Source organism: Oenanthe melanoleuca, chromosome Z (genome assembly GCF_029582105.1).
Source record: "Oenanthe melanoleuca isolate GR-GAL-2019-014 chromosome Z, OMel1.0, whole genome shotgun sequence".
Taxonomy (NCBI): domain Eukaryota; kingdom Metazoa; phylum Chordata; class Aves; order Passeriformes; family Muscicapidae; genus Oenanthe; species Oenanthe melanoleuca.
In genome coordinates this window covers 68,260,532-68,399,632 of record NC_079362.1, presented here as the reverse complement: position 1 = coordinate 68,399,632, position 139,101 = coordinate 68,260,532, and the positions used below count along the sequence as shown (strand labels likewise).

General features: G+C 52.6%; 6 protein-coding genes across 11 annotated transcripts in view; 2 read left to right on the top strand and 4 right to left on the bottom strand.

The window, feature by feature from the left end:
* DNAI1 (dynein axonemal intermediate chain 1) overlaps nt 1-2,309 on the top strand; it is a 136,428-nt gene extending 134,119 nt beyond the window's left edge. Inside the window, exon 20 of the mRNA XM_056513014.1 lies at nt 2,043-2,309. Coding sequence (XP_056368989.1) covers nt 2,043-2,147 — 105 coding nt within the window. The 3' untranslated portion in view covers nt 2,148-2,309. The remainder of the gene's footprint in view (nt 1-2,042) is intronic.
* A 6,447-nt stretch (nt 2,310-8,756) lies between these two features.
* On the bottom strand, nt 8,757-11,092 carry RPP25L (ribonuclease P/MRP subunit p25 like). 2 transcript variants are annotated; one of them, XM_056513016.1, is made up of 2 exons: nt 10,986-11,092; nt 8,757-10,078 (listed from the first exon to the last, which is right to left on the bottom strand). In XM_056513016.1, exon 2 carries the CDS (start codon nt 10,067-10,069, stop codon nt 9,521-9,523), a length of 549 nt encoding a protein of 182 aa, XP_056368991.1. In that variant the 5' UTR covers nt 10,070-10,078; nt 10,986-11,092; the 3' UTR covers nt 8,757-9,520. The 2 variants fall into 2 exon arrangements, with proteins under 2 accessions (XP_056368991.1, XP_056368990.1); XM_056513015.1 differs by having other exon boundaries at nt 10,725-11,033.
* A 1,147-nt stretch (nt 11,093-12,239) lies between these two features.
* On the bottom strand, nt 12,240-16,743 carry DCTN3 (dynactin subunit 3). Its single transcript, XM_056513013.1, has 7 exons — nt 16,581-16,743; nt 16,379-16,463; nt 15,395-15,481; nt 14,428-14,511; nt 13,791-13,849; nt 13,014-13,073; nt 12,240-12,613 (listed from the first exon to the last, which is right to left on the bottom strand). The coding sequence occupies exons 1-7, from the start codon at nt 16,677-16,679 to the stop codon at nt 12,524-12,526; spliced, it is 564 nt and encodes a 187-aa protein (XP_056368988.1). The 5' UTR covers nt 16,680-16,743; the 3' UTR covers nt 12,240-12,523.
* A 3,879-nt stretch (nt 16,744-20,622) lies between these two features.
* ARID3C (AT-rich interaction domain 3C) lies at nt 20,623-39,717 on the bottom strand. The gene is made up of 7 exons (XM_056513657.1): nt 39,411-39,717; nt 27,721-27,793; nt 23,908-24,091; nt 23,475-23,719; nt 22,871-23,140; nt 22,606-22,695; nt 20,623-21,820 (listed from the first exon to the last, which is right to left on the bottom strand). Exons 1-7 carry the CDS (start codon nt 39,666-39,668, stop codon nt 21,678-21,680), a joined length of 1,263 nt encoding a protein of 420 aa, XP_056369632.1. The 5' UTR covers nt 39,669-39,717; the 3' UTR covers nt 20,623-21,677.
* A 5,764-nt stretch (nt 39,718-45,481) lies between these two features.
* Nucleotides 45,482-48,930, bottom strand: SIGMAR1 (sigma non-opioid intracellular receptor 1). 2 transcript variants are annotated; one of them, XM_056514383.1, is made up of 4 exons: nt 48,698-48,930; nt 47,775-47,975; nt 47,194-47,286; nt 45,482-46,902 (listed from the first exon to the last, which is right to left on the bottom strand). In XM_056514383.1, exons 1-4 carry the CDS (start codon nt 48,846-48,848, stop codon nt 46,676-46,678), a joined length of 672 nt encoding a protein of 223 aa, XP_056370358.1. In that variant the 5' UTR covers nt 48,849-48,930; the 3' UTR covers nt 45,482-46,675. The 2 variants fall into 2 exon arrangements, with proteins under 2 accessions (XP_056370358.1, XP_056370359.1); XM_056514384.1 differs by lacking the exon at nt 48,698-48,930 and having other exon boundaries at nt 47,822-47,873.
* Nucleotides 48,931-49,157: 227 nt separating this feature from the next.
* GALT (galactose-1-phosphate uridylyltransferase) lies at nt 49,158-117,098 on the top strand. 4 transcript variants are annotated; one of them, XM_056514065.1, is made up of 12 exons: nt 49,158-49,337; nt 49,557-49,726; nt 49,803-49,878; nt 50,011-50,059; nt 50,290-50,419; nt 50,673-50,729; nt 51,011-51,133; nt 51,962-52,094; nt 52,569-52,652; nt 52,735-52,889; nt 52,987-53,080; nt 54,690-55,308. In XM_056514065.1, exons 1-11 carry the CDS (start codon nt 49,202-49,204, stop codon nt 53,047-53,049), a joined length of 1,176 nt encoding a protein of 391 aa, XP_056370040.1. In that variant the 5' UTR covers nt 49,158-49,201; the 3' UTR covers nt 53,050-53,080; nt 54,690-55,308. The 4 variants fall into 4 exon arrangements, with proteins under 4 accessions (XP_056370040.1, XP_056370039.1, XP_056370042.1 ...); XM_056514064.1 differs by lacking the exon at nt 54,690-55,308 and adding an exon at nt 53,590-53,765; XM_056514067.1 differs by lacking the exon at nt 54,690-55,308 and adding an exon at nt 116,884-117,098 and having other exon boundaries at nt 49,235-49,337.
* Nucleotides 117,099-139,101: the final 22,003 nt, after the last annotated feature.

Here is a 139,101-nt window from a genome sequence, read left to right as displayed (position 1 = left end):
CAGAGAGATGCTCTGCTGTGGTGTGGGCCATTATTACAAACATCACTGGCAGTGCCCAGACCAGGGCCACAAAGGGCACTGCTCACCTGTTGGCATTAATACAAACCAGCACTGTCCCAGCATGCAATCAATGAACTTGGTAAACAAAACAACCTGGGCTCATCCCAGTGCTCAGAACAGCAGTGGGGCTCTCCTCTTGGGAGCAGGGGGTTTCCAAATATCCCTGTCCCCATCCTCTCCGCAGGACTGCTTTCACCTCAGCAGTGTCCTCCAGCAGCTTAGGAAACCTCTGTTCCACTGAGGCTGTGCTGGGCTGGGATGAGGGAGGACATGGGGATTCCCTAGGGACTACTTCGCACGTATTCAACACTCAGCAATGCCCATGTTTGCTAGAGAAACGCAGTGAGATCCATGCGGGCTCACAGCTTCCTCCGTGTTGTGCGCTGGCATTTCTTCAGCGCTGGAGGGAAGGTGTGTGTTTGTAATTGCTGCACCCGCGGCCATTAGCGGGGCTGATTCAGCGGGAGGAGAATTGATCTGTGCTAAGTGGGGAGAGAGGGAAGCTGGCAGTCTCCTTGCTCCGATGCTGAGTGCTGCTCCTCTGGCCTTCTGAGAGTACAGAGAGCAGAGGCTGTGCTTTGGGGATGCCAAGAAGAGCCAGCACAGCAGTTCCCTGCAGGCTGCCTCCAAGTGTGGTCAGGGATGTTCCTTTCCCTTTGCTGTGCTGCAGTGTTGGAGGCCCACTGCCACCTCTCCTGTGCCCACCTGCCAGACAAAAAGTCTGGCACAAAAAGGCACACAATGGTGCCAGCCCTCCTGCTCACCTGTGCTTGGCAGCTGGGGTGCCCAGAGCCATGCTGAGCATAGAGGAGCTCCCCAGCTCCAAAGCAGCAGTATCCCACCAAATCCAGAGATCCAGCAGGCTGGCAAAGGGGAAGGCTGTGACTGAATGGCAGCATTTCATGATGGAAGTGAGGGATACTGTTTTGCAGAAATCTCGTGGTGTAGATGCTCAGCTGCAGGAGAGCTTGGTGGGCTCAGTGTAGCTTGGAAAATTCCTCTGCTGCAGCTGTGTGTTACATGATGTGAACATGGAGAGCCTAAGCCCAGTTAATCACTTTCCCAAAGTGCCAGAACTCTGTTGAGAGCAATACTGCAGTCAGTCCACAGCACAGCAGAAACATGTTCTGCCCAATGCCCTGGGTGGAATTTGTGCCTTCAGCAGGGACATCATCCTGTGGAAAGCTCCTGCTGCTCCCAAACAAGCGAGGGCTCAACTGGGCAGGTTCTTTCCCTTGTGCTATGTGATTTTTTTCAAGATTCTGGTAATTTGCTTTAGCATTCAGGCGGGGAGCCCCTGGGATGCTTGGGACAGGTGCTGGGTGACTGTGGGAAGTGCTTGTCCTCCCTGTCCATGCTGGGATGTGCATCAGGGTTGGCACAGCAGTGTGTCCAGGCACAGGAGAGCCTCAGTGAGGAGTTAACAGCACACCTGGGAGCCCTTTTCCCCACCAAGTTAGGAGCTCTCATCACCCAGCTGCCCTCCTGAAAAAAGACATTTGGGTGCAAAAGGGATGATTCCCTGCTCCTGTGGCTGCCTCTGTCCAGGAGCACCTGCACGGGATGGGCAGGTTTAGGGCAGGTCTGGACATCTCCACTGCTGTCACTGCCCTAGAGCAGTCTTGCATACCTGGCACCTACCTGCAGCTTGGGGGATGGCTTAGAAGGTGGTGCAGTCCCATGGGGCTAAGAAGGTCTAGGAAGAGAGAGGCAGAAGAGGCTTTGAGTCACTGTGGATCAAACAGATCCACTCCCATCCAAGCACTTCATTAGTGTCTTTCCCAGCTCATAGGAGCTTTCACACATCTCGTGACATCTTGGGCTTGAAATATGAGGATGGGCAGGTGCATCCCCCTGTGGATCAGCCTCCGGTGAGGGGCGAGCTCAGACACAGCACTCCAGCAGCCCTCCCTGTGTTGGACCCCTCCTCATCCCTGCTTTCCTCCCTGCTCACAGTTCTATCCCACTTGGTCTCTTTGCAGGAGAAGAAAGGCCAGGAGACAAACAAAGGTCCTGAAGCGGAAATAGAAAAGCTGGAGAAGCTGCTGAGCGTGATGAGAGGGCCAGGGAGCAAAGAAGAGAAGTGAGAGGGGGGGAATGATGACTCTGTGGGCAGCTTCTGGCCAAACAAGCTTGGCTTTGATCGGTGGCTGCTTGGCATGCAAGCCACGGGCCCCTGCTGCCCACTTTCTGCACAGCAGGAACACTTTGCCTCAGTGCCCGGACAAATAAACGGAGGTGCTGGGAGAGCTGTGCAGTCATGCCTGGGTTAGACAAATCTCACCATGCTTGGCTTTCCCAAGCTTTGACTGGGCTTGTACCAGATGTGAGCCCTATGGAGGGCAGGAGGGGGCCTAGGAAAACTTCAGGGCTGCAGCTTCATGGCAGCCAGTCCCACTGTGTGAGTGGTGGCCAGAGAGACTGAGCTCTGAGCTGTAGCCTTCCCCGGGCATTTGTGCAAGTCAAATGGAATGCCACACCTGGATTTTGGGGTGGCAGCCTAAGCCAGAGGGTGCCTGGAAACCTCGCCTGGTGCCCCAGGACCGTGGGAGAAAGATGTTCCGTGCCTCCAGACAGCACGTGGCAGCAGCTGTCAGTCACCAAGTGTGGGAGGCTCACAGCTCCCCTCTCCCCAGGGGCCCCAGCTTGGGCTGGGGTACCTCTGCCCAGCTGGTGCCTGTGGGAGCTGCTGGGCAACGGGGTTGGCAGAGCCTCCCACCACTCTGTGTGCAGCAGAGGATTATCTGCTACGTGGCTGCGGTGGCAGCAGGAGCAGCAGTGGCCTCACAGCATGCTGATGAGCGGCAGCTGTCACCACCAGATCCCTGTGCACAGCTCCAGGCCTGGGGACCAACGCCACCAGACAGGTGTGGTGGCAGGTGTCCTCCATATGCTCAGCTGGCCTGTCTCCCACAAGCATCCTTGTAAAGTAAGGCCACTGCTTGGAAACTCTCCCGTGCCTCTGGCACAGTGGTTGAGGAATGCACCCTGCTGACTCCCACGTGCCCCCAGGCCAGGCAGGCAGGCAGGAAACACGCAGTCAGGTTTCACCCAGCATTTAAAAGCCACAGACGGATGTGGACATGAGCCTTCCTTATCACCATGGCTGAGCAAACCACCCACAGTCCTCCTGTGTCCCCAGCCCCAGGGCAGCTGCCCTGCAGCCCTGCACATGGCTAGGGCGTTCCACCTCCCTCCAAATTTTCCAGACACTGGGTAGAGCTCAGAGACACAACGTGGGTCCTACAATCTGTTTATTAGTATAGTAAAAACAAGGCTGCAAAGGGATGTGTTTGCTACTCCTGACACAGGGAGGAGCCACAGGCTCTGCCAGGCCTGACCAAGCCTGTGCAGGAGCCCTGACAGGCATCCCTCCCACCCCACCCTTCTGTCCCCTTATTGCAGTGGCTATGCCAGCGGTGACTGTGGCTATTGCTCGGCTCTAGGAAAGGCAAGGCAGAGCCCTCCAAAACCCACAGCACCCACTGGCAGGGCAGGGGATGCAGCTGCCAGGCTTGCAGACAAGCCAGATGACAGCATCCCTCCCCACAGAGCCACTGTGATCCCCAGGGAACAGGCAGGGTCAAAGAACCTTCAAAGCTATTTGTCCAGGCACCTTCATCTCCCCAGGTCTTCCATCTCCCCAGGAAAAGCCACACCAGGCTGCTCTCAGCAGGATCAGGGATGCCTGCAAGGGCACATCTGCTGCTCACAGGCAGGGCAAATACCACTGGCTGGCCTTGGCTGGGAGCAGGCAGGGGGAGGGCAGGGACACACACCCAGCGAGGAGGAGGGGTCATTTGCCTAGCAGCATTGGTGCTACTGCTGGAGGGGACTGACAGACAGGCTGGGGATGATCAGGCAGACCATGCAGGCCCTCTTGTGCCTCATTAAACCTGCTGCTTGGGCAGACATCTGCCAAATGCCCACCTGAGGCTGGAGGCACATGGCACCCAGGCCCACCCCCAAATACCTGGGCTGGTAACACCCTGCTCTGCCAGGGTGGGCTGGGGCTGCTCAGGTTCCCCTGGGCACACCCTGCCGTGGAGCAGCCAGCCTGCTCGGGAAGAAGCACTTGTGCCAGCCCTGCTGCCTCCCCTCTCCAAGCCCCCAAACGACTTTGCTTAGGTCTGCAAAGTTGTTGCCACTGTCCCAGGCCATGAGCACTAGAGAAGAGCCCACAAGCTCTTCCCACACAAGGGGAACACTTGAAGGCAGAACTCCTGCTGTGCTCACTGGCCGCTGGGACAGGCATGACTGTCCCTGTAGCATATCCCCATCAGTTGTCTCTCTATCCCCATCATCACTGTGGGCACTCACAGGAACTTCACACACCAAAACCACAACGGCTAAGGACTGTGCCCCCTGTCACAGCCCCTGTAAGCAGATGGGTGTCCCTCCAGCTTTCGTCGTGCCTGGTCCAGCACTCGAGTCGCAGCACAGGCATCCACTCCTGGCACAACTCCTTCAGACACCCCAGTCCCCAGGCAGATCAGGGCTGCAGCAGGTACTTCTCTTCATTCCTTGACTCATCCACATCAGAAGCCGGGGTCTTCTTGGGACATGAGGGGGTCCTGCAGGCTTTGCAGAGGATGAGGAAGAGGATGAGGATGAGCAACGCGATGACACAGTTAAAAGAAATTGCCACGATCGCCCCGGTGGAGAGAGCAGCCGCCATGGCCACTGTCCCGCAGGAGTCGGCGGGGCCCACAGCCCGGTCTCACACTTGGGATGCCGGGGCAGTGACGGAGCGTGCAGCCTCCACCTGCTGGCATTGGCAGGGGACAGAGGGGACGGCGTGGTGCTGGCGGTGGGATGGGGCCAGGCTGGCAGCAGGACAGTGTCACCCCGTCAGTTCGGCCACTCACAGCTGAGTCCCAGGCTGCACCACACCACAGGGAAGCTTTCTCTCGGCTTCCCCTCCCCCGGCAGGGCAGTGAGGACACAGGGATCACTGTTCTCCTGGAAGAGAGAAAGTCACCGTCACCGTGGGCATGAAGAGACAGGCAGTGCGAGCCCTCGGGGTGGGCTGTGGGGGATGCCAGGGGACAGCGACCCCAGGGCCCCGGGGCTCCGCTGGAGTTTGAAGGCTGCAGCAGCTCCCAGGTCAGATGCTGCTTGGGGGACATTTCCAGCACCCCTTTCCAGCCTGGCTTTGCCCCTCATCCTCTGCGTGGGCCGCCAAGCTGGAAGTGTCCCCAGCGGGAGACCCGTCACCTCATGCCGGCCCTCCGCTCCTCCCCGTGCACTCCCGGGGACTCCGGGCAGCCCTGGCCCCGCTCCGATCCCCTCGCCATCCTCCAACTCCTTTTCCTGCCGTCGGGACGCCGCTGCGAGGTCCCGCATCCAGAACGGGGCCGGGGCGGGTGGCAGGAGGGGGGACAGGGCAGCTCCCGTGTGCCTTTCACCGGGGTCTGGCAGAGCCCGGCTGCGGCGTCCCCGGGGCCTCTGACCCGCCCGCCGCGGAACGGGACAACCACGGAGCCCCCGGAACCGGACAGCAACAGGTCCACCAACTCCGCCCTCCCGCCGCGGGGCCCGGCGTTACCCACCTGCCTCCGCTTCTCCCCGGGTACCGCCGGGACCCCGGTGCCGGCGGGAGGGCGGGCGGCGCTGCCGGGGCCGGGGCGGCGCTCGGAGCGGGCTGGCGGCGCGGGGTCCCGGCGCGGAGCGGCCCCGGCGCGGCCCCGCGGAGCGCTCGGAGCCGGCGCGGTCCCGGCGCGGCCGCCCGTGGGTGCCGCAGCCCCGCGCGCCGCCCGCGCCCTCCCGCCGGCACCGGGGGGCGGGCCCTGACGGAGCCCCGCCCCCGCTCCGCCATTGGTCATCCCCTCCTCCCGCCGCCTGCCATTGGCCGAACGCTCCGCTCGGGACACGCCCCCTCGCCCGGCTCCCACGTGAGCGGCGGGGGGGACAACGCCGGGCAGCGCGCGCTCTGCCGGCCCGGGCCGGGACCCGACCCGGTACTGTCACCGGTACTGCCCCGGTACTGTCACTGGTACTGCTCCTGGTACTGTCACTGGTACTGCTCCTGGTACTGTCACCGATACTGCCCCGGTACTGTCACTGGTACTGCCCCGGTACTGTCACCGATACTGCTCCTGGTACTGTCACCGATACTGCTCCTGGTACTGTCACTGGTACTGCCCCGGTACTGTCACCGATACTGCTCCTGGTACTGTCACTGGTACTGCCCCGGTACTGTCACCGATACTGCCCCGGTACTGTCACCGATACTGCTCCTGGTGCTGTCACTGGTACTGCCCCGGTACTGTCACCGATACTGCTCCTGGTACTGTCAACAATACTGCCCCGGTACTGCCCCAGTACTGTTAGCGGTACTGCCCCGATACTGCCCTGGTACTGTCACCAGTACTGCCCCGGTACTGCCCCAGTACTGTCACCAGTACTGCCCCGGTACTGCCCCGGTACTGTCACCAGTACTGTCACCGATACTGCTCCTGGTACTGTCCCATACTGCCAGCGGTACTGTCACTGGTACTGCCCCGGTACTGTCACCAGTACTGTCACCGATACTGCTCCTGGTACTGTCCCATACTGCCAGCGGTACTGTCACTGGTACTGCTCCGGTACTGTCACCAGTACTGCCTGCTACTGCCACCGGTACTGCCCCGGTGCTGCTCCTGATACTGCCCCGGTACTGTCACGGTACGGTCATCAGTAGTTCCCCCGGTACTGCCCCAGTAATGCTCCCACTACCGTCACCGTTACTGCCCCCGGCGCTGTCCTTGGTGGTGGCCTCAGTTCTGCCCGCCGTGCTGCAGGTGCTGGTCCCGGTGCTGCCCTCCCGCCTGCCCCGCCCTGCCCGGGGGCCACCGGCTGGCTCTCGCTGCTGCTGCCCGCCCTGCCCCAGCACACACACAAACACACAAACTAACACACGTGCACCTCATCCCACACACATCGGGGCTTGAGGATGCTGACGATGGACTTGCCAGGGCTGGGCTGGGGTCCTTCCCAGTTCACAGGAGCTACAGGCTGGCAGGGGTGGGCTTAGACCCCATAACAGATAACCCAGGGAGAGGAGGGGAAATCAGGATCTGGGAGTATGTGCAAGATCAGCCTCACTGGCACAGCTGATTGCTCCTGTCCTGTCGGTGGGGAAGCTGAGGTACAGGGCAGCCTGACCCTGGGCATAGCTGCCAGCTTCCAAATGGGCACTGGAGCCAGAGAAGTGCTCGTGTGGGGCATCACCCCAAGGAGTGGGTACTCTGCTGAAGGACACAGATGTGGCACCCGAGAGACGGCTGGAGACAGGAGGAGGGCATGGAGGGGCTCTCGAGGTGCTTCCTGGAGACCCGCAGGGATCAGCACCTGCAATGGCTCCGAAAAGCCACATCCAGACTCCACTTCTGCCTGGTGACACAGATGCACAGCAGTGACACCGAGGTCTGTGGCAGCCAGCCATCCCCACATGGCGTGTCTCCATGGGAGAGGAGGCAGCCGGATGAAGGATGGGTGAAGGGCAGAGCTGTAAGGGAGCTGGGACATCTCTCAGCTGACCTGAACCCACGGGTGTGATGGTCGGGTAAAGCTCTGTCCTGAAGGGAGAGACACCAAGTCAGCTGAGGATAACTTCCAGTGAAACAAAAATAACAATCACTTTGCAGCTTTGATGAGGTGGCTTTAAACGTGCCACAGCCACGAGGGAGGGTTACACAGGCTGCCCGAGGGTCTGGCTCTCGCTCTCTTCTAAGAGGGTGTTTTGAGTAAACACAGACACATTGCCAGTTGAAATGTCAGAAGCCATCTGATCAGACACTCGAGCATCTTCCTTGGCATTTATGGCTAATCTGCTAATTAGTCAAGAAAAGCAGTCTTCTCCTCAGATGTAAGGGAGCAGCAGCAGCTGGGAACAGCACAAAGATAAAACAGATTAACTCTGCCCCATCCCCAGGACTCACATCTGCTGGCACAGTAGACAGGTCCAAGCGTTTCCCTGACTACTTCCAGGCAGTGGGGCAGGAAGCAGTGAGACCTCCAGAAGGGGAGGAGGAGGAGAAGTGCAAGCCTGGCACAGTCCTGCCTCCACCAGGCGCTCGTTTGGATGCGAGGCAGGTGTCTGTGCGCCACGCAGGCCGGTGGAGTCTTGTCTGGTTGCACCTCTCCTGCTCCCCCTCACTTAGGTAAAATCTCTTCTTTCAACGCTTGTATTGTTACCCTTTAACTGACAGTGCAGCCTGCTGGGCCCAGCTGGAGCTCACTACACAAGCAGCAGCACCGGAAGAGCGAGCAAGACAGGGAATGCTCAGGACACCGTGTGAGCAGGGGCTGCTCAGTGAGCCCTCCTCTCCAGCCCAGAATTACTTACCAGACCTACCCCAGGAGGGAAACTACTGCACAAGAAAAGATGATCCGTCCTTTGCCTCTCTCAGCAGTGCTCAGGACAAATCTTTTCGAGGCTGCAGTTCCAGCCAGTTTGAAAGACGGGGAAAAAAATTAGCAAAAAGCTTTGCAGAAAAAGAAAAGAACCTTGATCTATTTTGGATGTGAAAAGAGGTTAATATTTGGATATTCATTTCCCCTTGGATTAGGGCCCATTTACAGTCATGAGAGGAACAAACGCAGAGCAGCAGGAGGGCTGGAAGAGCAGAGCTCCAGCCAGCAGCCGCAGCCCCACCACCAATGCATACAGGGTGACCTCCAGTGGGATGAAGAAGACATGACAAATTTCCAAGTTACATGAAGTTACACCTTTATTTTAAAGCTATTTTTGTGCATTATCAAGGAGCAGAAAGGGGAAAGAACAGGATCCTTTGGAGTTTCCCATTACCAACCCCCAGGACAGCTGCAGAGCCACAGAAATTCAGGCTGGTTACAGCACGAGTCAACTGCTGCCTGTCTGGAGAGAGAATGACTGCCAGCTCCAAAGGGAGCTACGTGCAGATGATGCCAGACAGAGCTGTATCCTGGCAGTCCCACAATCAACCCCACCGACAGGCTCAGCAGGACTCTTCAGGCACAGAAATGGCTGGCCCAGCCCTGTGCCCTGCTGTCTGCATGCTCAAGAGCCCGGGCAGTGCTGGCAGCTGCCTGGGGATTCCACATCAGGTCCTGTCTCCTGCTTGTACCGGTCAGAGCAACCTGCAGCTGGCACACAGGCAGGTGCCCGTCCCACTGCCCGGGCTGCTGCACCCCCGGGCACCTCCCACCTCGCTGGGCTGGCAGCCCATCGCTGGGGCTCACCAACAGCACCAACAGTTCTTGCTCAAGCAGAGACAATTCCCATCTTCCACGAACCCCTAAGGAGCACAGCCTGGCAGCCTCTGGCAAGGGAACTTGTCAAAACACATTTTCAGACAGCTACGATCACACCCAGTTATAACAGTCTGCTCCTCCTGCCCTCCCCTCACACTCTCAAGCCCCCATGTCCAGCAGCTGTGCAGCCACAGCACCGGGCTGGTTTCTGCAGCTCCCCCGAACCACGCGCGGAGCTGCTGCCTCAGGGCCCCCCCGGCACTCCCCTGGTGGAGCGAGGGTGCTTCCCTGTGCTGCCAGCTCCCCGGCCTCCACCCTGCTTCCTCTTCATCTGCCCCTGCGGCTCCGCTTTCAGTGTCTCAGTCCAGAAGGCATCGAAAGATCCTGGGGCCTGGTACCCCGGCTCCTGAGGATCCAGGGCATCTTTGCTCAGTAGGACACAAATGGCAGGAATGTTTCTCTTCACTGTCAAGGCATCGAGGCCAGCCTCAGGCACAATGGGTTCCCAGATTTCTTCTATCTGTTTGAAGAGCACTTTGGTGATCTGGTGCAGCTCCTTGAGCCTTCGTTTCATGATTTCCACACAGGTGATGGTCTTGCTGACGGCCTTGCCTGAGCCAGTGAAAAGAATCTGCCTCACCGAGTCCTGCTCCATCTTGCTCATGGCATAACCCATCAGATTCCTAATTTTGCTCCCATCCTTCACCTTCATTTCAATAATATCAGCAGGTAGGTCAGTGAAAGGAGGAGGACAAGGTTTCTCCACAATTTTGGTCTTCTTATAGTTCTCCATTCTGCAGTGCTGAAAAGGAAAACAGACCCATGAACACCCAGCCCATTGTAATTGCTACACAAAGAAATTCTCAACACAGTTAGCTACATCTTTTCCTCTGAAGGGCACTCCGAACTATCAAGGTTGAATATCCCAGAAAGGCATAACCAAAAGATTAGCCCAGTCCTCATAAGGACACACCTACAGTATGAATGTTACCACAGGGCAGCCTGAGCCTTGGCAGGCAGGCTGCGAAAAAAACAGGATTAGTGTTCTGGGCCCAAGCAGGGTGACGTGACTGCTGTATCCCAAGACAGAACAAACAAACGAGCTGGGGTGACTGAGAACAGAACTCAGGGATGCTGCACCAGAACATGCACAGGATGAATTCAAGCACAGTTCACATGCAGCACCTCGTGTTACCGAAACAGGGTCATGGGGACCTGGCTAGCCCAGCTGAGTGTAAAACACTGCATGTCACAAGGGAGATGGCAAGCCAGGGGTTGCAGGAATAAAAAACCGTTTCCTCTAGGGAAAGAGAGAAAGGCCAGGTCTCACAGCTGCCATCTCTGCCAAGGCAGGTGCCATTCTGACCTAAGTCCGCTTGACCCTGTGCGGGACACTCCACGTCCCCACCGCAGAGCCCAAGGCGCTGAAGGTCGCAGCAGTTTATTACCCGCAGGCTCTTGAGTCCCGCTGCGCCCAGACCTTGCTCCCCGCACCTCATCCCCCTCAGGGACACGGCAGCGTGGCGGCCCCGCTCCGAGCCTGGGAGCACACGAGGCCCACACCCACACAAAGCCGCCGCCGCCATCAGTGCCTGGGGGCCCTGGAGGCCGTGCAGGGGCCCGGGGGAGCCGGGCAAGGCGGTGGGATGCGGGAATGTCGGGGTGGGAGTCAGGGATACCCCGGTGGGGCGTGCGGAACCCGCGCTCACCTGCGGCCGCCTCAGCGCGCCCTCCGACACAAGATGGCGGCCGCCGCCGGGAGCGCGCAAGCGCGAGGCGGGTGGGCGTGACTCGATTCCGGGGCCACGCCCATCAATCGCCTGACTGGGCGGGCGATGGGCGGAGCGATGGGCGGAGCGATTGGGGCCCCGCCCCCCGCCAGGCCCGGTGATGGAGCGGCCCGGGGCAGTGCCCGCTCCAGCACACACCCAGCTCTCCCGGCACCGGCCCCGGTGATGGAGCGGCCCCGGGCAGTGCCCGTTCCCAGCACACACCCAGCTCTCCCGGCACCGGCCCCGGTGATGGAGCGGCCCGGGGCAGCGCCCGCTCCAGCACACACCCAGCTCTCCCGGCACCGGCCCCGGTGATGGAGCGGCCCGGGGCAGCCCCCGCTCCAGCACACACCCAGCTCTCCCGGCACCGGCCCCGGTGATGGGGCGGCCCGGGGCAGTGCCCGCTCCAGCACACACCCAGCTCTCCCGGCACCGGCCCCGGTGATTGAGCGGCCCGGGGCAGCGCCCGCTCCAGCACATTCCGCTCTCCCGGCACCGGGCACACACACAGTGTCCCTGTGCGCGCCAGGAAACGGCACGCTCCAACTCCCACCTCTACCTGAGCTCCCCAGGCTGCTGGAGGGAGTGAAGCTTTTCCGCAGGCCTGCAACCCCACTGTGGTTTGTCAACCAGCGAGGTTGCTGATCAGGAAGAGTACCAGGACCGGCAAGCTCTTCTGGGCTTCCTGTGGGGATCCTGCCCTGTTCCTGCAGCCTCCCAGGTCACGTTCAGCTGGGCAGTGTCTCACCAACCTGAAGGGTTTGAGACCCTTGCAAAAGCACAGCCTTGGAAACCCCATGCTGCGGCCAGACCAGACAAGGAATGACTTATGCCCCTCTCTGGAAAGGGAAAAGGCCAGCATAGGCTTTGGCTTGCAGCAGCCTCAGAAAACCAGAGGCAGGATAAAGGCAAAAGCTGCTGCCTTCTCTCAGCACAGAGACGGATGAGTGGTAATGCAGGGAAGTTTCATGAGACCAGATTCCCCTGGGCACAGACAACTCACACAAACAGGAAGAGTAAGGGGCACAGCCCAAGGAAGACTGGGACTGGAAGGAATTTACTTGCCCTTTCCCAAGGCTGAAAGCAATCACTGGCCACCCCCTGGAGGCTGCCAAGAGATCACTGCCTGGGGAAAAATTCCCAGTCTGTGCCAGGAGCAGTCCTCACACCCAGGGAGAGACAGAGAACCCATTTAGCGTTCCATGACTTTACTATGATCCACCACAGGCAGCACAGAAAGGGGTTTTAAAGTATGTTAAAACCAAGATGCATTTCAGAGAAGTGGAAGATTTGCAAACAGTGGCAGATTAAGGAGCAAGCGTGGCTTTGCCTGGGGTCTGGCACAGCTCTGAGCAGAGCTGGGTGCCCCAGGATCCTGCCATGTCACTCCAGCATGCTCACGCCAAGCGGGAAGGAGCTGGGACCAGCGGGATGCAAGCTGTGCCACAGGGCACGCCACGCTCCCAGCTCTGCCATCACTCTGCCACAGGTTTCGCTTGCTTGGCCGCTTCCAGACGTGTCAGGATTTCATTCCACTGCACAAACTGCTTAGAGAGAAGCAGGGTCTGGACATGACACTTAAGGAAGCCACGAGGTCAGAGCATCCTGACACCACCGTTACAATCCTGATTCCTCAGGAGAGGCCCAGGGCACCAGGCTGTTGAAAGCCTACATGGATTCAATCCACCCAATGGCTGAGCCACTGCAAAGCACCAAACTCCCATGGTAGTCCAGGGGGCACTTGTGAACACCACATACCACTGCCATGCAAGGGCTTTCTACACAGCTTCCCCACCCACTGTGGTTTTGGGATGTGCCTCGGCACTGGGATCCAATGCAGCCAGGACAGGGACACATTGTCACCACATCAGAAAGGCTGTTAAACCCAGGGTTGGAGATCCAACAGGACCAGCCCAGGGCTAAGAGATCAGTTCAGGTGCTCCAGGCCTGAAGTTCAAAGGATACCATTTTGTTGTAATCCTCAAGGAGTGTCTTGACACTGTCAGTGAGATCATGACGCTTCTCCTGCGAAGAGGGGAGACATGGTGCATGAGCAATAAGTAAGGTGAAGGACATCTCTCCCTTCCCAGTCCCTGACAGATGGCACAACAGGAAACTCATCCAAGGCTAGCACTGAGATCACTGCTCAGGCCCTGGCTGTGGGTGCTCAATGCAGCTGGACAGGTTTCCACAATCAAGAGAAAGGTCATAAACACTGGTCCCATGAAGCACCAATGCCCCCAGGCTTGCACTGCTGCCTGCCTCTCCTCAGTGTTCAGGCTCTGCTTGTCCCAAAACAGAAACTGGCAGCAAAATGCTGAAAGAGACCATCAGGAACTGCCCAGGCTATGCACTGCCAGCTGGAGGAGGGAAAGGGTGAGGGTAGAGAGTGACAGTGTCAACAACATTCCAGAGAATAGGACACTGGAGGAGCACAATGTTTCACCTCATTGTCTCAGTAAAAGGGGGAATTCAAAATGGTTAAACCCACTGCCACTTACTATGTGTCACTAAAAGCTTTTTTTAGTAGGATTAAGGTAGGCAAATTTCCAACTCGGACTCGATTGACATAAATCTTTCCCCCCTTGGAGTATTTAAATTTCTTTAAGACAGTAGTATGCATATTCTGATTGCAAAAAATTGCCATAAATTAGCAATTCAGGCGATTACAAATACAGTACAGTCACTGGCAAAAGGTTCCTACGCCCTTCTAGTCAATACTGATGGGAATATTCATGGTACCTGCTGTTGTATGTGGATCTGTGAGAGCCGCTGCAGTTTGGCTGCATGGTCAGGAACAGCTGGAAGCACAAAGGAGAAATTAGTTTGGGCTGTTTTACAGCACATGGGAATAGTTCCCAAAGTAAAGACAGTCCTCCTCCAGGACTACAGCATGGCAGAAGCCCACTCACCGAGTGCAAGTGTCCCACACTACAGACAAAACTCATACATGATTAAAAAAAATCAACTTAACTACCCTGGAACTGCACGAGCTCAGGGATGCCCACAGCGAGGGCTACTCAAGAATTACACTGGAGTAAACCACCTGGATAGCAGAAAAGGTATCTCTATCCGTGCCAGGAACAGAGATGTTCTGGATGTGAAAGAGCTCACAGGAAGGAATGACCTCCAGGTCCACTCTCTGTCACAGTGCTGTCCCTAGCCTGCTCCACAAGTTACTCTATCACCTCCTTGACCTTGTAACAGAGGTGAGAGCATCAGGAGGCAGGAGCAGACCAAGTTTGTACTCAGTTTACTCTCACATCACTAAGCTGTCCTCTTCTCTAGTCTCAGACTCAAGAGAAAAGAAAGCAAGGAGGACAGGCCACAGCTTAGCAGGTGGCATTTGCAGCTCCAGCTTGCAAAAGCATGTGCATACCTTGGATACTGGTGCTGTCCAAGATTGGCTGGAGGTTCTTCACCTGCTCTAGAAGGGCTGCACGGGCAGGAATAGCCTGTTCCTCTGGTTGAGGGGAGACAAGAATCAACATCAGTAAACAAAAAAACACTGCTTTGACTTTTCACAAATAGTGGTAGTTTTTCCAGCTTTTTTACAGAAAGAGGCTTGTTCATGATTTTATTTACACTTCTGTGCTGCTTGTCCCTGGGTCTTGATTCACAACAATTTCATGCAGCAGAATTGCCACTAAGTTCTAATGATAGGATAAGGAATAATGGTACAAATTGAAAAAGGAGAAATTTAGGCTGGATATCAGGAAGAAGTTCTTCACTGTGAAGGTAGTGAGACACTGGCACAGGTTATCCAGGAGGTTGTGGATGCTCCATCCCAAGGCCAGGTGGACGGGGGTCTGAGTGACCTGGGATATTTGGGGAGGTGTCCCTGTCTATGGCAGAGTGGTTCGGATTGGATGGTCCTTAAGGGCCCTTCCACCCCCTTAACATTCAATGATTCTATGGAATTCCATCACAGGTTATACCACCAGAGGCTGATCAAACTCCTTGGGTCAAAGGAGGATGAGGCCAGAGGGTGTCCAAATACACCCAAATGTCTTCTGTTCTTGTCACAGCCTGGAGAATACTGGAAGTGGGGTGAGGAAACCATTCTAGCTCCAGCTTTTCTTACCAGCCTTTGATTAATTCAGGTCTAAAGTGAATGATCAATACGAGAGAGATCAGAGCTGATAAAACTGCAGCGTGGCTGTGCATGAGGGAGCACTGAGGGTGACAGACATCCTTGTACAACCCACCTCTCTGATACCTCCGTGGGCCATGCCGTACCACATCTTTACAAAAGAAAAGAAATCCATCCTGATCCATCTTAGGTAAAGGACACTTTTTCTGCAGTGCTACAGAAGCCTCCTGTTTCCCCTCGTTTCATGCCATACCTGCCAAGATGAACTGCAGCTTCATAGCGTCTGGAACAGCCATCCTGTCAATGTACTGGGGGTCAAGGTACTTTATTACATCTTCAACTGGAGGGACAAACAGGGTTGGAGACAAAAAGCAGGGGAGATGTCATTCACAATAGCAGCTGCCCCTCCCACTATGTATCAGATTACTCTGCAAACACTGCTCACTTAAACACCTTTTTTTCTTTTTCTTTTTTTTTTTTCCCCGATTAATTAGTTTCTATATGACTTTAAAGCTCTGTGACCAAGAACTGAGAAATGGCTTAAACCAGGAAACCACTACATTAGGGACAACTGAAAGTCTCACTTTTTGTCTGGATAACAATTACCAGAGATGAGTGAAATCTGCTTCTTCCCACCCTCAGCACAAAAACAGCCAACAGCCCCCCATCCTGGTCCTTTAAATAATCCACAAATAAATGGTTTAGGCTTTTATACTGAGCAGCCACTGCAAACTAGGATTACAATGACCCTCCCTGCCCGTTCTATGACAACAGACAGGAAAACCTGTCAACAGGCAGATTTGCAGGACTAAGTACCCCCCAGTTTGGAGGCAGCACCCCAGATCTGCCCACTGAGTGTGAATTTTATTGCTCCCACCACACACAGAAGGCAGAGCTAATTCAGCATGCCCAAGAAGTCCAAATGTGCAGGAATTATTTCAGGAGCTTATGCTCCAAGAGCTTTCAGAGGCTGCATTTCAGGCAGAGCAAATCCTGGCACTGACACGGACACATGGAAATTGAGCAAGTAACAGGCTGCAGCTGCCCCATTCCCACCCCCGACTGCTGAGCTAGAGGATAGCCAGCAAAAATACACCTTTCTCAATTACTTATTTCTGTGCCAAATGAACTGAAACAAACAGGTGTCGGATGGTACTTTTGCTCACAGCAGCGAAATGGTTCAGAGTTGCCCCCTCCCGCCCTCCGCGATCCTTCCCCTACCGCAAGACCCGCTCACTTTTCTTAAACAGGATTTTGATCCTCTCCCTCTTGCCGGCGATATTATTCAGGGCCACCTGCACCTTCACCAGCTCGTCCGCCACCTGCAGACACAGAGGGAGGGGACGGGGCTGTCAGGCCCCGCCTGGCCGCGGCACCTCAGGCCTCGCCGGGCTGCACCAGACGGCCCCGGCCGCTCTCCGCAGCTTCCCCCCCAGCACCTTCCGCGGCCCGCATCCCTCGCCGCCGAGGCCGACGCGCTGCTCCAGCTCCTCCAGCCGCCACTGCAACCGCCGCAGCTCCGCAGCGCCCGCCGCCATCTTCGTGCCGGGCGGAAGCGGCCGCGCCTCACTTCCGGCGCGCCCCGGCGGTTGCCATGGCGGCACGTTGCTAAGGACCGCGGCTGCCATGGCGACGGGCGGGGAGGCCGCGTCCGGCGGAGCGCAGCCCCTCTCAGAGGATGCGGGGCGGTCGATGGCGATTTGCACTGCAGAGGGAAGCATGCAGCCCTCCCGCCGCCTGGGAGGGCAGTCGATTGCCGCTTCATTCCGGCGCGGTCCTCAAGGAAAGAGGCGCTCGGATGTATTAAAAGGAATTGACATAGCGATCCGTGTGGATGCAGGCCCTTTGAAATCCGGGAGGCTGCCGCCGGCTTTCCCCCGGGCCTCTGTCTGCCCGCATTCACCTTTCTATTATCGACTGCCACAGGTGACACTCGCGAAGAAGTGAAGCACTAATGAATGGTGCAGCCAACCCCAGCCGTGCCGCTGCCTTCAGCTGGCACTCACAATTACACGGGTTTCTGACAGGGATGAAATTAATTCATAGCAGCAGCATCTGCCCCAGAAAAAGACCAGAGGGTTTCCCAACTGCAGAGCAATAAGTATCCTAGGGTGTATGGGGAAGACTGTGGCCAGCAGTCAGGGAGGTGATCCTGCCCCTCAACTCAACTCTGGGGAGGGCACTTCTGAAGTGCCGTGTCTCCTTCTGGGCTCCTCAGCACAAGAAAAACAAGGAGCTACTGGAGAGGGTCCAGTGAAAGCCACAAAGATGATTTGGGGTCTGAAGCATCTCCCTTCTGAGGAGAGACTGTGGGAGCTGGGACTGTTCAGTCTGGAGAGAAGACTGAGAGGGAATCTCATTAATGCACGCAAATATCTCAAAGGCAGGTATCAGAGAGGATGGTGAGAGACTTTTCAGTGCTGCCCTGTTACAGGATGAGAAGCAATGGCCCTAAACTAAAACAGAAGGAAGAACTTCTTTATGTTGAGAATAGCAAAACACTGGAACAGCTGCCTAGGGAGATGGTAGAGTCTCCCTCTCTAGAGACATTCCAAGCCCACCTGGACATGTTCCTGTGTCACCTGCTCCAGGTGACCCTGCCTTGGCAGGGGTGTTGGACTAGGTGATCTCCAGGGGTCACTTCCAGCCGTGATGATTCTGTGATTCTGTGAATTTCCAAAGTACCTTCTGATGTCCTTCTCTGTATCCCAGGGCTCAGCCTGCCACTGCCCCATCATGAGCAAACAACTTCAGCAGTGCCGGGATGAACATGGGCCTGGGTATTGCACTGCCATAGCCCAGGCACCAGGTAACACCAAGTCAAGGTCCCAGGCCACTGTTTTAAATAAAAACCACCTGCTAATAGCAGGTACTTTGCTAACATTGCTGGTAATGTGGGCTGGATGGTTTTGGGGAACCCTCCCATTGCCCTTTGCTGAAAGCTGAAGCCACTGTGCCCTGACAAATCATTGTCCTTACAGGTGATGCCTTAAGATCCGAGTTTTCTGTTCTGCTTGGGTATGTTTTTCCGTTGTGCTTTAGGGTGATAAAGACAAAATAGACCGATACCAGCTATGGACTCAAGGACAGTTTCTTCAGACTCCAGGCCCAAAGTATAAACAACATGAGAAGAGGGCAGGCCAGCCAGGAGAAGATGAGGAGGACACCTTACAATTTGAGACTATTAATTGGATGGTTGACTGAAGTCTATAAAAATGTAAAATCATGTGACCAAGCCCTCTTTTGCATCCACCTTGGAGCCATTCGGGCAGGGCAGGGGCCACACTGTGGCACTGTTGCTGCCAGGGTGTGGCCTTTGAAGGCCTTTCAATAAATACCTATTTATTTCCCCTAACTCTGTGTGATCTCTGTTCCAGCTCCTAAAGGCAACACAGGTACGTTCCTACTGAGCATTGTACAGGCTACCAGGATGCAGGAAGAAGTGGGGTGGCCCAGTGCCCCAGCAGCCCTTATACCTCCCCAAATCACCTGCAGGAACTCTGCAGAGCACTCAGGCAGCAGGAGAAGGCTGAGGCTCCGTGTGTGCTGCCTTTTCTTCCCAGGGATCAATAACTGGGATCTTCAGAGGGGAAGAACTAAGCTTTGTTCCACAAAGGAAACAAATAGAAACGGCTTCATTAGCAGAAGCACCTGGGGGCTGCAAGGGGGGCTGGGGGCTGCAGGGGGGGCCAGGGTCTGTGCACACAGCGATGGACTGTGCTTAGAGGGTATCAGCTCTGCTGTGCCCTGGGCCCAGCATATGGACAATGCCCCAAACACACTAGAGGGTCCCAGTAGCCTAAGGTGAGAAACTCAAGCAGTCCTGGGCTTCAAGCATTTGGGAGCTTTGGGACTGTCCCCATCTATCTTTTAGAGTCTCATCCAGTTTGCAAGCTCTGGAATGGAGCTGCAGCTGTAGCACTGACTGACCACAGCCAGCATAAGGAGTCTGTTCCCTGCTCCTTGGGAATGAGAGCAGGCTTTGACTATTCCCCATCTCCGAGTCTGCAGGGGCACGCTGATTCAACCACTTGCCCCCAGCCCAGTGCTGAAGGTGGATCCAGTGCTCTGTCGGCTGGGCTGGATTGTCCCTTCATCCTCCACCTTCCCTCTGCTGCTCAATTACAGTCCCTGCAGGACATGGGGAAGCAGGCATCAATCACGGCTGGTTACTCAGGTGACAGCAGCTGTGTCCCCAGGCTCCCCAGGGAGCATAGAATCACCCTCTGAGCCTGGTAATGAGTGGGGACGCGGGCCCGCATGTGCCCTGCCGGCTCCCTGGGGCTGCGGTGCTCGATGAGCTGCGGCCAGCCCTCCACAGCAGTGCAAAGGGACACAAGACCTCAATTAAGGCTGCATCAATCCCGCTCCAGCTCTGCTTGCTACACTCACAAACAACCCCCCACACACCCCTTGTTCATGAGCTTTCCCCCATCCCCGGTGCCCAGATCATCGGTCCTTCGCAGGGGTTCCGTGTCACCTCCGTGCTCTCAACACGTTTCCAGCGTGACACCCTCACCCTCCGTGTCACCCCAGCGTCCCGAGGCTGGGTGCGGGCGAGCAGCGTTGCTGCAGCACCCTGGACAGCGACATCGCTCTCCGGGTGGGCTTGGGGGTCCGGGCTGGGGGATGTCCCTTGCCCTGGGAATCCCGGCGGAGTCTGGGTTGTGGCTGTCCCCGAGGGACTGGGCGCTGTCCTCGAGGGGATGCGTTGGAGCCGTACCTGGGGAACTGTGGCTGTCCCCAGGACTCAGGGTGTCCCCAGAGGTCCGACTCTGACCTCAGGGACGATGCTCAAACAGGAATTTCTGTCCCGTTGGGTGTCAGGGACCAGTCTTAGTGGTTGCCTCCAGCCAAAGTGCCTGTCCCCACAGGAGTCCCCTGTGCCTCTTCAAATGTACAGGTGGCTGCACACATCTGGAAGTCCATGTGTGAGCATGAATGTGCCAGTCTGAGCAGGCATGTCAGAGTTTGTACAAGAGAGCACAAGCGACCACCCACGTATGTGTGTGCCTCCCAGCTCCACCATGGTCCACCTGTGTCCACTGTGGGCATTGCTCGGGTACCAAGCTGGTGCAGTGCTACCGGCACCCCACCAGGTGCAACCTCACAGCCCCATGGGCATGGTCTCAGCAGCTCCAGGGTCATGTTTCCTTCCCTAGCACAGGGCTCACCTATGGGTGAGCTGCCACTGGGGGCTCGTGGGGGCAAGCCGCACAGCCTAGCTGGCACGGCTGGAGTTGCTCTGATCCAGCCCATGTCTGAAAGCTCTGGTGAGTGTAGGGCACTTGTTTGCAACTCAGAGCTCTCAGAAACTGAGCTGGAGGCGAGCATGAGGTGGGTTGAGAAACCTCAGGCACTGCAGGTGTTACCCAGGAGCATCACAAGCTGTCGGGGTGTCCTGCACCCCAAGACTGGGCCTGCAGCTCGGTGGGTGGCACCACACCCTGCACACCACCCTCAGCACGGGTTTGGCTCAGGAGTTAGTTTCCTTTAATAGATACACAGAGTCGCGCGGCTGCGGAGGGAGTGCGGGAACAGGCCGGCGCCGCCGAGCCCCCCACGCTGAGGTAGAGGCGAGCATTGCTCCACGCTCACCTGCTTTGGCACCCTGGGGCACACGCGGGGGAGGAGGCGCCCGCCCAGCCCCAACGAGGTAGTTCAGAGTGCCCTCTGTCTCCCTGTCACCCATGTGGGGACCCTGGCACCCAGGCAGTCTTTGGTAGTGGGGGGGCTCTGCTGGGCAACCCCGCTCTACCCCCACCAAGCCCCACCCCGAAATTAACCCCCAACCCCAGCCCCACCCCAATAAGCTCCACCCCCACCATTCCCACCAATATCCCCATTATTTGCCCCCCCCCGGATGATCCCCCTGAGCTGAGGACCTGGGGGGCTGAGATGCCACCACCCTGGGGGTGTCTCAGGGCAGGAGCAGCAAGCCCAGGCAGCGCAGGAGGGCTGGGTAGGGGCATCTGCAGTGGGTAGGGGGTGCAGTATATATATAGGGGCTGCAGTATACAGGGGCTACGATTAATAGGGGCTGCAGAGTATGGTGCCTGCGGTGTTTGCATGCAGGGTGTGTATGGAGAGGCAATGTGGGCACCAAGGGTGTGTGCAGGGGGATGCAGTGTATGCATTGAGGTGCGTACAGGGGCAGTAGTGCGTGCATTGAGGTGGGTTAGGGGCTGCAGGATGTAGGGGATGCAGCATGCAGGTCCTAGGGGCCCCCAGGCATCAGGGCAGCAGGAGATGTATGGGGGGGGGTCACCTGGGGGTGGTGCTTTGGGAAGGAACGTGTGTGTGTATGTGTGTGTGTGTGTGTGTGCGTGTGTGCGTGTGTGTGTGTGTGTGTGTGCAGATGAAGGAACAGAAGGGCCAGCATGGGTGATCACATCCTTGCATGGACACAGCTCAGTATTGCAGCAAGAGGCACCTTTGGGTCCCCATCCCACCCTGGTGGCCCAGCTGGGTCCCACAGCTCAGCCCCCCAGACTCTGGTCACCCCCAGCTGCTTTCAGGGAGGGGGTACAGCTGCCTTACGGCGAGGTGCTAGTGGAAGTGTGGCTTTGAGAGGAGGCTGGGAGCAGGGGGTTTGGGGCAGACATAGGGTTTGGACGCATCTGGGCACTCCCTCCACCGGGTGCCAGGGTGGCTGAGGGCCGGCGGGCGAACAGGACACCTGGAGGACAAGAACAAGCAGGTTAGGGCAAGCCCACGGTTGGAGGATGGGCTCACCTGGTCCCCAGCACCCAGGCTGGGGAGTGTGAGACCAAAACTCTCACCACCTCATGAACACCCTCTCATCACCTGTGGTGTCTCCCCTCCCCCAGGCATCCTTGGGGATGGCCCAGGGTCCATTTGGCTGGCAGCCCCACATGATGCTTAGGCCTGACCTTTCCAGCTTGTTAAATATTTAAGTTCTGAAGGCAAAGGCATCGATTTTTATTGTGGGGTGTCTCAGCAGGACAGGTATGAATATGGGGGGTCTGGGATGGGCTGCTTAGCCAAGCTGCTGCACACTGGCACCCCAAAGGATTCTCTGCTGCAGCAAAGCACCCCAACATCTTTCCCTGCACTCTGCAATCAGCCAAGCCCCACACCCAGCCAGAGATCCTCTGGGCACACAAGCATTGGGGTGACCCCAAATCCAAGCCCATCCCTCGAGACCTCAGGGAGTGGAATGACCCTAGGTGCAGGGTCCCTTCTCAGCCAGAGTCTGTCCATCTGTCCATCTATTTACCCCCCACTTTAGCCCTTCATCACTAGCACCTGCTTTGGGCCAACTTCCATCCTTGTCAACCCCCTCCTTCTCCTGCCCCCTCTCCCCAAGCCCTGCCACTTCATTACGATGGATTTTATAGTAAAGACATCAGATTGAAGGAAGGACTTGCTGGCCAGGCAGTGGCTATAAGTTATTGGATTTCCCGGCCGCAATTACACGGGCCAAGCGGCCCTTCTATTTACCTGTGTAGACAACTCCATTTATTTCTATTGACATGTTGATACTGCTAATGCTGTTGGTGGACAGGTTCAATGCGGTCTCCTGTCTGTCATCTGGGGAAAGGAAATACCAATATGAGTGTTAAGCGAAACAGAAACAAGAACCTGTCCGAGACAGATAAGCCGGGACCCAGTCCCTCTGGGCATCGTCCTCTCCAGTCGCTGCTGCTTTCCCACCTCAGGTGCCAGGGAAAGGGATAACCAAGGTTGAGGTGTTGCATCTCTTTACCTCGATTGGAGATCTTGACATTCATGGGGAACTGGGAGGCCATGGCCAGGAGGTTGTGCTGAAGCGCGTGTTGCACCAGCCGCTGCTGCTCCTCCACTGTCAGGGCCACCTTCTTCTCCGGGGGCTCCCCTGTCTCCAGCTTCTCCCGCAGCTGCTCCAGCACCACTGCCTGTGAGGCAGCTGCTGCTTGGGCTGCTGAGAGATGGTGGCCGGCCAGTCCCACTGGGATAGCGATGCGCCCCGGCACTGATGCTGCCAGCATTCCATCCTCTGCAATGACCAAGAGAGCTCAGCAGGTCCCTCATCATCACCCCACATCATTCTGCGGTGCCAACATCAGCCCACCAGCAATGGAGCAGGGCAGGCCACCACTCCCAACTCCTGGGCTTGGTCCTTCTCCAAAACCAGGGAAAATACACTTTTTTTCACTGCCTGAAAGGGACTAAAAGAATGACATTGTTCCTATTTTCCCCAAGCAAAATGGGCACAAGCAGACAGGGAATATCCCTGGCAACGCCCCAGGGATGTTCCATCCCTGCTGCTGGAGCCGTGTCCATCCCTGGGAAGAGATGGTCGTTGCTGGGCAGATGGGATCCTTACCCACCTTTCTTAACACTGTGCACTTGGCTGAGCTGGCCACAGCTGTGTGTGGAGATGCTAAGAGCTGGCAGAGGCATTTTGGGAGTGCCCAGCAGGGTTGGGGTGCTGGCTGGCGAGTAGTTGAAGAGTGCTGTGCCGAAAGTCTGCCTCCGTCCCTCCCGACGGTTGCTGTTGATGGCAGCTTGCAGCTCTCCAGGAGAGCTGAGCGCTCGCTTCTCACATTCGTAGGGATACAGGTACTTCATGTATCTGCACGGGAGAGAGCCAGGGGGAGACCCACAGTCGTGCATCTCCCAGCCAGCACCGTGCTGAGCAAAGAGCCCTTGGGAAGGTGCAGAGCCCTCCACCCACTTTTGTGGTACCCCATGTCAGACCCCATGCAGGGCTCTGGGACATCTGATCCAGTGTCCCCCGCCTGCCACCTGCCAGGCACTCACTGTGTGCGGAGGGTGAAGGCAGCGCTGGTGATGGAGGTAGGTAGGTTGAGGCCCTTGGTGATCTCCCGCCAGATCTTCTTGTTGATGACTTCGACCAGGCCACCCTTGTCTGTCACCAGCTGGTACAGTGTGTACAGGTCCAGCACTTGCTTGGCCATGATGGGGATGCGGTTCACTGGCGTCCCTTCCGGAGGCACACAGGAGACAGAAGAGGGTGTGGGGGGCTGCCCACAGGGGGCCTTTGTACCTGGGATCATAGCCCCCGCCCTCCCCCCACTGCCACAGCAGGTACCCACAATGGGAGGCACATCTCTCCATGCCCAGGTGAATACCCATGGGCTCCTGGGGTGCAGGCAGGACCCCAGGGTGCCTGGGAGAGTAGCACTGTGCCAAAAAGCAGGAGAGACCCCAGCATGGTGGCAGAGGGTCACCTTTGATGGAGCTGTCAGTGGGCCTGGGTATGCTCTCATCTGGGATGGACACAGTACCTCCTCCAACCCTAGAAGAGGTTCTCAGAACTATCTGTACAGCACCAATCTACGAAATCTCTCAGAGCATCCTAGTATGACTCGCTCTGTAATGCTCTTTCAGAGTCTTATAAAGAGAGACTTCATCTACAGTTTAAAATGGAACCCATCCTATAACCTTTCTGAAGAAGGAGGACCCCTACAACTCTTCTGGGAGGACTCATCCTACCATCTCTCTACTCTTCCAGCTACAGACTCTTACAAAGATTTTCTAAAAGAACCTCTTGACCCTACAGATGACCCCAGAAGTTTCCTCTGCTTAAAGGACTTTAGTGCCCTGCTTTAAGAAACCTGACCCCAAATCCTCTTCAACTGCTCTCAGCAGAGACCCTGACCCCTGGTGCCCCAGCATCACCCTCCTCCATGAGGCTATGGGGCAAGGGGACATGGGTTCTGTAAGCCCAGCATAGATCAGCATGGTCTCCACAGCCACCAAGCCTGGCTAAAAACCCCTCCCCACTTTCTCAGCATCCTCAAATAACCCCACAGCCTTGCTGTGCTTCATGCCTCCTTGGAACGATGGTCTGGGCATTCACTAGAAGCTGGGCAGTGGAGGGACAAGCATCACATCCCATCCCACCCCGTCCCATCCTGTGCCATTCCAGCCCGTATATATTCCTCCTGTGAGGTGGCGGGGCACAGGCAGTATTGGAAAGCCATCCATTTGGCCGAGGGAGGCTGTCACGACTGCGCTTCGCCCCTCAAACGAAGCCGTCATTCACCGCCATCCTCCAGCATCCCTAATTTATGGCCCTGATATTGGCTTGGCTTCTTCACATAAGCCTGAAAAATGAGCTCTTTTTATTCTCTTACTGAGTTCATTTAACTTTTTTTTTTTTTTTTTTTTTTTTTGTGTCTGTGCTGTTCACCAGGTCGGGAAGGGGGAGAGGAGTTTATCCTCCTGGGAGAAAGGCAGAGATATTGACTTGACATCTGCTGTTGGTTGCTCACCAGCCCTACTCAGGGCTGCTGGCACAAGACCCATCACCTCAGGGGGCCCCATTCTGAGGGCTCTCCCTCACCCCCAATGCCAACGAATTTGCACGGTCTCAGCCCTCAGTCAATGGCCCATGGATTTCTTTTCTTTCTCCCCTTTCCAGCCTTGCTGGCTTATGAAAGTGCCTTGCCATTAATCTCAGGGCTGTGTGGGGCGTGCGGCCGATGCCTGTCCCACTGACAAAGGCACCTGTCTGCATCCCCACAGAGTGATGGCCCCAACCCCAGCCTGGGCCAAGGGCACAAAAGCCCAGGGAGGTGATGCAGCCATTGTGGTGCTGCAATTAGCACCCTGATTGATTAATAGCCCCATGTTATCAGCAGGGCACTGAGCTTGGTGCTGAAATGGGGGGGTGGAATGCAGACCCCAGTAAGCAAATACAGAAACAGCTCCCTTCTGTCCCTGATTACTATCTTTGAGGTGCCACAGAAACTGGGGCATAGCCATGATCTGCCCCACTGCTTGTACCCTGTATCTGATGGTGATGGTGGTGGTACTGCCTTCACGAGCCACCAGGGCCAGCTGTGCCCTTGTGCCATGGGCTGGCCTCAGAGGGTCTGCCCCACAAACCATTTTTCAGCCCTACAAATTCTCCACTCTGCTGAAAAATGTCAGTGCTGATACTGTCCTGAGAGACAGCAGGGGGATGCAACCCCTTTCAGCAGGGCTCACCTTGTGGACATGAATCCCTCCTGGAGACCTTGGGGACACAGCCTGGGTGTCACAGTCCCCAGCTCATGCATCTCTGGGTGCCCCTGCTTCATCTGCAGTGATTCTTGGGTACTGCTTCTTACCCAGCTCTTGATGATCCCTCGGATGCTCTCCTTGTACTTCAGCCCTTCTGTCCCCTTTCTCTTTGGTACCCCAGCCCAAAATCCCAGTCTCCTCCAACAAGTTCATGCACACCCATCTCTGCAAATGTGCACCTGTGCACCCAACACCTGCCTGCCCTCCCCAGAGGGATGGCAGCCACTCGGAGGAGAGGCAGAACAGAAAGGATGGAGGGCACAGGAGTGGGATATCCAGACACAGAGGGATGTGCAGTAGCACTGTCAGGGAAGCATTAGGCTCCCTCCCTCCTCCCCACACCAGCAGGCACTTACTTAATTAGCCCCAGCCCCAATAGCGAGGGAGTTAATTAGCTCTGGAGAGAGAGATAATGAAGCTGCAGAGCAGCCCATGAATCTTGTAGCTGATGGATGCTGGGGGGCTGAGGCAGTGTTGATGCCCCCACTCACTCCCCACAGCTCTGCACCAGGGCCAGGGGGCACCCATGGGGCAGTACCCAGCCCATCCACAGCCTACAGCTGGCCCCAGGGTGAGCCCTACGGCTCAGTGCCAGCCACTCACCACACACCTCTGAGTGCAACAAGTTTGTGGTGTCCCAGCCCAACCCAAAAGTCAATCTCTGCAGCCCCAAAACCAGGTGGGGACCCTCACCACCCTTCCAATGGGCAGGGTGTGCAGGCGACTGCCCTTCTCTGCCCTCCCTCACCCCCTGCGCAGCCAGCCCCAAAGCTCCTGCACCCCCCTCAGCCGTTCCCCGTTAATTAGCTCGGCATTAACCTCTGCCTGGGGTTTACTGGCTATCGAGCGGCTTGTTCATTAATCCACACACCAGCAAAAGGCTCTAATTAATACGGCCCGCCACACGCCCGCGCTCGGCAACTTTTAATTGTCGCAGGCCCGGCCGGGGAGGGCGAAGGTTAAAGCATTTATCGAGTCCCCACGAGCCGCTCGGCTCCCCATGCCGATAGCAAAGATTTCCGATGAGGATGGGTTGGCTGGCGAGCCCTTAACCCCTGGGTGCCCGGCGCTGCCGGGACTGCTGGCCCCACTCCCGTAAATTGGAGGCATCCCTGAGAGGTGTGAACGGTGGGCATCCTCAGTAGGCGCTGCTAACAGGGAGCCCTAATGGGCACTGCCAAGGGCATTCCCACCAGGAAACCCTAAAGCGGCCTGAAAACTGCTAACAGGCATCATTAATGGGTGTTGCTATTAACGGCTGCTGCTAATGGTTGTCACTAGGGAGTATGTTAATGGTCATCCCCATCCAGGTGCTTCTAGTGGGCATCCCTGCTGGGCATCGCTAATGGGCACGGGATATCAGCAGGCACCGACAGCTGCCCCAGCCTGGGGTGAGGGGGAGGCCAGGGGAGCACCGCAGGACACGCCTCAGGGTTTTGCAGAGACGTGGAGCAGCTCAGAGCCTGAGAACAACACACCCTGAGCCCCCCAGCAGCCGAGGCAGGGGTGGCAGTGGCACCCACCCCAGCCACCCACCTTTACCTCTCTTCTGCATGAAGCCAAAGAGATCATCCAGGAACTCCTTGCGTTTTGGGTCCTCATCCAGTTCATAGAGCTGGAGGCAGGAGAGAAAGGGTGGTCAGTACTTCCTGCACATGTAGGTGAAAATAGAGAGGAGCAGTGCCTAGGGCAAAACACTGCCTGGGCCAAAATCGGGCATCACCCCTGGCCCCACCTGCCTGCTCTGCCAGCAACAAGAAGCTCCTTGTGCTCAACTAACAGAATCCCCTGACACACCCTCTGCCTGGGCGTGGGCTCTCCCCGTGCCTGGGGTCTGGCATGGGCTCCCCACAGACCACTGACTACTTTGAATCTTTGCTGCAGAGACGCTGGGTCTGTGCCTCAGTTTGTCCTGCCCCTCACCCTCTTAGATGCAAGAATCACAGCCCAGAGGCATCAGCAAACCCAAACCCCAGACAGGACCCCGAGATTGCAATGCTCAGCTCTGCTCTGGCACTGCTGAGTGCTGGTGGTCCCCAGGACCCAGCATGGGATCAGCGTCCTCCTCAGCCCTCATCCCTCACAGGGACACCCTAACAGTGGGGGCTGATCCCACCCTGGGGAAGGAAAAGTTGGCTCGACCACGGCACTGGGTACCACCGAGGGAGCTGCAAGTGCCCGGGCTGCCACGTGTACAGGATTGCACAGACTCAAACATATGGCTGTGAGGATACTTCAGTGTGCTGGGTGCTCTGGACACACGGACACAGCCCGAGCTGACGGGCAGCACTGGGGAGGTGAGCGCAGCCCCTACACCAGGGACACGAAGTGCCGGCTCCGTGCGAAAGTCCGGGCTCGCCTGATTCCAGCACAGCGCCTGAGTGACCATGACAAATTGGAGCCTGCCAGATCGATGGCCCAGCAGTAAAAGTCAGAGCACATGAAGGAAAAATTAGCACCAATCGAAGACACTATAGACACCAATTCCTCCCAGCAAGCCCGGCAAGAATTTAAAACCATTGAAAAGAAACAAAACTCAGCAGTCCAGAATGGATTTCCAAAACATATACAAAGAAATGCAAGCTGGAAAACAAAGTCAGGCACAAAATAGAGTCGTTTAAAACACAATTGTGCTGGGAAAGGCCGTTAAAAACCAATAGAAAGGGAGCACACCCCCACTCCACAGAGAACATCATTCACCAGACAGATAAAGGGAGCTGTGCTTAAGGCTGCAGGGACAGAGGGATGTGGGGATGGGGGTGGATGCCATGGGGACATATGAATGCAGAGATATGGGAATGTAGGGATGTGGGGTTGCAGGGACTCAGGGAACGCAGAGATGGAGTGATGCAGGGATGCAGTGGGGACACATGAATACAGGGACATGGGAATGTAAGGATGTGGGGTGAAGGGACTTCAGGAACATGGAGATGTGGGGATGTAGGGATACAGAATGTGGGGACCTAGAGGGATGTGAGGATGCTTCTACAGACCCCACAGTTCCCACCACTGAACAGACACACCTAACACAGTCCCTTGTCTAACTCAGATGCCAGCTGTCCATCTCCTGGCAGGGACAGAACAGTGCTAACTGCCTGTTCCTAACTTTGTCTAGGGGTACAACTGCCAGACTCACATACACACAGGTGCTGACTGCCTGGCTCCATGGAGCTCCTTCTTTCCTGCTTCCCTGCTCTCTGGATCACTCACCTATCCCCTCCTTACCGCTGGGTGCTCTTGGGAGTGACCTGCCCCTGGGCGCCAGTATTGTGTCCCTCTCCACCGCAGTGTTCCCTGCCTCACTCTGTGCCCCCTCCCCAATGACTGCTCTTTTCCAGGAGGTCCCCGAGCCATTGATTACAGTAACTGGGTCAGGCTCTGAGCAGAGCTCCAGGAAGCTGCTTTGATTTCTGCCCCAGGAAGCCTGTGTCAGCCAGGCTTTGCCTGCATTTCCCTGCCAGTCCCTGCCTCTGGAAGCGACACCAGAGCACTTCGACATCCCCCGACATCTGGCTTGTCAAGGCAGGGAAACCCCCAAAACTGGCAACTACCACTCATCCTGCTGCAAGGTGAAGCCATGGCCTTCCTGAGGTGTTACCCATGGATGGGCTTCAGCACCCACACACCTGTGCCCTGGGTGCCACTCGTGTTTCTCCTCCCATCCATGCAGGCAGGATCCCACTCAGAGAGGGCTGCTACTGACTGCAGCCCCCAAAACAGGTGTGACCTCCAAGGGCCAGGTTCTATTTTTCCACTGTTTATTAACCTCTAACCTTTTATCTGTGGGGCACTGAGATGCAAAAACACATTACATCAAACGAGGAGCAAAGGTCAGCTTTTAAGTGGAGATGAGAGCGGAGCTGAGTAACTGGGGACAAGCCGGCAAGGCCCTTGGGTATGCCTGGGGTGCACGGGGTGTTCCATGAGATTTGGGGATGCTCAGGCTGGACAAGAGGTCTCCTGGGTGACACACAGTCGCTGTGCAGGGACACATGCCTCACCTGGGTGTACATAGCCCTGCATGGGCTGCCACTAGCTCATGTGGGGGTGCACAAGCCCACGTGAGCATATCCAACCCTACGCAGGCATGCACAACTATGGCTGGGCTTGCACAACCCCACAGGCGTGCACAGCCCTGTGTGTGTCCACTCAACCCCACAGGAGCGTGCACAGCCCTCGTGGGTGTTGCACAGCTCCAAACAAGCACAGGCACACCCTGCACAGGGACACAGATTCCCCCCCAGTGCCACACAAAATGTGGAATGGACATCCTGCACAGCCTTGCGTTGGTGTGCACAGCCCCCCACAGGGGCACACAGAACATCACAGTAGCATGCACAAGCTGTGATGCACATGCATACACAATCCACATGGGCACAAATCTCTACACAGCCATGCCTGGAAGTGCACAGCCTCCGACAGGCATGTGCAGCAGTCTGGTGTGTGCCCAGACTTTCATGGGCACACACCAGACTCCAGGAGCATTCACAACCCCATTCATACATCATGGGCACGCACTCCAAACGTGCATGCACAACCCCAGATGGAACATGCACATTGCTGTCTGTGCACCCACAACCCAAGACTGGAACACACACCACCAGACAGGCATTCACAACCCCATATATACATGCATAATTCTGGACAAGCACTCAACAGCCACAGAGGGGCATGTACAAACCCAGAACAGAACATACAACTCTAGACAGGCATGCACAACCCTAGACAGGCACACACAAATCCCAGTTGGGCACGCACAGCCCCGAACAAGCAAACAGACCCACATATATGTGTGCACAACCCCAAACAGATATGCACAACCCCATATATGCACATACAAACCCTGTACGTGCATCCACAACCCCAGATAGGCACACAGGGCCCCGAACAGGAACACAGAACTCCGAAGGGGATGTACAGTCCCACACATGCACTCACAACCCCAGCCAGGCACTCCACATGGATGGGCACCCCTGACCCCGCAGGGCATGTGTGTCCCCAGAGCATCCCCCTGCCATGTGCCTCGGAGCAGTGGTCTGAGCCTTGCCCAGGGGCAGTTGTGCAACACAACCCGCAGCTCCTGCTTGCGGTGACCTATGAGCAAGGACCCTTTTAATCGTGTTTGTATTGATATAATTAGTAACTCATTTAACGCCATCGATGTAACTATATTCCTCTATAAACGGAAGTATTAAACTGTCAAGCCCCGGGATCGATATCCCACCGGTGCACAGCGCAGCCCTGCTCTGCTGACCTCAGGGACCCATGCTTGGCCACCCCACTGGCCTCGGAACCCCAGCAGCACCCCACCTCCACCTGGCACTGCTGGCCTGGGTGCTTGTACAGGACTAGTTCAGAGTGTCCTCATCCCACACCTCATGCTGGGTGCAGCTCCGGGACCTGCACCCTCCTGTCATCCCATTGCCATGGTGACATCTATATTCCTTAAGGGATTGGGATAACGGTGCTTGTCAGGCAGGTTAAAGGTCAGCGGGTCGAACATGGTTTATTAACAGGATGTGAATAGACCATGTGCTTCCTCCTCCCCCTCCTCCTCCTCCTCCTCCCCCCCACGATTAAGTAACATTGTTAGCACCACTCATTTACCCAGGATGATCACTTTCCTAGAACCAGGGGGGCTTCCAGAGATGTCCCTGAGACCCCTTAGCCTAGCCGACACCCTAGACAGATAGGAGGTCAGAGAAAGGATGTGAAGAGGTGCAAAGACACCCCCCAGGCACTTCAGCTTGCCCTTTCCTGGTGAGTCCTCACTCAGTCCCCCCTGGGCCCTGCTGCCAAGGGAAGCAATCTCAGTAGGACCCCCACAGTCCCCGCTCAGCTGCCACCTCCTGCTGGCAGCAAGGGCTCACATCGGCAGCCAGGATTTAATCCACTTAATATGAGCTGTATCGATCCTGGATCCTGCTCAGCTCCCCCCCACCATGCAAACCCCCCAACCCTGAGCTGCTTAATATCCACCACATTGATTAGCCACACTGCTAATTTTTCCATCTGGCCACTGTTCACGCAGCGCGCTCAGGTAATGCTCACCTCCCTGCACCCCCCAGCCACACACCACGGGTGGCTGACTGCTGATGCACTGTTTTGGAGTCACTGCACCTCTCTGGAGCTTGACTATTGCCTCTGAGATCCTTCCCAAGGAAGATGGTTAGCGCACAACCAAGCACCCAGACACTGGCGTGTCATCCCCTTTGCTCGGTTGGCATGCCTCAGTTATACTGCAGGTAACCACAGGATCTGGCCATTCCCAGTTGAGGCACAGCCCTGAGCATGCTGGGGTTCAGGGATCCCAACAGCATCCACAGCTGGAGTGTTCCCTGCCATGGGGTGCACACAACGATCTAAGGTTTGCAGGTCCCTCCCTGCCCATCCCCATTGCCAGAGCTGGGGGGCAGTTCACTTCCCGCCAGGCACAAACCACCCCCTGACCTTGCAAGCCACCACTCGCCTCTTCCACCAGTTGTTAATAAGTTAATGGTTACAGGACGGCTTTGCCGGGACGGCCGGCTGCATTGGAAGGCAGTGCTGGCTCTTGGGGGGACGCTGCTCCCCCAACCCCACAGCCCCGAGGGGTGCGGGGTGCTCACTCATCCCAACACCACCAGCCTCAGCAGCCACCCCACTGCTGTGGCCGGACATCTCTGTTTGGGGACCTCCCCCAGTGCTGTGGTTCTCCCTCAAAGCCTTTCATCATGCTTAATATTTAACGGCGCTTTATAGAGCAGGCAGGTTTAATCAGCGCTGATAATGCGGCGGATCCGGCAGGTCATTAAAACCCCCCTTCCCACCGCAGCCGCTCCCGGGAGGGCTGCCTGCTGCAAACATTAACCCGGCCCCGCACAAGGTCTGCTGGAAGCGCTGGCCTTGGGACAGCCCCCCACCCACAGCCTGGCCCCGGTGTGATGTGTGGGGCTCACAGGGTCCCCAGCCTCCTGCTTCACTCTGCAGGAGGGGAAACTGAGGCAGGGGGTGCTGGCGTGGCTCCCCCCAGGCTGGGGCAGAGGAAACACGCTGCCCGTGGCTGTGTGGTGCCACCATGGGCACCATTCACGGCCCCTTGTCCTGTCTGGGGGCTGTGACACAGGACAGGAAGCCCTGGCTCCTGGCAAACACACGTCCCCCACGATCAGCCCCTTGTTTCTCGTTCATGGCTGAGCAGGCAGGGAGTCAATGAGCGGATTTGTTCGGGTTAACCTTCCTGACCCACCGGTGCTCGCTATGCCACTGCCTCCCCCTCCATCCTTGCTTTCCTCCCCATGTTGCCTTCCCCTCCATCCTCGTCCCTGCCCGCCCCTGATCCCTCCATGCGTGACTGAAGACCAGGGACACCCTTCCCCTTCGACCCCCTCCTAGGTGACTGAGCTATGGGACCCTGACCATGACCAGCACCACCCCAAGTGTCCCCAAGGGACACGCACAACACGCACCCCCATGGTACTTGCATGGGTGAGCACACAGGACATGCTCTAGCACACACTGGGGTCTGTGCACGCACACACCTGGTGTGGGGCTGTTGAATACAGGGTGCACACCTTGGGGGCTGTGTGCATGCCTGGGATGTGCGTGGGCTGCTCAATCCCCCTCCTCACAATGCACCTCCGGCCCCACCTCCTTCCTGCAACTCCTTTGAAGGGACAATGTAGAAGGAAAGGTTGGTGGCACCCGCCCCCGCCAAAACACACCCTGTGAAAGCAGCCCAGTCCCCACCTCAGCCTCTGGAAGAGCTGTGTGCCTAAGCAGAAAGAGCATCTGGGCTGGTTCCCACTCACACCCTCCCACGGACATGGGACATAAGCTCTGGATCCGTGATGGAGAACACAGCCTTGTGGACACCATTGAAGCCTCAGACTGAAAATTGCAAGGGCCTGGAACTTTTTCCTCATGCAAGGGAATCTTTCCCAGGCTGAGACAGTTTTCTCAGTTCCAGCCTGAGCCTTTCCCAGGATGATAACACTGGGGAAAAATAAAAAGGAATTAATAACAAGATTAACACCTGGGCTTCACTGATAAACAGTTCTCACGGTTTGTGAGAAAGTTTTTGTTTTCTTCAATTGTCCAATGGACTGCTGTTCTGCTTGCAGTTTGCAAACCACACTATAAATGTGGTCCGGCCGTTCAATAAATCTCTTCTTTGGCCACTTAGCTAGAGAAGTCCGTGTCATTATTCTACGCAATTCATAGCAAGCGGTGACAGCCTCCTCAGCAACAGAGGCATCTCCGGTGGGTGCCCTGTGCCCCAGTATTCCACAGCCCCCACACAGAGCCTGCTCACCCTCTGCACGCTCGTGCACACTGCAGCTTGCTCTGCAGATGCACACACCCTGGACAAACAGCCCCACCAAGCACACTCACACAGCCCCTGTATGTGATCCCCCTCTGCACAGACCCTGTCCACACTAATGCACACACACACACACACACACACACAGAGACAATCCTTGTGCATATCCATCCACTATTAACACAATTAGTAGATTATCAGAGGTCCAAGTTGATGAGGGGGTGCATCCTCCCCAAAGACTCAACTGGCATCTGATTTCAGGGAGGCAGCTGGGGAGGGAGCTGGAAGCAGCCTCAGTATGAGCTCCTGACAGTGCTCCTGTCCCCTCCACAGTGAGCGTATTCTCACACCCTCAGCTAGTTTTAACACCTCCTCTTTGGAGCCCCCATCCCAAATCCTTTGGACCCCTGGCTGGAAGATGGTGTTGTGGCAGCTTCTGAGGCTCTGAGCATCCCCCAGGCTCCACTGGGGCCAGGAAGTGCCCTGGGGACAGCAGTGGAAGTGGGGGATTGGCACCACCAGGACTGCCCAGCACTTCAGGCTGGGCAAGAGGCAGCCTTGGAGGGGGCTCAGCCCTCAAATCCTGCCTCAAGCACCATGGGTCCATGCAATTGCAACAAGTGATGGGCGTGCACATGTCTAAACACACTGGGACACCACATGTGTGCCTGTACATGCACACTGGTGTGCTCAGACTCGTGTGGACACACACATGGTGCCATACACACACCCACAGCCATAAGCACACCTGTGTGCTCATATGGATCCATAAACACATTCCAGCACTTCCACGGGCTCACACACACTGTGCACGCTCATGTGGGTCCATACAGACCCACAGGGTATCCCAAGGATCGCCACACACAGGGGCACTCACGTGGGTTCACACACACACACATGTATCCATGATTACACGTGCATTTATGCACACACTCAGGTTGGTCTGTGGGCACACACCCCCCCAGAACACCTGTGCTGCCTTCCAGCCACACCCCAGTAGCCCCCTGGTCCTGCCCTGTGCCCTCCACTGCTGCTGGGCTGCCAGGGCTGTTGCAGCTCCAGGCATTAGCACCCTGAGCCTTGCTGCTGGTGCCACCTCCCCTCTGCAGGTGGTCCCAGACTGGAGACACAGATCTGTTCACAGGTTTGCTGGAGGAAAGCCTCCAGGCAGACACGGACAGGGGCAAACACACTGTTCCCATTCTTCCCTCCCTGTCTCTGCAGTATAACCAGAGACCCTCTAACTCAGCCCTTGGAGCCCTTGGTCCTGCACTTAGGTTGAAAATGCACTGACAGTAAGAAGGGGGCTGTGGCATGGAGACCACTACCCTCTCCTCAGAGTCCCCCTCTTCAGACACCTCCACTCTCTGAACATTCCTTGCCTCTATTCCTTCCATCTCCAGGGACACCACCACAGGAAAAAGCAATAGGGACAGAGATAGGACCCCTTCACTCAGTTTGGGATGACCCTCTGTAGCACAAGGAAGTCTTTGTCTACAGGGGCACACACCTCCAGGCTCAGATATGCAAGTGAACGCATTCACAGCTGGCAAGACCTCCCTAAATGCAGCTTAAGGACAGCTGGGTGGGTGCAAAAGGCAACTGCTGGCATCAGGGACAGGCAGGGCAGGAGGAACAGCCACTCCATGGTTAGGCTGAGGACAATGGCAGACAGCTGCTGGCAAAACCAGCTACCCCTAAATTAACCACTGAGGCTAAAGACACCCTGGAGTTCCTAAAGGTCTGGCTGGGGCTCACCCCCTGCAGCTGCTCCTGGGCAGGGAGGAAGGAGCTTCAGAGCATCCTAATCCCCCCAGCCACAGATGGGTGTGAACACACTGGAGGGGCCCTGGCAGGGAGGGCGCCCTCCTGCCAGCAAACACTCTGCTAACAGAGAGCTGGATGCAAAGCCCAGATGTTTGAGTCCCTCCCACCCCAGGGATGGAGAAGAAAGCCCCGGGTTCTGGTGCTGTTCTCTCACTTGGAGGAAACCAGCCCACCCATCCTTGTCTATATGCTCGGGGGAAAGCTGAATTCATGGAGCTGAGCTTGGCACCAGAAATACCAGGCTCTTACCAGTGCCCTCCAAGTCAAATGAAATGCAGCATCACAGACTTAAAACCTGGAGGCATCCCAGACCTTAGGGAAGCTGGGATTCATGGCTAACGCATGATCAGACCCCACTTGGTGCCCCCCACATCAGGGCTGGGCCTGCCTGACAGCCCTGGGTGTGGAGACCTCCCAGACCTTTGCCCAGGTCTCTACCCATGTATCCTTATCAATGTACATACACCGGCGCCGGGGGCTGATGCAAGAGGCAGGGTGAGAGGGTCTCCCAGCCTCGTAACGTTACAGCAGCCCTCCCGGGCAGAGCAAAGGTCTCACCAGTCCCCCCTCCCCAGACCAGCGCCTCAGGAAGCATATAAAACTACAGCATACATGTGGGGTACTTCTCCAGAAAGTTCCTCCATGCAAAGCAGCATTTGCCCATTAACACCGTGGGTTTTGCCACAACCACCTCGTTCTCTGCTCCCACTTCCAGCACCACTGTGCTGTTTGGAAACCTTCCCCCAGCTGCACCAATCTCCCACCCCATCCCATCCAGGCATCCTCCCCACTGCAGAGAGAGAGAGAAATGTCTCTCTGCCGACTTTCTGCCAAGCAGCCTGGATTTGGTGGTGTCTGTTCACTTAGCTGTGCCCCCAGCCCAGGAGGATGAGAGCAGGGACGAGCCCTGAACCCCACCCCGGGTGATGGCATAATGGCTTGGGCAGTTTCAAGCAGGGAGTCCTGGTGGGAAATACTGCTCTGGCCGCTACAGGGTCTCTCTCCAGCTCCAGGACCCTCATAACCACACTGCCACTGCCCCAGCAGCTTTCCAGCAGACACATGCTGACCCCCCCACCTCCCCCACAGCATCACAGCCCAGCCCCTGGGAAACCTCCAAAAGCTGAAACACAGCCACCCTCCCCACTCAGTCCCTGCAGAGAGTGGAGAACCTGTTCCCCAGGCTGGGTGAGCCACAGCCCTACAGCCTGGGGAGGACTCGGCAGGGACACATCCCTCCCAAGCAGGGGAACGTCCCCTCCTGCATGATCTCAGGGGAGGGACAGGAGTGACAGCCACCCTGCAGACCCCAAAGCAAGCTGGCACTGCAGCCTGCTCCAAACCGCAGAAGGACATCCCATTGTTGCCTGGGCTGGAACAAGGGGGAAAACACAGGTGTGGGTCTCTGGATGACGGGTCCATCACTTTTCCAATCAGGGCTGGGAAAAACCAAAGAGAGCAAACAAGGAATGAGCCAGCTCTCACCTTGGGAAGCTGTGGCAGGATTTATCCCGCACCACAACCTCTGCTGTCATCTCTCTCCCACTATTCACAACATTCCTGCCCTGCACAGGGAGCGCGGGCAGCCCCAGACAGGGGCAGGGCGGGAGGCTGAAGGACGAGAAATGCCGGGGATGCTTTCCTAGCCTCCCCGGGAGGGAGGAGCTGCTTTCCACCTCCCGGCTGACCCCAGGAACCGGACAGTCAGCCTTTTTCTGTGCAGCGGGGTGTAATGTAACACTTCCCGGACGAGCTGTTTGGCCTGTGTGGCTCACCCACCCCAGCCCTCCCCGGGCTGCTTCAGGGCAGTGTCAGGCGCTGGCAGCATCTCCGGGCACGGCTGGGAAGCATGTGCTGCCCGTGCCCTGTCTGCACCTGTGTCTGCCGCCTTGTAGGCAGGGGGTGAGCCCCGGCCCCCCCAAACTGTGTTGGGTAATTGGAAAAGGAAAAGGCACCAGTAGCCAAAAGTTGGGTCCCTGATGCTGTTCACTTCATCTCCTGCCAGAACTGGATGAGACCGAAGTGCCCTTGTCCTCCCGTCCCTGAGCAGTGCCGTCCTAAAAAGCCACACAACAGCTGTATGGGGACATCTCTGTTCTATCCCCTCACCACATCTTCCCTGTCACCCACGGTGCCTCTCTCTCCCACAGTGAAGCTGAGTGCACGGGGATCACAAACCTGCCCTGGTGCTGTGCGCCCCGTTCCCACACCCTGGCATGGAGAGGCACCTGCTGTGTGCACAACACAGCCCAGGTGAGATCCACACACATTAAATACAGGGAGACTTTTCTTCCATCCTTCATACGAGCTCCTGAAGCCCTTTCCCTGTGCCAGATCTCAGCTGCAAAAGGGTCTCCCCTACGCCCACCAGGAATGACGAGACAGGCTGTATGTGCTACTCCCTCCACCACAAAGAAATTAACTGTGTTGACCACCCATTAATATGCCCTGGTTCTTGCAGAGATACAAGGTAACTCAGCTCCATGGCTCCCCAGCTCCTTGGGGTGACCACACACCAGAGCCCCTCTGCAAAACCTCCGTGAACAGGGGTCAGCCTATTCTACCCATCATGGAAAGCACCAGGAATGGAGCTGGCACAGATCAGGGTGGGCACAGGGAGATCCTGGATACTGGACACTCTATTATGATGCAGGCACAGGGGACACCAAGGAGGTGGGTTCACGAAGCAGGGTTGAAATGGGGTTCGGCAGCAGGAAAACGCAGAGCACACAGGATGGTGATGATGCCCATAGGGTGTGACAGGGCCTAGGGGCAGGGACAGTGAGGAACATTCAGGGGAGAATGAGGTTTGGGGGCAGTGGATGAGTACTGGTGGGGTTTCATTTTAGGGTGGCATCACAATAATATCTGGGGTTAATGGAGATATGGACAATGTCTGCTTGGGGTGGGTCTGGGCTGGGGCGTGGTGTTGCCCATTTAGGATGGGACTCAGATAGGATTTGGGAGAAGTGGGCGCATACGAGGTATCCATTTCGGCAAAGCTGAATGGGGAACCCGTTTGAACCCGAGTTTGGGGACCGTGGGGGGACACCGGGGCTGCCTGCCCGGAGCAGCGGGTGCCGCGGCAGCGATGCCTCCTTACCTGCTTGAACTGCTCCTCGTAGGTCCATTCGTGGTGCGGGGGCGGCGGCGGGTCCCGGGGCTCCCCTTCTTCCTCCTCTTCCTCCTCCTCCTCGTCGTCGTCCTCCTCCTCCCCCGCAGCGGCGGGCGGCGGGCGCGGGCGGCGGCGGGGAGCGGCGGGCGGCCCGGGGCCGGGGCCGGGCTCCCCCGGGGGCCGTCGGGGAGCGCCGTCGGGGCCGCGGGCCAGGCGGGCCGCCTGCTGCCGCTGCAGGCTCTCCATCACCGCTGCCAAGCGCAGCCCCCCCGCCGCCCCCGGCCCCCGCGGCGGGGCGGCCGGCTGCGGGCACAGGGCACGGCCTCAGCCGGAGCCGGAGCCGGAGGAGGAGGAGGGAGGGGAGGAAGCATCCCCCACCCCGCCCGCTCTCCCCGCCGCTCCCGGGGGCCTTGCCCAAAAGTTGCCCGCGGAGCCGCGGCCGCGCCGCCTCCCCTGCCGGGACCACCCGGCACCCTGCCCCGCGGGGAAGCGGGCCCGCTGGTACCACATCCCGGTCCTCCGGGGGACGAGTCCGACCCCGAGAACCTCCTTCCTCCGTCCCGCTGGGGAGCCGTGTCTTGCTGGGACCCCCGCCCCAGTTCCACGGGGAACTGCGTCCTACGGAGATCCCTTCCCTCCCCGGTCCAACGGAGACATCCGTCCCGACGGGGAACCCTCTCCTAGCGAGCCCGTCCCCGCCGAGGACTCCGTCCCGATCCCGCCGGAGGGTCTCACCGGGCGCCCCGTCCTCTCGGGACCCGCCTCCCGCTCTCACCGGGGACCCCGATCCCGCTCCCCGTCCAACGCGGGTGTCCCTACCCCGCTCCCTCCATGCCCCTCCGGCCGCTCCGTCTCTCACCAGGGCGGGTTTGGCCGCCAGGCTGGGGTTTTCCACCATGCCGCCGGCTCCGAGCGCCGCCCGGGGCTCGCCCGCCGTCCCGGGGGGCACGGCCGGCCGGCTGCTCCGCCCGGTCCCGGCCCCGGCCCGCCGCTCACATGGCGCCGCGCCCGCCGATATTTCTTTTATTCCGCAGCAGATGAGGGTGGGTGGGATTTTTTCCCTCTTTTCTTTCTTTCTCTCTTTCTTCCTTTTTTTTTTTTTTTTTTTTTTTTTTTTTTTTTTTTTTTTTTGCAACAAGTGGCAGTCAGGCAGCAACACCCCTCCCCGCTCCCATTTGCTAGCGCACGTCCAGGGAGTCACCCGGGGAGGGCTGGGCTTACGGCAGCCCCGGGGGATCGCCCAGGACCGGCCCGCAGCGGGCGGGGGCGACCCCCTGTCGGTGTCTGTGTGTGGGTGCTGGACTGCGGGAGGGCATGGGGGTGTGTGCAGGGTGTGCACACACAGATGTGTGGGGAGAAAGGAGTGTGAAGGAGGGAGGGGTGTGTGAGGGATCTGTGCGCACTTGTGTAAGAGGGTGCTGCACCCATCGCACACCTTTTAGAGGGTCTGACTGTGTGTGTAGATACCCGTGTGTGCTGGGTGAAGATGTGTGTGTGTGTTCGTTGCCTGCGTGTGTACCTGTGTGCACAGCGGGATGGATGAGCCTCCCCCACACGCGTGTGTGCCGCGTGTCTGAGCACCCCTGTGCCTGCGCACAGTGAGAGAAATGAGTGCATTACACACGTGTCTGTATGGGAGCCCCCATACACCAACGGGAGCCTGCCCTGTATTTAAGGTGTGTGTACGCTCTGGGGGTGCCTGTGGAGCACATGTGTCCGTCACCTGGAGCAGTAACCATGCACACACATGTGCGAAGCCGTGTGCGCTGCCAGAGGGGCTGAGTGCTTGCAGTGTGTGCACACATGTGTTTGCTCTTGGGGACAATAATAAATGCCATATATATGTCCATGGGGAGCTTGGGTGGGTGTGTGTTTCGTGTTCACCTGTTGGTGTGTGCAATCTCTGCTGGGAGGGGTAGGAGGGCATGTGCACATGTGCTTTTTTGGGGCAGGTGGGTATGTATGCTCATGCTACCAATCCTTGTACAGATACAAAGGGGTGTCTGGGGCAAGCTCCAAGTGCTGAACCCTGAGCTCCATCCGCAAGGGCTGGGGTATCACAGCAGTGCCACCCGTGACCCTCAGCCTGGGACTGTGAAGGGATCTTTGTGGCAGGTGCTGTGGGTGCCCCTCCCCTGCCTGAAGGGGTCAGATTGTTGTGTGGCCTGGATGCCCAAAGAGGCTTCCTGGTACGTGTAGAACAAGCCATATATCTCTGTCACTGGAGTGGCTCAAAGCTCCTGGCTTGCCCTGTGGGGTAAACTGTGGCACAGGCTATCATCAAGCATGTCTCCAGATGTCAGAGAAGGGGGTAAGATGAGGTGAGAGCACACCACCTCTCTGCCTTGGGTGCTGCCCTCTGGCAGCATCCCCAGACTGTTTCTTACTCTCCCTCATCTGCCTGTCAGAATTTCCTGACTCCTTTCTCTGTGGAGAAAACTTTGCTGGGAGGCAGAGGAGGCACCCGCTCTTTCTTGGGCTTTTTTTGGCCAGGGCAGCTGCAGGGTTTGCATGGATGCCTGGGGAGCAGCATCACCCCACTACGCCGGGACACAAGGGATGCTGGCTTTGATCCCATCCCACAGCCAGAGCAGTTAGCCACTGAGACTTCCTACTACTGCACTGGGGTTTGGTGGCATGGGATGACAGGAGGTTGGGTGGCAAGGGCTGGTGGCTCTGTCCCAGCCGGCATGAGCCAAGCCCTCTCTTTTCCTCCAAGCATCTGAAGGAAAAACAGCCACTGGCCATGCTGGTGGCAGGAGCTGACTTTGCTCTCAGGCTCCATGGCTCAGCTCTGTCCCCCTCACCACTTCCCTCTGTGGGGAAAAGCTGCTGCTTCTGTGCTCTCCCATTTCCCTATGAACATCTGAGAAACTACCCTGTGTCCTGCTGTGGCTCTGGTGACTCTCGGGGCTCCTTAAGCTCCTGACACTCAGCAGCATTTGACATAGTGCACCATGCTCACCAGGGAGACTCTCCTGGAAAAATCAGACCGTTCCCTGGGAGTGCAAGGCAGCTCCCGACCCCGCAGGGCCCCCAGGCACTGTTTATCTTTGCACAGGAGATAAATTAGCTGTCGGCCATCCTATTTCAGGGCTGGACAGCTGTAGCTTGCACTGGCCCATCCCATCCCACTGCAGCAGAGGCAGGGACCTCCTCATGCTTGCCAACCCCTCTGAGTGCTGGCACTCTTGTTGAATTCCCACTGAGAAGATGAGACCTGGCCCTATTTCAGAGGGACCCACAGGGCCAGATGACCTGCAGGACTCATTTCACAGGACCCCATGCCACATGGCTCCAGCTCCCCCTCCCAGTGCTGCTGCCTTGCACCCCAGTGTGCTGCACCCTCTGCTCTGGGCTGTGCCTTATCCCCTACACACTGAAGGCTGTGCTGGATGGAGTGAGACAGACGTAGTGACTTCTCCATGGCTCAGCAGCAACCAAGTGTTTGGGGAAGCTCCCCTTCTGCAAGGCAGAGGGGTTGGGGTGCTTGGGTCAGTTTAGCACCCCAGCCAGTGGCAATACCAAGGTCTCCAGGGGGTGCAGTGTGTCCCATCACCTTGGGCATGGCCACCAAGGGACCTGTCCTATTCAGCTCCTCTCTAGAACCTCCACAGTGATAACAGCAGCTCTGGGGTTCTGCACATGTGCCATGAAGGATGTCTGTGCTCAGGCTCTCCTTGGAGCAAGCAAGCAGGACCATGTCCCTTTGCCCCCCTGCTCAGCATTTTGCACCGATGGGGTCTGGTGATGCTCCCAGCTGGAGAGAATTTGTCCAAATGGCTATTGACAGCTGTGGCTGAGGTGGCACAGACAGACAGTGGAGGTATAGATGGGCACAGCAGACAGCAGAGCAGAGTGAGGGATACTTGGAGCAGAGATACCGCAGGAGGAATAGAGAGATAGATCCTGTGAGCTGATCAATACCCACGGCATGTGGAGGGACAGAAAGATAAAGCAAGTTGCAGGGGGAAGGTGTTAGGAGGGCAGCGATCTGCATTTGTCCTGATGACAGCTCTGGGGAGATGCCACTCATGGTTGTTTCAGCTGGGACTGGGGTAGAGCTAGACCCAGAGTGCAAGTGGCTGACTCTCCTTGCCCATTTCCAGCCAATCCATGAGGGTTTGGTGCCCTTTGAGTCCCATCTGGCCTCTGGACACCAAAATGTGCATATTTCCTGTCTGGTACATCTTCTGTTTCTCCAGGAGTACCTGCTGCCTGAGGGCATTTTGAAGGATGCTGTGTCGCTAGGCAGCCAAGGCGGAAAGGGGCAAGCCCTGGCCCCAGCACAGGGGCTGGTGCTGCAGCTGGGTGATTGCAGATGAGCTTCCAACCTGTGCCTCAGTTTCTCCATAAGAACTAAATGATGGCAAAGCTGCAGGCAGCTGGGTCAGGCCAGCATAGACTTGGGCATGGATGGCACCAGTAGAAGAGGCAGAAGCACCAACAGCCTGCAGAACTTACTGTGTCCAAAGCTCATCTCTTCTCTGCTTGGAGACACTTACATGATTAAGAGGCTACAGCCACCAAAGAGATGCTTTTTGTGACCCTTTAATGAATTCCTGGCACTCAGTGCTCTGTGCTGGGACGGGGACAGCCCCTCCTGCTTCAGCACAGCAGCCAGGGTTCCTGGGTCTAAGCCCAGATGCACCCTGCTGGCATTTGCCTGAGCCACCCCATGTTGAGCGGTTTCTCTGCTTGTTGTGGTTTATTTCTTCATGCCAGCTGAGCTGGTAATGCTGAGGGAGGAGCCCCCAGAGCAGCTTTTTGCATGGACAGGGATGCTGGCCCTGCAGCCAGGCTGGGGGGGATCCCCCGCCCGGGATGGAGTTATTGACACGGGCGCTACAGAAAACACTGCTGAGATTGTTCACACTAATGTTATTTAGCAGCAATATTTCCGTAATAAAAGAAATCAATGGGCAAGAGAAAAGACCTGTCCAGAGCTTTGATTTTCTTATTTTAATGGCATACTTATTTACTCCCACCAGCGTGCCCATCGGATTTTCATTACGCGGCCTTCGCTGTAAGTGGAGCGGTATTGATACGAGCTGCTGAGTTAGCGCCTTGCTGCGCGGGCCAGCTCGGCTGGGATTGCTCGTGTTCCCCAACGGGGCCCTGCCAAACCCCAGGGAGCAGCCTGGTGTGGGGCCAGGGAGGCCTGTGAGCCCACAGGAACATGTGCACACACAGAGCCTGCCTGTCTGTAAACACACAGGGTGCACACCTGCTGCCATGTGCACTGCAGCTGTGCACATGCACAGGTGTGACACACTCGTGTCACCTGCATGGGCACACACACACAAACACAGCTCATGTGTTTGTGAACACACAGGGTGCACAACTGCTGCTGTGTGCACTGCAGCCTGTGCACACACACAGGTGTGACACACTCGTGTCACCTGCATGGGCACACACACATGGGAACAAAACTCTTCTGACTACACCCATGCACACATGTCCTACCTGCATTTGCCCTAGAAATCACACATCTGCACTTGCTTTGATTGTTCTACCAATTTACAAACGTGTGCCAGCTCCTCCTATTGTGCCCACATCTACCTGAAAACTATTCTACCTATATGCACACGCGACCTGTGAATACAAACACAATGTTATGTGTCTGACAGCATGTGTGTGCACCTATGTGTGTGTCTGTGTGAGTGTGTGTGTGCAAACCTCTCAAAACCACCCGCTATGTGTGGGTCCAACCACCCTCAGGGGGCCACAGACTCAGCACTGCCACTACCCCTCAAAAGTACTGAGCTCCCTGAGCTCCAGGATTGGCCATGGACATGGGACCTGGCACTGGCCCAGGCTTTTGGTCACCAGTGACTGCAGTGGCGAGAGGAGTAACAGCACCATCTTCTGCCAATCCCTGGGAGCTGAGACAGGTCTGATCCTGCCCAGCGCTGTACCCCCAGCTCCCAGGACCATGAGTGGGGTGACACAGCTTCTCCAGGGACACCCAGCTGTCAGCAGGACTGCTGCAGAGGCTGGAGCTGGCCTTCACTGTGGCAGGGCTCAGCACGCTCCAGAGACTCTTCCGGAGACCCAAGTATGTGGGATGAACAACTTTATTACTGGTATCTCTTTTCAGGTAGCAAATTAAGAACTAGCCCATGTGCAGGGCTGCTGGTCAGCAGAACAGGGACAGTCTGGGGAGCAGGAGGATCAACATGCTACAGGCCTAGGTGGCCAGGGACATACTTGTGTGTTTGGCAGCAGAACAGAGGTGAAAGTCCACCAAGCAGTGAGCTCACACGGGTCTCACCTCAGGGGTGCAAGCAGGGTGCACAGCTGGGTTTGGCTGGAGGATTACAGCACTCTCTTGGCAGCCGGGATCCCATGCCGGGAGCCGAGCAGAGTGGCTGTCCCCAGGGGGGATAAGTGTTTTGAGGGTGAGATCCCATCCTGAGCTAGTACAGACATTTGGGCACTCGAGGACACGAGGGAGGTGCATAGCCAAGAGGCCACGCAGAATGGGGTCTCCATTAAGGCGACAGACGGTGGGTTTCCCCCTTGGGGGGCACTGCCGGGAAAGGACTGTGGGGAAGTGACCCTCTTCCAGCCCCAGCCATCCCCAAAGGCAGATGACACACAGGGGAGCAGGGGGCCCTCCAGCACAGAACCCGGGCATCCCCCCACTGCCAGGGGGTTTCAGCACTGATCCTGCCCTGTGCCAGGGTGACACTGTGTGCTGCCAACCCACATCAGCAGGGATGGAGCCACGGGAAATGCTGCCAGCTGGACACAGCACTCTGCGCTGCCCGCAGTCCCGGCAGGCTGCCAGAGACACGGGGGACTGAGCAGCCGACCTCTGCAAGGGGTGCTCTGGTCTGGTCTACCCTGTGCACCCTGCCCCGAGGGGCAGCATCATTCCCCTGATGCCTCAGGAGATCTTTTGGGGCCTGGGGATACCCAGCTCCAGCTTCTCTGTGCTGAGGGCACATAGGGGTGTTTGTACACTGCAAGGCCACTCCAGCCCTGAGGGATGGAAAAGCAGGACGTGACTCCAATAGAAAGGAGGGACAGGCAGGTAGTAAAGAGAACTGATGTTCTGTGTTGCTGTGACTGCCGAGGTCCCTCTGTCCTGGCACCCTGTTGGCCTGTGGGGAAAGGACAGAACAATTCGGGGAAGGCACAGGGGATTTCCTGCTGCCTCTGCTAGAACCTGGGCTCAGGGAGGAAGAGAAAACAGCTGGGAGGAAAGGAGCCAACTGGGCTCAGCAGGTTGCCCTGGTGAGGCTGGCTCAGCACCCAAAGGTGCTGAAGAAGGCATTTGCTTCCAGGAGCAGGCCCTTTGCGTAGACACGCAGGGTGTAGAAGAGGGTGACAAAGTCCTGAGTGCTGAAGAGGGTGTCAGCCAGGGCGAAGGCGAGTGTGGAGGGGATGAAGCCCCGGCCGTACTCCACCATCCAGGTGCCCGCGCTCCACTGCACTGATGTGGCCTCTCCTGCCTGGTGCATGATGGTGTCCCCTGCCAAAACACACAACCAGCACAGCTCCCAGTGGCTGCCCCACATCACGCCCAAATGGGAGACACAGGATTACAGCCTGCAGGATTGAGCCTTCCAACCCCACTCCAGCCTTGCTCCGTTTTCTCTTATTGCCACCCACTGAGATGCTGCCATGTGCCACTGGGAATCCAAACTGCTCTATCCTGAGCTCTTGGCTTCTGTCAGCTTAAAGGAAGGGCCTCTACAACAGCAAGTGGCTGTGCCCCAAAGACATGGATGCAGCCCACAGGTCACATTACTGCTGCACTTACCTGGATAGTAGATCTCACTTCTGGTGGTCCCCTCCTTCCATTGCCGGAATGTCCCCGAGATGATGGTGTCAGAAATATCCGCCCAGTAGCGACCTGTGGGAGGACAGACAACACTGGCTCAGTGGCTCCCTGACAGGGACAGCACAGGAGCCCGGGTCTGAATCGTGGAGCAGGGGGTTCAGGATGGCAGGCCCTCAATACACCAAGAAGTGCCAACGGCTCTGGTACCCCCACTGTCTGTGTGAAGAGCCATATACCACCAGCTAGGACTGCTTGGTGCCCTTAAACCACATAATTTCCAACTTTTTTGGCATTTGCTCCCTCCTGAAGCACTTGGAGATGAGATGTGTGCCATCGCCTGCCAGCTGGATGCGGAGTATGTCACACACAGGGATCTGCAGATACTGCAGGATACCATGGGGGCTGGTCCCCTTGCAGGGAGTGTTTGGCCAGCATCATTCACCCCATACAAGGAGTGGAGCAGTGGGCTCCCTGTGCTGGGACACACCATGGCCAGCTGCACATGAAAGAGTGGAGTAGAAATAACTTGGAGAACTCGCCTGCCCAGTCCCCCTGCTTACCCGAGTGTCCCCCAGTGTCGACAGCAGTCCCGAAGAGCAGCACGTACTCGGTGAGCGAGGCATGGAGCAGGCACATGGAGCCCATCCACCCACCCGCATTCACGAACACCCACTGCAGGTCCTCATCTGGCAGGATGTGGCCTGGGTGCTTCTTTCTCAGCTCCACAATGATCTTTGAGAAGGCCAGCTCATGGTCCAGCCCTGCAGCACCCAGGGTCACTGTGAGTCTCTGGCACAGAAAAAGCTCAGCCGACCACCCTCCCAAATCCCCTGCATAGCCACAGGGTCCCAGCACACACTTGGAGAGGGCAGCCTAGGGTAGATATCTCCTCTCTCCAGCCCTCAGCTCTTGTTGACCCAGCTTCACCGCCTCCCTGGATCGTGATGGAGGATAAGCAGCACGGAGAGCTCCAGTCCTACAGCCCAACCCCGATGCTAGGCAATGTGGGAGACCCAAGGAAGGTGACAGTGCCCCAGTCCTGGTGACATGCAGTCCCGACCAAGCTCATGCCCTATGGCGACAGAGCGGAGAGCCCTCTTCTGATGCCCGACCCACCTGGGGCTTCAGCCCCAACCAGGCTTCATGATGCCGCTGTTCATCCCTCCTCTGCTCCAGTCCCATCTTCCCCCCCGCTTCCCCCGCGTTCCCTGTTGCTGTACCCCGGTACCGATCCCCTCTCTGTCCCAGTCCTGCTGCCCAGGCCCAGCTCCCCGCCCCTCCCTGGCCCCGGCCCCCCTGTACCGGATTCTCCCCCGTCCTTCGTCCCCCGCTACGGCTCCCCCCTCCAGCCCAGGCCGCCGCTCCCGGCCACGTCCCCGGCTCCTCTCTCCATCCCAACCCCCTGCTCATCCTCATCCCCAAGCCCACCCCTGCTCGGCCTCGCTCCCTGCCGCCCCTCCGGGCCCCCACAGCCGGCGCATACCCGCGTGGTGCCGGGCGAGCTGTGCGATCTCGGCGGGGCTGAACTCGTAGCGCTTGGCCGCCAGCCACCCGCGCAGCCCCTGCAGCAGCAGCGCCAGCGCGCCCAGCGCCAGCCCGGCCCGCAGCGCCCGCCGCCCCCACGCCGCGCCCATGCCGCGCTCCGCCGCCCCCGGCTCCGGCTCCGGGAGCGGGACCCGGGCCGGGACCGCCCCCGCCGCGGCCACGCCACGCACGGCCCGGGGCTGCGCCGGCGCGGCGGGGCGGAGCTGGAAGGGGCGGGAAGGGGCTGGGCCCGGCGGGGTTCCGGCTCTGGGGGGGCATGGAGCCATCGCTGAGGGGGCGGAGCGGGGAGGGGCAGAGCTGGAAGGGGCGGGAAGGGGCCGGGCCCGGCGGGTTTGCGGCTGTGGAGAGGATGGAGCCGTCGCTGAGGGGGCGGAGCGGGGCGGGGCAGAGCTGGAAGGGGCGGGAAGGGGCCGGGCCCGGCGGGTTTGAGGATGTGGAGAGGATGGAGCCATCGCTGAGGGCGGTGGAGCGGGGCGGGGCAGAGCTGGAAGGGGCCGGGCCCGGCGGGGTTCCGGCTGTGGGGAGAATGGAGCCGTCGCTGAGGGCGGCGGAGCGGGGCGGCCGCTTCCGCGCCAGCGGTACGGATGGAGTTGCCTTCCTCCGTCCTTCCCTTCAGAGCCCCGGCGGAGCGCAGCACGACCGCGGGGACCTTCCCAGCGCTGGACAGGGGGAAGGGGGGTGAAGCTGAGGAGGGCATAAAGCGGCGTGCAGACTGTCTGGCTTGCTTGGGCGGGGTGCGGGTCCCCACTTTGCGGCGGGGTCTGCCCCTGACGCCCCGCTGCTCTCTCGCCCCGCAGAGCACCAGCACGTTCGGTACAACCCGCTGCGGGACGACTGGGTGCTGGTGTCGGCCCACCGAGTAAAGCGCCCTTGGCAGGGTCAGCTGGAGAAGCCGCCCCCTGAGGATGTGCCCCGCTGGGACCCCAAGAACCCCCTCTGCCCCGGAGCCACCCGGGCCAACGGCGAGGTAGCACCAGGGACACGGGGACCCGGGCTCCCCCTGCCACCCCCTCCTGCCTTGATACCGTCTCTCGCCCCGGCAGGTGAACCCCAACTACGAGGGTACTTTCGTCTTCCCAAATGACTTCCCTGCACTGCAGCCTGATGCTCCAGAGCCTGGTAACTTTGGGGAGTGGAGCAGGTTGCTGGGGAACCCCCCGACTTGAGTCCTAGGGCTGCTGCAGGGTGGCCTGGAGAGGCTTGGGCTCTGCCTCAGCACTTTCTCTCTGCCCACCCTCTGTCCTTCCCCAGATGACAGTGATCACCCCTTGTTTCGAGCTGCCCCAGCCCGGGGTGTGTGGTAAGTACCTACATGGCTCCAACGGGTTTGGGACACAGTTTGTCAAGAGCCTGTGGAATGGTGCTGGACTGGGCCTGCTACCCTCATGTGGCGCTTATTCTATATACACCTGCTCAGTTTTGGGGTCATTCTGGGGGTTTTGGCCCTGTCCTTTGTCCCACTGCATCCAGCAAAGCTGTGAGGGTCTCTGGAGACATCCACAGTCGCAGCTATGCGTGTTTCCCCTACAGCAAGGTGATGTGTTTCCACCCCTGGTCGGACCTGACGCTGCCCCTCATGTCCCTGCCAGAGATCCGAGCTGTCATCGATGCGTGGGCAGAGCTGGCCACTGAGCTGGGAGCTTCCTACCCCTGGGTGCAGGTGTGGGGCTGGTGGGTGAAGGTGGGAGGCCAGCGCTGGGTGCTCTGACAGTACTTGGGGTTGGGAGCATCCTAGCTGTGTGTGGGTCTCCTATTTTTTGCCCTTTGAGCCTTGGTGCCCTTCTGAGTGTTTCTATGTGGGTGTGAGGCTCTGTTCTCCTGCGGGTTGTTTCCCTGCTGTGCTGGGAGCAGGACAGCCTGCAGTGGGAGCCTGGGCTGGGACCTGCTGGCTGCACCTCTTTCTCTTCCCTTAGATCTTCGAGAACAAGGGAGCGATGATGGGCTGCTCCAACCCGCACCCCCACTGCCAGGTGAGGTTGTCCCACCTGTGACCTGGCTAAACTACAAGTCCCTGTGGTGACCCTATAACAAACCCTGAGGGCAGATGTGAACGTAATCGCCTTGCCCTGGTCCCAAGGCCTTTTTGCAGTGAGGATACCCCTGTGTCTGTCGTATCACTTCCCCTCTGAGGACTGTCCCTTGTGGCTGCCACATGCCAGACTCTCCACCTGGTGGCAGCAGGGACCTCCAGATGGGCAGCGTGACTTAGGGGTACGAGCCCCTCAGTCCTGTGCCCCAATGTCCCTCCCAGGTGTGGGCCAGCAGCTTCCTCCCGAACGAGGCGTGCCTGGAGGACCGGACCCAGCGCCAGCACCTGAGCCAGCATGGCGTTCCCATGCTGCTGGAGTATGCGGAGCAGGAGGCTGGCCGAAAGGTGAAGGCATGGGTGTTGTCTGTATCCCCTTCCTGGGAGCTAGTTGTGTGCTGGGATGGGCTCTCCAACCTTCAGGAGCTGGACCCTAGGAATGCCCTGGGGCATTGGGACTGTGTATGTCCTCATCAAGCACAGCGTGTGACATCCCCCTGCTGGGGACAGAGTGGCTGGACAGCGGTCAGGCAAAAAGGGATATGGGGGTGCTGGTTGACAGCTGACTGAACATGAGCCTGCAGTGCACCCAGGTGGCCAAGAAGGCCGATGACACTTGGCCTGTATCAGGAATAGTGCAGCCAGCAGGACCAGGGAAGTCATTCTTCCCTCATATTTGGCACTGGTGAGGCTCCACCTTAAATGCTGTGTCCAGTTCTGGGCCCCCCAATTTAGGGAGGGTATTGAGATGATCAAATTCATCTGGATGAGGGTAGCAAGGCTGGTGAAAGATCTGGAACACAAGTCCTATGAAGAACAGCTGAGGGAGCTGGGGGTATTTAACCTGGAAAAAAAGGAGGCTTAGAGGAGACCTTATCACACTCTACAGCTCCCTGTAAAGAGGTTTTAGTCAGTGGGGGATCGGTGTTTTCTGCCAGGCAACCAGTGACAAGACAAGACTTCCGGGGAAGTTCAGCTAGATATTAGGAAAAAATTATTCACTGAAAGAGTGGGCATTGAAATGGGCTACCCAGGGAGGTGGTGGAGTCAAAAAGACTGGGTGTGGCACTCAGGGCCGTGGTTTAGTTGATAAGGTGGTGTTAGATCATAGGTTGGACTTGATGATCTGAAAGGTCTTTTCCAGCTTAGCTGATTCTGTGATTCTGTGCCCTGCAGGAACGGCTGGTGGTGGAGAATGCAGACTGGCTGGTCGTGGTGCCATACTGGGCTACCTGGCCATACCAGACCCTGCTGCTGCCCCGCCGCCATGTCTGTCGCCTCCAGGACCTCAGTGACAGTGAGAAGGACAGTGAGTGGCCCTGAGTTTTGTTGCACCCATGCTCCTTTGTTAGGAGGCAGCCGTGCTGGTGCTGGAGGGCTGATGTCCTTGGGGTGGGGGCTGCCAAACCTAGCTGAGGAGGGGAATGGCACCTCTGTTTCTTAGGATAAGAACTAGTTATTTTGTTTGGGTACAGCCAGTACTGCTGGTGGTACTCGTGTGATGAAGCACGTGGTGCTTCTTGCTTTGGTGGGGTGCTTCACACTGAAGACTGGTGTGACTTTTGGGGTGATGAAGCACGTGGTGCTCCTTGCTTTGGTGGGGGGCTTCTCCTGCTGCATTGCTCAGGCTCCCAGTGTGAGTGGGAAGGTGTCAGAATTCCCAAGTGCATCCCTCCTGCATGTCACTGATGTCCACCTGGGGAGAGGTGCTGCAGGTACCCCACTGCACACCTGGCAAGCTGCTGGCCAGCTTGAGATGTGAATCACTGTCACTTTTCTGCAGGCCTGGCCTCCATCATGCAGAGGCTGCTCATCAAGTATGACAACCTCTTCGAAGTCTCCTTCCCCTACTCCATGGGCTGGCATGGTGAGTGGCGTGGCTCTGCAAGCCTTCCATCCACATCCCTGCCCACTCCCTGCAGCTCTTACAGTGCCTCTACCCCCTGCAGGAGCCCCCACAGGCCCCTACCTGCAAGAGGACTGCAGGCACTGGCAGCTCCATGCCCACTACTACCCCCCATTGCTGCGCTCCGCCACCGTCCGCAAGTTCATGGTGGGATACGAGATGCTGGCGCAGGCACAGAGGGACCTCACCCCAGAGCAGGTGAGTGCAGCTCAGGGGGACTGGGGGAGCCAGGGGCTTGTGTGCCAGGGCAGTCCTGGGTGCAGCCCCTGGTTGTCCCCTGTGCCGTGCCCTGCAGGCAGCTGAGCGCTTGAGGAGCCTCCCCGAGGTGCACTACAAGAAGAGGGCTGAGGAGGTGTGATGAGGAGCAGCAGAGCATCCTGTCCTCGGATGTGAGTGTGAGGGGGGACCTTACTGCTTTCCACACTACCTGAAAGGAGGCCATAGCCAAGTGGGGGTTGCTCTTTTCTCCCAGATAACTAATGATCGGACAAGAGGGACCAGCCTGAAGCTGTACTAGGGGTGGATTAGATTAGGTTGGATATTAGGGAATATTTCTTCACTGAAAGGGTGGTCAAACATTGAAACAGGCGCCCACAGAAGTGGTGGAATCACTCTGCCTGGAAGTATTAAAAAAATGTGTAAATGTGGCACTTAGGGCATGGTTCAGTGGTGGGCGTGACAGTTCTATGCTAATAGTAGAGGTTTGTGTCATTTGGTGTGCTCACTAAGGTCAGGAGTCAGCTGGGAGTGGTGAGAACTGAGGTCTGGGAATTCCTGTCAGATATGAGCCCTCTGAGCTCTCAGATTCTCCTGAACCTTGTCACGACTAGGCTGGTTTTTGGGACTGGTTTTGCCTGTTTGGGAACCCAGAGCCTAATTCTGTGGCATCCTTGTGTAGGTGGTGTTCCTTGTCTCTTTCACCATCCCAGGCTGTGTCTTCTGCCCCTATAGCATGCTCCTACCACCACTAAAGGGCTAACCCTCCTTACTAGTCCAGTCTCACTGGTGGGACTGGGAGTTCTGCCCCGTGGAGGGGCACAACCCTCCTGGACAATAAAACCTGGAAACAAAGTGCCTCTACCTGTGCTCTTGTGGCTCTCAGCCCTAGGTGGGAGGTTTGGGGTCTCTGGTGAAGACCCCCAGCTGCTGGTGAGGGGTGACACAGGGCTCAGAGGATGTGCTGGTGGCCCCATACCTATTGCTCCTGTCCCTGCTCTTGCGCTGCCTCCTCTTCCTCCCTGGGGGGAGCTCTGAGTCTGTCTCTGAGTGCTGCAGGGTTGTGGAAGAGTGGGAAACGGGGTGGAGGAATGGATGCAGCCCCAGGCTTAGCTGGGAGAGGGCTGAGCCCTGCAGACTTGCTGCACGGAGGCTGCAGCAATGGATGCTCATCCCTGGAGCTGTTCCTCTTCATCCTCTCGTGCTGCCATCTGGGGTGCAGGTTCATCACTCACCTGGGGGCTGCCGGGGAGTCCAGTTCTTTTCCTGCTGCTGCTCCCCTCTTCACTGTGCCCACCCATGGGGTGGGATAGTGGCAGCTTGTACCCTGGGCCAAACTGGGGGATATTCTGTTCACCTCTGTCTGTGCTTTCGACGCATTCCCTCCAGGAAAGCCCTGGGACTCTGCAGGGGTAGGTGATGGACAGTGATGCCATCACAGCTGATGTGGGGGATGCCAAGCACTATGTACCCTCACTCTTCACAGATAGTTTTTATTTGCCACTAATGAGCCATTCCCACAACTCTCTAATGAGACCCCTCTCCTTGTCAAGTGAATGTGCTCCTGGGAGCTAGAAATACCTTGCAAGAAGAGAAATGCTCTGCTTCTACCACCAAGACAACAGTTTGTGGGGAGGACTGTATTCCCTGTGCCCCATCCATGCATTGCTCTCCATCTGTATCCATGGGGCTGGGGCAAATGGAAAAGCCTCCTGGCCTGTGTGACGCTGGATGCCCTCCTACATGCTGATCCCATCTTTCTGCCTGATTGCCACACCCCAGAGCCCACGAACTGCCGTCCCCTGGCCTCAGTGCTCCCCAGGTACTCCGGGGCTGTGGGGAGCAGCTGGTGGCTGACCCTTGAGCTTGGAGCCGTCATCGTACACAGCATCCCTGACCAGGGCATCGGGGCTGCCCAGCTGGGACCCTGGCCTCTCGCAAAAGTGATTTCTGCCGTCCTGGGACGAGCAGAGTCCGTTTGGTCTCCGCCGCCATCCCGATCGTGAGCTTTTTCCATTGCAGCAAGGGCCTCCACTCCAACTTCCGCGCTTATTCTCCAGGGCCCGGGGAAAGCGGCAACAAATTGCCTTAAGTGTGGCAATGCAGCTCGGGGTAATTAGCCGCTGAACCGGTTGTAACGAAGCTAGTCATCTCCCTGCTCGCGCAGTTAGCTCTGATTTAATGGCCCGGCGCTCCCAGCCCGGGCAGCCGCGCCTCGGCCCGCGGCCGTAAATGGAACTCGCAGTTAAGTCAAGCGGTATTAAACTTTACAGTCGCCGTCTTTAAAAACGGGACTCTCTCCAATAAATCAGGGCGAGTGGGATTGTAAATATCGAGGCAGGATCCATATTGCTTAATTAAACAGCGCCTAATGAACAGCCTGTTTGTTGTGCTGTGATTTAGGATGGAGGCAGGGGAGGCAGTGCGTGCTGGGGAGGTCTGGTGCCCGTGCCAGGGTGCCCTGTGCTGCAGGTACCAGCTGCTCAAATTTATCTGCTGCTAAAAAAAAAATCTCAGGGATGGCCTGAGAGTTCTTTTTCTAATTTTTATTTATTTTTTTTTTTTAATTAAAACACATCAACACATTCCCCCCCCCACCCCCTCCCCCCCTACAAATCTGAAATGGTAAAAGCAGCAGTTAGATGAGGAAGATGAGGGTGTACACCCAGGTGTGAGAGCTTGACCCTGGTTGTGCTGAGCTCTCCCCTTCCTCACAACAGATCCAACCTCCTCTTGCATTCATACTTTTAGCTTGTGCGCAGGGGTGTGAAAAGCTGGAAGGGAGCAATGAGCCTTTCCTGTGGCACAGGGAGGCATCAGAGTGGTGCAAATGGAGCTGCTGGGGATGGAAAGGCTTTGCAATTCATAGGAACCATTGCTGATGTGCTGTAAAGCCCAAAGTCTTTTATATTTTGGTAGTTGCAGTCCAGTTGTAATTAAAAAGTGCTTTATTGCAGGGACATTAAAAAAGTCTAGCTGATGAGGAACGAGGGAGTGGAGGGCCTGCAGGGTACCCAGCTGTTGTTCTTGACCTGGGAGCATCCAAGGGGAACTGAGGCCCATTGGGGTTCCCTATAAGGATGTTACTTGATGCTGTTTCATTTCTCCAGGGCAGCTGTTGGAAATCCTGGGAAAAGTATCTCTGTGACTGGGTTATCCTTGTCCTGAGTCTCCATCTCCCAGAATGAGTGCAGAAATGTTCTCTGCAATCACTGCCCTGAGCTGCTGTGGAAGGGTGAGCAGGGCAGGTGGTGGAGAGAGTGAGAGGAACTCAAGCATGGAATTAATGAATTAAAATCCACTGGGGTCCCATAGAGGTGTTTGCACCCTCTGTAGTGCATTAATGGATCTGTGAGGGATTAGGAAAGGGTCAGAATACTGCTGCACTGGGCTGGTACAAGCTATGCTCTGCAAGGAGTGAGGGGTACATACACCAAGTGGGGGATGCAGAGACGCTTGAGGGAGTGTGGCCAGGAATTTATTTTCATTTCTGTCCCGCTTCTGATGCCACTGAAAGAAATGGATCAGTCTGCCAAGGAATGTGGCTTCCCCAAAGCTCCTGGAGATTTTCTCTACTGAAATGAGCCGGGTTGCAGCAGTGGCTGTGTCCATCATTGTGCCTGCCCTGCATGTTTGGGAGGCCCAGAGCACCCCCAGCTCTGACACTGACTCCTGTGGCCATGGGAGGCAGCCCTGGTGGGCACATGGTAGAAGGCAGCTGCTAGAGGGAGGTCCATCACTTTTGGGTGGGTATCCATGTCCTTGGCACCTGCCAAAGGCTGCAGAACTGCAAACGAGCTGAAGATCTTGAGTCCCCAGTCCTGCCCACCCCTCTTCCTCTTCCTCCAGCCTTCCAGTGCAGGTGAGACAATAAAATACTGAGCAAAGGAAGTTAATCTGTGACTGGTGTGTTTTAATCAGAAAGAAAAGTTATGAGTCAAGGCCTGCTGGCTCCTGCCACGCTGCAGTTTTACTGTCCTTCCAGATACCAGGTTAATGGCTGTCATTTCATTCCAGTTTTACTATTGGATTTGCCCTTATTGTTGAGTTTCTCCTTGTCTGCTGCAGCCTGTGATTGAGTAGGGGTTTTGGTGATGGAATAAGGAAGAAATTAATACATTTTTAGGAGGAAGAGAGGAAGGATGAAAGGAAGAAATGGAAGAAAGGAGGAGGAAAGGAAGGAGAGGAGTGTAGGAAACAGGGAGGGAGAGAAGGCTAAATCCCTCTCATTTCTATTTAAAATACGTAATCAGGCACTTACCATGAAAACAATTAATGATTTTAAGCAGATGCTAAACACTCTGGTGCCATGAAGCAGATGGGCTCCATGCAGTGGGGACATTTTGTGTGCCAGGAGAATGCAAATCAAAACCCAGACCCCTTTTAGATCTTGTCTTAGCTGGCCATGCAAGGGCAGCTGGGGCAGCAAAGAACACCCAGTTTATTCTGGGACGCTGGTGCATCTTCCCAGGGTTTGGCAGCTTCCTTTACAGGAGTTCAGACAAGCAGGGATCAGTTTTGGAGGTGTTTTGCCCATGTTTCAGACAGCTGGTGTATTTTCTTCTGCTGATGGTCACTGAGTCCTTCCTGCAAGGCATTTTCAGAGCCCTTGGGGACCATGAGTTGTGGAATGGCTGCTGGTCCCAGGTGGACACAATGGGATGCGTGGATGCTGCCTAGCAACCTCTGCATGGACTTCAGGATAGCAGCCCCAGGGGTGGAATTTAGTTGGTTAATCATCTGATAATTAAATACTGGTAATTAAACTAATACAAGTAATTAAACACTGTTGCATTACAACATCCATGTGGTCAATAAGCACTGGCCCCCCAGATTTCCTGCATGTCTGGTGTTGGGGAGGCACCTTGGGGCTTCAGCTCTTGGCAGTGGGGACCTGTCATTGCATGTGTTTTGAGCCTTTCCCGTCCTGGGACCTCATCCCAGAGTCAGTGGCCTCTGTTTAGAGCAAGAGAAACAACAGGAGCATCCAGATTCTGGCTGGATTCAACCCAAACAAAACTCTCTGGGGATGGAGGGGAGCAGGTGTGGGTGAGAGAGCAGGGTCTGGGATAGAGGCAGCCGAAGGGAAGGTGATCTTTGACTGCCAGAGGGAGTTATCCACCAGCAGTGGGAGAAGGGTGGAGCCCTTGCAGCACCCAGGGTCTGGCGTGGCTGAGATTGGGCACCCTGGCTGTGCCTGGCACACCCCTGCTGCTGGAGCCAGCTGTGAAAGCTCACAGACATCTGTGCCTGCCCCGTGGGGAGGATCCCCCTTCATCCTGGTGTTCCAGAGAAGAAATCTCTACATTTTTGCTAATTATCATGAGTAATGCTGAGAAGTCTGCTGCAAAGCCCCAGGAGCAGCAAGATATTGCAATGCCAGGATGGATCTGAGGTGGAAAATCATCCCCTGAGGTATGCCTGGGCATGAGGTGATGCCTGCCAGAAGCAGAGCCCTTGGGAGAGAGGAGGAAGTGGAGAGATACTAATTAGATGCTAATAAGTGAGTAATTAGTAGATCTCCAGCCTCCTTGGTGCCCCTGAGGCTCCCTTGCCCAGCTCCAAGCCAAACCACCTGCTTCAATGTACCTAAGGTAGCTTGAGCCCCACAGGCTATGGCTGAACCAGCTGCTGCTCCCCATGCACAGTGACAGGCTCTACCACACCAAAATACCCTCATAAATTGCCCTCATGAAACAAAACTTGATAAATAAAAGCCAAAAGTCCATCTGCAGCCTGTTTGCTTTTACTGTTTAATCCCTCACTTATTTTGCCCACATATATCTCTATATCAGGGCGACTTCTCCACTCCCTCATGGCTTAGTGCTTGGGCAGGGAGGCAGGAGTCCTGGGCTGCCTGTGCTGTCCCTGTGGAAAAGGCACTGCCCCCCTCTTGTGCCTCAGTTTCCCCACAACTCAAACAGGATCAATGACACAGAGGCCAGACCCCATTGGCTGATTAGCCCTGCAGATGCCTCTGGGCTTTTACAGGATCCTTGAGACTTCCTCAGTGTGACACCCTCGCAGTTACTCTGGCTTGGGTGGCTCCATCCCCTCTGGCACAGGTCTTGAAGATATGAGGAAAAATGTTTCCCAGCCCTGGGACTGGCTGCTGCCCCAAAACAATGCTGTGCAACAAACCCCTGGGTTAGCACACCCAAACTGCAGGCTTAATATTTAATTCAGACAATAAAATTATCTAGTTTTAATTTAATTTTTAAAATCGAATTTTTAATTCTAACACAGGCAAGAAGCAGAGTGAGAGCGAAGCCAGGATGGGTCCCCAGGATGCCAGCTTGCTTTTTAACCCTTCCCATCCTGCTTTCAAATTCCTCTTGGGATCAGAGATGCTCAAAAAGCATCTGTCTGGTTCCAGCTGCTTCCAATATGCTTCAGTAACAGCAGGACCCTGCTCCATCACAGCCTGTCAGGTCACCTCAGAAGTAGCAGATCCATTGGCACAGGAGAAAAGGAATGACCCCCAGCCTCTGCTGGGGTCTAAAATTCCCTCTGCCCTGGAAAGGACTAGCCGACACATCAGGATCTTGGAATGATTATGATAAAACCTGTGGGACACCAAGGGCATCACTATGATTTGTGCTGTCTAAATGTTAATCAGAATAATAATGCCTATTGAGACAGCTGTTTTAAAAGGCTGTGATGTCGGAGTAAAAATTCCAATAAAACTCTATTAGCCCTTCCTCGTTACACTAATGGTGCCTGCTGCTAAAAGCCCCCTGCTATAGACACCCGTATTAATGGGCTTATTACAGGAAATAAAATCTGAGGCTGAACATTACAGTGAAGCCTGATTAATTCAGCAAGGTAATCTTTTTTTTTCTTCCCCCTCCTCTCTGCCTGTTCTTTTTCTCCCCCTCTTTATTTAATGAATGTACTTCTTGAACTGCCAACTTTAGAGCTTTTCATGGAGTTTGGGGATGATTTTAAACTGATCTCGTTCACAAAGAGATGAATCTTTGAGCCAGCTCCTGGTGCAAATGGGGGGGAAGGTTTCTCAGATATCTCCATCAAACCAGGGAAGAGGAAAAGCAGCCAGGCTAGGAGTGAAGAGGTTAGAGAGGGGGGAACAATGGATGTCCCAGGGATATCCACCTGGAGTAGTGGCCTGTGGGCTGGAACAGCCCATTGCTTGTCACCAGGCAGGTGCATGTAACATTGGCCAAGGTGCAGCTGCTGGGGGCAAGCAGCATCTGCCCTCAGCTGCTCCTTCCCATCCTTTCTTGTCCTGATTTATCCTCTTTTGATGTCACCTCTGTCCCTGCAGGGAGGTTTGGCTGGGTCTCCTGTGTACAGGTGCCGTGCCAAAGCCAGTGTGGTATTACCCAGTGAGGCTGGCACCCTGGGCTCATGCTGAGAGGCAGAAACACTCTGGCAGACACACCACTATTCATTCAGGCTATAAATAACTCCCATAAAAATCTTCTTCTTAGCCTTTTGTGTGCAGCCAAACCCTGCCAATGGGAAAGGAGATGGCATCTATTTTATAGGCGGCTGGAAGCCGGCTTTGCATTTTTCTGGCTCATGTAATCCCACAGGTACCCTCTTTTCTTTTCTTTTTTAACAGACTTTTGATTCACATTCCTCACAGCCAAGTTTAATTAGGCTTCAGCTCCTGCTTCCCAGGGAGGGGAAGGGAAGAAGACAGCTCTGCTGGCCTGTGCAGGGACAGGGAACATGGGGCCAGAAGGAGGGAAGGAAAGGGGAGAACAGGGGAGAAGGAGGAAAATGAGGAGGAGGAAAAAGCAGGAAGGAGCAGACAGGCTGCAAAGAAGGAAGAGGAAGAGGTAAAAAAAGGAAGGAAAGTGGAGCCCAGGTCTGTGCCCATCCTGGGAAGCCCAGAAGGGTATCCAGGTCCCAAACTGAGCAATGACTGCATTTACTGATTTTCTAATTAACCACAGCTAGAAACTGTGAACACTGTGAGATTTTGGAGTAGTCTGGACATAATGGGTAATGGGCTATCAAAGTCTGGAATTCTTGATCCTAATTCCACACAGGCATGTTGCAGTCATACATTGGGCAACATGGTACAGGCAGTTAATGATTTAATTATAATGTAGGGAAGTAAGGAAGAATTACACTGGGAAGGAGAAGGGATTTCCAGACCCTGCCAAGCAATCCTCAGAGGTCTGCAGGTGGGGCTGGAATTGAGGTTTCCCTCTGGGGATCTGTGACCTACTTACCTTGGGAAATATGGTGATCTTGTATTGGGGATGGCTGGAGGTTTTTTTCCTATCCTGCCTGTGTCCACCATGCTGTCAAGGCAAACGCCCCATTAACAGCAGGGGTCTCTTTTGCCCTATAGAATAACACAGCCAATGCTCTGTTACTTACATGTTCACCCTGAAAAAAGAATGCCTTCCATGTCATCAGTCCCTCAGATCTTGATGGACAGGTTCTTGCTGTGATCTCCTCACTACCATACCCTTATCATTGCCACCTGGCAGTGAGGGTGAGGATCAGCATGGGAAGCCCTGTGATGAGGGAGAACACTCTGGGGAGTGGGAAGAGGGGACAAAAGCATCCAGAAGGAAGAAAAAAAAAACCAAGATGAAATCAATTTAGTTACAATAAAGCCTCTTACTGTATTAACTGCTAATCCACAAACACACAAACACACAGAGGGAGTCCTTGGAATAAAGGCATTTAATTAAGCTATTTGCTTGAAGCTGGCTCTGAAAGGTCTGGCACGATGGAGGAACAGGCACAGTGGGAACCTTGTGGGAGATGCTTGCCAGGACCACTGGTGACCTTCCTCCTTGGTTCAAGGCCATAGAGCAGTGCTGTCCCCTCCGTGGGGACATGGTCCACCTTCCAATCACATCTGGATCTCTCTGGGCTTCCCTTTGCTGGTTGGGGAGAATATCTTCTGGCCCCCCATGGATGCTGAGGAGCTGACTTTTCATGATGTTTGCCGTCCAGCTGGGGTGTGAACTGTTGGCATCACAGGGCCATTTGCTTTTTCCTCCTCTCCTTTTCCTTGAAGGGAGGGGGCCACAGTCAGGGGGGTTATAACTCTTCTCTCCTTTCATTTGATCTGCCAGCGGGCTCAGCAGGGGGAAGACCCTGTCTCGGCAGGCTGCCCATGAGATAAAAGGCAGAGAGGGCCAAGCCAAGACATTTTTTCCACTGTTTCCCCCCACCCCTTCGCCCCTTCCTCCATCCCCCCAGTTTTCTTGGCAAAGGACGAAACAGGGAAATGAGCGTACTCCTTTCAAAGCCCTTCTTCTTTCAATATTGAACCGGATTCCCTTCTGGATGCCTGATTGCTGGCATTCCCGCTCCCCATGCAGCCTAAACTGTAACAGCTGAGGGCTGGGGATGCTGCTGGGGGATTCAAGCACGTGTGGGGAGGCTGTAAGGGAAACCCCTGCTTTCCATTCCAGTGTTGGGGCTGTGCTGCATCCCACAGACACCTAGCCCCTTGGTGTCCCTCAGCCCCATTGCCACCTTTTTGCCTCCAAAACTCTGCTGCTCTGACATGTCACAAGGTGTGGGGTCTCTGCTTCTGCCAAGCTCATGGGTTGTGAGATGTTTGGCTGTGTCACTGTGTCCTGCAAAGCCTGTGCTAGCGTGGGTCATGGGAACCAGATCCACTGTCCTGGAATTCTTGTTAAGGCTTGGGAATCGTGTCCTGCCCTAAGCTGGGATGAAAGCCATACCAGGGAACCTGGCAGAATGCAGCCAAACTCCCACTTGCTGCATTTTACTTCAGTGGAGTGTTTAATTTTAACTTTTTCCAGAGGTTTTCTTTTGATTTCACCCTTTTGTATTTGATTTTTTTTTTTTTTTTGAAGGAAGATAATGATCTTGCATTTCCAAATGAAATCATTTGGCACCTGGGTGGGGTGAGGGAGAAAAGATTTATTTTTCATTTAAAGCTGTTGAAACAGGATAGCTAAAATGTTGTATGTCTTTTTTTTTTTTTTTTTTTCCCCAGAAGGTTTTTGGAAAGAGAAATTTGTTTGAAGTGACCTTTTCTTAGGAAGTGTTTTGATGAACTGGCATTTTCTGGATGAAAAAGCATTTCTGCCCAAAGTGTCTGGTCCTTCCCAAAAGAAAGGGCAGGAGGAGAGGGGTCATGTGAGCTGCAGAGGGACAAGGCTTGGTTTTGGGATTTCTCCAGTGATCCGGAGAGGATGCTTGCAGTGGTGTGGCAAATTTGGTGCCAGAACCTGGGGCATAATGAGCAAGGTAGTGGGGGCAGCTCTGGTGTGGTGGGTCTCTGGGGCTGCTGGTGAGAGGAGTCCAGTGCTGCAAGGCAGCAAAGAAGGGGAGGTTAGATGGGGCAGCCCAGATCTCCAGCACAGCACTCCCCAGTTCCTCCCTATCAACCCTTTAGCACCTCTCATACCTTTATCATGCTCTGTGTTACTGCCCGAGGGAGGAGGGCAGCCCACTGGTGAGACCGCAGTGTAAACCTCTAATTAGCAACAAGCACTTCTAGTTATGCTTGAGGGCTTTTGAGGCAGGAGGATTTGGATTTGTGAAGGATGGAGGCAGGGATGGAGATCTGCTGGGTGTGATCCACAGTTCTCTTCCTGGGAGAGTCTCCCATTGGCACATTCCCCAGATCCAGATCCTGGCAATGCACATTCACTGGGGCTGGAGAAACACAGTATGCCCTGTGCTGGCACAATCCTGCCCTGCATCCAGGGCTGAAAAAAGCTTTTCAGCTCCAACAGCCCAAGGATAGAGCTGGACCTCCCACGGAGCAGCACCCAAATCCTCTGCAGAGCTGCTGCCCCTGACCAGGTGCCCACTTGGTCAGTGCAGCCCATGCCCTCTCCAAGCCCAGGAGGGTTACCTTACCTGCATCCCAGGTGCATATGAGAGGGGTGGGAGTTGGGGATGCCCCAGGAGATGCTCTCTTGGAGGTTGTTCCCCTTCTTTAATCCCATTTGGCTGTCCTCATTTGCTGCTTTCCTGCACATCTCGTGTGGCATGTCGATTCGCTATCGCTCTGGTTTATTAATCAGAGTGTCAGGCAGGGGCAGATCAAATGGCTTACAAGAGCCTGAGTACGTTACAGCAACGCTATTATCTCTCTCCACTAAAATTCGTAATCTCCATGAAAAATTAGAGCAAGCTGCTCTGACAAGCCCCATTCTCCATATGCCCCATGAGCAAGACCCTAATTATTTTACCTTTCTTTAACTCTTTATTAATCCCATCCTCCACCAGCTGCCTGTTTTTCTGCCTGAGATTCATGCATTGACAAAAGAGATTGGCTTCACGCATGCTTTTAAACTCCTGGTGCTCACAGACTGCCAGTGTGAGACTGCTCTGCTTGCATTGAGATACCTGCCAAAGAAGTAGGCAGCTGCTTTTGTGGGGTCCCTCATATTTTTTGGGGTGACCTTGCCTTGCAAGGGTGGCAGTGTCTGAGGATCCTTCCCAAGGTACCCAGCAGGTGGTAGTGCTGTATAAGCAGTTCCTCACAGCCTTTTTTTATCGGAGGATTTTAATGTTTTATTCAGCTGCAGGTTGATGTTATCTGTCTCTTAGACCTCCAGTGGGGGCTCACCACATCATGAGACTTTCTTTTCATATTTGACAGGCTGGAAACAGACAGGGTTCAGTTCTTGTTCCCCTTTTTGTGCTCTCCAGACTGTGCCATATGCAGACTTTCATATGGATGGAAAACAAGCAAAACCTCTTATCACTCCTGCAAGTCTAGTTGACACAGTCTTTCCACTCTCTGACTGCATTTATTATCTTTTGTTTCACATCTTTCAGCACTTTACAATAGGACCAAACCAATGTACTATCCATAACAATTCTGGTTGAAGGGATGGTGTCTGGAGGGAGAGAAATGATCTGGGACAGGGATGATGCTGATGCTGTGGGCTTACCTGGACACAAACATGGGTGGACTGGGAAGCTGGGGTGCTCTTGGCCACTCTCTGAGGGTGAGAAGCAGTGCTGTGGTTGTCACCCAGGCCCTTCCAGGTGGCTGTTGGGACAGCTATTGTCCTCTGGGGAAGACACTGGGACAGATCCTGTAAAAACTCACTATTTCTCCCAAGAGCTGCAGCCAAGCTGAACCACAGGAACATGCTGGGGCTGGAACTGGAGAAATCAGGAATGTGCCTGTCAAAATCTTTGGCCAGGGTGTCTAAAGGAGGGGGAGAGGGGAGCTGAGGGCATGCAGATTGGTTCTTCTGGGCTGGAGCCTATCCGGGTGTTGGTGCAGGGCTGGGACTGCAAGGGCTGGGTCTAGCTTGGCCCTTCTGGGTTTGCAGTCCCATTTCATCCCAGGGATGCTCAGTCTCTCAGCTGCACCCCACGGGTGTCAGTACAGAACAGCCTAGAGGCACAGTGCTCCATCTCACTGTCCTTCAGCATGGAAATACCCACAGATACCAAGGGAGTTTTAATGCTAGGAGCCACCTATTTCTCCAGAGAGGCCAGAGGTGTTCCCAGATTCTCCAGCTTAAATGACTGATCCCAATGCCACTGCTTTGCATGGGAAATAACTGATTCCTCTTTGCTTTTTACTCTCTGCCACATTTATGTCCAGGTGTTTAACTCTGATCTTGGATCGATTTAAACTTATCCATTTTTTCTATGACAAAGGGCTCTGAGATGATGGAAAATTGACATGGTGTAATAGCAGAGAAATGTCTTTGGATCTGCAGCCAATCTCTCCTGCACCGTAGAAATGAAGCCCTCCAAACACTACAGAACATCTGAGCAAATTCAATAGTTTCTCATTTTTATATAGGTATATATATATGTGTGTGTGTATGTACATGTGCATAGCTTCATAATACTCATATTAATATTCTCCACCCATTTCATTGCAGCATTTGGCCATCAGAAATGCAGCTCCTAATGCCGTGGGCTAATGGGATATGTTTTTATTTGTCCTTGTTATAAAATAGGTACCTCCGTATTAACTTTGCAGGGCATTATATTGATGTAGGGCAGTAAACTTTATGGCAGATTTCACAACCCTGTTAAGTGCATCATCTTAGGCTGTAATATCTATCTGGGAAGACAAGTGAAACCCTTGCCAGCAGTACATGCCTGGGAAGGTGGTGTGAAGCTGGGGGAGGAGAGGAGCATTGGTGCTGGTACCTGCAGGATGCTGGGGTGTGCAGGAGGCTCTCCAGATCCCAGGGAAGGGGGTTTGCTCGCTGTGCTTTGGCTGCTCACAAACTCTCTGTGAGCAGTGCCCGTGCCAGCAGTGATTACATCCCTCGGGGTTCTGGCTGGCTGCTCCTGAGGCTGTTTGCTCTCCTGTCCCTCCACCTTCCACATCCCCAGTAAATCTGACGCTATGCACGCTGTGGCCGCTGGTCACAGATAACTGCTTAGCTTAAATCCTGCTTGAATTCCCTTGGCTTATCTGCTAAATGGGATCTCGGTTATAAATAGAGTCCTGCAGACATGAAGGTCTATTTGGGCAGAGGCTTGTTTGGCGAGGAGTTTTACACAAGTTTGAGCAAATTGCTGGGGAAAAGCTGAGAGATAATAACAAGGAAAATGATATTAAACTGGCTTCTCTGCTTCCTTCTTATCCCTTAGCTCTTAGCAACTCACCAGGAGAGTACAGCTCTCAAGCAGACAAGGCATCTCAGGTCTCCATGACTCCAGTCCAGCAATTGCAGCTGGGAAATGCTGTCTTCAAAGCCAGGGAAAGGAGAGAAACTCGTCCTCATGTGTGTCCCACGGCTGCCCTCAGAGAGGGGTGGGTCTGTGCAGGGTGAAGTTGAGCTCCGTGGCCACTGAGGCACAGAAGCTGCAGGGATGCTGGCCCTCCTCCCCCAGCTCTTGGTGGCTGGCTGCCATCACTGTCAGCTAATTGGGATGCTGATAATTATTAGTGTTTCATGATTTAATTTTCTCCTCATTACAGTCTCTGCCTCAGCCTTACTGGCGCTGAGCAGATCTCCACGAAAGACTGTAGGAGGTGGTGGGGGTGATCCACACCCTTGCAGGACACTGGTGAAACCAGATCAGATGCAAAATGTGCCTGGGGCAGGGGGGCAGGTCAAAACCCCATAGCTTTGGGACACAGTGAAGACCAGGCTGGGCAGTGGGTTTGCAAGGCTGGGTCTGCAACAAGTCAGAAGAATCCTAATTTTCTGGGGGATGAGGTTCAACATCTGTAAAAGACACCCATCTGGAGGGGGGGCTGTGTGCAGGAAAAAAGCTTTGTAGGTGTGTGTATCAAAAATTGCACAGCAACTCAGAGTGTTACAGGTGAACAGCAGCAAACAAATTAATTTATGTGGGTTAGCACAGGATAAATGTTGTGTGGGGAAATCAGTTGGCTGGACAGGTAGGTTGGTCAGTGTCTGGTGGTGATGAGAGCCTCCATCACAAGGGTTCTTGCTGTTGTGTCCTCAGCTGGGCCAGGAAAATCTGCCAAGCTTTATCTTGCTCTGTTCTTACAGCCTAGCTAGGCATGATCCTACCTGAGCCCCCAGAGCATGCATAATTCAGTACCACTGACACCTCAAGTACATGAGGAACATCTCTTAAGTCCCTTAACGGCATGCAGAAGACAATCCTACATGACCATTCCTACTGATGACCTGCAAACCTCTTGTCTTGGCACAGGGAGGTCACTGCAGCAGGGATGCTTTAAGGCTTTCTTCCCAGGCTGGAGATCATCCCTTTCAGGTGCACAGATAGGGCAGGACCGTCTGAAATTCCTGCCTGGAAGGCTGCTGTAAGAATTAGTCAGATACTTAATTGTTAATTGTGAAGTTGCCCCGAGGGTGTTTGCAGCCAACATGAATTTTCAGGACTTCTTCCATCCTTTTGCTTGCAAAACCTTTTAATTTCTTTCCCTTGTCTGGCGACCAAACCCCATCAAGGAAGAGTCAGGTTTTCCTGAGTCTTGGGGTGCTGCAGGGAAAGGACATTTGAGCAGATGTTGCTGGCTGGAATTCAGCACCAAGACCCTTCCCTGTGCACAGTCCAGGACTCAGTTGCCAAATAAGCTCTGGCTTGGGCCATATTTCCCCAAGGCAGAGAGGTGGGCAGGAGAGGGACCTGGTGGTAGGGTACCTTGGAGTAACCTGTGTCCAGGTCAGTGCAAGCCCAGATTGATGCCAGCACTGCCTGGCACTGGGCTTGAACCAGGAGCGTGGTGTGGTGCAAATGGGAAATGAGAGAAGCAGCTTGACAGAGGGCAATTTGGGTAAAACAGCATCAGGAGTGTCAAAATAGATTTGTTTCCAATATAGAAAACACTTCCCCAGGGAGCGTGAGGGAGACTTAGGAGTTGTTAGTTTTGGACGAGAGAGGCAGTGAATTTGATCTGTGAACAAAGGGGAACTGGCAAAGCTGACAGCTTTTGCTCTGATTGCTTTGCTTCCTCTGTGCTGGGCTATGTCTTTTTTTTTTTTTTTTTATCCTTTAATTTTTTTTCCTTTTAATTTATTGAAATGCTCTGGATCTCAATTCACATTCTTTGCTCTTTACTTCTTATTGCTTTGGCTGAAACTTTAAATCCCCAGTATGACTGGGATCAGGGCAAGAATAAAAATATCCAATGGAAAAACAAACCAGCCCAAGGACATGAAAACAAGCTGCAGTGTTTCTGATGTTCAGCTTTGGTAGCAGAGGGTGGGTGTCTCGTGGGAGCAGGACAGGGACGTGGGGATGGAGGGCTGCTGCCAATCCCTGCACATTGGTGTGGTCAAAATGAATTGGTGGGCTGCACTCTTACTCCTAAGGATCAGAATCTCTGCCAAAATCGTCTGCCTGACTTGAAGGGCAGGATAAAGGAGAAATATCCCTGCCAAGGGGTGAGGCTGGAGGCTTTTCCTGAAGCTAAGAAAGTGCCAAGAAGGAGGCTTTGCCTTGTGAAATGTCCTCTGAGAGCTGCAGGGACATTAAAAAGTAGCTGCCAAACTACCTCCTTGTCTGATCCTGTTTTTTCAGAAACGAAAATCCTTTTTCACAGGGGGAAACTGAGGCCCATGGCAATGGTGTGGTATCAGTTGGTGGGAAAGGCTTGGAGCAGCACCTCTCATTTCTGGGCATCAGCTGTTTTCCCTCTGTGCAGACAGCTTGTGTTGTCACTGTGTCACGTTATTCTCCTTTCATCACGCTGAAATTACCATTTGTAAAAAGGGGAAAGAAATCCAAATATTCAAGAAGCCACTCAGGCTGTTATCTGAGGCTTGTTTCTTTTTTTGTTGGTTTGCGGGTTTTTTTTGGTTGGCTTTTTTTTTTCTTTTTTTCTTTTTTTTTTTTTTTTTTTTTTTTTTAAATCAAAGGAGCAGATGTTTCTTTTTGATATTAAATGGGCTGCAGGGCTGGATCCTGCTCTTGCTTCCAGCACTGTGTATCTGAAGTGAACAGCAATCCCTCCAGTGGGGAGAGGTACTTCTTTGCAGTGCCTGACCCCTGGAAATTTTGGGAAAGGGGCTTTCCCCTCTTTGTGGCACCTTGCTATTGATGACATTAGTAACAGATGCATTTACAGCCTGCCTGCTTTGGAATGGCTCTGGAATATTTCTCCTTCCTGATTGCTGTTTTGTCTACCTCAAAACAAGGCAGGTTTAGTTTTTCTGTAGCCTCTCCACGTGCCTTTGGCTCGACTTTTCTTCCGGTGGTGCTTTTCTAGCATTGTCCATGGCTGCCACTCGGAGAGACCCAGGGTGAGCTGCTGCAGCTCATCTCAACAATTTCCTGGGGAAAACCATTTCCCAGCAGGATCCTGGAGCCCTGCTCAACCTTAACCTTTCTGTCAGTGCTGGCAGGTGCAGACCAGCCTGCTGCAGCACCTTGTGTGCAGGAACTGGTTTGTGAGATGTTTTCCTGCAACATTTGGGCTGTTGTCACCTGTCTTGACCCTTTTTAACATTTCTACTCCAAAAGATGTGGTGAGTAACTATTTGCCCTGCCAATGACCTTGAAGCACAGAGCCAGGGGCTTGTGTTCAGATGAAACCTCCTGCACACCCTGCATGGATGTGGCTGCTGTCAGGGTCTGATCCTGCCAGCTGCATCTCTGGTCTGTGTCACAGCTGGATTTAGCTCCTGGTAGAGAAGATGAGAAAGCTGGAGCTCAAGTCATGTGCAAGGTTGGATCCTCAGGGCTGAATTTGTCATTGCTTTCCCCAGTGCAGGTGATTCTCTACAGATATTAGTGACATCTGCTTGCAGGGTATTTGAGCTGAGACTCAGGAAGGAGCTGAGCAATGCACCTCACCATCATCATCCTCATCATCAGACTGGCAATGGGGCACAGCAAGGCCAGCAGCTGCAGCACATGGACAGATGCCTGGTGGAGGCAGTTTCTCAGTCCTGTCTCCTCAGGGCTCTCTCCATGAGAAGAAAGTGGGGTCCACCCCAGAAATGCCTCTTCCTGGGCCTAAGAGAGTAAACTTCATGATCATCCTGTTTCTTTGAGAAGAGCTTCGAGGATTGTCTGCTGCATTTCTACCAATTTTAAGCACCTAATCTGAAAGAGAGGAACCCCAATTTGAGAGAGATGTGCTGGGCTGGAAAATGCATGAGCACTATTCCTGGCCACACTGCAGAATGGTCTCCACACCTCCAGCACCACAGATGTCCTGACAAAGCCCCAGCTGCTCTCTGAGGACGGTGGCCACTTTTCAGGAAAGGTTATGGACTCCCTGATCAATAGCTGAAGACTCTCACTGCTCCACACTGGGGCTGAGGTAGGGGGACTGTGGCTGGTTAGGTACAGAAAAGAGCTCTGGACTGCATCAGAAGCATCTAAGACACCAGATTGTCTTTAATCATGAAAACACAAAAGCAAGAATCTAGTCTGACTGCTTGGCTGTGCTGAAATAATAGCCCATTTAGAAGGTGGAATTTAAGCCTAACAGCTAACATTTTTGGTGTGTATTTATAACAGGCAGGCACAGAGAACCTATCTACACTGCTTTTAATTTCTTTCACAAGCTCCTTTGATCCAGGCATTACTGTCCAGGCAAAACTGGCACAAGTTCCTTCACAGGCATGACCAACCATCCTGCTGTGAGCTGCCCAGCACTGGAACTGAGAGTGGATTCATTTTAATGCAGTGTTTGGGCTAGCTACACCAGCCAGAAATCTTGCTTCAGCTTGTCACCATGAGCTCATTACCTCCAAAATCCAAAGCCTTGCCTCCCTCACAGGGATGGAAAAATGGGGCACTTGCCAGGTGCCTGCAGCAAGTTTCAGCTACAGCGTGTTGAGTGATGTAGAGGATGATGCTGGGACAGGGCAGTGGGGGGACACTCAGTTTGACTGGGATGGAGCCAGGGAGGTGTTTGTGCAGCCTCTTGAATGCCCATGGGACGTGTGGAGTAAAATCCCTGAAGAGAAGGCCATGGATTCTGGGTTTTCAGTACATTATCACTCTGTCTGCCCCAGGGCAAGCAGAAGGACCATGAGCTCTGGGAAAATCAGGTATCCCTTCCCTTTGAAGGCAGGGGGGTGACTGCTGGAGTACACTGGTCCTCCTGCACTGGCCTCCAGGGTACACTTATTTTTGCAAAGAAGGAGGGGCACTGTTAAAGGGTGGCCCATTTTGATCACATCGGAGCCAAGCTGGACCACAGATCCATCTGGGAGGGAAGACAAAGAAACTGCCTGGGCTCCTCCAGTAGCACATGCCCAGCACATGCCCAGTAAAACCTGCTCCCTCTCCCAAATAATATTTCAGCCTACCACAAGCTCTGGGGTTGCTGGAGCATGGCAAGCTCAGTTGCTATCACTCCTTGTACCAAGAGACAGTGAAGAATGTATATATTCCCTCTGCACTTTCGCCATGCCTTTAAGGGCTATTATTTTCCCTGGCTGTACACAGTGTCCCACTTGAGCAATTTCTCCTGGTACAGAAGCTTTCCCAGACCTTGGATTGTCTCCATTTGGGGATCTGGGAGAGCAGGAGCATGTACACTTCCCATGAATACAGATTTACATTGTTACATGGTGATGTTGGTATTTTGCTATTATTTCTTGACAGCTGGTACCACTCTCTTGAGCAGCAGCACTTAGCTCCTGAGCTTGGGCAGTGCCCCAAACAATTTATTTCCATTGTGTAAATCAACCTCTATCTCATTTGTCATCTCATTGATAAGCAGTTTTGGCAGGTCTTTTGGCAGCTTTTAGAAATCAGGTTACCCTAAACACCTGGTGCTGGCAGAAGATGTCACCTCAAAGTCTACACCCTTCCCTGATTCATTCATGCACAGCCTGAGCAGTGCAGGTGCCTGTGCTCCCTGCCTGAGGGGCTGTGCCCCTCTGCTGAGAAACTGGCCATGCATCCTGGCCTGTTTGTCCACTTCAAACTGGGAGAAAACCTCCCTGCTCTTCTGCCACCACCTCAGCTGCTTTAGGGGTTATTTTGCTGCTTGTCTTCAGGTTTGTTTAGAAATCAGCCATGAAAAATCTTGCAGGGAACCCTTCCAAACCTGCTTGCAGTGTGTTTGAATGGTAAAGGTGCTCTGCTTTGTTCTGCTGTGGGCTTGTCCTCAACTGATCATCTCCTGCATTTGGGGAGGATTAACCCTTGCATCAGCACGAAATGGGGGCTGACCATCTGGAAAGCAAAAGGATGAGGACCTGGGCCTCCTGCTGAACAACAAGCTGTCCATGAGCCAGCAGTGCTCCTGTGGCCAGGAGAGCCAGTGATGTCCTGGGGTGCACTGGGGAAGAGAATTGCAGCAGGTTAGGGAGGTGAATCTGCCCCTCTACTCAGCCCTAGTGATGTGCATCTGGAGTGCTGTTTTCAGATCTGGGCTTCTTAGTACAGGAGAGGAATGCTGCTGCTGGAGTGGATCCAGCAGAGGTCCAGAAGATGATTGAGGGACTGGAGCATGTCTCTCATGAGGAAAGGCTGAGGGAGCTGGGCCTGTTCAGCCTGGAGGAGAGATGACTGAGAGGGGTCCTCATCAATGTACACAAGTATCTGAAAGTTGTAAGAGGATGAACCAGACTCTGCTTAGTGTTTTCACCCAATAGGGCACGAGGCAACGGGCAGAAACTGATGCACAGGAAGTTCCATCTGAATATGAGGAAGAATTTCTTTACTGGGCAGGTGACCCCACACTGGAACAGATTTTCCAGAGATGCTGTGAAGCCCCCCTCACTGGCAGTACTCATGACTGTCTGGATGCAATCCTGTGGCACGTGCTCTGGGATGATCAGGTTGGTGGGGCCAGGTGGCTCTCTGTGGTACCTTCCAACATTCTGGAATTCTGTGATTCTGTGAGCTCATGGACCTGCAGGCTCTGCTGCTCATGAAACAGAGGTTCTGTGAGCTCATGGACCTGCAGACTCTGCTACTCATGAAACAAGGACCCTGAGGCACCCTTGAAGGAGGGACTGTTCATTTTTATGGTAATGGCAAATTGATCTTCATACTCTTTTCCAGCTGTATTATTGTGTATTTACATTTAACCTGCCAGAGGCTGTGCTCTTTTGAAATTCCTTAATTGAACAAGCCTTCAATATGTGAAATCTGCCCCCTTTTCTTCCTTGCTCTGCAGTTTTACCCAGCTGGCCTTTCGAAAGTCTTTTTCTGTAAGGACAAATGTGCCCATGCTGAGCCTCCAAAAGGCTATTTTTATCTAGTCCCTATGTTTCCTGCACAGGATTCATCTCTTTGACTCTTCATCTAGCTTTGATTCTTTTTCATGAGTGTCCTCATGGCAATGTAATCCCATTTTCTCAAGGAAACACTGACTAGAGGGATTTTGCCATCCATACATGTATATGATACATGTAATACATACATGTGTGGGCACCTTATGTGTGGGTTGTGGGCACTGTTGGCTCAGAGAACAGAGAAAAGTTTCATGGCACAGGGATCAAGTGCTTATGCAAAATCCTCTCTAGCAACAAAAATATCATGTCAGCATCCCACAGGGAAATGGTCAAGAAACATTTAATTTGGCTTCAGAGACCTTCTGAAGCCACAGTAAGAAGGAAGCCTGGAGGTGTTCTTCTAGAAATTGTCAACGGTACTTTTTTCATTAATTTATTAATGGAAAGGGTTGTCAAGCATTGGAACAGACTGCCAGGGAAGTGGTGGAGTCACCATCCTTGGAGGTGTCTGAGAAACCAGTGGACACGAGCCCTCGTGCTGTGCTCTAGTGGTGATTGATCAAAGTTTGCACTCATTGATCTTGGAGGACATTCCTGACCTAAATAATTGTGTGATTCCTCTTGCCTCCCATCCCTCCTCCCTCAGGAGAGGTCTGTTTTTCTCTCTGGACCCAGAGCAGTGAGGGTTGGTGGTCCTGCACTGCAGCAGGGTGCAGCAGACACCTCAATCAGCCTTGCAATGGCTGCTCTGCCAGAAGAGGGATGTTGTTCCCAGCTGGATCTGTGAGGTCGCTGTGGTCTTTTGAAGGGAAGTGGCACTGCAGGTGGCAAAAATTGCTAGGTGCCTTTGGAGGAAATGTGCACTGGACCTTTTAATTTTCTTGCTATCAGTCTTTGCTTGTGCAGCAGCCAAGTTGCCTTCTCTAACAGCTTTGCATCTTGCAACATTGAGCCTGTTCCCCTGCCCTGGGCAGTGTCCCATGACCAGCCATGCTGTGCCAGGAATTTTCCCCTGACACTGCTTGTGCTCGTGTGCACTTGCAGCAGACCCAGAGCAGAGAGGTAAGATGTTCTCATGCCAAGCTGCACTATGACTGACAGGATTTACCTGATTTCTCTACGAGACAACATTGGTTAGCCTCACAGCAATGTTTCCTGCATGCTGTTCGTTCTTGTGGCTCCTTTGGAAACCAGAGTGAGTGTAGAGAGCAGGTGAGGGTGGAGTCTCCCAAGGACTGGGTTTGGCTCTGCTGTGGCTTCCTTGAGGTCTGTGTGGTGAGGTTTGTATCCCAGTGTTCCCCAGCTGGATACCCAGATCAGGCAGGAGGAGAACGATCAGCAGGAAGAGCCCCAGCAGCTCTTCCTTCATCCCATCACAAGGGCAAGCTGAGGCTGAGCTGGGGAGCCTTCTGCACTGGGATCAGCCAGATGAGCAGCAGTCTTACTGTATTAATTAGACATCTGGGGGATCTGGCAGGAAGCCCACTTAATTATCCTTGGTGCTCAAGGATGCTCTCAGGAGTCCTTCCCTTTCTGCCTTCCCTCAGAGCTTCTTCCTTCCAGTGTGTCACCATTTGCACACCCTGGAGAGACCCTCACTCTTGGCCTAGGTGGGGAAACTATTCTTCTGAACTTTGAGGGCCCAGGAGTGTCCATCAGTCATCAGACACAATATGGGCACCACAAGGTGGTGGGGAGGGCAGAAAAATCAGGCTGTGGGGCATTGCCCTTCTCATGGCCCCTGCTGCATTGCCTAAAGCTGCATTTTGGAGTGTCCTGAAGGCAAATTTCACATCTCTGGCCAACAGCAGTATTTGCAGTGCTTTGTCCCTGGTGCTTAGCACAGCATGTGAAGTATCTCTAGGGTTTGCCTTCCACCCCCTCCCAGACTCAGAACAGACCTGAGATGCATTTCCAGCCCTGTGCCCCAGGCTACTGTGAGGGTGCTGAGGCACTGGCACAGCTTTCCCAGAGAAGCTGTGGATGGCCCATCCCTGGCAGTGTTCAAGGCCAGGTTGGATGGAGCTCTGAGCAACCTGGTCTAAGTGGAAGGTGTCCCTGCCCATTGGCATGGGGAATTGGAGCAAGATGGTCTTTAAGGTCTGTCCAGTTCAGGCCATTCTCTGATTCTGTGATTAGCAGCTGTGCACAGGTAAACACAGTAACCCTGTAAACACAGTAACCTGCAATCCACTGGGAAGAGAGGTCCTTGCTGCCTGCACTGACTGCTTGGAGGCTGCTTGTAGCCTGGAGTCCCTTAGCTCTTCCACCAGCTCCCAGAGTCTGGCCTTGCATCAGGCTCCTCTGTTGTCCAAAGGGATGCTGATACCTTCTCCTAATTCCCTGATGGAGCTAGACAGCTGTAAACTCCTCCCTGAACATCTAGTGCCATTAGCAAAAACGGGGAAGGCCAGTCCTTGATGCTGCAGCTGAAACTCCAAGGGCTACAGAAGCATGGAAAGCACTGGAGAAACACATCTGCTGCCTTGATCCTTCCTAAAGCTTAAATGGTACTGGTGGGCTATAGGAAACAGTTAGCAATTAGTACATGTGAGGCACAATGAGACAATTAAAGACCAGTTAACAGGATGAATGTGACGACCATTCCCTGCTCACTGATGTTTGGCTAATTTGGCACCAGTGGCTTTGTTAAGTGATTATGAATTGCACAGGAGGTGCAGTGAGCTGGATCTTGCTAACAAGGGTGCAATGGCATGTGTCTTGCACCGAGGACATTAATTGCTCCGGGGCTGACTGCCTCTGTCCCACATGGTTGTAATGTCTCCTGGATTCTCCTGCTCCACAGCTGCTGTGAGGGCCCTGCCAGAGCTGCCTGCTGGCCTTGACCCTGTGGGGAGGGAAGGCACAGAGCCCAGCTTGGCAATGGCCCCTCCACCTTGCTGTGCTCTTGGGCTATCATGCCCAACTTGACAGGACTGCTCTGCCATCCTCTGGTCTGTTTGACCAGCAGCAGGTTGGGTGTTAGGGGACAGGGGGCTCAGCAGGGATTAGGAGGCCTGGCAGGATACATAACAGGTACAAGGCAAACAAGGCAGACAAAAAATCAGCATAATGAGGAGTAAGAATGGATGATATTAAAGAGATAGCACCAAGATGGGCACATGGGGGAAAGAGGGGAAGGAAAACTTGTGATGGCCCAAGGGAAACCTGTGGGATGGGACTTTCCAGACAGGGGAGTTTGAGCTGCCTTGTGGTCGTGAGGGACTCTGACATGCCACTTCACTGCCATCCTAGGCAGAGGAAATGGCTTGGAGACGTCAAGAACACCTTTGAAAACCTGGGATGTTGTAGGGCTGTGCCTGGGGTTAGGGCCTCCACACCAGGAGACATGAAGTCCTGGTGTGGACAGGCATCCATCTCCACAGTGGTTGTCTTGCTACCCCACATCTGGGCAGAGAGGAGCTGAGGATGGGAGGGAGGCAGGAATGGCCAGCTGGTGCCTGCCCAGGCTTTGAGAGAGGCAGGCACAGATGGGCCTGTGGAGGCAGTCCTGTGGCTGGGTCAGCACTGTATGCTGGCCTGAGCCAATTGTCCTGCTGGGAAATGGGGATAATTAGCTTGAGCCCGGCGTGGTGCTGATGGTACTTTTGAAAAATGCTGCCTTAGATATTTCAAGGGCATGCAGCTAAGCAACCTGTTAAATGCTCTTACAAATCTAACAAGATAACCAGCCCCCTGAGAAGCTGAACAAACAGTTGCATTTCCACTCAGAGGAGGTGAGCAACCTTTGCAAACGTCAAGCCATTCTCCAGGAGGCTTGGGGGCAGCTCAAGAATAATCCCCAGAGGCCACAAAATGGGAATAGAAACCCTTGTAAAGTGGCTTGTCTTCAGCGATTTGTCTCTTTGCTCCCTGACTTGAATGAGAAGCTGCAGAGACAGCATGAAAATGAAATATAACCAGGAGGAATACTCCATTTCATCTCTCCTGCATCTCTTACTGCTCCCTCCGGTCCCTGCCGCTCATCTGCTGAAGTCCAAGGCAAAGTGTTATTGAGCTGCTGGATCTGATTGAATTTTTTTCACATCCCTGAAGGGCTGCAGTGACTGGAGTGCTGCTTTGAGCAGAGAGGACTGGTTAGCCAGTTGGCAGGACCTGTCCTCCTGAGACCCAGGCAATGTCTGGCCCAGACTGCTGAATGAACGGGTAGCAAGGCCAGCTCTCTGCTGCCATGTGGAGACTGCAGCAGATATTTGAAGCAAGGAGAGAGCTGAAAGTAAACCTGCCTTGGTAACACACTCAGATAACAGTCATATTCTGACACGTATCTGTGGGGAGGAGCTGTCTGCTGCCCCATTGCTGTGATTGCTCCTCATGGGGTTTGATGGGCTCCAGGTGACACCCTTGGGATTAAACTGTGTTGGGAGATGGACCTTTCTGATCCTGGATTGAATGTCTATCTTGGGATAGACATACTCGGAATTTGACTCAGCTCTGAGCTGCTCACCTGCTGGTAAGCCCTGGAGGGCTGCCAATATTTTGGAGAGAAAAAGACAAGCAACTCATGGCTTCAAAAAAGCTCTGAGCTGCTCAACTCTCAAAGCAAATCGAGAGTGAGATGGAACCAGAGACATCTGACTCATCCTTCCTCTGCAGGCTACAGTGTGGGGATGTGGTAGACAGCCCCTGCCACCACACAGTGGTGAAATGAGGAAGGCAAACTCCAGAGCCTTTGGAGACACTGCTCTCCTGAAAGCCCTGGGCTGTATGTGGCCACCAGGGTGACTTGGGGAGCTCATATGGAAATGCAAGGCTGTGCCGAGGTCGAGAAGGTGAGGGTGAAGTTGCTCTGCACTGTCAATTGTTATGGAAAGACTGACATCACCCTGCTTTTCTGGGTGTGCTCTGCCACCTTTTCAAAGCTGTTCAGCCAGACCCAGGGGCTCTGTGTGGTGCAGCTCAGGAAGTGAGAATGCAAGCTATTCCCTGGCTGAGCTGCAGGCAGGAAGCACAAGGGCTCCCGGACCTTTGGGATGGGGGAAGAAGTGTTGTGAGCTCCTGCAGCTATTTGCACAGAACAAGTCCATCCATAGTTTTCAGGATCTCTGTGATGTTCAGAAGACAGCTGAGCTGTGGTCTTCAGTCCTGTCCCTTTCTGGGGTCCCCACTGTGTCTCTGGCTTTGGGGTGGAGGGTGCTGCCTGTCTCTGCACAGCTGGGACTCCCAAATGGGAGTGTGTCTGCTCCCAGTCCAGCACTGCTCAAGCCTGGAGAGGAGATGGCTCCTGCTGGCTTCAGTGGCACCAGGCTAAGCTGTGAGCAGAGCTGGCTGGGGACAGGATGTGTTTGTTGTCCAGCTGGCCCCACCAAATGCAGGAGCAGAGACCTGGCTGTTGTACCTGCTTCCACCTCCTAGTGCAGGGGGAAAGCAGACCTAGCCCAGCAAGGATTGGTTGAATGGCTGAATTGAAATGAGGTGAGATGGGTGAGCAGGCTGGTGGTGGGGCTGGACTGGGCTGAGCACACAGGAGCTGGACCAAGATGAAACCCCTCAAAGGGCAGTGGAGTCTCATAGATCATCCTTCCCATTCCTTGGGAGTGGAGAGGCTCCACATTTCTGTGGTTTCTTTGCTCATTATAGGAAAAACGAAGGGTGAAGACAGGTCCATGAATCATTACTGTTTGGTTTGGCTGCATCACTGCTCTATGTTCAGGAATGGCTGATTCTTTTTCTTCTTGTGAGTTGTTCTCTCTTCCCCCACTCCTTCGGGTTTTGGGGCTGTTTTCTGGTTTTTGTCCCTTCAATTGTCCTGAATTATTGCAAGATGGTGAAACAGAAGATCTCTTCCTTTCCTTGCATTGGCTTCTCTTGCAGCAGATGTCAAATAAAAGAGTCCAGGATTTGAATAACTCATCCCAAAAGGGGCTCTTTCACCCGTCCCATGACGAGACATTGCAGGAAGCCACTGGCGTGGCCTTCAGGCTCATGAGAGCACTTTCCAGGGAAAAAAAAAATCCCAGAGTAAAAAGGAACAAGATTCCTCTATCCATTTCTTAATTATGTACTTTTTTTCGGGTTCTTGCTGGAACATCTGTTCTGAATTTGTGCACAACGTTAATATCTCTAGATTTGTGCATTCCTTCACTGCTGGGGTCGCACGGTGAGAGGGTTCACACACCACCACACCCTTGTACCTCAGCAGGGTGGGCACGACAGAGGACACAGCCACAGAGTGGCAGGAGAATTTGGGCTGCTGCCTTCTCCTCCCTCTGCTACACAGCTGGGGTGACTGTGCCATGTGCTTTTGGCATGCACAAGCTTCGTGTCCAGCTTTTATCTTGTGGCAGGTATTTCTGCCTCAATGCCTGGTGATGGTGTTTACAGACCCACCTCCCTTCTGCTGTTCCAGGCTGAGGCTGGGAGGGGAGGCAGCACTCCTGTGTTTGCAGTGATGAGGGTCCTGGAAAGACAGGGTGCAATTTTCTCATTTGAATCTGTGCTGGGTTGTAATTTTTCCTAATTTGTCACCTGTCATGACACAGGAGCGAGGAATGAGAGCTCCCTCTTACATATCACTGCTTGATTACATGGTGTCAGGAGAGGCTTTCACAAATTATTCCACATAGGTGGAACAGTCTGGAAGGGGACTTTGGTAGAGAGCTACACACAGGGACTGCAGTCTTTGCAGCTCTCCTGGCAAAGTTGTGTGGAAGAAGCCAAGGGGTGGACATCCTGATCTTTCAGGTAGATGGACATCTCAGGGGTCAAAAATCAATTTTAGGTTGACTGGAAGGGAAGAAGCAAATCTCCCCTGGGAAGCTGAGTGTGGCTGTCACCCTGGTGGCATTGTCCCTTATGCTTGAGCCCTGTCCTCCCAGGCTGGGTGGGGATGGCTGTGGAGCACGCTGGCATCCTAGTGGAGATGAGGCTGGGGTGCTGCTCACCACCCACAGCTCTGCAGAGGGACTGCTGGGGGCTGCAGCAGGAGGGCTAATCAGGGAGCAAACTGCCAGTGATAAAATCAAATCAGGGAGGCTGCTGTGAGAACTGGAGGTGGCATTGCAAAGTGTGTGTGTGGGGGGCTGTTTGCAAAACGAGGCGTGTGGTCACTGAAGGAAGGCAAGCAGGTGGCCAAAGAGTTACAGTGAGTCTGGCTAATAGAGCCCAGCTCAAATATGTGTTGTGGACAGGGATTGAGATATTTCTTCCAATTTTTTCTACCTTAGTTTTCGTGGGCTCTTTAGGGAAAGCAGGTTTGTGTTCCTTTGTGTCCTACAGAGGCAGTGAGGGGGCACAGATTTATTGAATGACAGTGTGGTTGTAGGAAACAATGGGAACAACATCATAAACTGAGAAAGGATTGTGAGGTACTGCCCTGGTGGCGAACACAATTCTACTGCATTGCATACTTCATCCCCAGTGCCCTTGTGACTGCATGGCGAGCCAAGAAGTGGCACTAAAAGATCTGGCTAAAAAACCATATTTTGGGTGGTGTGGGGCATGCCAGGTTCATTTCAGATGGATCAGCTGCATGAATGGGCTCACTGGTTCAACTAGTGGAGCTCAAGCAGGGGGGAATGAAGGGTGCAGGTAAGAATTGGGTGGGAATAGCTTCAAAACTTTGGTGGGCAGCAAAGCCAAATCTGAAACCTTCTGCTGCCCTTAATCAGGCTAGGAGCACCCTCAGAGTCTCAGCTCTCTAAGAGTGAGCTGTTACCAGCAGCAGGATGAGTGTTACAGAGCCTAAGCTGCTCAACCCTTGCTGTTACACTGTCCCCAGTGGCTCAAGCATCTGTGCTCATGTGGGCTTGAATTTCCCCCTCCACATCCTGTGCTTGGGCTTTGCTGACTGTCTGTTTCCTTGAAACAGAGGCTGGCTGTGGGAGTGTGGTGTGGGCTGCTTGTGAGGACCTGTTGTGAGCTGAGGCATGTTCAGAAAAGATCTCTGGTCCATCTGCTGGCCTCGTCCACCCCAGGCTATGTCCAGGGCAGCTGCAGGACAGATCCTGGGAGTCCCAGGAGAAAGAGATAGTCCAGATAGTGGTGAGTGACAGCCTCCATTGTCTATCCTTGTACTGAGGTGGTGACTTCAGCCTGGTTTTGACAGGTGCCCAACCTTAGCTCCAAGGGGTGTACAACTCTTTTCTTTTTACCCCTGTGAAGTTTTTGTGTTGCTGTAGCTGTTTGCCTTCACTGACCCTGGCCTAGAGACCTGGGGTTGCAGCTGACGTGCTCTCATAAAATCATAGACTCATGGTTGGAAAGGGGCCTTTTTTCCAACCCCCCTCTGCCATGGCCAGGAACACTTTCCACCAGACCATGTTGCTCAGAGCCTCATCCCACCTGGCCTCGAACATTTCCAGGGATGGGACGTCCACAACTCCCCTGGGCAAGTTTCCAGTGCCTCATCAACCTCACAGTGAGGATTTTTTCCCCTAATATCTATTCTAAATCTACTCCCAGCCTCTCATTGCACCATAAAAGCTCTGGCTGAAGTGCTGCTGGCCATCTCGGGGGTCTCAGCAGCACACACTATGCCTGGTCAGGGGAATTGCAGGGCTGTGCCTGAGCTGCTTCAAGATGCCATGGAGATGGTTGAGCTGGTCTTCAAGCTGGCAGGAAGGGATATTTAATGATCCCTGGTCCATGCTGGCCACTGAGGCCACCTTCCATGTTCTCAAGGACCAGGAAGAATCCGACGATGGATGCTGTAGGAGAGCAAGCACAGAGAGCACAACAGATCAGGAATAAATCAGCAATGAGCTGAGTGCCTTACTCAGCTCCCTCTAGTCCAACTCTCCTGCAGCACAAATGTTTTCCCTGTTTGCATCCATGGATCCACTCTTTAATCTAGTTTCAAATGCCCCAGGCTTTCCTTGGGAAAAGCTTCTCCACAACCTCATAAATCTTCCTGTCAGGAAGTTTCTTTCTTGCTACAGACCTGAGAATTTCCCTTTGTTAATTTCATGCTGCTTATCCTCTCTTTCCCATGCTGAGCCCTCCCCTGGATAGGCGCTGAAGCAGGACAGGAGCAGCAGTCTCAGCAGCGTGCCTTTCTCTCAGTCTGCTCTCTGAAGGTTCATTTCTCACTTAGGACTTGTTCCTTTCCTCCTGTCTCGTCCTACCTGCTCCCAGGCTATGCTGTGAGAGCCTTGGGTTGTGCTGGTAGTGCTGGGAGAAGCACAGGGTAAACCTTGTGGGGAGACAGATGAGCTGGAGAGGTCTCTGGAGCCTCTGGTCCCATGATCAGCTCTCCTTAGCTTGCCCAACCTCTTCCTAAAATCCCCCTCACTTCTCACCTCCAAGTCAGGGATAACTAGTTGTTTTGTTTTTTTTTCCTGCTGTCCGGCTTAAACTTTCTTTGCTGCAGCTTCAATCCCTCACTGATGTTGCTTTGTTCAGCCCAGCTATGGAGTAGAGCTCATTGTTGTGATTTTTGTTGCAGCTTTTCCTGTACTGGAAGCTTGCTCCTTTCCTACTTACACCACTGCTTGAGGTGACAAGAAACACTGGTTCTGAAAGTCCTTTGGGCTCTCCTGGGAAAGGGTTTCAGGCTACTGCCTTTGCTGCCCACGTGCTGAAAACAGATGAGCCCAGAGAAGCACCTTGCAGGTTAATCTTGGGCCTCTAAATGTGGTCAGGCTGGGTTGCAGATGTTGATGCCAGAGTGTATTTATTCATTTCACAGTTTTGCTTATTTATCAGATCCTGTGATCATTAAATTGTGCATTACCATTTGGCATGTGGCAGGTTTTAATTCCTATGGCTGGTTTATGCCCTCTGCAGGTATTAGCCTAAATGCATTTCCTGACAAGTGATGGATGCTCCGAAAAGCTGTGGCAACATATTTATTGATCAGAGCTCTCCATAACCCCTGCTCACTAATGCAAGCTCTCTCAGCACTAGGAACTATTGTCTCCTCAGACTGTTTCATTAACTCAGATGTGAGGGTTTGGTCTTTCCTTTCACGCAGGATGGAGTAAATCTTGAGCAGTGTCAGCTCTGACAGCAGCTCTGGCTCACTCAATAGGGTAGACCTGGCCAGTGCTCAGCAAGGGGACCTCTGAGGGATATTTAGGGATAGAGAAGCCCTTCAATGACTTTCCAGAGAATGTGGAGGCAAACATGAACTTCCCAGGCGTATTTGGAGTTGGAAGGTACCTCTGCAATTGCCTTTCTTGATATGTCTGAGCTACCTGTGTACTGGGGTGTGCAGCAGAGGTGGGAGCACAGCAGCTGGGTGCTGCTGCAGGCTTTCCCTAGGACAGATGGAGCTGGTTAGGGAAGTGTCACCTCGAGGGTCCCTGCAGGGTCTGCAGTGCAGAGCTGCCTAGTGCTTCAGGGAATGGGATGTATCTGCTGCCAGCAGAGCTCTGCTTGGAAAAGAACAGTCAGGAAAGTTCTGCTAAGAAAGGTCTGTCTTGTCAAAGGAAAAGCTTCTGGTAACCCTTTGTAGAGATGGAGGGCCAGAGAGGCATCTTGAGTTTCTCCCTGTTCCATGGAGGTGTGTGTGGACTCTGACACTCTCAGGAACCTAAGGGACAACCACAGGTGAGGAGTAGATAATGGTGTGGCCAAACTTGGTCAGGAAACAAATTCAGCCCAAGGGTGAGTTATGGAGGCTTGAAGAAGTGACAGGCCATTGTGTAGTGGAAACAGGGCTGCCCTGTGATCCTTGCCTGCCCATGCCCATGGCATGAAATCCTTTCCCTCTCTGCAGCTGCGAAGCATTGATCCTGCCTGCTTTTCCCAAACCCACCCTGAATGAGTCTAACTTCTTCAGAAACAAAAGCCAGAAGCCTTGAGAATTTCTCCATTCTCCTGGGAGAGAGCAAGGTAGACAAATGCAGGACATCCTGCCTTATTCAGCATCCCAGCAGAGCTGGGGCTTCATGAGGTGGAATGACCTTTCAGGATCATGCCCAGAGCTCTGCATGGTCATTGCCCCCACCTCTGACAGCAGCAAGGTGGGATGGCATCGACTGGGAGCTTTCTGGAGCCCCGTGCCTTGGGTGAAGTGGGGAGCTCATGCTGTGGCAGTGGCTTTGCAGAGCCACACCTGGACATGGGCACTGGGGAGTGGAGAATGCAGAATGAAGCTGCCAAAGCCATGGATGGTGGGGGAAAGGTGGAGGATCACAGAGAGCTGGTGGGAGGGTGATGTGGGATCCTGTTGGCTCCTCAGTTATGGGGAACTCCAGCTGATCCAGACCTGCTGGGGGGCTGGCTATCTGCTGGAGATGCTGCTCTCTGCTCACACTAGAGTGGAGTGACATCCCACATGTTGTAAATATTTCTAGAAAACAGCTCCTCACCCATTCTCCTGCAGTTTGCATGGCCTGAACACCTGTGGTTAGAATAGATGTGACTGTGAAGAGAGATAACTCTGGTCTCAGTGTGACAGCAGAGCACCCTACATGGATGTGATCCCTGTGGCCAGCACTGGCCTCAGCTCTGCCAGTCCTCACCACCTGGGCATGGGTTATTTGTGTGCCCCGTGGACATTGGCTCATCTGCTCTGACCTCTCTTGCACAAAGCCCCTGGTTTGGAGCTGGAAAGTGGAAATGGAGCCGTTGGAGGTCCTGAGACCAGAAAAAACACAGGCTGTGTGCTCACACCCCACTCGTGCCAATGCTCACAGCTGCCTGGTATGAGCAGCTTTGGGTCTGAATTGACCACCAAGGGGGCAAATCCACCAACTGGCAAACTCAGTGATTAAACCAAAAGAAGCTCCCCACAGTCCTATGCAAACCTCCCAAAAGGCCAGCAGCATCAGGGGAAGCTCATCCAGGGTCCCACCACTTGGAGGGAAATACTGTTTGGTTTTCCTGCATAAGCACCCAAGCTCTCCTCAGCTGAAGGCTCTTGGGGCTGTTAGTACATGACCATTAGGTCTGAAGGGTGTTGTCAGTTGTCCTCACAATGAGTGGTGTCTTCAGGGGGCTGCAGCAGGGTATGAGCTGGAGCCAGGAACCCCTCGTTGAGGGCACCTGGTACAGGTGGGTGCAGAATGGGAAGAGCAGGATTGACCCTCCTGTCATTGCATGGGCAGCCAAATGCCCTGGGAAAATGAGTAGGACAGAGATATTTTCAGCTGGGGCAACACAGACAAAAGGACTCTTTTCACCTTCAACTTCCCATGCTGGAGACTGGTGAAGAGGAATAGTTGTTTTATAGAAAGAAACTGGGTCTTACATTAATAGAGAGAGATTATAGCTTTATGTGAGAAGAAGAAAGAAGCTAAACGAGGTGCTGATGCAGTGAGGATCTTTATTGTTAAGCACTCTTAATAATGCATAGAGTTGTACTCATCTTTCAGTAACTTTATTCCACCATTGTAAATCTCATTTTAGTGATCTCATCATTTCAGCCTTAATTCTAGCTGCCATGGTGGAGTCATATGCCAGCCAGGAGAAATTCTTACCTTCTCTTCCTCGTACCAAACTCTGGGAAATGTCCTGCTCCCACAAACACAGCTCCCACACACCCTAGGGACCAGAAGAACCATCTGGGGCAGATGGATCTCCCAGACACTGCAGTGAGGAGAAGTCCCTGGCATCCAGAGGGAAACCAGAAACTGGGCAGGGAGAAGTCCTGGGGGGAATAGAAATATAACTTAAGAGTAAGACTTGACAATGCTAAGTCAGAGTGTGCAGTTAGAAATACCATCCCTTTCACACAGGCTCTCCAAACGGCTGCAAAACCTCTCTTATCAGAGGAAAAAACCCAACCAAATAAATTTTATATATTTTGGTTTGTAAATCACTAGAATGGGACAGAAGCCAGCAGGTTTTCTCCTCATCCTGCTAACACCTGTGTCCCTCTGCTGGGCCTGCAAGGCTGGAGACAAACTTTGGGAGCTGCTCTTGGGGACCGGGTGCAGCGCCCGAGCTGAGCTTTAATTAACAGAAAGTGGCCACCATTCTGCTCAGCACAGCAATCTCAGACTTCAATTGCTGATTGAGGCAAGAGCCATTTCTCACCAGGTAGAGGAAATAAGGCTTGCATCGGAACATAAAAGATTGTTTTAATTAAACCTGGTATTTCTAAGCCTGTTGCTGGCTGCAGCTGAATGGGGAAGGCAGCTGGAGTCGGTCAGAAAATTCCCAGAAAAAAGGCACTTCCCCCCCCCAGCCCCCCCCCCCCCCCCCCCCCCCCACTTTGTAGGCTGGAAATGGTGCATGATAAAAAAAATAAAAGCCTTTTGTTTTGTTCAGAGTTGTATTTGCCTCTTGTTCATACAGGCTGGAGGCATCACAGAATTGCCTGTGCAGTGTCACAAAGGAAGAAAGAACCTCTTCTGCATCCAGTTCTAGGGCCTCATTTGGCCCCAGGACAGCCTGATGAGATCAAACCCCAGCCTCAGCCCTCAGCCATCACTCTTTGCACCGTGCTCCTCCCCTCCTTTCCCCAGCTCACTTTTATCTCCACAATGGCCTTTGCAGGAAGGTCAGTATCCAGATAAATTTCTGCCTCACCACTGTAAAAACCTTGGGGTGCTCTACACTTAAGTCTGAGGGATTTTTTGTTCCCAAGTTGTTGTTTTTTTCCCCCCAAGTAGTGTGTTAAGCCTGTGTCTCTCCCCACCAGCAGCCAGGTTGAGTTTCGGGTGGTTTAGTCCTGCAACACAAGAGCAAAACCAAGCAGACAACAAGGCCGAAGCTCACCAAACACTCTGAGCAGGCTGTGGAAAGGACCCCAGGCTCAGCTCAGCTCTCTGCTGCATTTTCTAAATCTGTGAGGATTTTGAAATCCTCAGATGAAGCAGCAAATCCCTCCAGCTGCTCCCACTGTGCTCACCCAGGAACAGCTTACACTGGTCACTGAGCATCCTCCTCCGAGCTGCAGCAACTGCTCCCTGGGCAGAGGCAGCCATCCAGGCAAAAGCACATTTTTAAGTGCATGTCACCTTTGGGGTTTTCCTGCTGAATAAGATAAAATTCAGAGCTCCCAAAAATCATGACTGCTCTGGAAATCAAACTGGGTTTAAGCTTAAGCTTCACAGGAAAGGGATAGCCGTAGTCAGTGTGACAGCACAAACAACCCAGATGGGACACTTGAGGTGGACCCCTCTTTTCTGTAGCCACAGGCCACTTCCCACCCATACATCCCTGGAGGATGAGGAACATCTCCAGGTGCATTTAAAATCATAGAATATGTGGAGTTGGAAGGGACCCAAAAGGAATCACTGTAGTACAACTCCTGGCCCTGCACAGGACAACCCCAAGAACCCCACCATGTGCCTGAGAGTGTTGTCCAGGCACTTCTTGAGCTCTGTCAGCCTTGGTGCTGTGACCCCTTCTCTGGGGAGCCTGCTCCAGGGCCCAGCCACCCTCTGGATCTACTAGGATGTTGCTCTGCCCCATTTATGGACCTTTTCCTGCATTTGTTTTGTCTTTTTTTTAGGACCAACCAAGTAGCTCATTCATCAGGGGTCCCAAGCTGGTTGTGACAGCACATGGCTTGGGTGAAAAAGGGATTCTTTCTGAACCCTTTGGAGGTGCTCAGGGCCTCCAGCATCTCCCAGGCCACCTCTGCAAGCCAGGGGAAAGGCTGAGCCACAGTGGTGGGAGTGTGGAATGTTTGCAGCACCATCAGACCATAGCGTCCAAAACGGAAACTTTCCAGCTTGCTCTGTGCAACTAGTTGATATTAAATCCTCAATTTCTTGCCTAAAATAAACACAATTGAGTAAACACATAAAAATATGTCTGTATTCACAGACAGAAATACACTTACACGCCACATATCTGGAGTTTCAAATGTTTCATTTGCCCAGAATGCTGCTTCAGCAAAACCAAAACTATTTGCAGAACAAAGTCAGTCACTGAAAACCCAACTTTCCCAGCTCAGAAATTTCTGGGGGCAAAAGCAACAATGGCTATTAAAATGAAACTGCCTGCCAATGTATTTCCAAACCAGAGAGCTGCAGATGAATCCAAACGGTCCCATTTCAACACTGGAATAAATTTAGACAAACAAACAAGTAAATTGAGACTAGCATGAAACTACTGGAAGTTATCAAACCAATCTACTGTTCTTACCTTCCTTCTTCCTTGGAATTACCAGCTTCTCACAACCAATAAGAAAGTAAAAGAGTCCAAATTTTTGTCTCAACAAAAGACAGGAAATAGTCCTGAAATCTCAAGTATTTCCATGGATTAGATTTTTCAAAGTTTTATTACTTATTTAGAGTGTTTCGCGGTGCTTCTGAAATACCTCTTGCCAATGGCTGAACTAAAATAACTTCACCTGATTAAGCAGAGGAACCAAGATGTTTTGGTCTTGCATCAGGGATGTTTTTCAGCTGTCTGGGTCCCGTCGGGGGGGCTGCAGCCAGCTGAATTAAACTGCATATGCAAATCTTAATTAATTAGCAATTAGGTATGGCAGCTTGTCAAACTGCAAAGCCTGGCACTGAAAGATGCACACTGTGGCCAGGTCCTTCCGGAGTGTCAGCCCTTAAGCAGGGCAGCATTAAAGCTTTTGTGACAGGGATGTGTTGCTAAGCTGTGTGCTCTGGGGACATCCAGCTCAGTTTCAAGGAGCAGAAAATGGATGGAAATGTACTGGAGATGGATGGGAATGTACTGGAGATGGTCAGCCCCAAGCTGTGCTGTATAGCAGGAGGGGATGTGGGGTTGTGGGCTCTTTTCCCTCCTCACAGGTCAGCTGTGTCTGTGACTCTCCAGCCAGATGTCCCCTGGCTGGGGACACCATGTGGGTATCCCAGCTTGCAGAGGCAGAGGTCTTGCCTCCCTGGATGTCTTATTATCCCATATCAGAGCCTACCTCTCATCTGTTCCACTGCTGGGACTAGCACAATCCAGGCCAACAGAGGCATTTCCTTAAAGCCAAATTTAATTTTGGATCATCCTGGCTGGAGTCCGTGGGTGTTCACATGGATGTGTGCACCAGGACAGGCTGTTGGGCTCTGGTGGTGCAGGACACTGGGACCACAGGGCACGTTTCTCATCACAGCCTCTGCCCCGTGGGAGGAAACAGCACAGCTGCAGGCACTGCCCACATCCAGCTGTTCTGCAGTGCCCATGGATCCACCATTTCCAGCATCCAGTATGTGTAGGAGAAGCTGGGCAGAGGAGATGGGATGGCAGGACAGCCAGGGTCTGCTGGAATGCCCTCCAAGGGTTTTTCTCTCTAAGCCTGCAGCTCATGTCCTGCTGCTGCTGTTAGCCAGCCTGGCCAGAATCAGATCATTCATTTCCCACACAGCCTGAAAAAACCCACATTTTCAACAAATTTATTTTGGGGACCTTTACACATTTTCTAACAGATTTTCCAGCAGATTTCTGGTGCATTAAAGCCCACTGACCATTGCCCTGGCTCCTCATTTGGGCCCCTCGAGCTGCCCTTATGTTTCCCAACAGGACAATGTGATGGAAAAATACTGACCCATATTCCCCATGAAAAAAAATTCCCCGTGAAAAGTTAGAAGTGCCACGTGGGAGTGGCAGCACAGCTTTGAGCCAAATGATGTGAATGGCTGCCCACATTCACCTGCACTTTAAATCATCCCCAACACATGGAGTCAAGGAGCAATGGTGGGAGCCAGACAGGGTACATTAGAGACCCCCATGGGGATGTTATTGTGCTGCTGTGATTTTAATATCATTAGACAGGAGATAACCTATCTCCACAGATAAAAACAGGAACCAAACATGAAAAATGCAGCCATTATCCAATAAGACACAGTTTCTTTGGGGAGCTCTGAGTGGAGGTAAATGCATCTAGGATTGAAATTTCAGTTTGTTCCAGCTTCCTCCTGGGGGCAGATCTATGCAGAGAGAAAAGAATAGATTTGTTTCTTTCAGAAGAAGTGTAAAGCTCTTTACGTATCACCAGGTGCCTCGGGCAGCATGCTGACCAGGTCTACTTATTCTGTCTCGTTTTGTTAGAGCTTTAATCATGTTAATGACAGTCCTAACATTTCAAAATGGCTCTGAATCAACAGCTGAACTCTGAGCATTTCAGTGCAAAGAAGAGGATTCCAGAAGCTAGTCTCCACTCTCAGGTGTCCTGGCACCTCTCTGCTCTGCAGCAGTATCTTGGGGACATCTCCTCAAGAGATGGAGAGGTGGTCCTGGCTAGAAATCATCTTCTCAGCCCATCCTGCACATTTCTGTTACAGGAATTAAGCAGGACCTTGTAGAAGTCTTATTTGGGGGCTTATGACTTAAGCAATACTCGCAAAATAGACAGTTTAATCCAAAGACTCCAGGAGGAGGCAGAGGGGAGAGGAGAAATGTGTCCAGATACATAGAAAGGAGCTGCAAAGGGAACTGGAATAAGCAGAGATCAGCTCCACTGAGCACAGACAAAACCAACTGCAGGCTCTCAGCTGGGAAGGTTTAGGCAAGACATTAGGGGATGTTTCCCAATGAGATGGGCATCACAGCACAGGAATCAGGCTCCAGGAGAAGGCTGGATGTCTCCTCAGCCCCGTGCCTGGTTGGGCAGTGCTGGGCTCAGCCCAGGCAGGAGCGTGGGGCCGCTGGCTGCCCGTGGTCACTCACAGCATGATGACCTCCACAAAACAGAGGAGACAGCCCTGACAGCCCTGCCTTGCTACCCACGCCTCAGAGCAGGCAGGAAACAGCTGATGTTGTGTCTGCAGTGGCATCCTACAGGTCCTGTTAATCACACTGAAATAATCAAGCCCGGAGGAGGAAAGTCAAATGCATTAACTGATAATTACAGGCACTGCTAACCCCGCAGGCACTCCGTGCCCCCATCACCAGGCTCGGCACAAAGACAGGGAGCTTGGCACTGAGAAGGGATGTGACAGCCCTGAGCAAGACCTGCTGGCCTCACCACCCCTCTGCTAACTCCTCTCTTCTTCCTCACTCGAGGGAGCTTGCAGCACATGCACAGTGCGCTGATTGAAGGATGTGCTAATGTTCCTGAAATAACCTCCCTGTTGGCTCCTTCCATGACCTTGGGCAACAATTTCCCCCTCTTGCAGGAGGACAGTGCTTGGCCAGAGGCTGGCATGGTGTGGAGGGGAGGCTGAGAGCCAGAGCTGCAGTGCTCTGATCCAACACGGCATTGCATGTCCATGTGGCGAAAATGCATGGAAAGCTTGGATCCTGCTGGCATTTCTCTTCTGCCTGCCCATTTCAGCTCTGCTTGTCTGCTCTCAGCACTCAGCAGTGCAGCAGATGTGGAGAATCTTGAAATAACAGGACAATCTTTAGCACAACTGGAAGCTCTGAGAAGAGGAGATGAAATGCTGGAAATCGGACCTCTGAGCTGCACCAAACGCCTCCTGAAATGCAGGGAGCCCTCCCTAAAATGCAGCAAATCTTTGTAATTTTTTTTTCTCCGTGATCTCAATCCTGCTCCAGCATCAGAGCAGGCTTCCTTTTAAAACCTAACCTTTCTCTCAGCAGAAGCAGGGCTAACCTGGCACTCAGAACCGTGGGCACAAAACCAGGAATAGCAAATTGTGCTTCAAAGCAGTGACTGTGCCCAGGCGTCTCATTGCTGCAGCCAGACACCCACCTCCTGGACAGCCTCTAATCCACAGTCACCACACACATCTCGTTTCAACCAGCACGCCTCAAACTACCTATTTAATTGCCCAGCATTCATCTCTTTATGAATCCTAATTGCTATGATCTTATTTGTGTTTGCCCTGAATAGGTGCCCAGGCAGCATCAGGCTCATTCTGCCACATTACTTGCCAGGTCTTTTACTGAGATGTGGATGCAGATCTCCTTTTCCAAGTGAATTTTATTCCTTGCATTAACTTGGCTTTATAGACAAGGCTTTAAACGTGGAACAAATTAACTCATTAGCCTCAAATAATCCAGTGACCAAAACAGGCCATGTTTCATGGACTGTTTTCCAGCCCATACTGTCCTGGCAGCAACTGCAATCGAGAGGGTGGAATATCTTCACCGTGGCTGCCCTGGGGATCTCCCCACACATGCACCAACTTTAGCACTCAAGAAAAGCACCAGCAAGTTCAGAGTAAAAGTTGAACCCACATTTCTCCAGCCAAATCTTTCTGACTGGAAAAATGAAACATTTTCACCAGAAAAAGAGCAACTGGAAGAAAAATACTGCAGTTCAGGCCAGGCAAAATGGGGCTGCCTGCAGTGTGGTGATGGATTATGAGAAAGAATTTCTGAGCCTCACCTGCCACAGTTTGTGTGTATAATGTGGGTCTGTCCTGTTGCCTGGGGGATGAATTTTATCCCCTCCTGCAGGTAATATATCCCACTGCCCTAGGGAAGCCTAGTGCCCGAGGCCATTTCTCAAGACCCTTCTAAGTCTCTTTTCAATGAAACACCATGGATATCCACATAATTTCTCCTCTTTTACATTCAGCTCCAAAGCAAGCTGGCTGGTAAGTGCAGGAGCTCAGCCCGTGGGCAGTCAGCTCCCAGCCTGACCTCCAGCCAGGGCTCCATACCAATTGCTCTGCACAGGCTTTTATGGCTCTTTCAGCTGCACTCAGCTTTGATTGTGCCTGATCAAAATGCACATGGCCAGCGTTGATAATCACTGATGATCGGGAGCTTTTAGGAAGCAAATGACAGGGCCAATGCTGGCTTGATGGATCAGGTCATTAGGAGCAGCTGTTTCCCTCCTTGACTTGCTTTTTGAAGGGAATTTGTGTTGTCCTTGTTCCTCTTGCCCCTCTGGGGAACTGTGTGAAGGTATTTTGGGGGTCTCTGGCTATTGCATCTTCTTAAAAACATAAAGATTTTGGTGTGTGTAATGGGGGAGATTAGCACAGTCCTGCTGTGTGGCATGAACAGCAGTGGGCTTGAACAGTAATTTCTGCATAAATCAGCTGCTGAACCTGCTGCTGCTCAAACAGTTCTCCTGGCTGCAAGTGGAGCATCTTTATCATCACAGACCCCTGGTGAGACAGAGGCACAGGTGTGGTGCAAAGGGATTTAGAGGCAGTTTCCAATGTGATGTTTGTGTTCCTAGCTCTGCCTGCGTAGCTGGGTGGGCTGAAGGTGTGAAGGGCTCCTCTGTGGTGGCCCAGCAATGAGCATCTGGGGATTTGGGGGTGAGGGGCTGCTTGGGAGCAGTGAGGCACCTGCTGGGTGAAACCTTGGTGGGACGCTGTGTCAGATCAGGTTCCTCCCTCAGTGAAAAGCTGGGATTTTCCAGATGAGACTTTAGCCCCCAAGGACAGAGAGGTGACTGTAATTGCCACCCACCAATGCAAAAGAGTGTAAATATGGTGGACACCTCATGCCCTGGATGAACTAAGCTGCTGTCAGAAATTAGGGAGTTGGTTACAAACTCCAGGATGTGTTTCCAGCCCACTCAGTGCTTTCTTTCCCTGTCCTCCTTGGGACCTCAAACCAGCTCTCAGTGCTCTCCAGAGCACATTCCCACCGTACAGATGGGGACAGAGACCTGCTGCAGTAGCTGAACTTCAGAAAGGGTAGTGCAAATGGGCCCCCAGATCCTGCTGGGCTGCAAGCCCAGGGGAAGCCAGGCAAGGAAGAGTGAAGCAGTATTTAGAGGAACACACCAGAGATGGTATGACAGTTCTCTCTGCCTGTGGAGATTTGGCAGCCCTGGGCTGGAGCCAAGCTGAACAGCTTTACATAGCCACATCCTTGCCATGGTAGGGCTGGTTGCATCCTCAGAGAGGCTCATCCTTAGATGTTGCACTGGTCTCTGGGAATGGGTGTGCACACAAGGTTAATTGTGGGTGCTGAGCATCCTGCTTCCCTGAGGATGCCTAGTTCAGCCCTCCTTACTCTGGTGAGATATTGCCTGTTTAGGAATTAATTACAAACATGAGTTGCAAAAAAAAAAAAAAAAAGTTTAATAATAATAAAAAAAAAAAAAAAAAAAAGAAAAGAAAAGAGGGGGTGGAAGAGAAAATTTACCAGAGCCATATATTAAAAACAAATTATGTTCAGCAGGCAGGTGAGTCAAGGCCCACCAGGCAATTGGGAAGGCAGCGTGCAGGCGGTAATTGAAAAAAGTGAGATGCAAGTGAACAGCCAAAGCTCTGGCATATTAACTCCCAGCACAAACACAATCACACAGCTAGCAACAGGCACTGGTTGGGGTGGGAGCTGCCCTGTGCTGTGTTCTGGGGACCCTGGCACCCCCTGGCACTGAGCTGGGGTCTCATGCCTGGGAGCAGGGCAGGGATCTCCGCGGAGATTCCTGAAGGTGTTTCCTCACCGTGCTCCTCTCTTGGGCCTGATGAACCTCAGATCACCCCCAGGCGTTTATTGAATCTGAGTTAGTGCCAGGGCTCCCTTTACAGCTCAAATTATGGGTTATTGCAGAGCGTGAACACTAAATACCTGCTGCAGGAGGGATGCTGCTGTCCCTTGTCAGTCGTCTGCTTCTCTTTCTAGCTCCCTCTCTGGGGAAAGCCTCGGCATCCCATCCTTCTCCACTTCTCCAGATGTTCCTGCTGGGTCCAGCCTTTGTTCCCAGGAAGCCATTGATCCCCCTGGACACCTGGGAGCAGCTCTGGCCAAGGCTCTCCTGAGGCTGTCATCCCTGGCTGGCAGCTGGACTGGATGTGTGCAAGCAGGCAGCCCTTTTCCTGGGCTGTGTGTCTGGGAGGCACAGGAGATACCTCTGGGGTCAGGTATTTCCTTGCTTTGTGAACTTGTGAGGTGTGATGAGGGTCTCTCTCTTCAAGGGGAGCCTGCTGCAGAGAGAGCCCCTCTCACTCACACTGTGCTGGCTCCCACGCCCAGCTGTTCCTGGGGGAGAACTGGGGATACAGGGTAGCCTTTGGGTCTCCTCCTCTTCCCCACCTGATTATCAGAGTCTTAGGAAACAAGGAAGTGGTGGCAATGGGATGGACACTGGGGGTGCTTTCCATCCTCCTGCTTTGCTTGGGTCCTGTCTATACACTGGCAATTGGCACACAGTCAGGCCCTGAGTTTGCACCAGTGAGAATCTGCAGAGCATCTGAATCTCAAGAAGTGCAGCAGCTCCTCCACTTAATGGCTACCCTGGCACAATTGCCATCCTAGCCCCTCTCACCAGGGCTCTTGCCCTCAGAAGATATTACATATAACATCTGCTGCTGCTGGTAATCCCTTCTCTAACCCGTTCCCTCCTCCCATCGCTCCCTCCCTCACAGGTCCTTTGTTATCATGTCATGGTTTGGGCTCTGTTGCTTCAATTGCTTCACATCCAATGGGTCAGCCAAGATCAGGACTCATTTATGAGAGATGCTGTATATGCAGAGACCATCCCTGCCCTGGATAGCTCAGCAAGCCATGGTTTTTGCAGGGGTGTCAGGGAATAGAGGCGCAGAGAGAGGAGGAAACTCGCCCCATGCATAGGACACTCCACATGAGGAGCAGTCCCAGCCATGGCCCCACATAAGGCATGTGGAGTGCTAAAAACAAGACAAACTAAGCACTGTTGGCATAAAATCCATGCAGTACATTGAACTGTAATGATTCTGACAATAAAGCAACCCAATAAATATTATGAAATGAAAACAGCCCTCCGGGAGCGTTTGCAATCGATTGCTGAGAGCTGGCATTTGTGCAGGAGATTACGTGAGAGACAGGTTTGCTCTGCCTTTTCTTCTTTCCCTTCCAAATGCAGAATGAAGAGAGCTCTCTGGAGTGGATGTTGGGGGGAGATCCCCTCCCTCCTGTGCTTGGGTGCTGTCAGAAAGGGAGAAAAAGGTGAGTGAGATAGGAGAGGCTGTGAAGTCAGTGGGGTGAGAGTTTAGGGGTGCAATTTCTGTCTTTGCAAGCAGTGACAATTCTGTCAGTGTCCCCCTCATTCCAGCCTGCAGAATTAGGTTTCCCTTTCCTACCCTGAGACATTCATATCCCAATGGCTGATGCATGATGTGGGTCTCCTGCCCCAGCATGGGGCGAGGGGAACTGGCTGGTGTGTGGGGCTGAGCAATGGGATCTGGAGTGGGTTTGTCTGTTCTGGGAAGGACTTGTGGTGGGAAAAGTTTGTTTGCTGCCCTTCCTGCCTCCCTATTCCTTACCTGAGCATGGGTGACTGTAAATGCTCCTTGGCTGGCCTGTGTTCAGACCAGTGTTCAGCTGTGTCTCATGGAGCTGGTGCTGTGAGGATGGGAGTGCTGGTGTATTCAGGATCACTGCTTGGAACCTCACCCAGTTTCTCTGGTTGTCACCTGCCATGGGCTACTCATAGTGTGACTTTACCACCACATACCCTGTCCCAGTGGTGCCCCATGAGATGCTCAGCTGAGCCAGCTGTCCTTCAGCTTCAGTCCATCTCCCTGGGTGGGTTATCTGATGCTGTGTGACCACCATGGAGCACAGGGAGGTCCCTGGTCCTGCTTCCGGGGTGGTGCTGACCATGGTCCTGGGCATCCTGGGCAGCCAAGCCAGGCTCTCACCTCCCTCACACACAGCCTGGGCATGCACTCCCCTTGATTTTCCTGGCTCCTGCCTGCTCCCTCTTGAATCCTCTTCACTGGGCTAATTAATCCTGTTCCGAGTGATGGCCTTTTTACTGCTGCTAATTACAGGAACATCAACCTGTGAGATAAGTGTGATCAGCTGGAAACCTGTGGTTTGCAATAAGGCTGGTCAAATTCACAGCATGTGAGAGGGGTAAGGGAATTCCTCATAAATTCAAGACATGAACCAGGTGGGCAAGGTGTCTCTTCTGGTGTAGGACCCATTGGATGAAGTGACGTGGAGCCAGGTTCCAAAGTAAATAAGAAATACTTCCAGCAATAAGTACTGGGTGTTCAGCAACCTGGTCATGGATGCTAAATCCTTACCTGGATGGCAGGAAAACCTGGGCAATTTTATAGAAAGGAGAAGTTTGTAGTTACATGGGAGTTCTGTCTGGCTCAGGATGTCCCTGTGCTATGTGGTTTCTGCATCTTTAGCAAACACTCAGACACTGGCAGAAGAGGGCCCATGTCAGTAAACCTCAGTGCTGCTCCTCCAGCACACGAACCCTCCTCAGACAGTACCTCTTCCTCTCTGCTTTCCACTACCATCATTTCATTGAAATCCTCTCTTCTGCAGACTCGAGGCAGGGCACTGAACAGTGAGAAACATTGCTCAGGCACTGCTGGCGTGTTTGCCACGAATAGCTCTGTATCAAAAGAAATACATTTTAAAGCTGCTGCAACATAGCAAGAGCTGTCTCACAGAGTGTGTTATCTCATCAAGCGTGCTCAGAGTGAGCTCAGCTCTTTCACCAGCCTCATTTTTCTGAGCAGCAGCTGATTGCGATTTACCAAGTGACACCTCTAGAGCTATGGGTTCTTTTTCCTTTTATTTTTTTTAAAAGTTATTAAGTTGTTTGATTTGTTGGTGGGGTTTTTTTTGTTGTTGTTGTTATTGTTATTTCTCATTTTAGAGAGCTTTTCTGCGAGCAGCTTAGACAGGAACAAGAAAAAGAAAAAAAGAGAGAGAACAATTATCCCTCATTGGGGAGTGAGGATAAATAGCTCCACCTATTGCGGGTATTTCACAGACTGATGGTGTGACCAGCTGCTGGGTACATGACAAGAATGGACCCAACTCTGCTCTCAAATAGTTACCAGAATGAATTTGAAGTATCTGTGCTAGAGTCAATAGTTATTACACTGGATTTTTATCAGTGTGAGTGATAGCAATTGAAGGTTTTTTCAAGGCATTTATAAATAAAAACGTTCCTGCTGGCTAAATAGATACACTTCTTTGCTAACTGGGAGTAATCATATGCATTTTGTTATCAGCATCTGCTAAATAAGTCCAAGGCTGTGTATTAATGAGGATGCTGCAAGAACTTTGGAGTACAGGCTCAGAATTCAAAACAACAGGGATAGATGGGAGAGAGTGCCTGGAATCAGCCATATGAAATTTAGTGCAGAGAGCACAGGGTACCACATTTGGGAGGGATAAATGAATGCATGAATGCATAGACAGGAGAGACTGGAGAGGCAGCAGGATGGCAGGCAAGGATCAGGGGGTTCAGATGGATGACTAACTTAGCATGAGTCAATAGTGTGATGGTTTAGCAAAAAGGGCAGCTCACCTCCTGGGATGCATTAATGCTGGATGTTGGATGTAAGCCATTGAAATCTGCAATTCTGCTTTGTCTGAGCTGTGTCCAGGTCTGGACACTGCAGCTGAGGGCACCTGCAGATGAACTGGAGAAAAACAGCAGCATGTTTGAATAGAGAGATGCTAGAGAGGGCCAGAAATCAATGTTTTCTTCCTGTGAAAACATCTGTTTTTCAGGGGCAGAAAAGGAAGGGCATTGGCTCAGTCCATTTCCGAAAATGAACCTTAGACTCCTCTGTGTTTGACCCTAAGGGACAACAGTGCTTGCTTTTTGCTCTTTCTGTCCCTCAGACCCTTCTCCCAGGTAATTTGGCCCTGCCCCAATGGGATCCCATCTTTTGACAAACACTGTCTTTTTGTATACATTATGGTGCACAGCAAACCATTTTCACTTCTTGTTTGCAGGTTATCTCCATTCTGACTCACATTCCTTGGGTTTGATGAGAAATGAGCTCCTTGACTGACTTCTGGGCAGGGAGCTTGGCCTCAGCATTCATACTCCAGGCTTTCCCTTTGTGTTACTCCCTTAAAAGCTAGAGAGAGGCTTTCGGGCCAAAAACTTGTCTCATCTTTGTGACATGAACTGCCAGTCTGAGCAATATTTGGGAAAAGGGTTACCCAGAGAGCCAACACCCCCTCTCACCTACTGCTCATGATACCTGTGCTCAGGACCCCAAGGACAAACAGCAGTAACCCAGAAAACAGCTATTTAGACACGGCAGTGGGACTGCTCTGGGGCTGGAAAACAACTGGCTGCTTGGCTGCAAGACAGCTGTGAAGCTGCCGGGAGGCTGCAAGCACAGCTCATTATCCAGTGCTGGATGAAAGCAGCGGCAGGGCTTTCGCGCCGGCTCCTGCTCTTTGCGATGCGCCGCGCATCGCGGCTCTGGGTGACATTAGCGCTGCGGCGGGCGTGCGCGCACCGCAGGAATACGGGAATGCCGAGCGCATTCCAGAGCCAGCACGGCCCGGGGATTAAGCTCCACTTTCAGCGATATTAGGGCAAACCCGCGGGAGGTCTCTCGGAATCAGACGGATAGATTATCTTGATAATAAAAACAATCAGAATCCGTCCTGCCCAGGATATTTAAGTGACGCTGCCGACGGCAGGAGTGTCAGGGATGTGCCTGGTGCAGGCAGTGTTTTTCACAGGGTTTGTGGCAGTGCCTGTGGGTCTGGCAGGGCAGAGGGAGGATGAGAAGGATGCCCTGTCCCTTCTACCACCCTGGCCTCGCAGTACCACTGTGTGGGATGGGCAGGAGAACGGGGCAGCAGTGTGAGACTGAATGCTTATTTGAGAAAACAACAGCCTAAAGAGTGATTCGTCCCTATCAGCGGTGGCTGAAAGGAGTTGGATGAACCATCACCCCAAAGGACTTAATTTCTCCTTCCCTTAGTCTTGCCCATCACCCTACTCCTGCCTGGAGGACAGCCATGCATGCTGCTCTTCTCCAGGGTCCCATCACCCTGGAGAAACAGACCCATGTCCCATATTGTCTTTACTCCTCCTCCCTCTCCTTGCCCATGTCCATTCTTGCCTAACACAGCCCTCCTGGGTATGCCTCTGGTTGGCAGACAAACCTGCTGCCCTCCACATGCGTGTGCCACCTGTGGCAGCTGCAGGGCTCCTTTCAGGCAATTTGAGGGGCTGTCAGCAGGGCACACCATCAGGTCAGTCCATACCCTGGAGCTCTCTCCTAACACTGCCTGACATCCAGGGTACTGTTCAGCTACGTGGGGTCAGCCTGTGTGACACCAGTTAACTTGGTGCTGGATGCTGAGTGACTCACTGTGCTCTGCACCAGCTCAGTGACAGCCCCTCCAGCTGTGCAGGATGCCAGGCTGTGGCTGTGTTATTTTTCTGCCTCTCCCAAAGTCTTTTGTGCTTAGCTGGATTCTACCATGGTAGGTCATCTGGCTGGGCTGGGGAGAGGAGCCTGAGGTGAGGTGCAGAGCCCTGACTTGCCAATAGTCCCCTGTCCCACCACCAGACCAGATGAGCAGGTTCTCAGGGTCAGGGGCTCACTCTCAGGAATGTGGAGGGAGCTGATACAAATCAGCTCTCACACATGCCAGAGCACTCAGATGTCCCCTGCTTAACAGGGCTGGTGAGCTGTGTCTGAAGTACTGTGCTCAGATGAGATGTGTCCTCTTCAGAGGGCTGCACTTCCCTGTTGGCTTTGCCTTTTGATTCCTCCTGGCCTTTTTTCTGTCTGTTTTTTTTTTTTTTTTTTTTTATTTTTTTTTTTAAAGTATGGTTTTAGAAATGAGGCCAGTGCTTGAACATAAAATGCCACTTATTTTTAAGGGATAGCAGACAGGTGACCTTGTTCAGTATTTGAATAGTGATGCCTCTGGTTTACCCCATCCTGTCTGCCAAGGGAGGGCTATGAGTGGGTAAAGTCTGCCCCATGTGTTGCTGTAGGGGAGCAAAGGCACAACTGCTGCACGCACACACACACACCAAAGCATGAGCAAACACCTGACAAAAGCCTTTCACACCACGTCCCACACCAACTGTGCAGGCAAAGCTGTCACCCACATTCCCTGTCATACAGCCTTATTGCCTGAATGCATTGCCAGAGCATCTCTTTGCACCCAAATACACATCTCCAGCCTACAGAGCCTGTTGCTTGAATGTTTTGCTCCACTTATCACACAAAGACACACATCACCTCTCATGCATTTCGTGAAACGTTCAGAGGAGCACACAGAGCCAGTCTCCATATGCTGTCACCTCAGTGATCCTCCCCAGTGCTGCTCTGCACCCATTACAAGCTCCCAGCTGAGCACAGACAGTGCCATCCCACCCCACACCTCACACCTACATACCCCTGACCCACGGACTCATTTGCTCTCCAGCATCCCTGCTGTGAGAGATCACTGCTCAGTGATCAGCAAGAAAAACAAATCTAATCAGGAGCAGCAGCAGCAGCCACAGGTCTCTCCTGGGCAAACAGAAGGGTTGAGTGAGCCCTGGGTGCTGCCTGCAGACAGGTCTCGTGGCCCAGGAGGTGTCACTTCCACAGCTGAAATAAGAATTGCCACAGATCCATGTGACATTTTGAGTCATAAGGTGGCATGCACAAGGGTGTCAAAGGCCTTGCTGAGAGCAAAGTGCAAGGCAGAGATAAGCCCCTGTTTATTACCAGTGGAGAGATGTCAGACCTTGCTTTTCTCCTCTGAAAAACAAACTGCTGATTGCATACAGCTCAGGCTGCTAAGAAAGGGCAGGTTCCAAGGGGCAGGCTCTGATCCTGAGGATCAGCTTGGCATCTCTGGGACCGAATTTCCTCCAAAAGACACCCAAAGCATATTTCCCCATCCTCCCTGTTCCAACAGGCTCTCTTAAGGTACAACAGGTTTCTGCTGCCAATTGCTAGTCCTGGCAGCCCCCGAGGGCTGCTGATGTCTTTGTCCCCTGCACCTTTTGGCACCTCTGTCTCTCTGCAGCTCCCCGTCCCTTGTGCACAGCTACGGGCACTGAGGCAGGGACAGCCAAGCGTGAGACACTACGTGCTGCAGGGAAAGAAGCCCTGCAACCAGGTGAAGCATAAACGAGGCTTTTGAGTGATCTGATTATTGCTGTTTCCTCTTGTCCCATTTTTCTGACAGCAAAGGGACCCCTGACCTCGGCGCTGTGCTGTGTTTCAGCCGCCGCCTTTGATTTCCTGTGCCAGGGATGCAGCCAGCTCCACACCCAGGTGTGCTGGCAGACGGATTTCTGGGAGTGTGTGTGCCTGAGGTTTGATCTCCTTTGCTTTGTGCCTCTGCAGAACGAAAAACTGAGCCGTGCTGTGAGAAATTCCTCAAAGGGAAGGAGGGGAGGCATTACCCAGCAGGGCAAGAACCACAGCGCAGGAGCCGGCTGCCTCCTGTCGCTGCACGGTGCCCAGGGGCCTCGAGCAAACACAGGGGCCTCTTGTCTTTAGATGGGTCTAAAGCAATGGCAATTAGCAGGAGACTGGACTCTGAAATGGGAGCTCCTGCCCAAATGTGGGGATGCTCCTCCTGAGGTGACTGAACCAGACGTGTGTGGTGAAACCTGCCTGTGAACGGCAGAGGCACAGGTGTGATGTGAGGCCAAAATTGTCTCCTTGGGGGTGGAGAGGATGCAGGATCTGCTGTGGGTGCTGTGTACAAGCCATGAGTTCCAGGACATGGTGTCAGCAGCCCACAGCAGGGATTGGGATGGGAAAAAGTCCCAGGCTGAGGCAGGAGAGGCAAGGCTGCAGCACTGAGTCCCCCAGCCTGGCAGTGGCAGGTAATGCCCCTCCATCTGCTCTGTCCTGGGGCAACTTGGCTCTGTGCTTCAGCTACTCAGCCCCCAACTCTACTTCAGCTCAGATGTCTGGTGCAGCTGCAGACAGTTCCCTGAGCACATCTTGGCATCATGGTGTGCTGCCTGATTCTTGCTTGCAGGCACAAAATGCCATTTTCCCTGGTTTCATGTGCCTACAAGACAGGTGTTCTCCAGCCACTGGGAGAGATTTACAGCAGCTTATCTCTGCTTCTAGACAGGCGAGACAGCCTCTGATTTGGTTTGGGCACTTTTTTTCTCCCACCATCATCAGAGAAATTGGAGTCAGGATGCCTGTGCTCCCATCTGGGATATGGCAGCACTGATGAGAGAGGAGGCTGGGGCTGGAGAACTGGAAAAAGATATCTCCAAAATCCATCAGCACCAGGAGGGAAGCTGCTGAGACCTGACATGAGTGGCCCTCAGCCTGAATACATGCAGTTTAACTGGCCTGACCCTTGATCCCGGGGTCCATCTCCTGCCAGGAAGGACAAAGCTCCTTGGCACAACAACTCACATGGCTGCAGCCACTGCTGGGATGATACAGAGCAGTTGGAGGGTGACAGATGAAATTGCCTTGCAGGGTTTAGGCAAGTGGAGACAGGCAAGAAGAGGGAGAGGGTAGGGTGGGAGAGCAGGCACACCAGAGAGGAGAAAGTCAGGGGAGAACCAGTATATGGAAAAGACAATTAAGACACACAAAAAAAAGAGAGAAGCGAGACCTAAAAGGTAACTGACTAGAAAATTAAAATTATTCAGCTACAGAAAATAGGTCTAATGGGCTTCAATGTGATGCAGACTCCAGCAGATCACACAAACACGTGAGGGGGAGTTTCCTTAAAGGGGCTGAGGACAAGAGGAGCCGTTGAGTCTCTAGAAACCACTTTCCTTTCCACTCACAGGAGCAAGCCTCTTCCAGGCTCCTTTCAGGCTCCTGTCCATGCTTTGGTTTCCTGTTGCAGATACAGATCCCTGGCTGTCAAACTAAGCTCCCCAGGGTGGATCAGGCACATTTGTCCTGATGCCACAGCTGGTGGCTTCAGCACAGGATGGCAAATTTGTGCAGGTGCAGGAGACCACATAGGTCCTTTGTCTTCAGGGCAAAATGCCTCCTCTGTGGCTTGGGGGATTATTTACTCCACCCTTCAACCTAGAATTTTTTTTTTTTTATGGTTCCTCCAGCTTGCTGAAATTATTTTAAATTCTAAAATCCTGCCTTCCCCAGTCCTTGAAATCCCTCACAGCTTGCTGATGCCTGTGGATGGAAGATGTACCCTCTGCTTCCCATCACCTGAGCCATCACTTACAGCATCAGCTGAACTGGGGCAGCCTATGCCCACCCTGTTCACCAGGATCAGCAGAAGAGTGATGGAAAACCACTGGGTGTCCCTGCTAAAAGTGAGAGGTGAAACTGAGGGCTGTGGATACCAGGAGGGCAGGGATTGTGAGCTGCTGAGATCTGGGTCCCAGCTTTGCTGGGGCTGAGCAAGGCTGTGCAGGTTGCTGGAAGGGTAAAAACTTGTGCAGAGGGGGAATGCAAAGATGCACACTTGATCTGGAGGAGTTGGGCCAGCCTCTTGATGAGGAGACCCACTCTGGAGAGAACCCAGGGGGATCTTGCAGCCAGCTGCAAAGTAAGTAAAGCCTAAACCTTGCCCAGTGAATTGTAAAGGAGGAGAGACCATCCCAGAAGGAGAGCAAACGGCCTGGCCACCCCAGCTCCATCCCTCCTGACATCTCTGCTAAAAAGGGGAGCTGGGAGGATGGTTTGTGTTCACCAGCAGGCACCACCAGCACCAATTGCCCCAGTGCCTTTGACAGCAGCCACTGTGAGGGTGGATATGGGAACAGCTTCTCCTCCTGTTGGGGCGAACACCACGGGGTGCTGGGTGGTGCCTACAAAGAGACACCTTACTCCCCCCACCTCCCCAGCATTTCTTGCCTAACACCTTGCTCTTTCTCTCTTTTCATCCAGTCTGGGCTCCCAGCTGCTTGTCTCCTGAAAACATGCTGAGAAACATTACATATTATACAATGAGAAACGGTAAACAGTGTTCTTGCTAGTTTTCCACTTGTTTTTGTTTTCTGTGAGCATCAGCCAAAGCCACAGGGATAGGGTATTTAATTAGAGTATTGTCTGTCACCTGCCTTTAGTCTCTGCAGGGTCTTTTCAGGGGGATCCCGTTCCAGTGTGGTTCAGAAATTACTTCACTGAGGAAGTGACAGGAGCACATCCCTACAGCATCTTAGCTTTGCCTAGCACAGCTTGTGCCTTGGAGTTCTCATTCATCTGGGTGTGGGATGCCAGGCAGAGGACAGGAAAGTCCCAAACAGATACCAGGCCTGTTTCTGGGCAGGAATTAGATCCTGGAATAGATCCTGATGTGGTCCATCAGATCCCAGTGGATTCTCTCTCAGACACAAAACTGCCACAGAATTCTATTCCTCTTTAGTCCCTGCAAGTGCTTATGATTTGCACTCATTGCATTGCAGCATATTCCCCTGGAGGGTTCTCAGGCTCTTTATGAGCTCTGATTAACAATGATCTCCTTTACCACCACAGTAATTTATTTATTCAGCACCAAGGGGCAGGCATGCTGCCTCGCAGATGAAAATACCCCACATCCTTTCAGTGGTACTGGTGGATGTACAGTGGAAGATGGAATGGCTTTGAAACCAAACTCATGGCCCAAAGCTTGAGCAAACACACCAGCTGGTGCTGAAGCTACAGCCAAAGGACTCATCCTACAACTGGACTGTGCAGGGCAGAGCAGAGTAACCCCTAAACACTCCTGCAAGCAGCTTCTCTGCCCTGCTTTGCATCAGCTTGGCTCAATTACCAGTTTATGAGAAACCTGGAGGAAAGGATGGGATGTTCCCTCAGCAAGTTTGCTGATGATAAGGGGGGGGCATGCCTGACAGAACTGATGGCTGTGCTGCCATTCAGGCACATCCTGATAGACTGGAGAGCTGAGGGAAACCTAATGAGGTTCAGCAAGGGCAAGTGCAGGGGGAGGAATAACCCCAAGCATCAGCAGAGGCTGGGGTCAGAACTACTAAAGAGCAGTGGAGAAGGACCTGGGAGTCTTGGTGGGTGTCAAATTGACTGTGGGACACACAAAGTGTGTCTTTGTGGCCAGGGAGACCAGTGATATCCTGGCATGCATCAGGAAGAGCGTGGCCAGCAGGCTGAGGAAGGAAATCCCCTTCTCTATTCAACCCTGGGGAGGGCACATCTGGAGTGCTGTGTCCCCTTCTGGGCTCCTCAGCACAAGAAAAACAAGGAACTACTGGAGAGGGTCCAGTGAAAGCCACAAAGATGATTTGGGGTCTGGAGCATCTCCCTTCTGAGGAGAGACTGTGGGAGCTGGGACTGTTCAGCCTGGAGAAAAGACCGGGAAAAAACTCAGTAATGCATATAAATACATCAAAGCCAGTTCCAAGGGGATGGTGCCAGATTTTTCAGTGTTGCCCTGTGACAGGACAAGGAGCAGTGTCCATAAATTAAAACACAACAGCATGAGGAAGCGCTTCCCGATGCTGAGGGTGGCAGAGCCCTGGAACAGCTGCTCAGGGTGATCCTGGAGTCTCCCTCTCTGGAGACATCCAAATCCACCTGGACATGTTCCTGTGTCACAGGGGGGTTGGACTAGATGATCTCCAGGGGTCCCTTCCAACCATAACAATTCTGTGATTCTGTGAATTATGGCAAGGATAATCCCACCAGGGATATCCTTGAAATCTTTCCTGAAGTCTGCAGGCTGATGGGACCAGGGCTGTGTGACCAAGCTTCTCTCCTAGATGTGCAGCCAGTCATGCTCAGGCTTATTCTGACTTTTGACACCATGAGCTGTGGCCTAAAATTAATTTTAAGTTAATCCAGGCTTGTGCAAGGCATCACTTATAAACTCACATCCTGAGGATGGCAAGTGTCCTGATGTGGGGGCAAGTCCTGCCAAAAAGAAAATTTTGTGGCAAACAAAAGTTCTGAGACATACAGTCCCCGGTGACTCTTCCATGGGAGAAGAAGATCCATCCTGCAAGAGCAACCAGCAGGCTGCAGAGCAGGTGGTGCTCTGAGTCTTTTAACCCCACCATGCCCACAGCAGGGGTGATACTGGATAGCTCCAGGTTGAACATGGCTGCAGAGCAGTGGCTCGAGTCCTCCAGGCTGTTTGGAAACAGAGAGATGGAAGAAGGGTGCCTGATAAGCTGAGAGGTACAGGATGCCTGGTAAGATATATTGTGTTATGTTTTCAATTTGCACATTGACACAAGACAAACAGATGAGATTTCGGTACAGCAAGCTCAATTAATCAGGGCTTTGACAGCTGTGAGGCTGGACATTATTAATCCCTTTTGCAGACAGGCCAAAGGGGCAATAATTACACTTTTCCCAAAAATAATAAGGAAGGATGTTCCTCATTCTGCCCCCCTGCCCTTTCCCTGAAAGAACATTTCCTGATGACAGTACTTAATACTACACTAACTGCAAAAATACTTCAGCTCACCCATTGCCTGTGAAATGGGAAACAAAATGTGTAGGTGTAAAATCCTGAGAATACCCTTCTTGGAGCTCTAAGGTTCGTGGGAATGGGGGCACTCAGAGGTGCTCTGTGAGGTGAGAGTGGGCACGTATCCCTGTGCACTTGGAGCCACAAGTGTGTGCTGCAGTATGGATCCATTCCCAGCTGGGAGGCTGCGTGTTTGTGAAGCACAACAAGGAGCTGTGGGATGGATCCAGCACTCTGTGTGAGCAGAGGGGGTTGGAAATGTGGGCTGTCCACAACACCTCTAGCACCTGGGGATGCTGGAGGCTGAGCTTTCAGCCCAGTGCTAGTGGGATGCCCAGACTGTGCTGGGGCAGGATGGCTCCAACCATCAGTGCACGACCTGCCTTTCCCCTTCATTATTCCCCCTCCAGGGCAGGTGTAGTCAAGACAATTGTACCCATCAGGAATGGGGAGGAGGAACTCCTCGAAGGGCAGGGGTAGGGGCATGCACCAACTTCCAGCCCAAGCCCAGGCTTTTATATGGCTGTGCTGCAAAAAGTCATCGTGCCTGTCCCTGCCTCCGCGGCTGGAGAAGTCAGGCAGGCAGAGCAGCCCATTGCTGTCGTGCAGTGCACCTCGCAGACACCACCCCAATCCATCCGCCTCCAGACAATGTCATCTTCCAAGCGGGAGACATTTAAACAGTGAAATGCCAAAGGAGCAGCATGGTATTTAAAGGCAAAGAAGCAATTATGAGAGTTCTCGGGAGAGCAGGCTCACAAACGAGGGAGGAACGGAGGGAGGTTTGTTTACCCCACTCCTAAATGTGCAGCGGGGCCGTGCGTTCACTGGGAAGGGGCTGTGCAAGCACAGGGCTGAGTGGAGCATCTCCGGAGGGGATAGCTTGTTTGACAGCGCTCCATTACAGCATCTGAACATCCTGACGTTGCCTGCGGCCACGGGGAAGGTGAGGAGCTGCAGCTCCTGCAATCTTGCCTGGCTGGAGCTCGTTACACGCATTAACAGGCACTGCCTTAGTGGCAGAGAGAGGGAGCATCAAGTTTGTGTACTCAGCAGGCAGGAGATGCAGCCAGGAAGGAAATAGCCAGGTGTAGTTCCTAGTGGTAGGGCAGATTCTGGGATGGGTCTCAGACTCTGCCCTAAGCCCTCTGTTCCCTGCTTTCCCCAGTTCTCTTCCCATTTGCACATTGTGCACCCTTCTCTTCACGACCCACAGAAGTCAGTAGCTTCAGGAGTACTGGGGGTGGGAGTCTGCTCTGGCATAGATGTGGTGGCATCTACATGCTGATGCTGATTTTCTGGCTGCAGAAATGGAGGAGGAAATAGACATGGGAATAACGCTGTCAGCACAAGCCATGGTTCACCCACAGCTCCTGACACCCCAAGAACTGCTCATTTGCTTTTCTGATGAGGCTGCTCAATCCCCCACAGGAGAATTGCCAGCATGGATATGGGACTGCAGGTGTGGACAACCTGCCTGTGGCCGTGCAGCTCCCCAAGGAAGGAGAGCTCAGCCTCTTCCCCTCTTTTCTGTGTTGGGGACACTAGAAAGCATTCTCCCAACATCCAGCCCAAATCTTTGTTCAAATCTGTCAAGTGCCTTTGGTGCTAGGTAATGCTAAATAATGCTAATTTTATTCCAGCTGCCTTGCTTGTGCTTAAAAACACTGTTGGAGAGATAGAAAAATCAACATCAGCTGGAAGTGCCATCTTTGAGAGAGAAATGCTAGAGAAGCAGTGGGAGGCAGGATTGAAAATCAGTGGGGGGTTAGAGGATGAGAAGGAGACAATGAAGGTGTCTGGGGGCTCAAACCCTCTGCAGCACCCAGGCCTCAGCATCCTCTGCTGAAGCAGAAAACCTTCTTCTTCCCAGTCCTGGTAAATTTCCCTGCAGTTGGCTGTGTTTTATCAGCCACAAAATACAGCCTCAGGGCACCTGGAGCAGCCACATGGTGTGGACAGGTGCCCTGGTGTAAGCTGCACCTCTTTGTTCTGGGATGTGAAGTACTTCCACTCCCTTTGCACCTCCAGCTCCTTGCAAAGAGCAGAACATCAACCCCAGCCACTCTCTGGCTTTACAGCTGGTTAGACACACCACTGCTTCCATCAAAATAAATATCCAAGGGTATCTGCTGCTGCCTGCAGAGGGATGCTTTTTCCATGTTGCTGTGGTGGTGAGAGCAGCCTTGGAGGGCTGGCTGGCTAAAACACACTGATTTTGCAGGGAGGAAAGCAGGGAGAGTCCCCAGGCAGCAGAGGGGACACAGTGCCAGCTTCTGCTGCTGCAGTGAGGTGGGGGAGAGCAGATGTGCACGGGGCTGTCTGGGAAAGATGTGCAGAAAGACTGAGCCTGGGCTGCCTCCCCTCCTCTCAAAGGCTTTGCCTTCAGTCCCAAGGAGCAGGGCAGGGTTTTGCTCCCTGTCCCAGACACCTCTGGATGCTCACAGGGAATTTCCACATCGGCTTTAGGTCAACCCAAGGCGTTATTTTATTTGACCCTAATTTTTTTTTAAGAGCTACACTAAATGGAGGGAAAGGTAAAAGCATTTCCCCTCTGCCCTGCCCTCCCTGCTGGAAGGTTAACACATTGGCCATTTCCTGCCAGCGCAGATGGGATATGCCTGGAGTTTGTCAACTCAAATTCAAATTAACTCTCAATTCAGTGGCTTCGTGTGGGGCCCCGGGGGCAGCTGGGGTGAGCAGCAGCTACAGATGTGGGCAGGCAGAGGACTAGAAAGGGGCAGAGGGGAGCTGCAAGCTGGCCCTGGGGGGTTTGTCCTGTAAACCTTGGGGTTTTCAGGAAAATAAAGGGTAAAGAAGGGAAAGAAAGCAGAAAAAAAGAAAAGAGAGAGGAGAGGAGAGGAGAGGAGAGGAGAGGAGAGGAGAGGAGAGGAGAGGAGAGGAGAGGACAGGACAGGACAGGACAGGACAGGACAGGACAGGACAGGACAGGAGAAATTGACCTGGGCTTCTTAAGCTAGAAGAAACTCTTCTGAGGAGCTAATTTGACCTCCCACGTGCTCTAAATCATTGAAATAAAAATGAGCAAATACAGGTGAAAAAAAGTCCCCTTAATATTTGCTTGCCATGGGGAATAAATTTGCTGGGTTTGGGCTATGCCCTCTCCCATGTTTGCTTTCTGCAAATATCCAGTCATTGAGTTTTACCTGAACAGACATTTGGGGAAAGCCAGTCACAATCTTGTGCACACAAATTAGTGCAGAGATGAATTGGCTATTTCCAAATGCCAGGCATGCAGCAGGACCCATCAGACCGCCCTGAGCAGCCACCCTGTCAGCCCAGACTGCCAGGAACCAGCCTTTTAGTGACTGTTTTCAGAAAAATCACAGATTTTAACAGCATGTTAAATAACTGTGGCTTGCTATCCACATCTGAGGAGTCTGCAACCCACTTCCAGACATGTTCTAGGCAGGAAAACAGGATGGGATTTCTTTGTGTGGAGTTTTGACTTTGTTTCTTTATAGAGTAGTGTGAAAAGTGGCTGGTGTAGAGATGTGTGCTTGTGTAAGATTGTGTTTGGAGTGGGACTCATAGAGCTTTGGGTGTTTGCACAGCTCATACATGTGGCTGTGGCCTGGAATGTGGTTTTGTAAGATCAGCAGGATCCTTTGTAGCCTTCCTGGCTGTTCTAAAGAGAAGCCTCTTCCTAGCTGTGGCTAGATGTAGAGGCCAGGTGATGTCTTCTTCTCCTGTGCACTCCTGCTCTGCTCCTGGAGTGTCCTTGCTGATTCTGTTTGCACACCCCACACATCCCAACTCTCTAAAATTCCTTCTCAGTTTGTCTGGTCATTCTTCCATCTCCTCCAAGCCCAGGGGCTTGCTGAGAGTGTCTCACTGTGGGTGTCTCACTGTGACACTGCTGGGCAAAACCAGGAGTTGCTGCTCAGCCTCATTTGGCTGTCGCTGTCCTGCAGGAACATGGCACATCCTCCCGGTGATCCCAAATGTCTGTGGGGGCAGAGGAAGGTCTCTCCCTCCCTTCTCCCATTTCCCTGTAGATGGGAGCAGAGGTCTCCTTTTCTTCCAGTCACAGTTTGGTGGGACAGAGCAGACCCTCTCCAAGCAGGGGATTTCTGTCTGGAGGGGGGGACACAGTAACTTTTAGCACCCTTTTCACTTATTTAGGTTTTGACATCTATGAAGAAAACAAAAATATCTGTTCAGGGATGGCTAGCCCTGCTGTGGAGGGGATGCTGTACATGGGTGGGGCTACACTGAGTGATGCTGCCTTGGAGCAGCTCCATGCTGTGATGGAGAGAGGACACTGAGAAATTTGTGATCTGTCCCCAGAGCAAAGGGAGCCCACAGGGAACAGGGACCATCCTGTCTGGGCATGGGACAATGAGCATGGTGTGTCCAGTGGTCCAGTGGCCACCCACTGTAGGGTGGGTGAGTGCTCGCTTTCCATGGTGGTCCAAAAATCTTGGGCCCTCCTTACCCCTCTCAATGCCAGCAGTAATGGTGTGGGGTCAGGATGACCTATTCCCATGCTCCCTATCCCCATCAAAGTCACAGGGCGATTTATTTCTTCCACCCCCTCATATTTTCTGCAATTTTTCTCTGTAAATCATGACACTGATTAATAACACTTAGCGCTTTCCAGTTCCAAAGCACATTGCGAGTATTTCCTAATTAATCCGCGCAACACTCTCATCAGGGAAGGCAGTGTGCCACCGTCCTGACTTCCCAGGCTCGCAGCCTTCTGGCGGACAGAGATGGAAGTGTTCATCTGCACATCGTTAGCCCCACGCTGCTGACGCTTAATGAGTTTCCTCGCGGCAGAAGGGAGCGATGCGCGGTGCAGCTCGGAGCAGATGGGGCTGCCTGCATGGAGAGGATGGAGAGCTGTGCAGTTTCCCAGCTTGCTGTCTCTTTGTGGGGCTTTGACCAGGGGCAGCTGGACGGTGACTGTGGGTGACTCCTGCTCTCTGAGCAGGGGTTCTGCCAGCTGAGAATTCAGGGGGGTTAAAGGACCAACTTTGACTCCAACTCTACTTCTGCTGGCAAGAAGTAGAAACCACTCAGGCAGAAGGAGCCAGTCAGGAGAGGGTTAACAACCTTTTTGTGGAGACACCTGAATTGTCACCTCCTGCTGGATACTGGAATGCCCATGCCATGGGTGCTAGTGTATCTCATGGAAGATGGAGCCCGGGAAGGGGTTAAAATGAAGAGTTTCCTAGCTGCAAGCCAAGAGCAAGAAACAGATCATTTTTACCCAAAGCAATTTCCCTGGCAGATCATTTTCCCACCTCCCCTCTGCTATTACGGCAGGTAATTGTGTCTGAATGACAAGCTCATCGCTTCTCTCTTGGTCCTGCTTTTCCTCCTGCTCTGTCTTGCAGCCAAGTCATGAAACTGGGTGCTGTAGGTGTCAGCCCCAAGATGCAGCTCTCAGCCCCCTTGCAGGTAGCAGCAGCCCAAGACAGGCAGGATGGCCCTTTGGGACATGGGCTGGGGTGCCCTGGCTGGCTTGTCATGCCTTCTGCAGCAAGCCCATGAGCTTTACACCTGCCTCCCCCCTGGCCAAAGGTGATTTAGCTCCAGTTTTTCACAGAATCACGGGACAAAAGGAATCTTAATGATCACCTAGATTCCACACCCCTGCTGTAGGCAGGGACACCTTCCACCAGACATTTTTCAGGAGGAGCAGGGCTGTGTGCTGGCTGCTCTGGTGTCACCTGGCAGCTGGGAGGGATGGGGACCCTCGCTGCCCCACTGCCAGCTCTCCTGCTGTGCTGCATGGTCCATGCCTGAGCCCCTTGCTGTGCACCCTCACTGCACCCTAGCTCTGCACTCCCTCCAGTGCTTCCCGGAGAGGTGGGACAGTGCCCCCACCCCTGCTCCCTGCTCATTAAAGAGGCTCATTCCATGCCCTCTTGACACTTGTAACACAGGAGCACATGTCTTCAAAAAGCCAGGCCCTGGCGGTGTCCCCTGGGCCTGCTGCTGGCTTCCCTTCCCAGCTCTCACAGCCCCCCCAGGAGGGCTGTAAATTCGGCAGGAGCTGCATTATTTCCAGACCAGCCCTGTCTCACGTTTCCCCTGCCACTAGCTTAAGTGTCACCCCTTCCTGGCGGCCCCATAGCCTCCCCCTGCCCCACCTGCCCCTATTGCTGCCTGCTGCCCACCCTGCTGGCATTTGGGACAGACCCAGGACCCCCAGCTGGCACGGGAACTCCTGGAAATGGATCTGTGGGCAGCCCTGCCAGCCCACTGCTCACATGCACAGTCACATATGAATGGGGAGGTGTGTGCATGGGTATGTCCTTGCGTGCAGTCTGGGTGTTTGGAGGCTCTTACAGCTCAGGGATCGTGGCTTCACATGGAAATGAAGAGGGCTGGGACCCTCTGAGGCCTCTGTGCTGGGATGTCTTTTCTCTCCCACTGCCACTGGAGACTTGAGGGCTGCTCTGTGTCCAAGCTCTTGTTGCAGGGCTTCTGGCATCCCTTGTTTCCTCTCAAAAACGGCCAGAGGAATCATTGCAGGTCCGTGCTTGAGGTGTGACTTGAAACCACAGTGACCCTTCCCAGAGGGGCCGGCAGCATCCTTCCCTGTGTCACCCAGATTCCCTTCATCCGAGGCTGAACAGAGACCCAAAGGCTGAATATCTTCTCTTACTCATCACCACATGGGCATCAGCTTCAGGGAGACTTTTATTCTGGGGGACCTGGTGCGAGCTAGCGTCCTTTTCATCTTGCCCTCTTTTTGGGAGCTTTCTGGCAGAAAGCAGGAGAGTGGCTTCCTCCTTGCACCCACCAGGTCCTGGGCGTCTCAGAAATGCTAGCCTTGTTTGGAGGATCTCAAAGGCTTGTTATTCATTAACCCCACCAGAGAGTTTCCTGGCAATTAATTTTTAATGGATTGAAAAATTCTCTGCCTAACCCTGCTTTCTTCAGAACAAGCCTCCAAAGCCGTTGCTCACCCTCTTGATGTTTCTAATCATTATCTCCCACATTCCTTTAGCTGTTTTAGAAACCAAAGCTGGGGAAGAAATTGGAAAGTGTTATTATTTCATTTGGGTTAAACTGTATCGCTTCAAGTTTCGCTCCCCCTGGGCACGATCATCAGCATATCTGATCAGCAAACATCTGCCTAAGCCACCCGCTCACGCCTCCCGGGAAATTTGGGGAATAAAAAAAACTGAGACGAAGCCACTGACGTCACCTCCCGGCTTTTGCTCTTTCCCCCTGAGTTTTATTTCTAAGGGACATTTGCATAGAAAGAGGATCTTTGTTTCTGAAGGTTTTGCCAGCTCCCGCTGCCGTCTCCCCCCATCTGGAAGCTTAATCCTTTCCTTGTGGTGGCTGCGGAAATCGGAGCTGGTCCCTGTCTGCTCCGATCTGCTCCAGACACCCAAAAGTCCATCACCCCGAAACAGGGCAGCAGAGGGGCGAGGGGCAGCGGTTTGGGGTGTCTGCCGTGTCTCGGCACACCGCCTTGCCCCTCCCGTGCCTCAGTTTCCCCGTGCGAGCTCCAGGGAGCCTTAATGCGGATTAATCGCCACCCGTGAAGTTCTTGCTACACGTGGAGAGTGTGCGGTGCTTGAAGGGTGCTGAATTAGTCATGCAGAAGGCACGGCCATCGCAGAGCATCAGGCGCCGCTGGAGCTGGACCAGCTCGGGGGGAGCCTGGAAAAGCCCCTGGACACCCATCCACCTTTCCCACTGCCTCTGCTGCCCGGCCCTGCAACAGACCCGCTGACTTTATTGGCCAAAACGAGATTTTTACAACTCAGCTGCTGAAAACGTCTGGGTTTTCTTGTGGAGATTTACCCCTTCTCCCAAAATAATGCATGAATTTACTCTACTTTTTTTTGATGAGAAAGAAGGACATGGGACACAGACTTTCAAAAAAAAAAAAAAAACAAACCCTCCAACCTTCTTCCATAAAAACATCTATTTGTTTCACTGAAAAAAAAAACAAAAATTGGGCTTTTTTACATTTAGCTGCCCTCTGACGGAAATTTTTAAACAAAACAAATTTTTCCCAGGGAAATAATTTTTTTCCCCCATCGCTTGTCAAAAAGGCATATTTTATCCCTCCTGCTCCTAAAAATAGTATTGAGATGAAAAACATCTTGAGGACTGCAAGAGCTCTCAACCTCTGTGGTCAGTACCATGTGGAGGAAGGAAAGCAACAAGAGCATCTTCCCCTAAGGAAAAGAATGCTGCTGCAAGGCGGATAAATGCGAGGATAAATCCTAAAGAACGGGCTTTTCTCTTTTTTTTTCTTTTCTTTTCTTTTCTTTTTTTTTTTTTTTTTTTTTTTTTTTTTTTTTTTTTTTTTTTTTAATCTAGAGCTTGCAATGTCACCTCTTTTAAATCAGCACAGGTAGCAGATGCTTAGCTGGGGTTTATGTTTTGTGATGTATTTTGTCAGTTAGGTGAGGGCTCAAAACAAAACCTGTCCTGCCATTCAAAATGTAAACTCAGGGCAGCTCCTTGGGCTCCACCATCCAAACCCATCCCACCACCTCTGAAACTCATGCTCTGGAAATCAGGAAGAATGCTTTGCCTCCTGGCATTTGCAGTTACCTGGGAAGAAAAAACACCTCTGGTCTTGATCTGGGCAAGCCTCCAGAACAGGAGGCTTAGAAGAGCAGTGCAAAATTCCTTTACAGAACTTCATAACTGATCTGAAGTCACAGGGAAACAATTAATATGGAGCCCCATGGAACTGCTTCAAAGCATGGCTGGATTTTTGACCCCATAGCAGCTAAAACCTAGGAAAGGGATCCAATGGAAATTGTGTTTTGAATGAATGAAGCTCCTCCTGCACCATTTGCAAGTGCAGCTGGTTTTCAGACAGATTTTTTTTTGTTCTTTCTGTTGAAAATGCCAAACTGTTGAAAGCAAAACAGCCTGTGAAAATGCGTGGATTGTGAGGAAACTTCATTCTCACAGAGAGAAAAAGGGAGGAAGTGGTCAAAACATCAAAATGCTTGTGCATAATACACTGTAATGTATATAAAATAATTTAATAGTAATGGGTAATTAAAATCAGGACAAAACATTTTGATTTTATCCAACTGTGCTGAGTTGAGTGACTCAAAATCATTAAATTCCAGTTCACAGGGAAAGCTCTGCCTTTGTTTTGTTCCGTTTTGGAATGAGGCTTGTTTTGAAACACTGGTCTCTCCTGAGGAGCAATCTCTGAATTTCCTCCCAGCAATAGCTGCTGAGGGAGATGGGTGGGTCTGCTGGAGGAGGGCAGCAGGGGTTTCTACCAGGGAACTGGGCAGGTCTGGAGTGAATTCCTGTGGGTAAATTTGGGACTGACCTGCAGCACAGCAGGAATCCATCCTGGGGGAAGAGAGAGGAGCCAAGGACTGGACTCTGGGGATGATCTTGGTGGTGTGCACTGAATGTCCAACTTCCTTCGACCTGTGTGTGCCAGCTGGGCCAGTGACCTCTCCAAGAGCTCTGGCTCCCAGTGGGAAACCAGTTGGCTCCCACATGTGCAGTCTGGGAGGGTAACACACGCCAGGGTGTTCCAGCAGGGCAGAACCAGCCCGAGCATCGCGCCCCAGAGCGGGAGCTCTGCTCCCCACCGTGCACAGCCTGCCCCAGGCTCACACAACATCCTTGTTTTTCAGAGGCTCTATTATGAAAGCAAAGACGACCTGTGGTGCTGATGACACACGCAATGATGAGGAATTAAAACCATTTCCAGCCTCCTTTCTCTTGCGCTGCTGGCAGGTCAGGAATAAATCAGAGATAGTGAGCAACTATCTTTGTCTGAGTGCAACTAAAGGAAGATAGGCCTGTTTTTATGATTAATTGCAGATTGATTATTTTATATTAAAAGAAGTACTACTTTCTGTTTGCTTATTGTGGGCTTTCTTTCTGCTTGTTGTTTGAGAAAGGCAGTAAATACCATTAGGCAAATGGGTTTCAAAGTGTCATGTGAAATAGAAACCTAGGTCTTCAAATGTGACTTTCACTTGGGTTGTGTGAGGGCTTTCTTTTATTTAGTTGAGTTTTGTTGTTTAGTTTTTTCTTGTGCCTCAGCCCCATTAAACACATAGACCAAAAAGAGAAATGCAGGCACAGAAACCCAGATGCTCAAGCATTCTACAAAATGGGGTGCAGGATGCTGTAGCTGTGTCTTCACACCTCAGTCCTTGTGGCAGTTTTGTTATCACACACTGGATGATATGGTGGGGGGAGGTGAGGAGGGACTGTTATTTTTTGTTTTAAGAGGGATTTTGAAATTCTTGCTTTCTAAAAAGATCGTTCTGCTGTGGAAAAGAGGGTAGTCTCCTTTCAACCAGGCAGCTGGGAAAGCCTGCAAACTGTCAAAATCACAATCATATTTGCAGTAGCTAAACAATCATCTAAGGGGTGAAAGTTCCTTCTTTCAGAGGAAAGAGGTGTTTTGGCTGTGCTCTGATTTAATTGCAATCTGCAACAGAAGTACTTGGCTGCAGCTCACTCACTCCCTGCTCTTCCCCTGGTGGGATGGGGAGTAGATTCAGAAAAAGGTAAAACCCACAGGCTGAAGTAAGAAAAGGTTAATAATGGAAATAAAGTAATACATAATAATAACAACAATAATAACTATGAAAAGGAGAGGGATAGAGAGGAATAAACCTAAGACAGACAACTGATGCACAGCACAATTGCTCACACCCATTGGCCAATGCCCAGCCCATTCCCCATCAGCAATTGGTGTCTTCCAGCCACCTGTCCCCAGTTTGTACACTGGGCAGGATGTTCTGTGGTGTGTAATATCCCTTTGGACAGTTTGGGTCACTCTCCTGGCCATGCTCCCTCCGGTGCACCTGCTTCTTGTGCATCTGCTTGCTCTGAAAAGCCTTCAATTTAGAGTAAGCCATACTGAGGAACAGCTAAACCATCAGTGTGTTATCACCATTATTCTCAGACTAAATCGAAATCACAGCACTGTACCAGGTACTTAGAATGAAATTAGTTCTATCCCAGCAAACACAGGATAGGCTGGTGCTCCCTCTGCCAAGCCTCTTATGACTAAATGGCTTCTCAAAGCCTTCCTCCATCAGCATTTTCACTTGCAAGGCCAGTTTGGATCAGTTTTCCTCTTGTGGTTAGAGTATGGGATTGGCATTTCCAAACTCCAAAGTCTCCAGCCCAGATGGTGGTTATGGATTTTCCTTATTGCTGGTGAGATAACACTGTTTTTTCCCAGGGCAGGGTTTTTCTCCTGCTCCATCTCCAAAAATGCATGGTCCAGGAGGAGCCATGGTCTCCCCGGGTCTTGCATGTCAGGAGTGACATGAAGAAGGTGGGGACATGAAATGGGCTGTGACACCCCCAGATGTTGACACCTCTGTCCTCTCCCTCCCTCCCACCCTCCCAAGCCCTCACCACACCTTGTGCTTCCCCTCCTGTGGTCGCCAGTGCCCACCCTTGGTGCCCCTTTGTTTTGTTCTCCAGTTACTTTTTATTGTGCTTCACATCCACTGTAGTTTATTTGGGTCTGAATGTGATAAACTCCACATTTGTGCTTTTTTAAAAAGCTAAATATTTGTGGAAAGTAATACTTAGCCAGGCTCATGTTCCACCCTTAGCACAAATCTAATCCAGATACAAGCCAAACAGCAGGATGACAACTGCTCTTAATACTCACCGTGTTTTCAGCATAATAGTTTTCATTAAAGGGAGAAGATACCAGCTTTTTAATTGCTTCAGGATTATTCCCCATAGCTGTGTCAGGCCCACCCTAGGCTCCCTAGCTGCCTTCCCCCTTGCAGGGGTAACCCTGACCCTTAAAACTCCAAATTTCCCCCTTGCTGCTTCAGCCTGGTCTTTCCTAACCCACTTTGCTGAAGAAGCTGAACCCACTGTCTTCATGGGAGTGTGAAAAGATGAGCAGTGATTGAGGTGACCGCATTTGCAAAGAGGATTTGATTTAGTCTATTAATTGGATTTAGTCCATTAATTAATTTTGATTTGGTCTATTAATTTTCAGGCTTGGTTCTGATAATCTCTTTGTTATCCCCCTTGTTCTCTCTAAAGGTTTCCTTTTATATCTGTCTACCAAGCCCCAGAGATCCTCCTGGGCTAAGTGGTGAAAATGCAATTTATGATTCCAAATGCTTCCTTGTGGAGCTCATAAACCCATGCTAATCCATGGATATGATTAACAAAGCAGCTCTGCTTTACCAAGGGAGCTAGCAGGGCATGGATGGGGAGGTCTTGTCTTCATGTCTGAACCATTCCCAAATCTCCTCAGTCCAGCTCAAACCTCTGAGGGAGAGCAGGGTTGGAGCAGGTGGTTAATCCAGAATCCCTGACAGATAGGGCTGACACAAGATCTTCTGCTCCACAGCAAAGGAGAAGGAAGGGTTAGAGGTGTTGCAATGCCAAGGAGCTTCCCTGGCTTCCAGCTACCCTCCTCAATAACCCTTTCTATCTCCAAGGAGACTCACCATATGAGCAAGCTGGTTTTCAGCTGAAAACTGCCTGGAAGCTTTCTCAGCTCCTTTCCCTTTTGACCAGGTTGTTGTCTTACCCTGCTCTGTAGCTGAGCTCTTCTCCAAAGTCAGCACCACTCACTATGAAAACTTTTGTTTGTTCACCTTTTTGGTACCACACACCTCAGATCCCTTTTGATCCCTCACCTCAGAGGAATGCTGCAGCACAGCAGAACACTCTTGAAGGATGATGAATAGTGTGGAGCAGTCCCCTTTCTGACAAGTGCATGAGTGACTTTGCTCGTGCAGGTCCAGGACAGAGGTAGCCAGAGGTTTGTGGTAAAAGTCATGGTAAGAGGCAGTGTGAGAAACAGAGGACAGAACACATGGTGTTAAAACACAGATGTTAAAAACAAGACAAGGGAACATCTGATAGACCTGTGGAACTGGTTGATGCAGAATGGTATGGAACCTAAAAGTTTGCAGGAGTTTAAGGAGAGACTAAAGAAAATGTTTTCCTGGGACACTGTGGAATGAGTGTATGGTCCTACCCAGCATGGCCCCCTCCCCTTCCAAGGCTGTGTCCTCTCTACTGAAGCAGCCAGATGGAACTACAATGGGGTTAAAACCTTGCATCATTGGGGCTTAACCAACATCCACCAAGCACAGATTCTCTTTGCACACACTGCTGAGTGTGGGAGCCATACCCAGGGAGCATCTACCCCTCCAGGGCTCCAGCACTGTGATCCCTCCCATGTCTGACCCCTGCAGGCTGTGTGGACAGGATCCAGGATACACAAGACCCTGCAGGAGCTCATGGAGGGTCTGAAGGTGCCCGAGTGTGCTGTGCATTGACAGACCCTGCTGTGTGCTCCTGCCCAGGGTGCGCTCGGGCTGTGATGGGATCAGCTCCTGCCAGACTGTGCTGTTTGGATCTGCTCTGGAGTGCCTGTCACTGGGCTGCAGACTGGCACTCAGCTGTGTTTGTGATCTGCCTTTTGTGTAGGTAAGAGGGAAGGAAAGGCAGTCTCATCTGCCTGTTTCTGCATGGCTTTCCTAGCCTGAGGCTTCACCAGCTTCAGTCTGTTCAGTGGATCACAGCCTCACCTGAGCTCACATGCTCCCACACTTTCTCCCTGAAAACTCTTTCCTCTCACTCCTGTGTCTTCCAGGCAGCACCTTGCAGCCCCTCCTGCCTCCCTATCCTACATCTTCCTTTGTTACCAGCCTCTTGAGTGATCTAATTCAGCCACTGCCAAACCCAAAAACATTGGTGTGCTCTGTGATTTACAAAGCACATTGCCTCCAGTGAATTCCTTGCCTGATGTTTTCAGAGCCCTTTTGGGTAGCAAAGCAGCTATACATCACAGAGCAGTTGTGTTTTTCTCTTTTTTATGTTTCAGGGGATTTCTGAGCATTCCTTGAAGCAGCTACAAGAGCTCAGAGCTGGGAAGAAGAGCTGGACTCAAACACCTGAACATGAGGTGCCTGAGTATTCACAGAAGTTAAATTCTGGCTCCAAGGCCTTTCTCATATTTTTGGGACTGTCATCAGTGAGCTAGCATAGAAAAGTTTAATGTCCTGAGCAGGACCAAAATAGGCTGTCCTCTGTGTGTGCCCAGAAAACCATGAGACATGCAGACATCCCTTTGGGAGTCTCTAAGGACAGATGAGCTCTTCCTCAGCTCGTGAGGAGCCAGCTGCAGGTGTGCAGCACCTTCTCTCCCTCCTTGTGCCATGTGTGACCTGGAGCTGGGTGCACATGTGCAGATGCCCATCCTGCAGCAGCTCCTTGGCTGAGACCTGGCACACTCATTTCCTGAGAGGAGAGCTGGCAGCCAGAGGGGCTGCAGCCTGGAAGGCAGCTCAGCATCAGTGTTTGGATACCCTTATCCCTTATCTCCCTGAGCTCAGAGGAGGGCAACGACAGCATTTTTCTGATTTCTTGGCATTTGGATGGGAAGAGTTAGGAGCACAGCTCCCCACTGTGCAGCAAGTCTGTGTGGTGGGCTATGGAGGAGGTGGGGGTTTATCCAGGTGGGTCCCTCTCTTTTCCTTGCAAAGGAAGGGAAGGACAAATGTTTTTCCCCTGCAGCACAGCTCTGCTCTCCCTTCAAGCCTCACCCTGGAGCTGGCTGTGGGGGAAATGCACGTGCAGGGATGATATCCAGGGTGGCTATTGCAAGGGGGTGGTGGGACCAGGCAGACCTTTCCAGTGGCTGAAATCTCAGTGCACGCCCCAAGCTTTGAGGAGAAGAGCTCTACAGGCTCCTCACAATTTAGCCATCCAGGCCTCACACACCAGGAAACCTAATGCACCTCTCTGGGGTGGTAAGCTGAAATTTTGGGAGCTAGGGTTCCCAGGGTGATGTTGTGTTCCCGTCTTCCCATCCTCCCACTGTCAGAGGGGGGGCCAGTGCCTGGCTCCATCCCTCTTGCATGGATGCCCTTGGAGGAGCCATCCTGTCCCTGGGGCTCCCCTGCTGCTCAGCCCAAGCATGTCTGACACTCTGTGCTGCCCTGAGCTGTCAATATGAGCGGGAGATGCCCTGTGGAGAAGCAAAGGTGCTGGAAGGACGTGCTCATCATACCAATTTCCACAGGCTTGCTCACTTGGTGCAAGTCCAGGGGCCACAGAACATTGTGTTTGGGAGTCTGAACAATCTGGGTGGCTGGAAAAGTCCAGAAGCCAGGGGCTGGAGGCATCGTGGGATTAATGCTGCAGGAGTGAGGGGGAGTGTGCCACCCTGAAAGGGGCTGGTGACAATTAGTTCCAAACACAGCAAACTGTAATCACCGAATTATTCAAGAATAATTATGCCTTGATAACAACATTACACTTTCTATTTCCCTTATTGCTGTTCTTGTTAAATATAATTACCATGCAAATTGCACAGCATAAGCAAGCCCAGGTGATTAAAAGGGCCATGGAGGCCTTAGGAGCAGAAACTGAGGTGACTATAAGTACATATCTCTCTGCTTGCTGAGTTGTTTGTCCAGATTTTCACCTGGGAGATCACAGAATCATGGAATTGTTTAGGCTGGAAAACACCTCTAGGATTATCAAGCCCTTGTTCCCAAGTGCCACATCTACAAGTCCTTTAAATACCCCTGGGCATGGTGACACCACCACTGCCCTGGACTCCAGTGCTTCATCACCCTTTCAGTCAAGGAATTTTTTCTAATATCCAATCTAGAGCTCCCTTGGTGGAACTTGAGGCAGTGTCCTCCTGTCTTAGCTGTTGTTACATGGCAGAGGGGGCTGACCCCCACCTGCCTACACCCTGTTGTCAGAGAGTTGTTGAAAGTCATAAGCTCCTCCCTGAACCTGCTTTTTCTCCAGGTTGAGCTCCCTCAGCTGCTTCTCATCAGACCCACTCTACAGACCCTACCCCAGCTCCATGTCCTTCTCTGGACACACTCTAGCCCCTCAGTGCCCTTCTTGCTGTGAGGAAACAAAGCTGAACACAAGATTCCAGGTGTGGCCTCACCAGTGCCCCCAGCACAGGGGGATGGGCACTGCCCTGGTCCTGTTGGCCACACCATTGCTGACACAAGCCTGGTGCCATTGGCCTTCTTGGCCACCTGGGCACACTCCAGCGCATGTCCAGCCACTGAAAACCAGCACCTCCAGGTCCTTTCCCTCTCAGCAGCTTTCCAGCCACTCTGTCCCAGCCTGCAGCTGCAGGAGGTTGTTGTGACTCAAGGGCAGGACCTTGGCACTTGGCCCTGTTGAACCTCACACCATTGGCCTCAGCCCATGGATCCAGCCTGTGCAGATCCCTCTGCAGAGCCTTCCTGCCCTCCAGCAGATCAGCACTCCCACCCAGCTCGGTGTTGTCCTCAAACTGACTGGGGGTGCTCTCAGTTCCCTTGTCCACATCATCAGTGAGGACATCAATCAGGGCTGGCCCCAGAACTGAGCCCTGGGAAGTGCCACTGTGGCCAGGCAAGATGGATTAAATTCACCACCACTCTGTGGGACAGGCTAATTTTCACCCCCCAAAGAGTGCACCTGTCTAAGCCATGGGCTGCCAGTTTATCCAGGAGAATCCTGTTGGAGACAATGTTCTCAAGTAATTATGAAGTGAGCTCAGCTCAGAGAAGTGAGGAAGGACTGAGGGATGTGGCTCCAAGTTGACCAGACCTTTGCCAGCAGGCCCAGGATGGGCTCTGCCATAAAGACCTCCAGGTGCAGTGTGTGAAACAGGGCTCTGACTTCTCACTGCTGACATTCAGGAGCTGCCCTGCATGGGAGAGCCCCAGAAGGAGATATTTTCTTACTCCCAGTACTCCTGGCCAGTTCAGCACCCATCTCACACTCTTCCTCATGGTGACTGGGCACCTGCCAATCTTCCCATGCTCCTGTGGCTTTGTGGAACATCAGCACTGCTCTTGCAGCTCTCACAGTGTGGCTGCATGCATGGGTAGGAACTAGAAGATGCTTTTTTTGTTCCCTCCTTCCCCTCTCATCAGAGTATAGGCATCTGAAGGACATGAACAGGAAGGCAGAGGAGGATCTGTTAAGCATAATGAAGTGGAGGAGTGTGACAGAAACTGCTGAACGGAGTTCCCTGGGGAGGGCTGGAAGCATTATCACCTGAGTCAGTGAAAAAGCTGCTGAACTAACCCACAGCATGGAAGGACAATCTCATGGATGCCCTGTGGGATAAGGACAGCTCCTTGCAGCAAGGGCTGGGAGCTGGGATGCTCAGCCCTGGTGACATGTGTGGGATTAGCTCTCCTGTTTCCTGCCACTGCCTCTTCTGCCCTGTTTTGGGGTCAATGGACATGTGTCCCACACACCTCTCATTTCTCACTGACCCTGACACCTCTACCCCTCGTACCTCACCTGTGTTTCATGGCTCTCCAGCCTCTCCAGCCTGGCCATCACATCTCTGCTGGGCTGGGACCTGGCAGTGCTGCTGCAAGTCCTCTTGATTCCACTGCAAACACGGTCTGAAAAGCACACCCCTTGCCCAGCAGCCATCCCAGGGCTGCAGCTGGGACAAGGACAGAGTGGGAGACAGACCTTGCTTTTCACCTCCTCTGGACCCCTCTTATCTGCCTTCACCAAGCTGAGAACTGCAGGTCAAGGGCACTTAGCTGCTGCACTTCCTGGTGCAACCATGAGATCACGCTAATTATAGGGCTCTCAGCTCCTCAGATGAAATTCTCCTTCTGTATATGCATACATATATACATGCATGTGTGCACAGAGTTTATTATTATTACCATGCCAGACAATCCTTCTTCATTATGGCTTGGAATTTGCTTTCGATGCTCTCAGTCAGATCTTTAACATTATTTAAACACAATGGGTTTGAGGGAGTTTTTGTTATTTTTAATTCAGACCAGATTTTGCTGGGATCAGAGAATTGAACTGTTCTTCATCTAGACCTACGAGCTGCCTCCCAGTCTGCAGGAACCAGGAGGGTCCTCAGTGACAAATTCAGCCTGCAGTGCTTTTGAAATCACAGCCAGGTGTCCAGGGGGGAGGTAAAAAGGAGGATGAATGCCTCTTCCCACCTGTGCCACAAGTGCAGGGCTAGCACAGACCATGGTGACCCCCAAAGGTTCTCCTGAGCCTGGGGCGAGCGCCTGCAGCTCCCTGTGCGTCACAGCACGCCAGGACGTCAGGACACAGCTGGTGTGAGGCAGGCAGGGAGTCCCCGTGCTGGCACAGCTGGGCTGTGTGTCTGCTCCCAGGCAGAGAGCCTGGCCCTGCTGCAGGGCACCTCCCCAGCTGGAGCAAGGCGCTGGCATCGCTGTCTTGCCAGGACCCCGCGTGTCAGCAGCAAAGCATCTCATCTCTCATCACCCGTCTGGGCTGGTCTGTGGCCACCAGAGCAGGGAGAGGCCTTTTGCTGGGAACAGGGAAATCCAGGGAAAGGAGGAGGGGAGTTGTCTGAGATTTACATGTGGCATGCAGGGGGCTGTGTCCTGGCTGTGCAATTGTGAGAAAAATAGACACAGACTGCTTCTGTGAGAGGTCCCAGTGCACCTAAAATGTGTCTAGTGGCAAAAAAAGGAATTCAGAGGAGATGGTTCTGTGGATGATGCTCCTTTTAAATGTCATTTTTGTGAGGATTGAAAGGAAGGAGCTGTATTGAACCATATGCCAATGGTATCTGAATGTGTCCTGGGCTGCATCCAGAGCCCCGTGGGCAGCAGGGCAGGGAGGGGATTCTGCCCCTCTGCTCTGCTCTGTGAGACCCACCTGGAGCACTGCAGCCAGAGCTGGGGTCCCTGCACAGGAGGGACAGGGACCTGCTGGAGCCAGCCCAGAGGAGAGACACAAAATGGATCAGAGGGATGGAGCATCTCTGCTGTGGAGACAGGCTGAGAGAGTGGGGGTTGTTCAGCCTGGAGAAGGGAAGGCTCTGGGGACTTCTTACAGCACCTTCCAGTGCCTAAAGGGGCTACAAGAAAGCTTGAGAAGGACTCTTCAATAGGAATTGTTGAACAGTTTAACAGGACAAGGGGAAATAGCTTCAAACAGAAAAAGAGTGGATTTGTATCAGATATTGGGAAGAAATTCTTTACTATGCGGGTGGTGAGGAGCTGGAACAGGTTTTCCAGAGAAGTTGTGGATGCCCCATCGCTAGAAGTGTTCAAGGCCAGGCTGGATGGGGCCCTGAGCAACCTATTCTAGTGGAAGGTGTCCCTGCCCAGGGCAGGGGAATTGGAACGAGATGATCTTTAGGGTCACTTTCAACCTAAACCAGTCTATGATTCTGTGATTCTATAAGGTATGAGAGAGATAAAGAAAAAGAAAGAGATAGATGGTCTTCAAATGTTATTCAGCAACTGAAAAACAGACACAAATTTGGTATCAGAATAGCATTTCTTCAGAAAAGGGGGAAAAAAATCCCTTGTGAGATCACTCTGGTATAGAAGCATTTAGTGCAAGAGATGGGAGCAAACAAACATCTTGCAGAGCTGCCCAGGTGGGAAAGGGAGTGACTGAAGCTAGACTGACACTAGAATGGACATGAGTGAATGGGCCATGAATAAATAAAATCTGGAGATGAGGAGGACAAGAGTCCTGGAACTGCCTCTTGTAAAGCACTGATGGGGATAGAGAGATTAAAGGAAACACAGAGTGGACCCTGAGACTAAACAACCACTTTGCATCATTTTTTGATAAGGCCAGGGCTGCTGCCCATGGGAGCAAAATCATGAGGCATGATCAGAAATGAGTGTATAGGAGTTATCACAGAGAGTCTGGAAGCAAAGCTGGGTGAGCCCAGTGCTCTGAGCTGGGTGGCTCTGGGTAGCCTCCATCCCAGTGATCTTGCAGACTGGCCAGAGGGAATTTCAGCATCTCCCAGGGCATGGTGTGATGGATGGGACTGCACTGGCTGTAACTGAGCTGAGGCTGCAAACTCAAAACTACTCCTACCCATGAATGCAGAAGGCTTCAAGGAGCTACTGCCCCTGTGGGCCAGGCAGGAGATGCTGGTGGGGCTGGAGGTGCAGTGCTGGGAAGCAGTAGAGATTCCCAGCAGGACTTTTTTTTGCAGAATAAACAGGTCCAACGTTATAGCCTGGAATCTGCAGAGTGAGGTGTCCTCAGCAGTCCCCTGCAGCACGGTGGAGGGGGAGCTGCTTCTCCACCCTCACTTTCCAAATCACTACCTCCCTTGGCATCATCAGTCGAGAGAGCTGCCATCCACTTGAGGCTCTCTCCTTCTTCTTGTCCTGATTATTATGATCATTACTGTCTCATTTCAAGCTGTAAATCAGAAATATTGTGCCTCGTATTTTTCCTCCCTGGGGAACGCATAACTAGGGGTGAGATTGGCTCTGAAGTTCAGTGCTGTTCTGTTGAAAAACTGCCTCGACAAATCGAAACTGTCTCACTTTTTAGAAGAAGTTTTGATTGGAATCAATCTTTCTTTTTTTTATGAGCATAAAAAGGGAGTAGTTAAAAGTAAGATTTATTCCAAATTCATCTTATCAGCTCTGAGACATTCAATTTTGTAATCAATTCCCACAGGGGCTCCACCAAGAAGCCCATATTCAGAATCAATCTTGTATTTCATTAGGTTATTTCTGGTGTTAAAAAATAAGATTGATTCTTACTTTATGTTATAGCGCTACAGCAATTTATTTTTTAATGATATGAGGTAAGAATCAATCTCTGGCTTCTTTTTCCTTTTTTCTTTTTTTTTTTTTTTTTTTTAATCCTGCTTTTCCTGCATTGGTTTTGTTAGAGCCAAGAGAAGTTAGCAAGCTCTGAAGGATTTTCAAATTACTCTTGTGCAAATTTAGATCCTGTTGGTGCCAGCCTGCTGCTCACAGGATCTGCAGAGCACCACGAGGCCTGATGAAAGGCACAGTCTGCCCTGCCCTGGGATTTTGGAAACACACCACACGAAACTGCTCTGATCTGCAGTCCTTGGCAGCAGCTGCCTGACCTCCATGGACTCCCACACCACCCCCAGCACGCCCAGGAGCAGGAACACCAATGGCACTGGTTGCTAGCTACTCCCATAATCACAGTGACAATCAATATAGGTGGCTAAATTAATCCCTAATAATTAATGAGTCGTGTGTGATTCATCAGGAGTGGTTCAGAAGTTACTCAAGCAAGCACAGGTGCTTTTCATGGATATCTGGAATTACCTTGATGCAGTGCTGGGTTTGGTTACTGTGTTGGTATTTGCCTGGCTATTCTTAAGGGATTTTGGTTTAGGTAGTGGCACCTCTTCTTTCCTTCCTTCTTTCCCCCTTTGAGCCTAGGAATGCAGCACAGGTTTTCAGCAATGAGAGGAGTAAACTGCCAGAGTAACTGACCCAGAGGGAGCCATGAATTGAAGCTCCCTAAAACTCAGGATAATGAACCTCATGGCACCTTTCTGGCCCTGGTGGACTGACCCAGGGCAGTCAGCCTGTACCTCCCTGGGCTGCAGAGGCTGTTCCTTTGTGGTGCTGATGTGATGCACAGGGAGCAAGGGCCAGTCTCTCTCTGCCCTGATTCGGGAGTTACTGGGACATGATCCCCAAACTTTGCTCATGATGATGGGATCCTGGCTCCTTAATGCACCACTGGGCTGCTGGTCTTGGAATAGTGACATTTACCAGGTCTCAGTTCTCTGCTTCCAGCTTGACCACCCCAGACACTACAGGGTTTGGGGGCAAGGCTGAAAAGTGACAGCCAGAATAGCAGATCTTTTCCTGCCCAGATCCCACTGGAGCCTTCTGAAGCACCTGCCAGAACTTTTGTTTATGAGAGAGCTGCACTGGGAGGATAGAGTGTGAAGCTGAAGATTGAAAAGTGTCCTTTCCCATGGGGAAAGAGGTGCTAGGTTTTGTCACACCCTTGGGACTTCTGAAGCAGCATGGCAGGACTGGGACACACATGGAGAACTGTCAGCAAGAACCTCCCATGAACCAAGAACCAAGAACCAAGGCTGTAAAGGTCTTTGTGGAGCAGAGATCCTTCCAGGTTCACTCACATGTTGTGTCCTTGTGCATGCCATGGGTGCAAATGTCCAATTTTGTCTCTATTCAGCCTTCTACTCTCGCTGTCTCCTCATGCATGCCTCTTGCTTGTCCCTGTCTTTGTCACTGTGTACATATCTGTCTGTCTGTGGCTCTGTTAGTCTTCAAAGGCCCTGAGTACATTTTATTTCATTATCATTTCCCATCTCTTGAGCTCTATCTCTTTGTTTTTTCCCCTTTTCTCATTATAATTTACATGCGGCTTGGGTGCATGCTGGAAATGAAATGCGAATTTGATAAAGCAGCCACAGCTCTTGCTTCCAACCGTGGCCTGAAAGCCCTGAACCCCTTGGAGAAAAGCAGGCTGTCCTTTTTTTTTTTCCATAAAAGGGGAAAAAACATAATTTTTTTTTCCATTGCACTGGCATAGAATGAAATTCCTCCAGCAATTACCAGGAGATAATGGCCTGAAATTAAACAGTCCTATCTCGTTCTCTAACTATAGGACTTTTTATTTTTTCAAACTATTGAATACCAGGCGAACAATAATCAGGCAGGCATTAGGCATTCACACGCAGGCTACCTGGGATATGAAAGTCCATATACACGGCAGAGCTCCTTTTATTTTTTGTGATTAGCAAGGCACGCAGAGTCCTGTGCAGATGGAGAGAGGCATTAGCCTGGTGCCCAGCAATGCACTGCTAATTCAGGTGCCACTGCTGCCTTGCTCATGGAATCACCTGATTGATGATGGACAGCCCAGGGGGTGGGCAAAATTCCCTGTGGGCATGGCACTTCTCTTGCCCATCTGTGCCATCCACATTTCCCACAGTGCCATTTCTGGCAGCCCTGTCCTCATTTTGTGACACAGGGAGCGTAGAGAAGGAGTTCAAAGGATGATGGGGGTCAGGTCAGGTCCTGGTGCACTGCATGGAAGTTTTCTGGACTTTGCAGCCCCACACACTCCTGCAGGTGATCACACCCTGCTTTTTTCTGCTCTCTCTGGGGGCAGCTGCAGGGCTCTGCCATGGCCTTGGAGCTGGCTCACAGTGTTGAAGCTGCCTGGCATAGACAGAGCCAGCACACTCCTTCCTGCTGAGCCAATCTCACTCAAATCACCCAGGAGATTTCAGCAAAAGAGTAATTGAGCTGCTCTGACTTAGACGCAGCTTGATGTACAAGTGGAAGGGAAACATTCCAGGAGGATGGAGCTTGATTCCTAAAGCTGGTGAGAGGTAAAAGGATGTGAGGAGACAGCTGAGACTGAACAGTGTGCTCCACAGGGAATTGAATACGCCATCAATGACCTCCACAAAAGGTTTGAAAAGATGGAGTGATGTGGGGTGGGGAGAGATGGCTGCTCGAAGAGACAGGGACGCACATCCGAGCGGAGCCTGGGACTTGCAGGAGGTGCCTGCACTTCTTGTTAAACTGCAAAAGGCATTTTGAATCCAGGTACTGAATTCCAGAAGGAACAGATGGCAGGGACTCGTGTTGGAGAGAGAGGGCATCCCACAGTGTCTGATCCTGGGGAAGGTGGTGGGGCTGGGGATGTTCTCCTCCCAGTTACGTGTGCCAATGACTGCCACTGTCCTAACACACACAGCTTGGGTGGGTTCTTATCCAGTAGCAGAGATGCCTTCTTCATCTGTGACTTATGCTAAGCTAAAATTTTAAGGGATAGAATGGTTCATGGAGCTGGGGAAAGACCACAACATTCCAGGTTCCTGAAATGGCTTTTCCAGAAACTTGGATTCAGCTCATGTGGATTCCTTCTGCTTCAAAATTATTTATAAAAAGACTTTTTAAGAATTGTTGAAACAACCTCCTTAGATATCTGCATGGCACAGTATCTTTTCTTTGCTTGGAAATACCTTTACTGTCTAATACTTGTTCTGTACAGTCATGAGTTAAAGTCAAAATTAAACCAGAAATCACATGCAGTACTCCAAAATCCACCAAACAGCACAACATATTTATAAGTGAGGAGGATTGATGGGTGGCTCTTCATTTCCCCAGAGTAGCTCTTTCTCCTGAAGTGAAGCTAGAAAATAATTCAGCATCATAAATGCCACATCCTCTTGAACCAGGCAGGAGACATGAGAGAGCCCTGGAGGCTTTCTGCAGAGCTGGCCATGATCCTGAGTAGGAAGGCAAGAGCTCTGGTCTCTCACCCCAGCTGGGAATGCTCCAGAAGGGTTAACAAGATAACAAGGACTGGCAGAGTCATGCCTATAATTTATTAAGGCTTTCAAAAGGCTTTTGATAAAATCCCTCATAGGAGACTATTAAGGAAACCTGGTAACCACAGGATGAGAGGAAAAGCCAAGACATGGATTAAAACCAAGATAAGAGAGAAAGGGAAGGGAAGGAACAAATGGCCAATTCTCAGCAGGCAGAAAGGTTAATAGTGGAGAGCCTGAGGTCACCCCAGGCCCTGAGTGGCTGAATATATTTATTAACACAAGCACAGAGGAGAAGGGAGCAGCGTGGCTGTGGAGCCACTGGGGGCTGCTGCAGCAAGGCAGGTGGGGGTGAGATGGAGCAGGAGATCTGGCATGGGATGGGATGGACTCAAAGTGGGGGATACTGCATCTGAAGCTGTGCTTGTGGGAGCTGGGGCACCCCAGAAGGTTGTAGGTGCTGGTGGGGTGCAGAGGGGGATTGTGAAAGACACTGCAAGACAGAGGAGCCAGGGCAGAGCCAGCCAGCTCACATCTGACTCAAGGCAGAATGGTCAGATTCAGCTGGGAGCAAATCCAAAACAGAGCTAACAGGATTGCCTTCATGTCAATGGGACAGATTTAAATCTGCTGAAGAACAGCCCTGAGGGCCATATTTCTAAGACCACCCAGTGATATTCCTCAGAATTTGTCATTTTTCATATCAGAAACAAGGACAACATCTGCTTATCCCCAGCAAGGCAGGACTGCAGCCCTCTGGACTCCAGTGACCGGTGAAAGCCAAGTTAATGAATTTAAATATTAATCTAAGTGATGAGCAGGGTCCAAAGGAGCAGGAAAAACTACCTGATGAGCATGAAAAGCAGTGCTGGGTATTGACTTGGTGAATATTATCCATCCTGTGCAAACACCCCAGTGGAGCAAACAGCCTGGTGGAACAAACAGCCTGTGGACACCTGATTAAACAGTGTTTGTGATAACTAGCAGAGAATGTCTTTTTAATTACTTTGATGTGGGGGAATGCAGATTTGTGTGAAAAGTCTCTTCTGTTTTGTTTTTATGGACACAACCAGCTTGAAAAACTAACTTGAGAAATAGCTCCAATGAAAAGTTTGGAAGATGGGAGAAAACTTTAGATCTTTTCTAAGAGAGGAAAAGATGTACAGGTTTCCTCATTTTAAAAAATTACCTGATTGGAGGCTAAAAAGAGACCATAAAGGAAAAGCCTGAACTGTCACAAACTATTTTGAAACTGTTAAAATACAACGGATCCAAAATTATTAACATGAGGTATTTCTCAGGAACTCAGTTAATTCAAACAATTTTAATTATTTTTTCATTTCCAATTTTGATTTTATTTCTTTAGAAGAGTAAAATTTAGAAAATTGTTGAGAATTTTGGTGACAAAGCCTTGCAGAGAAAATTGCTTGTCTGAAATCCATGAAGAGATGAGCTGTGTAAGGAGGAATTAGATCTCAGCAGTAATCTCAGTCATGGGGTTTTGTAATTGTGTGCTCCATGTTTTGAACATCCGCACCCTTTTAATGGATTTTCCTAGGTTAATTATACCATTATTTCACCCTGCATGTATAAAACTGGCTGTTCAAAGTCAACTGTAAATGAAAATTGCAGCTGTTAAATCGCTGGGGTGGCTAACTTGCTGGCTGCAAAACAAACACGGCACCCACTAATTGGCCTGTAAACAAGGGTGGTGGGGAAGGGCTGAGGGGAGTCTCTGGCATCCATGGGGCACCATCCAGCAGAAAACTGAGCATCAGGAGCACCAGAGCACTGGAAAGACCCTCTGGGTGCCGAGGTCAGCAGATGGCCCTGGGGGCGACAATCCAGGAGCTGTGTGCTCATTTTCTCTTTTCCCCCAGGTCACTTGCTGCCTGCAATGTTGATTATTAGGGAAAACAAGCAAGCAAACCCATCTCCCTGCCCAAGGTGACTCCAGAGGGTATGAAATGCTGGAAGAGCACTTCTTACTTGCTCTACTGGCAGAGGGAAGAAGACAGATGCCTGACCCGTGTCCACACCACTGCTGACAGCACCTGGATAACAGACTCAAGTAAACAAGGAAAAATCATCCAAGAGATCAACTTTCTGGAGTTTCTGTAGATAGCTGAAGATGATACCATCTGAGGCTTTTCAGGCTTTCTGGATCTTTCTATTTCTCTTTTTGCCTTCTTCTCCTTCCTCCTCATCCTCATTGGAAACTGACAGGAAAACAAAAGGCTGAGGAAACATCCTTCAGCTGAATTTGCCACCTTGTGGATGTCACAGATTGCTGCAGAGATCCCTCCACAGTGGCAGAGAGCAGCAGGAGGCAGGCTGTGTCTGCTGGGACCTCCACAGCTTTGCCACTTGAGCCCTCAGCTGCTCCTCACCTCTCACAGGACAGGGATCACCAAGGATGTGCAGCCTGGGCAGAGAACCTCACCTCACCTTGGAGCTCTGGGACCTGGCAGACCACCTCTGCTTCCTCAGGATGCACCTCCTCCCTTGGAACGTCATCAAATAGCATTTTTTCCCCTTTCTGAAAGATCAAAGTATAAAAGTCTGCCACTGAGCATTACCATCCCCCACCAGGCAAGCATTATGTTAAGTGGAAACCAGTGTTGCAGCTAATTTCAGTTCTGTCTCTGGAACTTATGATGCCAGTCCCCAAGAAACTGGAGGGCTGTGTCAGACCAGAAGGTATTTTTCCTCGGGGTCCCAGAGAGCAGTCCCTCCAGTCTCCCTCCAGCAGCACAGGCAAAGACAAAGCTGTGCAGCAGTGATAAAAGCAGGTAACACTCACTGCACCTTTCTTGGCTGGCCCTGGAAAGACAGTTCCATGGGCATTAAGTAATCAGGGAACTGGAAGGCCCCGTAAGGCACTTTTTAGGCTGTTCCCTGTCTTGAGGCAGAAGCAACTCTAGTGAAACCCAAGCACATGCTTCTCTCACTATCCTTTATAGACCTTGGGCAACAAAGCCTTAACTCTGAACAAAGCCCTGTATATAATATATATATATATATATATATATATTTGTATCTCCATAATCTCCATTGCTGGTGTAGGCAAGTGTTAGGGAAAAGTTTTTTTGTTTTTAAAGTAAGCTAAAATACCAAAGTTTACTGAAACACTTGTCTGCTCTGAGCTTCTGTTTGCTGTGGCACCTCTGGTGCTGAACCAGCACGAGGGGCAAGGAAACACAGATTGGAATCGGCGACAATAAATTTTGGAACACAAGTTGCTCAGGAGCAGTACTGGGGGCTGGTGGTGCTCTGAGGATCCTGCTGGTGGGGTGTCACAGTTTGTGAAGGGGGAATGGCTGCTGCAGTGGGACACAGCAGTGTCCTGTGTCACCCCAAGGTGACTCAGCCACCGTCCCTCCTTCAGGTGGTGTCTCACCAGCAGGCTCACGAGACCTGGGGTGAAAGGGTGCACATGCAGCAGGCTAAGGGAAAGGAATTCCAGTTCAGATGCAGGTTTGGAAGGAGCTTGCTCCCAAGGAGTCTCAGTGTCACCAGCGTGGGTTGAGAACTTCAAACTCTGAGCCGCGTCAAGTTTTTGCGTTGCTCAGCAAGGTAGCGGTCTGTTTAACGTATTTATTAATGATCTGGAAGTAGAGGTAAACAGCTTGTTAATTACATTCTCCTGCCTCAGTTGGGAGGCATTGTGAATGCCAGTGCAGATTGGGTAATAATAGAGACATCAGAGACATTAGGAAGACATGCAGGAAAGAAAATGAACTCCCTCTTGGCTCAGGGAAGTTGCAAAATAATCCAGGACTGGGTTTTTGAGCAGGAGCAGTGATTCAGGTTGGGAAAAGACCAGTGGCCAGCAAAGAAGAGAGGGATTTTAGAGCAGGAAAACGTGTTTAAGGTACTCTTAGGAGAGGTGGCACAGGAGAGAGCTGAGTGTGAGTGTGGGAGACGATCCCTCCTCCCCTCTCAGGCTGCCACACTCCTTGCTGTATTTTCAGAGCAGCAATGACTAACGGATGCTGTCTCAAAGAAGAGTTACAAATATGATCAGAGGCCCTGGGAAGGGCAAAATTGCTTCATGAGGAAAGATTAAAAGTACTTGCATACGTCAAGCTCAGTTAAATGATGTTCAGGGAAGGTGGGATAACAGCTGACAAATATTTGAGCAGCATAAATCTGAGCAGTGACAGTGGGCTATAAATATAGGATAGGAGCTCTTCTGGGGTGCAGGTGTCATTTTGAATATACCTAACATCTGTCATGGTGCAGGTAGGGGAAGCAGCAGTGCCTGTGTGGCTGCTCCTCAGCTCCAAGATTTGAGATACGGAAGGGAAGGGTGGAAGGTGAAATATCTGTGTTTATCACTGTGACTTAGCACTCTTGGGCAACAGCACAGCCAGCTGCTGCAAGAGCTGTGAGCAGGGATGCTCCAGCCTGCTCCTTATCAAGACTGAGCTATCTGCTTGCACGGTAATGGAGAGGGGAAGAAGTTTCTAAGTCTCTTCTCACACCTGGGAGATAGGAGTGGACCTGGGAGAAAGGTGCCCTGGATGGTTTTGGCACACTGGCACCTCCTGGCACAGGTAAGCTTTAGTGTGCCTCTGATGTCCCAAGGAAATGAGATTATGCAAACAATGGCTGGATGAACAGCACATCTACACAGACCTCTGTGGAACCTCCCTTCCTCTCAAACACAGGTTTTAAAACTGCAGTTAAAAAGTGTAGTCTGGGCATGAGGAAAAGATCTGACATAGGGACTGATGTGTGAAGGAAGATCTGTGCAAAACTGCAAACTCTCTGTTTTGTCAGAGAGTTTCAAGCAGTGAGGATACAAGAATATGCCTGTCATTGGGAAAGAGGAATATATGTTATCAATATCTGTCCACAGCTCAGCTGGCCTTGGGCCTCTCTGCTTCGACAAAGGTATCTCAAAAAGCTCCTCAGGGCTGTCAGTGGGAATGCTGCAGATCTATTTATGGATTCACCAGAAAATAATGCTCTTTTCTATAGTTTGTCAGCCAGAATCACTACAGGAAGGTTCTGGATCTGGGAGGACAGCAATGTAAAGAGAAGCTTCATCTTGGCTCTGTTTGGGAGTCACTGTCGTAGTGAAACAATGGTATTGAGAATGAAGTGACTAGAACCAAAATTCTGTCTGTGAGCAGTGGAATTATCTCACTGACAGCCTGAGACCACTTAAACTTGTCTGGTGCTGGTCAGGAGTGATAGGTCTACTAGAAGATCTCCAATATGGCTTTCCTTACCCTCCCTGGGTCATTTTCCCTCCTTCACAGGAGTATCCTGAACAGCACAAGGGAGCTCACTTGTCCAACAGGCTTTTAAAGGAAGTTTAACTAAAGTAGGTGCCTTGCAGAGAACACTCCTCTGTTGGCTTCAGAGAAATGAAACAGCAAATCTGATGGCTTTTTCTCATCCTAAAAGTGTCAAGTGGATTCTTTATTGGATGCATGACACAGGAGCCTTCCTTGCACCCTGCAGGGTTCTTATGCCCTTCTCATACTGGGTTTTGAACAACTCGTCTGCCACTTCAGACTGCATCCAACTGTGGGATCCTCTCAAAAACACAAGCTCTCTGTGCACTGATAACTGAGAAGTGTCTTTTCAGACTTAAGTTCCTCTTCTGAAGCTCCTACTAAATACAGCACTTAGAGCTTTTATGGTGTTTTTCATTTCCAAAGTGCTTTACAAACATTAATAATACAAAACACATGAACTCCACCACCACAGTAATACCCTAATCCTTCCTCTTATCTCCTCTTAGGGCTCAGAACTTCCAGCCCAGCAAAAGCCCACAAGCTCTGGAGTTCTCTGACAAATAAACACCATTAAAAATAATCTCTGGATGTTTTCTACTCCCTCTTTTAAAAGTGCCTTTCTACATCCCTTCATGCCAATAATCCGTTAATCCAGTCAGTTGCAGGGTTATGAACTGTGTATGGTAATTGGATTGAAGAGTACTGCATTTCTGGGCTACAGCTCTCTGGACTACATTTGCAGCAGCTTCATAGAAGGACTGGACACAGGGACCATCCTTGTGAGCCTGAGACTCAGTGCAGGCACTTGATTTTCCACCCTTGGAGTTAAACCCAGCTCAACCTGGAGGCTGAAACCTAAGACCCAGCAAGCTCCTCTTTGCCAGCCCTGAGTGGTGGGACTTGAGCTTGTGCACCTGATACAAAACTGTTCCCTAATCCTTCTGCCTTCCCCGTGTGTGCCCTGCAGAGCAGGCAGCAGCTCTGTGGGCAGGGGTGATCCAACACAAATTGATCACACCTGTGTTATGGAAAAAGAAAATTGGAGGTGACTTGCCCAAATGTGCCAGGCTGCAAACTGCAGCAGTTTGGGGGCTGTTTCATGGGCACTCTGAAGACTCCAGCAGCAGGAAATGCCCAGGGACTGATTAGGACAAGGGACAATTATTTTGTTCATCCCAAGGCACACTGTCCCTGAGTCAGAGACAAATGTGGAGTTGTGTGTCACGGTGGGATTTCAGTTTTGTTCCTTTAAGACAGGGGTTGGTTCCATTCCCTGCACTGCCTGATGCTCTGGATGCTGTATGGATACACATGGAATGATACCAGCTTAAACCCACAAGCCAGACAGTAGAAGAAATGCCAGCCACAGCTTTCAGGTAAGGCTGACAAGGTAAATGATTCAGCCTTGGTGCCTCTCTCCTCAGATTGCATTGGGATCATGGCCTTTGTAACTCTTCCAGTGACAAACCAGGTCATTGCTAAGTGCTTTGAAGCAGCTGTGGGTCAAGTAGAAGGTCTGTGGCAGGAATGTGGCTTGATGCCCACTCAGCAATGATCTGGTGCCCTCACCAAAAAGCTATGCTTTCCTGGGTCATGCCTTGCTTTCAGCTTGCTGCAGTTAGCAACCATCTTTGCAGACACCTCAACAGCATCCGTCTCTAATGCTTGTCTGCATATTTTTTTCCTCTTTGCCCCTGCTCCGATTTTACCCGCCTTAAAACATAATTTCCATTTCTACCCTTGATTTTGTATTCAGATTTAGCAACCTGCATCTCAAATTTATGCCTAATAATTCTCCTTATCAAGCCATCAAGCAATTTTCCTCCCTCAAATTACTGACTCCCCCACTCTCTCTGCAACTCCTCCTCCTCTTTCTTCATCTCTCTTTTGTATCTGGCAATATTTCAGACTCCTTCCGTAATTTGCTTGACTGTGTAATTGATCAGAATAATTCAGTTTTATTACAATTTGCTTGAAATCCCTTTGTTAGCAATTAGAACACTTTGTTTAAAGACAAATAAGATTTAATGCGACTCTCTCCTCCTTGGCAGCCTCCCAGTCTGGTCTTTCCATGCCTCCTTGCGGCAGTCTGCTCTCTGCTACCCTACTCAATAGCTGGCAAATTCTGTTTCTTGCCTATGGGATTCTGCCCTCTACCTCTCCCTCTGCTCTCTGGTGATGCCTGGTCCACCTTCCTCAGTGATTTGCCAAGATTTATTGTGCTGGCATGGAGAATGTGGCATGGCTTCCCTCCCTCCACTGTAGTCTCTCTCTCCCTGGAGAGGCTCAGGCTCCCAGTGCACAGCAAATTGGTCTGAACCAGTCACCAGGATATTAAAGTGGTTTTTTGGACCACATGAGGAGCAGCCTCATGCCCAGAGGGCAAAGAAGCTGCCTGATATAAGAGAGCACAAAGGACTGTGAAAGGGACACAGGAGTGGGTAGGTAATGTGTGTATTTTTAGATTTAAAGTCTCATCCATAGTTACACACAATAACAGTTCCTTGTATGTGTCTTGGGTATCTTTCCCAAAA

Bases quoted from the DNA above. Each gene is read 5' to 3' on its own strand.
- RPP25L (XM_056513015.1), bottom strand. From the start codon at position 10,862: ATGGCGGCGGCGGCTTTGTGTGGGTGTGGGCCTCGTGTGCTCCCAGGC. The intron at 10,079-10,724 runs GTAATAAACTGC...TTTCCTTTTCAG, and splicing joins CGGGACTCAAGAGCCTGCGG to CACTGCAGAATGGAGAACTA.
- DCTN3 (XM_056513013.1), bottom strand. From the start codon at position 16,679: ATGGCGGCGGGCGCTGCGGAGCTGCGGCGGTTGCAGTGGCGGCTGGAG. The intron at 15,482-16,378 runs GTGAGCGGGTCT...TTGTCCCTCCAG, and splicing joins CAAAATCCTGTTTAAGAAAA to TTGAAGATGTAATAAAGTAC. The intron at 14,512-15,394 runs GTATGGCATGAA...CCCCTCAACCAG, and splicing joins GCTGCAGTTCATCTTGGCAG to AGGAACAGGCTATTCCTGCC.
- ARID3C (XM_056513657.1), bottom strand. From the start codon at position 39,668: ATGGAGAGCCTGCAGCGGCAGCAGGCGGCCCGCCTGGCCCGCGGCCCC. The intron at 24,092-27,720 runs GTAAAGGTGGGT...TGCCTCCGGAAG, and splicing joins TGGCTTCATGCAGAAGAGAG to GGACGCCAGTGAACCGCATC. The intron at 22,696-22,870 runs GTAAAGAGATGC...TCCTTTCCCCAG, and splicing joins TGTCAAGATCTCCAATCGAG to ATGACAGACAGGAGACCGCA.
- SIGMAR1 (XM_056514383.1), bottom strand. From the start codon at position 48,848: ATGGGCGCGGCGTGGGGGCGGCGGGCGCTGCGGGCCGGGCTGGCGCTG. The intron at 47,287-47,774 runs GTAAGCAGGGGG...GTCCTCCCACAG, and splicing joins CGACACTGGGGGACACTCGG to GTCGCTACTGGGCGGATATT. The intron at 46,903-47,193 runs GTAAGTGCAGCA...GTGTTTTGGCAG, and splicing joins AAGTGAGATCTACTATCCAG to GGGACACCATCATGCACCAG.
- GALT (XM_056514065.1), top strand. From the start codon at position 49,202: ATGGAGCCATCGCTGAGGGCGGTGGAGCGGGGCGGGGCAGAGCTGGAA. The intron at 49,727-49,802 runs GTAGCACCAGGG...TCGCCCCGGCAG, and splicing joins CCACCCGGGCCAACGGCGAG to GTGAACCCCAACTACGAGGG. The intron at 52,890-52,986 runs GTGAGTGCAGCT...CGTGCCCTGCAG, and splicing joins GGGACCTCACCCCAGAGCAG to GCAGCTGAGCGCTTGAGGAG.